This window comes from Perca flavescens, chromosome 5 (genome assembly GCF_004354835.1).
Source record: "Perca flavescens isolate YP-PL-M2 chromosome 5, PFLA_1.0, whole genome shotgun sequence".
Lineage (NCBI taxonomy): Eukaryota > Metazoa > Chordata > Actinopteri > Perciformes > Percidae > Perca > Perca flavescens.
The window spans coordinates 19,771,242-19,904,718 of NC_041335.1; the positions used below are offsets into that span (position 1 = coordinate 19,771,242).

At 39.4% G+C, this 133,477-nt stretch overlaps 5 protein-coding genes across 8 annotated transcripts; 2 read left to right on the forward strand and 3 right to left on the reverse strand.

Moving 5' to 3' along the window:
• Positions 1 to 13,620: 13,620 nt before the first annotated feature.
• Positions 13,621 to 27,734, reverse strand: LOC114555564 (kinetochore protein NDC80 homolog). Its single transcript, XM_028578049.1, is given in 18 exon segments — positions 13,621 to 14,410; positions 16,359 to 16,461; positions 16,625 to 16,755; positions 16,988 to 17,080; positions 17,200 to 17,289; positions 17,556 to 17,705; positions 17,962 to 18,167; positions 20,030 to 20,174; positions 20,444 to 20,521; positions 20,523 to 20,545; positions 20,687 to 20,780; positions 21,062 to 21,148; positions 21,275 to 21,377; positions 22,161 to 22,333; positions 22,822 to 22,948; positions 23,640 to 23,729; positions 26,945 to 27,049; positions 27,611 to 27,734. Coding segments are annotated over 18 exon segments (1,932 nt in total). The 5' UTR covers positions 27,619 to 27,734; the 3' UTR covers positions 13,621 to 14,284.
• Positions 27,735 to 28,898: 1,164 nt separating this feature from the next.
• nipbla (NIPBL cohesin loading factor a) lies at positions 28,899 to 63,592 on the reverse strand. Its single transcript, XM_028577316.1, has 49 exons — positions 63,162 to 63,592; positions 61,556 to 61,627; positions 60,081 to 60,230; positions 59,650 to 59,815; positions 58,380 to 58,480; positions 58,169 to 58,280; positions 57,717 to 57,877; positions 53,778 to 53,926; positions 50,764 to 50,854; positions 50,258 to 50,479; positions 49,746 to 49,991; positions 48,884 to 49,629; positions 46,893 to 47,106; positions 46,548 to 46,724; positions 45,996 to 46,169; positions 45,503 to 45,664; positions 45,106 to 45,212; positions 44,920 to 45,006; positions 44,439 to 44,670; positions 43,743 to 43,894; positions 43,540 to 43,620; positions 43,193 to 43,293; positions 42,840 to 42,969; positions 42,650 to 42,732; positions 41,664 to 41,796; positions 41,090 to 41,233; positions 40,868 to 40,954; positions 39,629 to 39,849; positions 39,331 to 39,433; positions 39,065 to 39,163; positions 38,745 to 38,891; positions 37,475 to 37,609; positions 37,162 to 37,260; positions 37,031 to 37,084; positions 36,827 to 36,935; positions 36,519 to 36,649; positions 36,109 to 36,249; positions 35,883 to 35,976; positions 35,491 to 35,645; positions 34,926 to 35,016; positions 34,587 to 34,760; positions 34,204 to 34,394; positions 33,810 to 33,917; positions 33,023 to 33,223; positions 31,453 to 31,599; positions 30,939 to 31,306; positions 30,609 to 30,783; positions 29,878 to 30,072; positions 28,899 to 29,783 (listed from the first exon to the last, which is right to left on the reverse strand). Exons 3-49 carry the CDS (start codon positions 60,142 to 60,144, stop codon positions 29,421 to 29,423), a joined length of 7,623 nt encoding a protein of 2,540 aa, XP_028433117.1. The 5' UTR covers positions 60,145 to 60,230; positions 61,556 to 61,627; positions 63,162 to 63,592; the 3' UTR covers positions 28,899 to 29,420.
• Positions 63,593 to 67,610: 4,018 nt separating this feature from the next.
• slc1a3a (solute carrier family 1 member 3a) lies at positions 67,611 to 94,218 on the reverse strand. 2 transcript variants are annotated; one of them, XM_028579005.1, is made up of 10 exons: positions 94,096 to 94,218; positions 93,272 to 93,591; positions 92,131 to 92,268; positions 77,448 to 77,652; positions 76,913 to 76,955; positions 73,838 to 74,106; positions 73,507 to 73,740; positions 71,696 to 71,890; positions 70,627 to 70,761; positions 67,611 to 70,028 (listed from the first exon to the last, which is right to left on the reverse strand). In XM_028579005.1, exons 2-10 carry the CDS (start codon positions 93,453 to 93,455, stop codon positions 69,824 to 69,826), a joined length of 1,608 nt encoding a protein of 535 aa, XP_028434806.1. In that variant the 5' UTR covers positions 93,456 to 93,591; positions 94,096 to 94,218; the 3' UTR covers positions 67,611 to 69,823. The 2 variants fall into 2 exon arrangements, with proteins under 2 accessions (XP_028434806.1, XP_028434808.1); XM_028579007.1 differs by lacking the exons at positions 92,131 to 92,268; positions 93,272 to 93,591; positions 94,096 to 94,218 and adding an exon at positions 88,211 to 88,233.
• Positions 94,219 to 107,864: 13,646 nt separating this feature from the next.
• LOC114555704 (LMBR1 domain-containing protein 2-B) lies at positions 107,865 to 118,922 on the forward strand. Its single transcript, XM_028578298.1, has 18 exons — positions 107,865 to 108,012; positions 109,285 to 109,502; positions 109,775 to 109,884; positions 110,762 to 110,860; positions 111,134 to 111,301; positions 111,415 to 111,625; positions 111,793 to 111,867; positions 112,016 to 112,120; positions 112,220 to 112,403; positions 113,818 to 113,999; positions 114,202 to 114,335; positions 114,576 to 114,681; positions 114,840 to 114,937; positions 115,726 to 115,829; positions 117,465 to 117,511; positions 117,654 to 117,762; positions 118,000 to 118,090; positions 118,233 to 118,922. The coding sequence occupies exons 2-18, from the start codon at positions 109,329 to 109,331 to the stop codon at positions 118,297 to 118,299; spliced, it is 2,064 nt and encodes a 687-aa protein (XP_028434099.1). The 5' UTR covers positions 107,865 to 108,012; positions 109,285 to 109,328; the 3' UTR covers positions 118,300 to 118,922.
• Positions 118,923 to 119,431: 509 nt separating this feature from the next.
• Positions 119,432 to 129,278, forward strand: golm1 (golgi membrane protein 1). Of its 3 annotated transcripts, none has more exons than XM_028579085.1 (11): positions 119,432 to 119,702; positions 122,122 to 122,263; positions 122,791 to 122,970; positions 123,175 to 123,229; positions 123,343 to 123,445; positions 123,609 to 123,732; positions 124,378 to 124,537; positions 125,210 to 125,437; positions 125,552 to 125,716; positions 125,908 to 126,006; positions 126,389 to 129,278. In XM_028579085.1, the coding sequence occupies exons 2-10, from the start codon at positions 122,135 to 122,137 to the stop codon at positions 126,003 to 126,005; spliced, it is 1,242 nt and encodes a 413-aa protein (XP_028434886.1). In that variant the 5' UTR covers positions 119,432 to 119,702; positions 122,122 to 122,134; the 3' UTR covers position 126,006; positions 126,389 to 129,278. The 3 variants fall into 3 exon arrangements, with proteins under 3 accessions (XP_028434886.1, XP_028434884.1, XP_028434885.1); XM_028579083.1 differs by having other exon boundaries at positions 119,433 to 119,702; positions 124,375 to 124,537; XM_028579084.1 differs by lacking the exon at positions 119,432 to 119,702 and adding an exon at positions 121,840 to 121,965 and having other exon boundaries at positions 124,375 to 124,537.
• The last annotated feature ends 4,199 nt before the right edge of the window (positions 129,279 to 133,477 follow it).

The following is a 133,477-nucleotide window of genomic DNA, read 5'->3' on the forward strand; positions in this document are numbered from 1 at the left end:
TGGTACTTGATGAGAACTTCTTTCAGCTCATCTTTGGTGCTGGTACTTGATGAGAACTTCTTTCAGCTCATCTTTGATGCTGGTACTTGATGAGAACTTCTTTCAGCTCATCTTTGATGCTGGTACTTGATGAGAACTTCTTTCAGCTCATCTTTGATGCTGGTACTTGATAAGAACTTCTTTCAGCTCATTTTTGATGCTGATACTTGATGAGAACTTCTTTCAGGTCATCTTTGATGCTGGTACTTGATGAGAACTTCTTTCAGGTCATCTTTGGTGCTGGTACTTGATGAGAACTTCTTTCAGTTCATCTTTGATGCTGGTACTTGATGAGAACTTCTTTCAGCTCATCTTTGATGCTGGTACTTGATGAGAACTTCTTTCAGCTCATCTTTGATGCTGGTACTTGATGAGAACTTCTTTCAGCTCATCTTTGATGCTGGTACTTGATGAGAACTTCTTTCAGCTCATCTTTGATGCTGGTACTTGATGAGAACTTCTTTCAGCTCATCTTTGATGCTGGTACTTGATGAGAACTTCTTTCAGCTCATCTTTGATGCTGGTACTTGATAAGAACTTCTTTCAGCTCATTTTTGGTGCTGGTACTTGATGAGAACTTCTTTCAGTTCATCTTTGATGCTGGTACTTGATGAGAACTTCTTTCAGCTCATCTTTGATGCTGGTACTTGATGAGAACTTCTTTCAGCTCATCTTTGATGCTGGTACTTGATGAGAACTGCCTTGCAGACACTTTCCCCACTGGTGTGCTGTCTTCCACATGGTTAGCAGTTGGTTTGCTCGCCACCTTGCCCCATCTCTCCCTGTGTGGCCGTCTTCAGTGGAGATGGGAGATCATAGCGATCAAACACTGCGCGGATCTCACCTATGCTCTTCGGTTTTTCTGTCCAGTATGGCTGTGAAGCGTTAAGCCCATTGAGCACACGCTGTGATCTCCCATTTCCTGTACTACTGCCATTCCATCTGTAACAACTACCTTCTTGGTTTTGCTGAGGACAACTGTCAGTCGTGACGTTCCGTTGTTGATCACCAACATCGTGGTCATAGCTAGCCTTCTGGTTAGGCCATCTCCTCTAGTATAGTCCTGAGTAGGGCTGGGCAATATGGAGAAAAATCAAATATCACGATATTTTTGACCAAACAACTCGATGTCGATATTGCAACGATATTGTAAATATCTTCCACATTTAGATTTTGGATAAATAACCATCACAATGTGGCTATAATGACTAAGTGGTTAAAGGCAAATAATAGAACAGCTACAACAGTCTGGTAAGTTCAGAAAATGACATCACTTTACTGTCATGCAGCCTTTGAAACCAGGAAAAGACTAACTTTACCATGTAACGCTATTAAATTTCTTTATTGCACAACAATCGGCATACATGCAAATAGTGAACGGTCATCTTCTAGTTCGCACACACGCACACACACATACACACACACACACACACACCTATCTGTTCGTCTATCTGATCCTTTTAGCCTTTCTTTTCTTCACACTTACATAGGTTACGGCTGGCCTTAGAGACTTCAGCTGGTGCTGGCCATGTAAAAGTGTGTGTGTGTCTGTCTGTGTGTGTGTCTGTCTGTGTGTGTGTCTGTGTGTGTGCGTGAATGTGTGTGTTTGTAATTTGGGTGAACTGAGCCTTTAATCCCTGTAATGTTAAAGAGCTTGATGCTAACACGTAGAACGCATGTTAGCGCTCTGATTAAAGATGAGATTATCAGAGACTAACCTCATTCAGTGTGTGTGTGTGTGTGTGTGTGTGTGTGTGTGTGTGTGTGTGTGTGTGTGTGTGTGTGTGTGTGTTACCAGTTACTTGTGGGGACCCCGTGCTGATTTTTTTGGGGTCAGTAGTTCACTTCGTAGCCTCATTTCAGATAAATATCTAAACTGCTTCTTTTCTGGGTTACAAGTTTTTCTGAAATATCCATTTCAAAATATGAACATGATGCATTATCATACGCTAACTTCTGGTAAATTTAGGAGAAATCTACAGACACAAATAGACAAAGTGTGAAAGAAAGAAGACATGTCAGGGAAGATACAAATATTTTTAGCCTTTTTCTGACACTTTTGTCCATTTTTTGGACACTTTTTCAACTTTTTTTGTTCCTTATTATTATTAACTTATCACCACTACTGTTACACTTATTTTTTGGAATTCATGGTCAATAAACCTCGTAGGATTTTTAAATCATACCTCATTTTTGAGTCCAAAAAGCTGAAATGATGAATGATTTGGACTAATATTAGAGGAATGTGTACTGATGGATAAGCACAGATTGGTGTATGTCAAAGATGAGTCCGAATACTGGCTAGAAACCGTTTACATTTTTTTCAAATGCTAGAAAATTGAATAAAACTACTCAAAATGCATAGTGATCATTAACTGTACTCGCCAACCAGGAACCATCCGTGTTATTTTCTCCATAATTTGGTTGGAAAAGATAAATATATATATTTAAATATAGACGTTTTGATAACCCCGAGGACAACAGTAAAAGAAAGCAGACATCAAAAGATTATTAAATAAGTAACATAAATGTGTCAAAAAGCATCAAAAGTCTAAGAAAAAGCCCCAAAAATTACTAAATAAGTAACATAAATGTGTCAAAAAGCATCAAAAGTCTAAGAAAAAGCCCCAAAAATTACTAAATAAGTAACATAAATGTGTCAAAAAGCATCAAAAGTCAAAGGAAAAAGCCCCAAAAATACTAAGTAAGTAACATTAATGTGTAAAACATCTAAGAAAAAGTCACAAAATAAAGGAAAGCAGACGTTGAACAAGAAGAAGACTTTTATTTTGAAAGTATCGTCAGCCGTAAGAGAGCAAGAAACAGAGTTCAGTTGGGACAAATATTGAGTTATGAACGTATGATTCAAGAAGTTTACAAAACGGTGCGTTCACTGGAGCAGGACAGATGATGTTGAAAAAGTAAACATGACATTCTTATACGACAGCTGATATTTACATCATGTGTCCTGAACCTTTCCTCAGCTGAGAGCAACGAGCTGCTTTTCTTCTCATCGTTCACACGTGATGAGAATTATTATTATTATTATTATTATTATTATTATTCAACAACCGACAGAGATTTACTGTAACTAACGCTGATTATTATCATTAATGTGGGGATTATTATTGTTTTGGTCTTTAAGCATCAAAACCAAAACAGTCGGGAAAAACTGCAACTACCGATTCTTCACTGGACGGATGGATTACTTACTGGCTCTCTAGACTGGCAGTAGTGTGTCTGTTTGTGTGTGTTTGTGTGTCTGTGTGTGTTTGTGTGTCTGTGTGTGTGAATCTGTATGTGTGTCTCTGTGTATGTATGTTCGTGTGTGTGTCTGTCTCTGTGTATGTGTGTTTGTGTCTGTGTGTCTGTCTTTATGTCTGTGTGTGTGTGTCTTTATGTGTGTGTGTGTGTCTGTTTGTGTGTGTGTCTGTCTTTATGTGTGTGTGTGTCTGTTTGTGTGTGTGTCTGTCTTTATGTGTGTGTATGTCTGTTTGTGTGTGTCTGTCTTTATGTTTGTGTGTATGTCTGTTTGTGTGTGTGTCTGTCTTTATGTGTGCACTGTAAAATTTTTCACTGTAAATTCACAGCAAATTGCTGGCTACTAGTTGCATTACTTTCACAGTAATTTCACAGTAATTTATCGGTACTATTTTACAGTAAATTACAATAAATCCACAGCTATATACTGTCGGGCACATCTATTTACTGTAATAAAGCTGTGAAATTACATTATGTTGCTGTATATAATCACAATAATATCCTGTATATTATCATTTTTACTGTAAAAGTAATGCAACTCAGTAGCCAGCAATTTGCTGTGAATTACATTATTTTAAGGTATCTTGCTGTATATTATCACAATAATATCCTGTATATTTTGAATTTTTACTGTAAAAGTAATGCAACTCAGTAGCCAGCAATTTGCTGTGTATTTACAGTGAACACTGTAAATTTGATGTGATTTTACCAGACCTATACCAACATGTTAAAAATAAAAACAACAAAGCAAGTTTAACTTTTTAATGAATAAAACTACAAAACATTTATACATTTAAAGATTATCTTCAACAACAACAATACTACAACCATCTTGCTGTCTATGTGGGTCCAAGTACAGAAAAAGACATTGGCCAATGTGATAATGACATATTTCACCTCACAGGAATGCATTGGTACATTTAAACATTATCATAACCCTTGTGTTGTCTGTCAACCTTAAAGGAAAAAAAGGCTTTTTTTCCCCCCACAGTTTTTGCTTTTTCCAGCATTTTAAATTGTTACATTTTTTTCAACACAATTTCAGCGCTTATTTCTACGTCCCATATTTTCTGATATAAAAAATAAATTGAAAATGGGTCAATTTGACCCGAAGTCAATAAACAACAATACTACAACCATCTTCCAATCAACAGAAACACAAATAAAAGCTCAGATAGAGTGTGTGTGTGTGTGTGTGTGTGTGTGTGTGTGTGTGTGTGTGTGTGTGTGTGTGTGTGTGTGTGTGTGTGTGTGTGAGAGAGAAAGTGTCTCATACACTATTTTGACAAAACTGTTGGGACACCAGACCATTACACGAACAAGGACTTTAATAACATTGATTAAACTAGTGCAGTGCTGAAAATGTGTTTGGAACGGGCTGTTTGCTTGGCTTGTGGTATTGCTGATTGTAGAATTCTTCAAAACCAAATTGTTCCCAGAGAGAGAGAGAGAGAGAGAGAGAGAGAGAGAGATACACAGAGAAAGAGAGAGAGATACACAGAGAAAGAGAGATACACAGAGAAAGAGAGAGAGATACACAGAGATATATATACATAGAGAGAGAGAGATACACAGAGAAAGAGAGAGAGATACACAGAGAAAGAGATACACAGAGAAAGAGAGAGAGATACACAGAGAAAGAGAGAGATACACAGAGAAATATATATAGAGAGAGAGACACACACAGAGAAATATATACATAGAGAGAGAGAGATACACAGAGAAATATATACATAGAGAGAGAGAGATACAGAGAAATATATACATAGAGAGAGATACACAGAGAAATATATACATAGAGAGAGAGAGATACAGAGAGATATATACATAGAGAGAGAGAGAAAGAGAGATATATATACATAGAGAGAGAGAGAGAGAGAGAGATACACACGGAGAGAGAGAGAGAAAGAGAGATACAAACTGAGAGAGAGAGATACACAGAGAAAGAGAGAGATACAGAGAGAGAAAGAAAGAGATAGATACAAACGGAGAGAGAGAGAAAGAGATAGATACAAACGGAGAGAGAGAGAAAGAGATACACAGAGAAAGAGAGATATATACATAGAGATAGAGAGAGAAAGAGAGAGATATATATACATAGAGAGAGAGATAGAGAGATACAAACTGAGAGAGAGAGATACACAGAGAAAGAGAGAGATACAGAGAGAGAGAAAGAAAGAGATAGATACAAACAGAGAGAGAGAGAAAGAGATACACAGAGAAAGAGATGCACAGAGAAAGAGAGATATATACATAGAGATAGAGAGAGAAAGAGAGAGATATATATACATAGAGAGAGAGAGATAGAGAGAAATATATATATACATAGGAGATAGAGAAAGAGAGAGATATATATACATAGAGAGATAGAGAAAGAGAGATATATATACATAGAGAGAGATAGAGAGCAACAGAGAGATAGAGATATATATACATAGAGAGAGATAGAGACAGATATATATATACATAGAGAGAGATAGAGAGAAATACATAGAGAGAGAAAGAGATATATACACAGAGAGAGAGAGATATATATATATACATAGAGAGAGAGAGAGAGAAACAGAGAGATAGAGATATATATACACATAGAGAGAGAGGTATAGAGACAGAGATATATATACATAGAGAGAGAGAGAGATATAGAGACAGAGATATATATACATAGAGAGAGAGAGAGATATAGAGACAGAGATATATATACATAGAGAGAGAGAGATATAGATAGAGAGAGAGATATAGAGCTTGCCATCAGTAATGTAATGCATGTCTTTAGAATGCAATGCCCCTGAATGTTAAAGTTCCTGTTGGTGTAATGGCCAGGTGTCCCTATACTTTAATCCTTTATATCTACATCGACATCCATTCAAAGTCCACAAGTTTTCTCATGAGTGTGCTCACATGTGGGTTGATGCCTCCCAGCTGTTTTTTCTTCGATTTGGAGCCCACCTCAGGGTTAATACCCAAGAAGCACCTGTAAACAATATGACAAGACAACAACTTTCAGTATTGCATGTTATATTGCTCATTATATTTTACAGTTAGAAGGAATGCTCCAGAGTAAAAACAACCGTGGGTCTATTTATGGCTGATAATGGGTTAAAACTTTCATTTGGGAAAAAAATTACGTTAATCGAAGTTTTGTGAAAGACCATTATATACATTAGCAAAAAAAATACTTTATAGCGTGTTGCAGTGGGAATACGTCCATGTCAAAATAAAATTGCTATTTATTATTATTTAAATTATTGCTATATTAATTTGAGTCAATGGAATGCTAACGGAGGTGATCGTTTTGTAGCATCAAAATGGCGCCATAGGAGGTTCGAGTTCTGAGGCGAAGCTTACCCCTTGGGGTGCGCGCATCCAGACCCTTACCGTGTTGTTGTAGGCGTGTGTATATAAGTGTGTGTGTGTGTGTAATGTACATTTGAGTTTTTCAATACCTTTGAATAAACTCCAGAGTACATGAGCCGTCCTCAGGATACTGCAGATTAAAGTTGTAATAGCTTGCAAAAACGGCTGCTATCCCATTGATGAAGCTGTCGTCTGGCCCCATCACCACTTGGCCTTCAGTGGATAGCATCCAAGTCTTTGGCTTCATCAGGTCACCTAAAATGAACAGATATAGAAGTGGAATGTTGAATGAACAAGAGAAGAATGTTTCTGATTTTGATATCTAGCAACACTGCCTTTAAACTGTGAACCCACTTGTTACTGATATATTATCTAACAAGATCTACTGATTTAGTCTCTCAAACAGCTCAAGCTACAGAACATGCTTTGCTACCCGACCCCTTGAATGCAGGATAATTCTGAAAATCTCTAAAGCCATTGACTGTATACAACTACTACAGTAATTAAAAAAAAAAAATCCTAAAGGAAACATTGTGCTAGAAAATTTGAATATGAAGTCCAGATATAAATAGTACCTTGGATAATCAAGCAGGGGGTGCTCGGTAGCATCACTGTTCTCTGCACATCAGCGGCTGTGGCACACGGCTGTAAAATAAACCTTAACTGTAACATATTTATGATGAAGGCTCAGCTGTCAATCGATTACTCTGAATTCCTTCTCCATCCCTAACATCCTGATAGACATTATCAGCACTGGGTTGCAAACGTGTCAAAGCGTACTGCTCTTGAAAAGACTCACTTTTGAAAAGTGCAGCCAATGTTTCCCTTTATAGGTACATACTGGGCAAAGCACTCTTTCGTTTTCATCATTCCCAAAAATAAAGGCACAGGATCAACGTAGTTGAAAACCCGTTTAAAAGCCTCCTTCCTCTTTACATCTGTGCTCAGAGCGCCCCTGTTATAAAGCCTGAGTAGATCCCCTTTGTTTAGTTCTTCAATTATGTTGCTTATTGTGGCCTCAGGAATTCCATGTACCTTTAATTTTTTACTCAGAATGTTAAGTGAATGTAAGAGACCAATTTCATGGGCATTTTGGAAGTCGTCAATTATTGTTTGAATGGTACTCGCTGGTAACAATAGCTTAGCTTGTAATTTCAAGTAAAGAAGTGTAAGGTTGTGTAAAAAGAGGGCATCATCCACAGCAAATGGCACTTCTAGCTCATGTTGTTCCTCTGAAATGTCTGAACATGACTGACCAGGCTCAGGCTGACCCAAAGGCTCTGTGGGAACAGACTTTTCTAGTACCGAATCATCTAGATCCTCTACACCTCCACTTGTATGCTTCCTGGAAACATGTGAGGCAAAACTGGAAGCAATTGTAAAGCTGCAGTTGCAGCCTCTAAATGGGCATTTGATTTCCAACCCTTCTTGTAAATGTGCCTTCAAATGCTTTACAAGGGAAGTTATAGTGCCACACTTGAATGCACAGGGCTGAGACACACACTTTAAGAGTGTGCCAGTTGGCTTGAAATGCCACTGGGAAGATCCTGTAGCTTTGTGGTCTCTATATATATGAGTTTTTAAAACAATCACTTTGCTGTACATACAAGTACAGTCAGGAACACCACACTGATACTGATAATTGGGAGTGTTACTGTGCAGCTTTGTGTGGTGAATAAACTGACTAACCGTCTCAGACACATGCTCACACAAACTAAATTTACAGTGAAACATTGTTCACAAAATGGCGGGGGAAAGGATTTAAATGAACTGGCTAGCAGGAGTATGAAACATGCTGAGCGAAAAAAAAAAAAAAAAAAAAAAAAAAAAAAAAAAAAAAATAATGGCAGAAAAAAACGGAGGATTTTGGTAGATAAGTAGATAATGTCTGATAAAACGAGAAAAAGGGACTGGTATCCGAAGTAAAATTATATTAACGTTACAGGTACACTGAACGGACAAGGGGCAACCTGCTATTTCACCACAATGAGGGAGTCTGAGAACGGTGGAGGTCTGCTAACTAGCTAACGTTGTAGCTAGCTAGCTAACGTTATAGCTAGCTAGCTAGCTAGTAAGCTAGCTATATATATAGCCCTCCGTTGCTCAAGTCCAGGGGGACTGTTAGTATGTCGTTCTGGATAAAAGTGTCAGCTTAATAAATAAATATATGACTGAGCCTGAAAATGTGGTGACAGAGTCTGATAGCTAGCTAGCTAACCAGCATGAAAGTCAGTCCACTAACGTTAAAAGTTAAACCAAAAAGCAAAGAATTCTTCAGAATACCTATTAAAAGCACCGTGAATTACAATCTACCATATAACTCTATTGCCTTCTTTTACTTATTGACTTTTTGCCTTCAACTTGACGTACCTCGTATCTGGTCGTGTATCTCTCCTGATCGTCTGTGACGTCTGTGACAAAATCCAGAATCCAGTGAGTTTGGCTTCTGACGAAATCGCCCCACAATGCAGTGCGTTTCAAGTGCAATTCAAATTTCACAATAAGATGCTGTACTGTGATAGAGAACATACAGTCTTACATTTATTTCACAGTAAAAGTCTGAATACAATATTTTATTGTGAAATAATACTGTTAAATATTGTGAAATCACTGTAATAATTAGTCAATGGCAAATCAGTGACCTAACCTTTCAAAACTTGTCTAGACTTTTTACTCAGCACTTTATTTCCTGAGGAAGATTGGAAAATTATTACTTTAACATGCATTAGGTATAAAAAGCATATATTCAACATAAAATAACCTTTGAAAACCACAAATTATGACTATATAATGCATAATCAAAAGATATTGAAAAAAAATATATTAGACTTGACATAAAAAGCAGAGCAGAGAAACCGAACATGGTGGTAAGGAAACACGCCTCCCCATCCAGCCAGCTGCAGATCACTGCACAATACGATCAGATTCAGACACTCTGCTGTAACATGCTTTGACTAAGTAAAGTTGCATACCTGATGTATTTAGCATTACATATTCAAAGCTGTCTGATCAACAGCATTTCTATGTCTGTCTGTAAGCATTTACATCTTTAATTCGTAGACAAGCAGACACTGCCCATTCTACAACACACAAAGAATAAACTAACCTTAACCAAGACTCTGCCGCTAGGAAACCTGCACAAAATCGTCCTCCACATCAGCAAAGCATTACACATGAACCCAAACAAGCTATTTGCAAAGAGCAAATGTTGCATATAGTATCATATATTTGACAGCCAACAAAGGATGCATAATTATTTCTGTAATTCTTGTGTTATTGTCATTAATGATTGTGCTGAAGTCAAGATGTCAACAATTGTCTGACAGCAACGTTTTTCAAACCTGATACAGTTCCATCATTTCTGTGCGTGTTTGTGCCACAGCTACAGCAGACGTTGATTTGTTTTCTAAATCTGGAGACAATTAGTTGTTGGAACAAAAATCAAAATGCCAGAGCTAGTCATAATGTTGGGGTAAGGAAGACCGATTTCAGCTACACAATGGTTTCGACAGGGAGCTGGGAGAAAGAAAATAGAGAGCATGGAATTATACAACAGAGCTCCAATTCTCTCTTTATCTTCCCCTCTCTCTCCCACATCTGTAGAACAGATTATTCTAGTGGCAGTAAAGGTGAGATTAACCCCTAATAAAACTCCACATTAACACCTCTCCGCTCTACTGTGTCTGGCTGTCTCTGGTATGACAGACTAGCTGCTGAAAGCCTTGTGGTACACAGTGAAATCATGAAATATCTCCAGGTCATGGAGAAGGGAAGAAGATAACCTTTTCATTTTTTGTCTCACCACACACACCATCACATACCCTGTTCCTTACATCTCTCTTCTATTAGAGGCCCTGTGAGAAACACACACACACGCCTTTGCAGTCGGCCCGGTCACTTCCCTTGTGTGAAAGCTGGAACATACAGTGTATTAACAATTCATGGTGCATGTCTTTGAATGCAATGGTCCATGATAAAATAGGTCCACGCAGGCTGAGGGCCACAAGCAACACAAAACACACTCACAACATGTAAAGGAGCATGGAAACGGGCAAAAACACAGGTTTATGCAGAAATAAGCAACCACATTCCTGCACGAGGAGTCACACATTCAGGCCACCATGTACATGCCTCTGGGTGTACAAAGATACACAAATCATGACATTCATTTTCTCACACATGCTAAGACACATACACACTTTAAAGTCTTGTAAAATGGCAGTGATGGAACCCACCTGTCCATATGGGATCTGATAAACACACCCAGGTCTATCCTGTTTAGTCGAATTAAGTCTCTGGAGCTGTTAACACACGACACCTGCCTTCCTCCTCTCCTTTAACTTCCTGCACACCCCATCCAACACACACACACACACACACACACACACACACACACACACACACACACACGGGTTACCTCTGCCAGTGGTGGAAGTTATCCATCACATTTTTCATTCCCTCTCTCCACGGAGCCCCTCACAATCACCTCATCTCTCCTCATCACATCTGCCAAAACATTTCTCTCACGCCGCAGCGCTGACGTTTCAAACGTTCCCCTTGTAAAAACTACTTCCACTTCACTGTATTGACACTATGTAAAGTTTAAGGGTCAGGCCACTGCCCCAAATCCTAGGTTGACACTTCAGCTTTGTTCACGCTTTCGGACAGAAAATACTCCATTGATAGATATCACGAGACCAGGATGTTGAGTTACTGAAATGAATGATTATCGGTATCATCGATTTGTCTGCCAGTTGTTTTCTCAAATAATTAGTCAAAACATTGTGTAGAAAATGTCTGTTACAATTTCTCAGTGCCAAATGTGACATCTTGAAATTTTCAGTTTACAATAATTTAAAAAAAGAGAAATGCTGAAAATTCTCACATTCGAAAGACTGGGGCAAGTGAAACAATTTATCAGTAATCACAATAGTTAACCACTGTAGTATTTCACCGTTTTGTATAAACTAGCCATTATTCTACTTCATTTATTTTTAATATTGCAGGTAATTTCCAACTATATTTTCTGCAAAGCTTCTGAACAGGTGGAAGGAGCAACAAAAAACTACCAGATGAGAAAAACTAAAGCTGACCATGCAAGTTTCTTTTTTTTTTTTTTTCAACATTTTGGTTGTTTTTTTTCTCCAAATGCTATACAACTGAATATGATCAGTAGTGAACTGATCATTTATTTTAATTCAAACCATCCACTTTATTTTTTGACAACTTGGTTGAAAGAAACCCAAATTTCTGATATAGAAACCTTTTGAAAATGGGTCAAATTTGACCCTATGGACAACAGGACGGTTCAAATAACCAAACTTCAAATTACGACAGGACACTTACAACAATTATGACACTTAACATTTACTGAAGGTCTGACATATGGCTGCAACAAAATCATCTCTCTATGAGATGTATCAAGTCATGCACACTTTGACATTTCTTGACAGGAACTAGAATACAAAATACACAACCAAAAACAGAATGAACCAAGAAACAATAGGCACATTTTTGCAAGTTACTGGACAATGTTAACAGTGTTAGGTTGCAGGGCAGATTCTCCCTTTTAAAGTGGAATAAGAAAATTGGAAAAAGAGGCACTTTTGTGAAATCATAAATCAACACCCTGTGTCCAACAGGAGCAGCTGAACCAGAAAACAAATCTTTATTTGAACCAGATCCTGTGAAAAAGGCCAGGAACACAAAGGTTCCATAAGACCGATCTGACAAACACTGGATCAGGGCCGATATTATAGGACACAAAAGAAGAAGAAAAAATTAAAAACCTAAAAGTACACAAAAATTGTGTACAGATTGCCAAAGGATCTGGACTGGATCTCTGCATGGGATATAGATGTAAATAAATACTAATACTGCAGGCCAAGTATGCAGCGTTCACTGAAAGAGGGTACAATGAGTGATGTTGACCATGACATGGAGAAAGCATTGTGGAGAGATATGGCCCACTCCATTTGTGTCGTCACTGCCAACTTTGCCTCGGTCAAATGATTTGCAATAAATGCTCCTGCCATGACAGAAAACTACTAAAATAATAAATGCTTATAATAAACGCTTTATTTACTAATGAGCCAGTCAGTTTTATGGGTTTTGGCTGGTATGTGGAATTGAAATGCTCGGTGTTCAGTAAAAATAAGATAAATGAGGCCGACACAAATGGAAACTATGCCTGCTATTTAATTAGTAACCAGTGTTTGCCTGAACAAAGATCTAACTGAAGTCAAATTCATAAAATCAGATTGGGTTTTGTAGAATACAAACATTAAAAAGGTCCCATGACATGGTGCTTTTTGGATGCTTTTATATAGACCGTAGTGGTCCCCTAATACTGTATCTGAAGTCTCTTTCCCAAAATTCAGCCTTGGTGCAGAATTACAGCCACTAGAGCCAGTCCCACAATGAGCTTTCCTTAGGATATGCCATTTCTGTGTCTGTAGCTATTGAGGAGGAGAGAGGGGGGGGCAAGGTGGAGGGTGGGGGTGTAGCCTTAACCAAAGGCCACTTTGCTCGTTTGAAAGCCATGATGTCTCTCTCTCATGGGTGGGCCAAATTCTCTGGGTGGGCAAAGCAGAGAAAGGGGAGGTAACCTTCCTCCTTATGATCTCATAAGGAGCAAGATTCCAGATCAGCCCATCCTCATAAAGTTACATTTTCATGCCATGGGACCTTTAAATAAGCACAGTGAAGGTGTCCAAAACACATGTGATATTATCAAGACTGTATAACAACCAAACAGTGTTTCTGACAAAATTAAATATCCAAAATAAACTGCTTAAACTTGCCGATTTGTAGCTGTATTAAGTTGATTCAATTTGGATTAACCTTTTACAATTGGTGGCATTGGCTGCTGTAGACACCTACTGCAAATCAAGAGAATAATTTCATTTGGTGCTTACTTTGATCACAAAAGTTGTTACGAGGCTTTTGTTAATGTTAGAATACTTTATGAAACCAAGTAGCTATTGTAGAAACTGCAATGTTAACCAACAGTTGAGAAGTTTCGAAAATATCTCCTAGAGGAAAATGTCAATGTATAGCAACCTGAACACTTGAGTTTTGGCAACCAGGTGTGTGCTGCCTTCTAGTGGCTTCGGTACAACACACATCTGATGAAGTACAGTATGACCACAGCGAGGAAAAACTGATGATGTATCTTACAGCCACTAACACAAATGAGGAAGTTTACAATATATTGACTACACCTTAAAACACCTTTTTTTTTTTTTTATTAAAATCTATATTTCAGTGTTACACAGTAAAAAACACTAACCTTTTCTAGCCCTTTCCTCTGGTGTCTTGTTGCCATATATTAGACTATTTTATAGAAACTAGAGGGTTTTAAAGTTATGTATTAATGTTTAACAACAGAAGTGTATTTTTTATTTTATTTAACCTTTTTTCCATTCAGCGATATAAAATGACACAAAACACATGAAAATTCAGAACAAATAACAATTCAGAACAAATAATTGGGTAAGTTTCTGTTTTCTAAGATGGAAACAACCTAAAAACACAAATGACAGGGAAAACTCCCCTACACTTCCATAGTCATAGAAATGATCTGCCCCTGCAGACCTGAAGGCCTCTATCCTCCCGCTTCACTTTACTAACTGTTTGCCATGGACCTGAAGTTCTTCAAAGTTTCCCGCAGCTTCTGTATAACAGCTTCATCCTCTTCCATAGCCTTAGGGCAGACCCGCTTCACTCTGCCGTGCAGATCCTCCAGGCACTTCTGTTGTACAAGAACCACAGGAGCCAATGGGTTGTATTACATTAGGGCTGTAACGTATTGTGTATTCGCATTTCTCACGTCACAGTCCAGTGGTCACGGTCTGGTGCATGCAGAATACACGGTATGTAGATTAATGCACATTATGCAGAATATACCAGAGTTCACATATGCAAGTTCTGCCGGACCCTTTAAGCTGTACGCCATTAGTGTCATTGAACTGAACTGCTGAGGTTAGCACAATAAGCTGGTTGGCGTGCGAGTCAGTCAAACTATGGCGAGCGCAAATAAAAATCTGGAGCTGGAAGGCCTGCCAGCAACGAAGAGAGAGTTGTGTATAAGACAATGGCAGTGCATCGCCTTTGCTCCACCGTTTTGAATTGAAACACATTCAACATGCTAACTCACATTCAAGAGCATTACTCTTATTCGGGACGAGGAAAAAGAAAACCCGTATTTCAAATTGCATAGAATAAGAGATGCTTTCAGTTTTAGTCTATTATGACCTGTTGCCTTTTGGGTAAGCGTGTTCCCACAGTGTAATAAGGACTTGGTTGAACGGTTTCTTATTTTCAAACTGAAAATATTTTACCAAAGTTGCCAGTGGGCAAATTGTTACCTCAGTCCACAGAAAGAGGATTTTGTTTGGACATAGACACTTCACTACTGTCCAATCACAATAAATTAAATTAAATGCATTTGCGTTGTTTCCCGCTTTACCAAACTCACACAGAACCATGACTCTTAAACCGGTAATGACCGAACCGTGACTTCTGTGTATTGTGTACACACACACACACACACACACACACACACACACACACACACACACACACACACACACACACAACACACATTAAGGTACAGGAATCAGGAGTTGATGCATAAACTGTATAGGTCAGTGTTTCTCAATGGGGTGGTACAGCAGTGTTCAGAGGATGACGGGGGCAATGTAAGCAATATTGTGGAAAGGGGGGCATTGACAGTGTTTCCCACAGATTAGAAAGCAATTTGTGGCACGGAGGGTTTGGGGGGTGAAATACTTATTTTCGTAACAATGAAGTATCAAAAACTGAGGAGGACACTGGATGCTGTCCTCTCCTACTCTTTCTTCAATGCCTAACAAATCTCTCTTTCCCAGCGACCCTGTCTTTCTGCTTGAGCAGCACTGGTTGAAGCCTGGAAATATTGTAAACAAATGAATAACATAACTAATTACACTGGTCGGAAATAATCGGTAAGGGACCTGGATAATGGATAGGGCGGGCGCTGGTCCCAAAAAGGTTGATTACCACTGGTATAGGTGAAGGAAAAACATCTTGATCGTCCCCTGGTGGCTGGCTGCAGTATAGGTCATAAATCCCACCCCCTCCATGTTAGTGGATGGGACATGGGCCAAACCAACTAATACTAAAAGTATACAACAATTTTTTTTGAAAAATATGGTGTTGGTCATTTTAGGTAGTTCTGATCACGCTGTTTGTTCAAGTGTTAATTTTTCTGATAACTTTGTTTTTTATCAGTTATTTGATGCTATAAAACAGGGAGAAACGTATTAATTGACAGCTGAGATTGACTTGCAATTGGTCAGGCAGATGTATGTGCGGGACTTCGATACCGCGGCTCCACCACAACTGATATTTCCTCATGTTTTTATCTCTAATCGCTATTGTGTATTTCATACAATACTGTGAATTTTTTTTTTCCATTGAAAGCCTCAATATATTAAGTCAATGATGGCTGCAGTCACATCTAAACCGCAGTGAAAAACTTAGGATGTTCCTATATGTTATGTGCTTGTGATGTTTGCACGGGAAAAAAGCTAGATCTACTTATTTTGATACATTTGTTTGTTTTCTTGCTATTGACCTTGCTAACAAATTGAAGTATGCCTGAGATACAGATACTTCCTTGCAGTACAGGGACAGATTTAGAGTTGTAAGAACGTTACCTCTGTGATTGACAAGTGGTTAGTAGCTGTGGTAAATACAGACGCAAGATTGTTGGCTACTGTTCGTCTCTCCTCATTGGTCTCCTGCAGCACTAGGTGGTACCTGAAGAGACAACCACAAGTGTTAAAACTCATAATTTAGACTGACAGAAACCTTGAGGATGTTAAAGCTCACACATGAAGTAATCCATAAGACATAAATATTGTTGAGAGAGATAGATCTCTATCTATCCATATCTCTATATCTATATATATCCATAACTCACTGTTGTTGCGCTGCCTTCAGTTGTTGCACAGACTCATCATATCCAAAATTAACCTTCTTCTCAAGGTGGTTACGATGATTCTCCACTGACTCCTTCTCTGCCAACCATTCCTGTTCCTCTTGGGCCAGCTCCTATACAGACACAAACACAGGAAACTACTGATAGTACATGTATGACACAACTGTGCATTTTCTGCTCGTCACCAACACGTTAAAATGTTTAATCATTCCCGTTTCTCAGCTTTGAAGAGCACAAATGCCATCTTGTCTTAAATGTGGTTAAGTGTGATCGATGTGTGCCAACTGGTGATTGCAGTATGGCATTTCTACCAACATTAAGCAGTCTAAACTATATGGACTATACCTGCATGTTAGAATCCAACCGTTCGTCCAGCTTGCGAATCTGCTCCCTCAAGTGCTTCAGGTCATTGGACTTGTCCAAGATGTTAGAATTCACCTTAAAAGAGACACACATTTAAAAATGACAAATATGATTTGAAAGAAAAGACGCACTTTGATAATATTGTGTCAGCATGGGAAAAAGTTAATGGAGCAAAATAATAAGGAATTTGTTACCTGTTCACAAGACTCCTCCAGACTGACTTTCATGTTGGCTAACCGACTGTTCTCCTCCTCCACGTCACTGACCAGCTTTCTCAGGAGCATCTACAACACGGCATAGATCAGAACAAGGACACATAATACTAAAATCTATCACGCAAGACACAAATCTAATTTTCAACGACTTACAATGGAGTACATAAAAAAAAAAAAAAAAAAAAAAAAAAATGCTACAAATAACTGAAAATAACCTAAGCATTGGGATAGCAAGGTAGTCTTGTTTGTACTGAATTGAAATCCTTCAAAATATGAAAGACTGCTCCTATGCCGACTCAAAGGTTTGTGTAAACAGGATCATTAGCAGCAATTACCTGTCTCTGGGTTTTATGCTGAACCATGCTGCCGGGTCCATATTCACATGGCCTGATCTCAAAATCGTGACCACCGGCGTTCTCTGCCGACAGTGGTATCAGCTTCAGTTTACGTGCCAGCTTGTGGTACTCTGCTAACTTCAACTCCGCCTGGGATTAGACAGACACAGGAGGGGCGAGGAAACAAGTTAAATCAAAAAGGTCAAAACGTGTACCACTGGATGAAAAACGTCTGCTATTATCAATCTATACCAATTACAACTGGGTAGCAAAAAAAACACTGACACAAAATATCAGTTTAATTGCAACTATTAAGAAAAATATGTCATATGTCACATACACCATCTTAACAACATTTTGTTTACCATTTCTGCTCCTCCTACTACAGTCAATGTACATACAGTACCTTGTCATTCACTTTCGCCAGAACAATCTCCTCATTCCACTTGTGCTGTTGAGCATCTTCAAGAGACTTGCTGAGACTGGAGATGGTCTGTTGGAGTTCTCTCTTCTCTCGGTTGATCCTCTCAACATCAGCTGGAGTGAACTTCTGGTTCTGCAGTAGGTGTTGTAGTTCATTTTGCTGATGTTTTAGAGTCTCCAGTTGACTGCCTGCAGAAAGGGAGAGGAAAAAAAACATGACATATATGAAATCAGATTCAATCCTCAGTTCTGATTGGAAGGAGATGTTCAAAGTTATTGTAGAAGACCCAATAAGCCCACTTGTGACCACATAACATGGGCAGCCATGTGCTAATTGGAACCTGAATACTGTTTAGTTACTACAGAAGAACAATGTTGCTGAGTGGGAGCTTTCTTTCTACTGCATGGTTACTTACTGACAGTAGGAGACTGAATATTTGCAGATAAAAAAAAAAAAAAAAAGTATGGTCTCTGGTGGCTTATTAATAAAAAACAGAAATGTAAAAAAAAATGTTTTTCCAACAGGGACCAAACTGAGAAAGGCTCTCAGGCAAGACACAAATCCAGTTAACCCATAAGTAGAATCCTTATTATGTTGGTGCTGAGCATGCACAGGCCCATTAAGAACTTGGAAATTCCAGTTACTTTGCATAGTAGTAATTAGCACAGACTGCTACATGGTAGGGCTGGGCAATATATATCAATATTATATCGATATCGTGATATGAGACTAGATATCGTCTTAGATTTTGGATATCGTAAAATCATAATATATTAAAGTGATGGTTTGGAGTAATTTCACCCTAGGGTCCTTTGCACCATGACCTCGAGCCAAACACCCCTGCAGAAGCTTTTTTCACCTGGGTCTAACATTGGGAGAGTTAGCGTAGAGTAGCATTATCAGCTAAATAGCTTATTAGCGCAGGTGCTAATGGACCCACGTTTGTATCTCGTAAATGACCCCACTAATAATGCCCGAAATAATACCAAACTTCTACACTAGTACAAATAGGTTATGCACTCATAAAACGATGGATTAAAAAGTTTCTAAGTACACCAGAAGTTTATGAACACTTGCCTGCTGGCTTCTGCTCTCTGTTGTTGTTACTGCTGCCGGCAGTAAGACGAGTGCTTAGGGCCGTCTACAAATTACAATACCGAAAAGAGATGCAACAAAAATATTTTTTAATTTAACTTTTTTTTTTTAAGTAAGTGCTGTAGTATAACTAGCATGAGACAAATAATAACTGAGATAAGTTTGAAGACATTACCTTATTTAATCATTAAATTAATAAATATTTTTGTTGTATCTCTTTTCGGTGTAGTAATTTGTAGACAGCCCTAAGCACTCCTCTAACTGCAGGTAGCATCAGCAGCAGCTGCAGCAACAGAGAGCAGAAGAGAGCAGGCAAGTGTTCATAAACTTCTGGTGTACTTACAAACTTTCCAATCCATCGTTTTATGAGTGCATAACCTATTTGTACTAGTGTAGAAGTTTGGTATCATTTCGGGCATTATTAGTGGGGTCATTTACGAGATACAAACGTGGGTCCATTAGCCCCTGCGCTAATAAGCTATTCAGCTGATAACGCTACTCTACGCTAACTCTCCCAATGTTAGACCCAGGTGAAAAAAGCTTCTGCAGGGGTGTTTGGCTCGAGGTCATGGTGCAAAGGACCCTAGGGTGAAATTACTCCGAACATCACTTTAAGTATGGTCTTTTTCTGGTTTTGAAGGCTGCATTACAGTAAAGTGATGTCATTTTCTGAACTCAGACTGTTCTAGCTGTTCTATTATTTGCCTTTACACACTTTGTCATAACTCTCATGGTGTAAATAATATTTTGATAAAGCACCAACTGTCAATCCTACAATATTGTCGCAATATCAACATCAAGGTATATGGTCAAGAATATCGTGGTATTTGGTGTACTCCATATCGCCCCGCCCTACTTCATGGTGACTAATTATTGAGATCCAAACATCATCAGACGCCCACAGGATCCAGTGCATCCTGCCAAAGAACCGGCTGACTGACATGGCCATATTTACCAATGGTCTCCAGCTCATCACTCAGTTCTGAATCTCTGTTCTCCAGTTTGGCTTTAAAGGTTTCCATGCTGCTTCGATAACTCTGGAGATTCTTGAGGTCGGCCTGCAGTGTTATCCTTTCCTTCCTTTTGGTCATTAGACGGTCCTTACCAGGAGAAGAAGTCAGAACATTATCTTTCTGATTTAGTGTTGCTCTAAAGTTAAACCAGATTATATTTAAACAGGTGAGTTCTATATACATAGTTGACATGAAGGGGGTCATTAGTTTTAGTTTGTTCCAGGGTTTAAACATGTTTATATATATATATATATATATATATATATATATATATAATATATATAAATATATATATATTTTAAAATCATAATTTAATCCGTGCACATGGGGATGTGTCAATAAAAAGGTCTTCTGACCGTCCGGCTGTCTTTCTCCAGTTGTTCAACCTCATCGCTGAGTATTTTGTACTTCTCCTCCGTCGAGGCCAGCAGGGCTTAAATCAACGTTGTAAAGTTTCTCTGTGAAGACACACACTTGTTGATGTTTCGATTTCCAAATTTAATTTAAAAATCTAAACTGAAACTAACAAACATTATGCTCAAATACATAGAAAGCAATTCCTTGTTAAAAAACAAATTTCATAGAGATGCTGTGCTTACTTAGTTTATTGAAGAATAATTCATCCATGTCGTCAAATGTGTCTTCACCCTGCATGAACTTTGAGTATGTCTCAGCTGTGTAGTCCAAGACGAGCTGCACAGCGACACGTGAAAGAGAAGATAAACATAAATTAAAAAAAACTCACAAATGTTTTAGACTGAGACAGACAGAAATAAGAGGAACCGTATAATGTAAAAATACAGAGAGAAAACACCTGAATGGCTTTGAAATATACTGCATCAGTAAGAAAAACTCAACTGTTAGCAACCATGCAACAAAGAGGTATTGTGTTTGATTCCAGCAACAGATATACAGTACATCCTCTTGACCTTTTAAGGGTTTATGCCTTATGGGTCTGTTAAAAGTCAGGGTACCTTGTTATACTCAGCCCCTTCCTCGATATCAGTGTCTTCACAGAAGTCACTGAACAGCAGCTCCTGCTTACTCAAAGACCAGTTGATCTGACACACAGAATAAGCACAAAAATTACATTAGTTTATTCTGAATCCGATGCAAATGAACTTGGTTTTAGAAAGTGTTCACTTAAAACAGGTAGCCTGGTTTTAAAAGTGTTGTTTGCGTCTCACCTTAACTTGGTCAATTAGCCACATGAGAGCACCAAGGGCCTGAGGCCAGGTGTGAGGAGCTCCAACAGAATACATTGAAGATTTGGAGAGAACAAATGGATACCTGAAACCAAAAATATGGAGAAATAAAGACAGTCCGCAATATTTCTTAAACTATAGAAGAGGAGCCAACATGAAGGCTAACAACAAATAGTAAGGTACTTGCCTGTACTATCAATTTGATACTAGCATAACCTTTTTATTTAATCCAGCCCATAGACTGTATAATATTAATGGACAACGCATCCGGTTCGGCGAAGTGCTGCAAATTCGCAAGTGCCTTAAACGCGCAGTCTATCTGAATTCCAGCAGGGGGCAACACGTGCGGCTGCAAAAGGAGTTTGGTTTCTGTAGAAGTCTATGAGAAAGTGACCCACTTTTCAATTGATTTATTACCTACCTTAAACATTTTCATGAGTTTATGGTCTCAATCGCTAGTTTTAAGTCTTCTGCAACACCAAATCATGTTAATTTTTAGAATTATTGTCTCGTTGATTTTAAAATAGTCAATAAAGCTGGGGATGTTTTAGGGCGTGGCTATGATGTGATTGCCAGTGAAAGTGTGTAACGTTACGTAGAGTGTAAGCAGCTCCTCCCTCATCTAAAAATCACACTCGACGGATAGCAGATCTCCACAAACAAATGGGTGACGTCACACATGCTCAGTCCATTAATATACAGTCTATGATCTAGCCCCATCCTTAAGTGGTGCAAAAGTCCTAGGCCACCAAGAGCTTTCTTTCTTTTTTCTAAGATACAAAAATGCACTTAAGACTGTAGGGGTACTAAATTAAACCGAAATATGAATACATACAATTCTTATTAATACTTAAAGACAGTATTTTACCTCAGGGCTTTAAGCATAGCTGGAACCTCTTCCTCAACTTTTAGATTTGGCATCTCAAAGTTTGGGTCTAGCTGACGGTAGACAAACTCAAACACCTTCACAAACTCCTTGGTAGAGGGAGACTGGAGGGTTTTGGCTGACAGAGTGCCTGGGTAACCCTGCTCTGTCAAGAACTAGAAAGACATAAGAGAGACTATCAGGCTGGACAGAACTACAGTATGGATTTCCACTCATATTGACCAACACTTATACTACTTTTTTTTTTTTTGCTGCAAATGCAGGTACAAAAAGTCTAAGCAACATTTTGATTTCACATTCAGCAATATTATTTAATCAATACGAATGTAGTAACACAAATAAATTACAATCCAGATATCATCCAATAATGATATTATGCTAGGATAGTGGTGAGACTAAAATCAGGAGTGCTGGAGCCCTTTAGACCTCTGTGTGGTAAATGTGTCCATTAGGTGTATTGCAGTGATGCTCAGCAGCAGTTCAATGAAATGGGATAAGGTGTATGTTGCTGTCTGCCAGCAAGTTAATTTTCAGATACGACCACTAAGGGGCACCAAAATATTTCATATCCCGCACAGCAGATTTAATGTACAAACATGTAATGTAAACAAACTAAGCTATTAGCGCACACATAGGGTTTCACCTCATGCAGCTGTCTGATACACTGCTGAACATAGGACTTATCATGCAGAGGTCTGGTGTCTTTGATTTTCTCAGTTCCTCCAAACCCTGACATGGTGCTGTTGCGAGGCATGCTGGCTCCGCTAGTCCTGCAGACAAGATATTAACATACCACTACAATGTCAAATATCAATTTATGTCTCAATCATGTTCATACATTACAAAAAGGTTTCTCAAAAATTGTGAATCCCAGCGATCACGAGAGGTCCTTGAGCAATGAGCATACATTAATAAATGTGCACAAAACATATTAGGCTGATTGCAAAGAAGAATAAGTTTAATTTCAATTGCATCTAAATAATTGCATTGTATAAATGTATTAGTGGTAAATAAAAACAAAGACAACAAATTTGACTGGTTTTATCTTGAGTAGAATAACAAATTAAGTCTCTTCTAGTTTACTCATTTCAGTACCTTTAATTTATTTTATGAGCATAAAGTCTGTACTTGTTTACTTTAGTACCACATCTATGCTGTTAATGTGGGTTTGTTACACTGGTTTAAATTAAGAAAGTAACTAAAAGCCCAGTCAGGTTTTTACAGAGGTATTACTCTCTTTGAGGTCATCACAGATGTTTCCTTCTCACTGTGTAAGGTAAAGACTATACATTTTTACCACTTCATTTCATCTTACTATTGTAATTGTACTGGCTGTGTCCGGTTTTACCGATGTATCGCCTATATCTATTGTATGTTCTCAGTCTTCTGTAGTTGTTTACACTTCTATGTGAAGATCACTGGAAAGCAACTTTGTACATTTCTGAAATATTATTCACATACCGTGCACCAAAGAAGCTGGTCCTCCTTTCAGAGTTCACAGACTGCGGTTTGGGTATGTTAAGCTTTCCAAAGGAAGGCTGTTTAACGTTACTGTGAAGAAACATAAAACGTAAACAAATTGATGTATTCCACTTGCTGACTCACATTTAAACATGCTGCCAATAATCCATTTATCATGTGTCTTCACTGAGTCACACGCTCATGTTTCTAATATCACCCTATGCCACAAATAAGTAACGTTAGAGGTCTAAACTATGAAGCCTCCAAGTAAATGATGTCCAAGTGTTTGTGTCTGTTTGTTATCAACGTTAAACACAGGAAACAGCATGAAACTAAACATAACATAAATTTGTCTACAATGTAAGATCAGTCCAGGGTAAGGTTTTGGATACAAAAAAAAAGTAATTAGAAGTAGTTGAGGAGCAAAGTGAATAACATTTGTTTTTGTTAGGATGTCGCCAACGTCAGGGGTCCGTTTCAGAAAGCAGGTTTAGTGAAAACTGAGTTTGTTAACCCTGAGATGAGAGAAACTCTGGGTTTTCTGTTTCAGAAAGAGAAGTAACTTCACCTCAGAGTCAGTTACTATGGTAACTGAGCCTGTGAACCTAACCTGGGCGGGAGCAAGTTTTCTTCCCTCAGTCTCCTCCCTCTGACACAGCACTCTTTCATTTCTTCATTCATTCAGTCAGTCTGTATCAGGTGCATTTTAGCGCAGTTTGTTATCTCCATGAATAAGAAAACAGGGTTGGTTTATTAACCATGTTAGGCAGACTGTAACACGCTTTTTTGTTCGAACATGGCATTTCCTTTTGTCAACGATCCCGTTGATGAAGATGCTGTATTATTTTTGTTAGTTAAACATACGACGGGAGGTGTTTCTCTGTTCTGTATGTTTGAATATAAAAAGCAATAAAAAAATTGATCTTAAAAAAAAAAAAAAAAAAAAAAAAACATGTCAGGAGATGATATTGAGGTCTGACTATAGATTGTATTTTCATTTCCAGATAACTACCTATTTGAGAGGTATCGTTTTTCTTCACAGTCCATCAGATCTGTAGATAACCTTATCCGCCCTCATATCACTAACGTCACCCATCGTGGACATGCTCTACCACCAGATTATTTGTGTGGCATCATTTTTTTTGTTTGCAAACAGCAGTTTTCTTTACAACACTGTTGATGCGGAGCATATTAGTAAAGCCACTGTAGCAAAGTGCTGTCAGAAGAGTGACTCGCTCTGAAACTTTTTTTTGTAGACTTCCCTGAACACAAACCAGTAAGAGACATTAAAAAGAAATAAATGATTGTAAATCATGCTGCAACCTCAGAATGGGATTAGTAGTAGTTTACTTTATTCGCCCGCAGGATTGCACCTAAATGAAATTATAGATGTACTAGGACTGTCAAACGATTGTTTTTTTTTTTTTTTTTTTTTTAAACTTACCAGTCTACCTTGATTAGGAATCAAATGAATGCAAAGAAAAGTTACTTTATGAACTTGACTTTAAGATTTGTATTTGTTTATTATTTATTTACTGTAAACAAAAAAAAAAAAAAGGGTACTAAACAAAAGTCAGGAACTTGTTTATTGTTAAGGCCAAGATTTAATAATAATGTAATAACTATAACAATAACTTATTTCACCAGTAAATTGCCGCTGAACGACAAAAACAACCACCAGATGGGAAATGTGTATTTTACAATTACTGTGAATGCACCACGAGGCTACCTGTTTTAAGTGAACACACCGTCTGTGTTGTTTAATTCCGACAGCGGCAGCTGCTGCGCTGCAGAGCAGACTGTTACATCCCGGTGTTGGAATCCTCTACAGTGAAATACAGTCACACTTTACACTGTTTAATGTTAGCTGTCAGCATTTTAACCGTGTTTAATCCAGCTGCTAGCTAAAGGTAGGCTAACGTTACCTGCTGTCAGGTGTAGTGTAAAGTCAGGCACCGAAATTTCTTATTCGGTCTCATTACTACCGTTTAGGTCGGCACATTTCGGTACCCAACCCTACTTACCAGAGTCAATATAGTGTGCAGTAACTCATAAACTTATAAAATAATTTTGATTACTCATTGATGTCCAGTGATCACCAGTTGATGAGACAGCGTTTGCACTTTGGTTTCAATAACAGGTCGGCGAGTAGCACTCTCCAAAATAGTGCTTTGCCTGAGCCCACTAGCATCAATCTGAGTCACGTTAACTGTACTATGCTTCAAGGTTCATACGCATTTTAACCAATACTTTTCCATGACTTTTTGGCAAATTTCCATGACTATGTGTTCCTGAAAATGTCAGTCGACATTATACAAAACAAATACAAATCTGTGTTAAAGTTTACCCTCAGAGGTTTAACTATAAAATGACAATTTATGTGGTTCATAGTTGGATTCATAATATCGCTCCTCGAATAGAATATTGAGGTTAAGACGACGTGAAAATACATTTATTAATGACATTATTATGCTGTGTTAAAAAAAAATTCCATGACTTTTCCAAAACTTTCTGGGACTTTTTATGTTTCCAAAACCTTTCCAGGCCTGGAATTGGCATTTTTCAAATCCCATGACTTTTCCAAGTTTTTTCAAAACGCATGAACCCTGATGCTTAGCTTGCAGGTGGTAGCTCAAGTTTGACGTGCTTCGGTGATATTTTAATTTGGCTTTACACAATGTGCATATGGCTTTCGATTTGTCTACAAGCCGTCCGGGAGTTTTGGAAAATAAAAAGCGGCATTCAGAGTTGTGTTGCTGCAGCATTTCTCCATCATGCCTGCAGCCTGTAGTAATAAATTAATAAATGGCAGCATGCAATTAAAAAAAAATTAACGTTATGCTCGGCCTTTAATCGCAACGCGATTAACGCGTTAATGCTGACAGCCCTATGTACTACCATTCCAGTTTCCACCACTAATATTATAGGTTACCTGTGATTAAATATGAAATTAACACACATATTAGAGCTTATGCATTGACTCGAGCAGCAATTTTCTCCCACACCAATTCTCTCTCTTTTGCAGCCGCAGCCTTTTAACAAAATATGTATTCAAACTCGCTGTATGTATTATGGCTCCATTCATGTTGCCTTTTTATTGTGGTGGTGCACGCGCTTAACTCTGAGTGAACCTACACCTTGTTTACTGAACCAACTCTAATCAGCTGTGGAGCTTCCCACCTCAGGGTAAATCAGCTCAGAGTTCAGAGTAAAACTCGGAGTTTGTTAAACCTCCTTCCTGAAACGGGCCCCAGGTTATAAACAACCGCAAATGGGCAGACTAGTTTCGGTTACTTCAAACCAACCTTTTGGGCGTTGTATACGCCATACTCATCCTGTTGCTGTCTTGCACTCGCATAGGCTGGTCCGATGATCTGCTGCTTGCTAACGTTGCACGACTCATCCTTCCACTAGATCACACATTACAAAAAAAAAAAAGAAACTTTAATAACGTCATTCTACTGCTTCACAAAGTCCACCAAAACACATACAACTGCATATTAGGGCGATACTATTGGTTAGCTAGCTAGCTAGCTCGCTACATTTTGAAATTAATGTCACATAGACGTTTACGTAAAGTCTGTCAGTAGCTAAGGTTATCTCGGTGTTTGTTGTGCGGTAGCTTATCTAGCTAACGTTAGCTACATACTAGCTACTAGTTCAGTGGCTTAGCTAGATTAACTAGACAGAACACAGCTAAATATAATAATCGTTGTTAGGAAGTAATGCTGGCGTAAAGTTATTATTACGGTTGGTAACACTGTTTACATTAACGGTAACGTTAGCTAGCTAACTAGCGATACATCTAACTAACGTTGAAGTCAAATCACAATAACGGCGACTGGTAACGTTAACGTAAATATTTTAAGCAAGCTACCAAAACCATTACATTTCGTCAGACTGTTGTTTAATGATTAGTTCCAGTGATACAAAATGGCTTTAAGTGGATCTCAAGTTAATTTAAAACGTACCGCTCCATATTGTGTAGCTAGCTAGGTGGAAAGTTAACGTTTACAAGATGATCCAAACGGACGAAGTCACAAACCCCGCCAAACAAATACAAATACTGGATGGCGGTGACATCACCAGAGTACGGATAGCTATTTAACCCAAAAAGGGTTCGTAACGCGCTCTACAAATATAGGACTTGTCCACACCGACACACACTATAAAAGAAAATCTGAAATGAGAGCAGTCTAACATTTCACTGATGTTTAGCATGTGAACACTATCAACTAATATTTGTAACTTTGAATGTAATTTAAAAAGCTGAGGGAAACGTAGGATAATTACACTTAGAATATTCAAATATTATTATATTATATAGAATATATTCAAATAGAATATTCAAAATGTTGGCTAATTTCCCTGGCCAAGAAGTTTTTTCATATTAGACTATCTATGACTGTAATAATCCCACAAGTATCTGACTGATTTGTCACAAGTAAACATACTGCTTTTTGTACTAAACTTTGCAGCGGTTATTCAATGAAACATAGTAACATAGTTATGTTAGGTCTTCCATAGTGGTTTGGCCTGATTCTCCAAAGGGCACAATTTGTGAAATAAAAATAAAAAAAGAAATTGAATTCTATGATAGTTTTCAAATACTATAGAAACAATTTAAACCACAAATTATGACCATACTTTCAGGTTTTGTGTTTTGAAATCTATGCACAGAAATACTAATAGAAGGGTTGTAGGCGTTCTCCCTCACAAGTAAATGATCAACCCTCTTAGTCCTTTCAGGCCTGTGTGTGTTTTAGCAGTATCTAGGTCTTAAACTTTTCTTCATTTATGAAATGAAAAGATCAGATTAACACTTTGAGCAGACAAGTGACAAAGAAGTAGAAAATTTATTGCAGTATTTGTTCCACCAAAAGGGTATGGATCCCCTTTCCTCTTATTACTAGGGTGACCTAATACAACAAAATCTAAATTTACAAAATATCCTCCTGCAATAGGCCACATATACTGCATGCGTAGTTCGAAATAGAATAAATTATGTTCAGAGGACTCTGCCATTGTACAGCATGGACAAATAAAAGTGAACAAAAATAAAAATTCTTATTTTTTTTTCTTTTTTTCTTCTTTTTCCTTCAAATATCTAAAAGCTAAAAGGAAAAAAAACCATCAGGGTGCTAGTAGTATAATAAACTCCAAAAGACTTTAATAAGAACATCAAAAAGACTAATTTCCAACATTCACTTAAGGTTTTATTCTTTTTTTACAGCTTTTTCGTCTTCAGAGATATAAACATTTTAGTTTTTTGTTGTGTTAAACTATGATACAGTGGGAGTAGAAATGAGTGACTAGAATCTGCTGCACAACAGCGAAGGAGCTCCCACAACAATGTTGACAAAACATTTCCCTCCAGGTCTCTTTTCGGATAGCCTTTTTAAAGGATAATTTGGGTGAATTATTCCTTTAATGCCTTCTGGATTCTATCCTCTGCACTTATACACAAACAAAACGTGAGCAGTCCCTCTAATATAATAAGTCTTATGTTTTGTGTCATTTTCATTCTTGCAAGAATAACTCATGTAAAAGTATGTAGTGTCAAATATTCTTGCCCTCTTGGGTTTTCTTACAAAAATGAGGAAGGAGAGGAGGAGGGTAGGAATCCAGTGAAGTTTGGCTGTGTTGTTGGAGGTGGCAAGTTGAGGAGGAGGAGTAGGAGCAGGGAAGAGGAGGATTTTGATAAAGTAGAAATGGAGAAGGGGGACCAAAAAAAAGAAAAAAAAAAAAAAAAAAAAAAAAAAGAACACCACACGGGAGCCATTAGCTAGCCCCCCCTTCCCGCGCTGCATACATTGAGCGTAAAGTCTGTACTACTTTGTTGCTCAGTTTGTGGTTGCTGGTCAAGGCAATCTTCTTGTAAATGATGTCCGACTCCTTAATAGTGTCCACCCAAGGCACCTGTTTGCGGCCATCACGTTTCTTGGCATCTGCCCAGGGCCCCGAGTAGGAGCCAGCCATCCAGTGGATGCTATATCCATTGGAGGTCTTCTGGATGACTCGAGCTATTTGCGGCCGGTCCTTGTATTTCGGGCAGCAAAGGGCAATCACATCCATAGATTCCACTGTCTCACTCATACGGCCGGGGTCAGAGGAGTCACCAGCTCGCCTTGACTTTCGAGAGGACTGCAGAGAGGACAGAAGAAAAAAGGTTGCACTGTTTCTCCCCACATTGTTTAAATTGTATTTTAGAGCTAGTGTGTATGTCTATTGCTCTCACCCCTGGGGTCCTTTCGTCGTCACTATAATCGTCATCTGTCTCTGGCCCTGCCTGATTGCGCGGGCTGGGTCCTGACATGGGGCCGGAGCCTCCCAGTAGGGCATTTATGGCTTTGTTTCTGATGTTAGCGCTGGCAGACGCTTCTCCCTCCTCATCCTCCTCGTCTGGGTCCAGATGTTCCATCAGAACCTTGAACTATGCGGAGTGAAAAGACAAGAAACTAACATTGAGACGCAAGTTTCACACTCTACAACATTTAAACATCAACCTCAAAGAACCCAACAGGACAGAACAGAGTTTGGGTAACCATAAGAAACTAAGAGGTATTGAATGATTTGAAGGGGAAAACTCGAGCCAGTGGGGCCAGCCACGACAGTTAAGCCCAAGCAGATACAATGTAGATATAAGGGCTGGTCAAGCCGCCGAGTATCATCTCTTTGATTGGGTGAAAGTAGGAGATAAAGGCAGCCAGCTTAAAGTTAAATTGTGTGAGGGCAAGGCCTAGTTATAGGTCAACACATCATTTAACATGAAATACTGAACTTCCTTGAATGCTAACCCAATCTTGGCACATTTTACAGTGTAATGATAACTTTCTTCAGATAATTAGAAATAACTTTAGATTTAAATCCTGATTTAACTGTCCAGAAGTCCCAAAAACAGATTAACTGGCAATCTGTGATGTACATATAACATTGGCAATGAACGTTTGATATAGCTTCATTACTCACATCTAGGTACTGTCTGACAATGCGCTTCTTGACATCGTTTGTCAGTGTGGCTCGAGCCATGTTGTTGGAGATGAAGTCGATGGTTTGTCGTGGGTGGAAGTTAATGTTGCTTTTTCTGTTCACTGCCTTATCGTACACCTTGGCTGACTCTGTCGGAGAGTACTTCTGAATTTTTCTGTTGGAAGACAAAAAATGTTGCGTTACAGAGGTCATGGAATTCCCAATGTAGCTGAAGGTTTGAATTGCTCAAACTAATCCACACTGAGAAATTCAGATAGTATAGTCATTTAGATAAAGGCTGTATAGAAATTAAGATTATGTAGACCTTACCCGTCAGAGAATCCATATTGGTTCTTCAGATGCTGTTTGAGCACCAGCAGCAACAGGATGCCCTGGACAGAATTGGCGAAGTCCAAGAGACCTGTGGGATTGTCTGGGACGAGCCTCATTACTTTTTCCACATCTTCCAAATCCAAATCGTCCAGATCGGTTTCTGACTCGGAGCTCTCCGAGTCCGTAACAGGTTTTCTTGCCTTTTTAGGCCGCCGTACCACGCCGTCACTGTCACTGTTTTCTTCCTCATTGCTCCTTGGAGAACCGCAGTTCATCTTTTCCTCTTCATCCTCCCCATCTGACGTGTTCTTCCATTCCTTTACCTTTACCTTCTTCTCCTTACGCCTCGGCTCCTTTAGCAGAAGCTGGATGGGAGAAAATTATAAAAATCCATATAAATACAAATAACTATAAACGGAATTTGCTTTTGAAGATTTTTTTCAACCCCATTGGAGGGAACACATCACGCCCCCCCCATACATGCAAGCTACTTTTAAAAATGCTATCCTACCTCTTTGAAGGTTTGCAACAAGTTGCTGCCAGAAACAGACAGGGTGATGTCTATGTGATGCATAATGAAGAGAGGCTCCTCCTGGCTCTGGTATGGGAAACAGGCGAGGTTGTCTGCTACAAACAGCAGCATGTTTACTTCCGTCTTCTGCAGAAATAATGAAAAGAGGGGAAAAGCATGATTGAGAGTCAGTGCCTGGTACAATCTCTAATTGCACTTAGGGGTGGGCGATAGGGCTGAAAACTGTATCACGATATAAGTGTTTCATATCGGTCGATAACGATAATTGATATTTTTTAAGACCTATTTAAAATAAGGACCAGGAGAAAAATATATTAAATTTAAACATTTTTTTTTTTTAATTTAACATTCCTGATTATAATCCCCTCAGTTATAAAAGCAGAAATGTCAACACAACCATGGAAAACACTCAAATAATTAAAATGTAAACATCTAAACGTCTAAAATCACAATGAACACTTAACAATTATCATCTTAAAATTAAGTTGCAAAATTAAAGAATAAGTAAGAAATGCTTAATAAAGTGTAATAAAATGGTGCAAAATGTTAAATATAAGAAACCTGAAAAGAACTATTTTCTGCAGGTTTAGTGCTAGGTTGGTAACCTGGCTTCTGGACAGTGCTCAGCATGTCTGCCTCCGTTATTTCTTTGTAGCGTTTAGTAAGGCGCTGATGCAGAGTACCTCTCCATGGCGGTCTGCTGTTTGTGCGGTGTAGCAGCTGCAGATGTTGTTGGACGTTGCTGGCGAATACGGCTGTGCTCCAAAGTGTGAGCGCGGCTAAGGTGGTAAAACAAGTTTGTGGTAGTACCAGTGTTGGTGGGGACGACGGTCTGACAACATTGGTCTGTCTACGGTCAGACTTATAAAATCCCCAAAAACTGCCATACTGACTTTGTTTTATCAACAATTTCCTCGCTCGCTGCGGCACTCACTTTCCACTTATCACTCCACGCCGGTTCTGTTATTGAAGAACACGAGACAGCGATGTGGCGCAACCAAACTTGATACTGTTACATGATTGGCTGCTAGAATGTCACTCCCCACGTTGCTAGGTTACCAGAGAGTGAGTGCCGTTCATGCAACCAAACTTGCTTCACAACCTCTGGTTTCTTCTGATGAAGAAAAACAAGTTATCGAACGTTTTATCGACCGCATTTTCTATTGATATTGATTACGTGTCTATCGCGAGACATATCGTTATCGTTTTATCGCCCAGCCCTAGCACCGTTCGCTTATTAGAATTTTATCTATTCATACATGGTCAAAAATAACCTAGTCTTATTACATTAGCAAGACAGTAAAATAATTAGATTTCAATTCTTTCAACACCACAATGTTTGTCGTAACTTTATTAAAGGTATTGCTTTAAAGTTGAGTTGCCTGTATCCCTAAGGGTCATATTTAACACTTACACATTTTATTACATTTCGTGCCAAGACACACTGTTGGCCAAGTAGATTTTTACTTGGCATGTCGATAATGAGGATATACCACTTTACACTGAGCAGTGCCAAGGCGTGTTAAGATGAGTGCAGGTTTTTACTCACAGAACTGTCATCGAAGAGGTTCAGCAGTGAGATGAGGAACGCCCGCCGGTGCTGCCGGTTCCCCCGGATCATAGTGAAGAGGTGGGAGCAGAGTGCTGAGTGAGTCTCGTCCTGTCTGAAACCTCTTATGATGGTCCTACGAGACGACGCGATGGCCTGCTGCAGGTTGTATGACATCTTCATCCCAGCAACTGCTTTCATCTGTGAAAGAATGTTGAAAGAAAAGCGTTACACACTTAGCATTTCAGACAACTGTTGAGACAGCTGGTGGCATGAGAATGTGCCAATAAATAACATTTGTGTCACAGTATTTCTCCATCACTACAGAAGTGCCATTTACATTGTGAAAAAAGGAAAACTATTTCATGTAGAATCTGAATCTATGTTATGTAGAATCTGGTGTTGGTCTACTGGCTATTAATGGAGGAATAAAGTTCTACCACAAACCACCTCAGCAGTAAAGCAGCTATAGAACATGACTGTTTAACGTGATCTGCAGCTGCCCATTTTATACGATACTGCCATGGATACACTTTGTGTCTTTAATATATTTTAAAATCACATCAATATATGGGTCATCTCGCACATTCTACCACCGGCATTAAGATGTTGCTGGATGACTCAGTGATCGTATGTTGATCATTCTGTACTGGAGGTTATTAGGAGAGCACGGAAAGACTAAGCTGGAATTCCTTTTCCAGGTACAAATGGTTGAACTAGCTTAAGTCATCAAGTAATGAAGGCGAGTCATTACTTCAAAACTTGGCAACACAGAACACCGACTCACATGGATGAATCCTGTGTACTTCTTGTCAATCTCCACCAGCTGCTGATCCGATTTGTTCCTCATGCTGGGCTCTGGGTCTGTTCCCATAGCAATGAGGTAGGGTACACACTGCACAGACAAGACAAAAAAGAGGGGACGTCACATATGTACGTTCATTCTTCTGTTTATCAAAACTGTTCAATTGAAGTAAATGAGGGTTTAACTATACTAGAACACATTAAATAATGGTAATCTTTTAGGAGTTAGTTTTAGTCTTTAAGTATCACACACACGCAACCAACACACATAATGATGTTACCAAATGATGTTGATATTGATAAATGGGAGTTTAGGTTTATTTTGTATTCATTTCTAGAGGTGGGTGGTTTGACAGCTTCTGGCTCTCATGTCTTACCTGAACAGGATGGATGAGACCCTGGTTGAGTGTGAGAGCTATGACGTTGAGAGCAAAGTGCCGTACACTGGACTGGGTGTGGAAGAATGCCTCCAGCACCTGTTTAAGATAAAGCTGCATGATGGAGCTGCTCATCCCTGAAGAGATGTCTCCCATCTCCTTCAGATCCTCCTTTTTGGACAGTTTCTTCCCTGCAAGGTCACAAAATATGATGTGTTGCAGCAACTTTTACAGGCAAAATGTCAAAATATATATAATCAATTAATCACTATGCATTGTTGACGGTGCCATCAACAAAACCAGTATGCTGTCAAAGCATGTAACACTGGAGTGCTGAATCAAAAAGCTGTTAAAAGTACAGCAACAACCACAACTTTACTTACATTCTCTGTCTGCTTCCTGCATCCGCGTGTCCTCCTCTTGAAGGTATGTCTGGAGGTTTTTGAGGATCTGGATTTTGAGGTTGATGGAGGAGGCACTGTCAGCCAGGATGCCATTGTACAAGGTCTTCACCTCAGGCATAAACATCTGGCTGGGATGCATGATCACGAGGAAGCCTGAGGAAATAGAATAACGCAAAGCAAAGACATGTAAACAATGCATCTCCATCCACCTCACCAATACCTACTGGGGCAAGAACATCTAAAGATAGGTTTTTGCAAACAATAAATATGGTGACCTTTACATTTGTCAAAACTTATATTTAAAAATGGTGTTCTTGCCTAAGCCAATGATGGCTTTGGTCTTGACCTCCTCGTCCTCATGTTTGGTGAAGTATATCAGCAACTCCAGAACTTTCTCCTTGATCTCAACCTGTACACAACATACATGGACACATAGTTGTAAGATAGCATACATTAAAACATTTGTTATTAAATTACATTACATGTAATTTAGCTGATGCTTTTATCTAAAGCGACTTACTACATATGTCAGAGGTCACACACCTCTGGAGCAACTAGGGGTTAAGTGTCTTGCTCAGGGACACATTGGTTAATATATCGCAGTGGGAATTGAACCCAGATCTTGCACACCAAAGGAATGTGTCATATCCACTGCGCCATCACTACCCGTTATAGCAGCAACAAAGATGGTAAAGCAATGGCTTTGGTTTGACATCAAAGATATTTTCTCTAACTTTACTTATGACACTTTCTCAAGCAGTGGTTGTTTTCTTTCTGTGCCCAACAGCCAAAACTAATAATTGGACTTACAGTTGCAATCCATAGCTGTCCACAGCTTTAATTTCAAATTTTAAATATTATGACACATCAACCGCAATCCTACCTTGTTGGTGCCCTTGAACTCCTCCAGATCAAAATCAAAGTGCCGGGCCAGAGCGCCCACAGTGAAGAGCGATCGCAGCAGGAAAGGCTTGTTTGCTACCAATGTCGTGCTGTTAGGATCCTCCTGATGCTGAACCTTCAGCTTGTTAAGTGCGCCTAAAAAGAAAAGACAAAGACTTTAAAGTTCCAATTTTTATTTTATTTTTATTATTATTTGTTTTACTTAAAATTAGAGTGTACTCTCGTTTAAATTGATACATTGTTTGGAAAGTTGAAACATGCCATGTCTTGGAATGTGGTAAAGGTGACACTTTCAAGCTCAACACTGAAGATTTCTGTTGTTCTTGCAAAAACAGTGCATACACAATCAAAGTTGCTAACTGTATATCTCACCATAGAATCTGTTAAAGCAAGCCCAGACAAACTTATAGTTGTGTGTGACTTTGTTGACAACAGCTCCAAGACAGCTCACACAGTGCTGGACCACCTAGAGAAAAGGAAGGAAGACCATCATGTCATATCTATAACACTGATTACACTTCACTTTCATTTCACAGAGCAAACCTGGTTCTACAATGGTGTACCCAATATAAATTTCTAAAAAGCCACTGCCACGCACCGTCATGCCGTATTTGATGATGAGTTTCATGAGGTCTTCCTCGATGGTGGCAAGGAAAGTTTCACTGGGGTGCTCCATCAGAGGTACCACAAGCTCCAAGATCTTTGCCACGTTACAGATGACCATGAAGTCATTGGAAGACTGCAGGGGAAACAATATACCAATAATTACAGGGAAGCTCTGATAGATCAGGTAGCTATAGTGACTCGACTGGTGGTCCTTAAATTCACCAAACAGAAAAATCATTGCAAAATTGTCTTTTCACTGCTCAATCCAATCTGGGGATTAGGCCATTCATTCTTTATGTTAATTCCTCCACACATGTAAAGCACCATTAATTACGCAATACGGTATAAGTATTTCCTTAACACTTCCACAGTAACAAAATGGATTTAGTGTGCAAAACTTACGTTACACTTTGTGGTCAGGTAGGGTTGCATGGTCATTGCATGTTTGACCATGAGCTGAGCTCTGATCTTGCTGAATAAGTACAAGGTGGTGATACACGCCACTAGCCGTGTTGAGTTTACACCTTTGTTCTCTACAGAGGAAAGAGTGACATACATTCATTCTAATTTTAATAGTATAATAATTCAAAATCAAACTTACTATAGAGCTTTGATTAACTCAACTAGAAGTATAGACAGTGGTTTAAAAGAAAATCAACATCTGCCGCATGGCCCAGTTTGAGTTGGTGTCAAATGATAAACTTGCATACCTGAAAGAGACTCCTCGTATTTGAGGATGTGCTCTACCAGATTGTCAACTAGCTGAACACAGGCCTTTTTTGCTGGTTTATAAGATGCATCCTCTTCAGACTTGAGAAGCTAGAACAAGAGAGACAATGTTCATTTTAAAAAGGTTTTAAACACTGATATATTTCCCACCAGGTGAAGCCCCAACACATGAATCAAATGCTTACATTCTGAAGAAGCTGCTCAAACCAGTCATAGCCGGTGTCTCGACACGCTGAAACCTGAACAAGAAATTTTTGTTGAGATGTATTTTTTATTACTGGATACAAAATAAACCTGGCAATTCAGTTAAACCTACCACATCAGTGATGTTGAGGATCTTTCTGGTCATGCTTTCCTTGTCATGGGCTGGAGTCGGAGTAAACCACAACTTCTGGAATGTCTCGTTCACCAATTTCTATAAACAGCAAGTTCACATGTCATTAGGTTGGCTCTATACTGCGTACAAATATGTTAAATGCTTTGTGATGAACATATTGCAATACAGAGAGATTTATCTAAAAAGAGTCATGTTAAATAAATAGAATACTAATGATTGAAGAATGGAAGACATATCTTTATCTTTATTTCACTTAAACTGTGAAGAGACAAAAGGTGCAGTTGATCCATACCTTGATGCCTTCCTCATCATTGACCCTGCGGATCATCCTCACACACATCTCAGTAACCTTACTGAAAGTTGGCTGCTCCAGACAGATGTCTCGGAGGATCTTGATCACCCGTTTTCTCACGCTGATACCAGTGTCCTGTGCACCAAAAAGAAGTTCAAATCATAAAGGCATTGCAATGTTCTGCAAGCATTACATCAAAAACAAGGCTTTTGTTTTCATATACAAAACAAACAACTGCATGGGGTGCGGTAGCATTTTTCTGCCAATAGGTGGCAGCATAAGACTGTAATGAAGAGTGAACTTCTCATGAACCCTCCTGAGCATTTCCATGACAACTGGCACAACAATTTCAATGCCTTCACTTCTCATATGCTGAGTACAAAGAATGAGCACAAAGCTTGTGGGTTGACTGCATTTCAATATTGATGGCTCATATTACCACGTCGATCACAATGATCTGTGTTAATCCTAGACTGCATGCTGCTAATAAGCTGACTCTTTATTTAATTATTATTTTCATCATGTATAAGCAAACTTAAAATTTCTCCAAACTCAATCCATCCAGTGCTTTCTTTCCCATTAAAACTCAGTGCCCAGAAAAAATAACCTCTGTGACCCAGTAGAAGAAGATGTCCCGCTCGTTGCATTTGCATACGTGTTAAACAGGTGCACGCAACAGCAGCTCCATTTCCACACTAGTTTGGCACTAAGGTTTTAAAGTGTAAAACATATTGTGGGAGCCAGGGAGAAAGTTATTTTTCCTATGTGACAATCGTACAGGTGTACAATGAACGGAACCACAACTGAAAGATACCTCATCAAAAAGCTTGCTATGTAGGAGGCTGTTGATACATTTACAAGGGAGACATAATTATCAACTGCCAGTGCACTGTATAATGGCTAAGACCACATCATGTTGTTGCCAGTATGGACAAACAGCAGGATATGTCCTTGTCAATGGACTGGCAATGGCCTGGAAAATGTTCTGTTCTGATAAATAATAATAGTTCCAATTGTAGCATCACAATGGCGCCGAAATGCATGGGCACAGCATGCATGGTTGGTGGTGAGCGTGTGGTTGTTTGAGGACCATTGAACACACATCAATACCTATATATCAGCATTTGATGACCATGGGCATACCAGAAATTCATTGCAAACAATATTGATGCAGTTATCAGTAAAACTATCATGTGTACAGTTCATATGGGGATTGTAAGACCTCACAACGGAATAATGTATCTACAATGAATCTGATTGGGCAACTTACCAGTATCCTCTCTATGAGCATGTCATAGTACTGCTCTGTGAGTTGGGGTCTGCTGAGCACAAATTTGCCCAGCAGCTCTACAGCTGCCTCTCGCACACTGGTAGAGTTGTCCATCAAACGACCATGGACGCCTCGCTGCATGTCGGACTGCAGAAGTGGAGAAGAGTGTCCGTATATAGCACGGGAAGAAAGACAACACGATAACTTGCATTCACAACAGAATAGCATAGGACAGAATTAGAAAGTACATTTTGACAGAGCAATTGTGTGTGCAATTCAGACATGACAAATTTTCTTTGCAAACACGGATCCTAACATACCCTTGCCAGTATGCTGGGGTCCACAGCCACAACCTCAGACAAACATTTCATGGCTTTAGTCCTTACAGCGATGGCACTTTCCCCGAGGACTCGCAAGATCTATAAAAAAAAAAATAATAAAATAAATGCACCAACAGTTAACAAAACAAAGAAACCAGTGAGCCCTAATATTACCTGTATTATACTGTATGAACGACTTATACATTATTTTATGTAGCTGCTGTAATTCATTAAAAACACAAAAGATACTTATGGTAAGATCTTACCTGTGTTAAATAAATATCAAAGCTCTGGGCGAACGGCCTCATGGAGGCCAAATAACGCACAATCAGACAGGAGTCCTCATAGTCCACAGTGTCAGAGTTCATTCTGGAGAGAAGGGCAAAAAGGACAAATGTTATAGGATTATACAGTCACAACACGGACAGTGAAACTCTAGCTGAAAGGCAGCTATGACCAAAAAAAAAAAAAAAAAAAAAAAAAAGAAATCAGAGAAATAGGTTTAAATAGGTCAATAAGTTATGTGATATGTAGTACATTAATGAGACCGTCACAAATTCTTACTTCAAGGTGGCGAAATGAGCCGGCGTGGTCTTTATGATGTTGCGGAGGAACTTCTTGCGCTTCTCAGCACGCTGCATAATTTCACCGGTGGTCTCCATCTCCTTGGCATGTTGTGGTCCGTCCGATGAGTCCTCATCCTTCGGGTTCTGGTTCCGCATGGACTTCTCAGCCTCTGTGGTTGCGTCCCGGAACCACTGGGCAACGTAGAACTTTCTAGCAAACTAGAGGACAAAGTAGGGCTGCACAATTAATCGAATATTAATCACGATTTTGGCTTCCCACAATGAAATGAAGATGACCGACTAAGATATTGACGCTTAAAACCCATGCTCCGCTAATAGAAAACTCATGAAATCAAATCAAGGACTCAGCCAGCCAGTGCCAGCAGTTGCATTGCGCATGGTCGTTGACTGCGTTTACCTTCATTTAAATCGCCTGAAAAAGACACCAGGCTGCTACAGTATAACCATACAGACCTCTGCAGCAGTAATTGTTCATTTCCTACACTGCACTGTAACTTTTATTCTGTTAAATGTGTCTTATTCTATTTTAGCTGTTTTTATGTTTTTAATTGCTCTTTAATGAAAAGCACTTTGGATTGCCTTGTTGCTGAACTGTGATAGACAAATAAAGCTGCCTTGCCTTACACACATCAGAATGCTTGGTTATAACTTGATCCAGCCAGAAATTTCTCCGTTCACAGCTGAGATGGACGGCATAGGGTAGCAGTGTTTCACTTTATAAATTAGCCTAGCGGACTTTTCCTCCACTCGTAGCTTAATCACGACAGAACACCATGGTGAATTTTAGCCTGCATGCAAGTTTTAAAATTATTGAAACAGAGCAGCTAATATTGGTAGCAAGAGCAACAAGTTAGCAAGTTAGACTGCCGAGTCTGCACACACACCGTATCGTGTGTGTGCGTGAGGAGACAAACACAACTGTAAATGACAGCAAAACACAACAAAGACTCACACTGAGCTAAAATGGAAACACTGTGCTACAAGATCATACTTTTCTGTTTAATTAAAGGCATTCATTTTTTTAGGATTTGGTTATTCTACAGTATAAAAAAAAAAAAAAAAAAAAAAAAAAAAAAAAAAAAGATTATCCAAAACCAAAAACTTACCTAATAAACAAATATCCGAATAGCCAAATGTTTGGGTCCAGCCCTACTTATTTTAATGCAAATATGTGTTTTAAGTCACCAGTTGCACAGCCAGTATAATGTAAACTTACCACCAGTGAGGCGTCGGTCTCAGCACTCTCTTCTAAATAGTCCAGTAGAGCCTTCTGCAGCTGCTGGGTCTCATCATTACCTTGAGACTATATAATCAGAGAGAGATGGATCACAAAAAGAATTGTTTTGCTTGTTCCATTTAACTTATTTGTGTCACTATAAACTTCAATTTATATGTTCAAGAGACAGTGAGGTCATCAAATGTGAAGTTGTTATTCTACCTCTTGCAGGATTCGATCAATTGATCTCTGGTCCATCTTGCTGGTGACGGCGTCCTTCCTCAGACGGGCAGCCACTGTGCCCAGGTAGTCCAGAGATGCTACTCTCAGAGCCATCTCTGTCTGCTTATTACTGAACTGGTGTACCTGATGGGAGCAGACAGAGCAAAAAAGAAATTAAGAATTTTACACTTTAGACCAAGATTGACTTTCACTTGCACACTCAAAGAGAAAGAACCCATCTTACCACTGCATTAGTGCATTTCACTTTCTACAGTAGTGCATCTTTAAGTGTTTAAATATTTGACTGCCACAAATTAAAAAGTAATTCTGTTGATGGCAGGTCAAAAACTAGTGATATAAACATGTCTTAGGACTAAATTAGAAATTCAAAGAATACATGAGACCATAGGATGTCTTTTCCAAATAATAATGTAATAACTTGCAACATCTTAACATGTTTTTTTTTTTGTCGTCAAAAGATGCTTTGCCCTCCTATTATTCTGAATGATTTATTCTTAACTTAAGCGCAAATAGTTGCATTTTCAGTTTAAAGAAAGAGCTCTGTCATACTAACCAGTAGTCTACCAAGTAAACTGAGCAGCAGCTCTGCAGCAGGCCACTCTGGTTTGTTTACTGTGGAGAGCAGGTCCTGTACAAAGTTCTCAAACAACGGCCGGTAATCTTCTTCTCCCTGCTTACTGCCACACCTGAGGACGGGGGAAAGAAGAAGAAGGTGGAAGAGAAGAAAAAGGGAAAATAGTAGGAAAGAATGGAAACCATAGTGAAGAAACATTAATTGGCAGCAGGCCAAAGGGGCGAAGCGTCATACAGCCACCAGATAATGAAGACAGAGAAAGTTCAAATGTGTAAGGCTAACAAGCCGGCACTAAATCCACCAAACAAAACAAAAAATCGATTCACATTCGAATTGCGATTCAAGCTCTACCGATTCAAAATAGATTCATAGAATTCCAAAAATCAATTAATATTTTGTAATTAATTTTTTTTTTAATTAAATGAAAAATGTTTACTTTTTTTTAATTGTATGTCTACTGCAACCACATGGGAAAAGTAACTACATTTACATACTGTGAATTATTTTGTTTTTTTAAATCAAGAAATCGTTTTTGAATCGAAAACCGATTTTGAATCGAATCCTGAGCCTGAAAATCGATATTGAATCGTGACATTTTCTGAATCGTGCACCCCTACAGAAAAGTGTTGTGAGTACTTGACAGGCATAGAGCAATTTTGACAAGTAGGTCCATAAATTGTTTGCATCTCGTGCAATACCCAGCATGCACATGGGTAAACGGATGGTGGTGGTTTGATACATATTTCTGTTGGCTGCATCAGGAATAACAAACTGGGGCAGTAATGCACGTGACATGGCGCAATGCTCCAAAAGAGAAAAAGTAGTAGTTCTTCAGCTTTTTTTCTTCTGCATTAGTCTGCACTGTCGCATGGTAATAAATACGTAAGGTGACAGCTTCAGGGCAATGCAACTTTCTTATTAAAAAAGAACTATTTGAAGGCAATACAAAATGGAATGGTAATTACTTTTTGAGGAAGACTGAGAGGAAGTTCTGTGCTGTTCTCATTGCCGTCTCATAGGAGTTGGTTATCAACACATCTTGATCCACCTAAATAGAAGAAAAAAAGACTTGTGAGCATGTTTGAATGCGTTTGTATTTGTATAAATTGTATGTTTGCTTGCGTGGTGGTTTTGAGCGTCTGCTTGCTGTCCTACCTTGCTGTCGTACTCGTCAAACATGTCCTTGTCGTTGGGGAGGTGGACCACACACTGGATCAGCTGCAGCACCAGAGCCGTCACCATTTGGATGTACAATGGCTCTCCATCCTGGTCTGAGCTGTTCAGCCTAAGGACACAAGAGGCAAGGATACATGATCAGTTATTATTATGGGTATTACACAGGAAAATAATGGACTTAGTAGGTTTGAGAACACAATTGTGAAATCTTCACCTCTGCTTCAACTATTATTTTATAATAAAAAATTTATAATAAAACCTTTAATTTGATGCCTTTTCCTTGCAACACCTAATGGCTATAAATCAACGTGAATTAACATAAAACAAGTTACCGGAAATTCCTGAGAGAGCGTTTGCTTGTTGGCAGTCTGGCCAAAGAGGTGAAGATCTCCTCCAAGATCAGCTGCCGATGCTTCTCATAACGTGAGAACACCTGGAGACAGAAAATAAAGGTGGATATTCTCTACCTTTATAGTTTTGTAGAACAGTAAAAACACACGAAAGGATAATATACCAAGAAATGTACACAAAAGTCAGAAGGAGCCATTTAACTGTAAAAAACTGCAATGTAGTATTCCGTATAATGCGACCCAATAAGATCGCAAGCAGTCTTTTTAGATAAACACTAAATTTCTATAAATTTTTTAGACAGAGAGAAAAAAAATAAACGCAGACTTACTGCTGTAACTAGTTTAATGGCACACAGCTGCAGCTCACTGACATTCTCCACAAAGAACGGAGTGATTCCCATAGAAGAAACCTGGTAAAAAAAAAAAAAAAAAAAAAAAAGGAATGACATGAATCAGCATCTGGTTTGTGCTGCAATTTTTGACTTGATAAACAGAACTGCAGTCTATCACTGTGAATACTTTTCGTTTTTACCTGGAGGATGGTTGTGTCTGTAAGTAGCTGGATCTCTAGGAGCTCAGACATGTTGCTGACAATGTCACACACTTTGTTGTACAACATGACAATCACACGCTGCTTGTGTGTGGAGCATTTTGCACGCTTTGCCTTGGAGCTTAACAGGCCACCTAGATGAACAAGAGTAATAACCCTGTAAATCCTTTTCAAAGTGTTTTGATCACGAACCATGATTTTATATACTAAAAAAACATTTTCTGTTTCTGTTAATCAAAAAAAGAAATGTGTAATATGTTGGCCCTCTGTTAAATTAAACTTCACTTGAATGACTCGGTCGTGTATCATAAGAGAGCTAACAGCTTTATAAACACATTTCTTAAATGTAATCCAGGGAGTCATGCTTGATCTTATTACAGCTGTAATTTCTGCTACAGGTCATACCATTTGTGCTTAAAGTATACTTCCATGCAGAAGTCTATAAAGTCAGTCATTTTTATGTAATAACCTGATGATAATTTCCAGACACCAGGGATTAATTACAGGCAGGCTTGTCCATCTCTCAGCTTAGTTCTTGGAGTTTTATGAATAAAACTGACAGAAGATTCTCACACAATAATTTTAAAACTTATCAATTTAGTTTCACTGAGATCACAGCCCAGGCACACATAAAATGAATTAAACAAATGAAATGAAGCTCCTTTTCTTTATGCTAACCTCCATGAGGGTCTACCCTGTAGACTGGGTCGTATTGTGGATACAGTGTGTTCTGAAGATGATACTTGGTATATTGTAGCACCCGCTCTATGACGTCTTCTATGTAGACAGCCTTCGGCATGTGTGATGAGGTCATGATGTTAAGCGCCGTCAGACAGGCGTCTGCTGACTTTGTGACTCTCTCCATTATCAGGTCTCTCCAAAGTTTCTCCTCATCTTCAGCATCATGGTCCTGAGGTTAGAAAGGAAAATAATGTGACTTACAGGAATAAACTACTATCATTTTTTATTAAATTTTGCAAAGAAATCTTTTGTAGCATTTTAACAATTAATTTTCTACTTTTGCTGCCAGTGGGTATCTTTTGATTTTCCTACATTAATACTCCATGGATTTCTGTAGTACATCACAAAATTGGCATGTTAGTTAAATACTACTAAAAGAAGAATATTCAACACAGAAAGAGGGAGGAAGGGAGCTCACATGGCTCATCATGGTGGAGAGCTTGGACCCATCCTGGATATTCTTCTCCAGTATGTTCAGCAGCTTCACCAGCTTGTCTGACGGGATCTACAACAACAGGGACATTTATTTAGTCCTAAATCTGAAACAGCACCACACATCCACGACAGTCCAACTTCCTTTGTACTAATATACTATATTCAGTACCCTGCTGGAGATGCCCATGGCCTTAATCTTGGCAGACTCGCTGCCCAGCTCATTCAACTGGTGTTTACCAAGCAGAAATTCTTGGGGTATCTCATCATCATCTGCCGCTGGAAAACACAAAAGAAATCACAATAAAATACAGTGAGGTTACTGCATTTGGATTTTCAAAATTGACAAAACCTGTCAGCACTGATTTTTATTTCATCCTTTCAGACCGCCAGATCTTCGGTCTCGCGCGTGCGCAGGTCGAGTATTTATATCAACAAAGTCACATGTGACCTCGGGATGACCCCGCTAAGGTATTAAGTTCCGGTGGCATCCACAAACTGTGACCAAGAACTTCGGCAGTCATCCAGGATTCATAGACCCGTAGTTACATTCGTAACATTCAATTTACCCATGGTAGTGAAATCCACATCCTCCAGGTTATCCAGTATGTTGTCAATGCTCGCCAAGAACCTCTTGAATGTCGACGAGTCCATCAACTCTTCTTGGGTCAGCTTGGGTTCATATGCTTTCCGTTTCTTCTGCTTCTCCTTCATCTTCATTTTTCTGGCAACTGAGTGAGAAAAATGTCATCTTAATTTGTTATTGCCATTTGTTTTGTTTTTAATGTGTGTTGCAGATACCCAACACTCTCTACAAGTTTGTTATTTTAGTTAACTGGCAAGTACAATATAAATGGATGCATTTCCTTTAATGTTTCTAATCTGTGATGTCATGTAATTGATATAGTTTTCTGTATATATATATAAAAGAACATAACTTCACAATCTAATGTGGCATTAGATTTAACTGCGGAGACCAAACAAAGCAGCTCTATCAATGTCAAACACAAAAGTTAAAAAAGCATAAATGGAAATGCTGCGACAGGTGACTTGAATACAGACTTTCACTCATGCTGGGTGGAGGTGAATGTTCCTCGGAGGAGTCTCGGTAGCGGCTCCCTGAGCCTCGTCGGCTGTCCCGTTGCCCGCTTTTCCGATGATCCCCTGAACCCCGCCGTTCCCTTTCTTCCATATCCCAGGACCTGTCTTTGTCTCGGCGCTGCCGCTTCCTTGCAGCTTTAGAGATTAGGAATAAAAATAATAATAATCAGGCCCTATAATCTAAAAAAATAAATCTATACCAAAGCAACACTAACTCCTCAAAATAGTAGATGTGCTTTCAATCCCATTACATTGTTTTATTAAACTTTTTATGTGGGAAAACCAAGTTAAACTAAATATGAATCATAACAAAGTATGTTTACATACTTTAAAAAACGTGTCTGGAGTGGGACTTTAAATATAAAAATATTTCTGTGTAGGAATGTTCAAAAATAGTCATCTCAACAGGCATTCATTTAGGGTCATTACATTTTAAGAATATTTATCAAAGCAAATGACCAAACCTTGTGAAAAGATTAGCAGCAAGAAAAAACGAGAACAGAATAGACTCACATTCTCCATTTGCGTCGAAGTCTTCATCCGAGCTGACCTCAGCGTATTTGGGCTTCTCATTTACAGTGCTTCGTTTCCTCTTGTTCACCTTTACCCTTTCACACAGGGGCATGGTTGACTCAATCTCTGCCAGCAGTTCTGGGGGCAGCTCCTTCAGAACTGCCGGGTCCATACCACCTGAAAATGTGACAATATAATTTTCAAGTTATTAACAAAAAGGTAATTCTGTTTATTATTTAAGTAGATGGGGGAAAAAAATGTACTGAGTGAGTGAAAAAAATGCTGTAAAGTTATTTTGATGAAATGAGCAAAACAGCTTGCAGTTCAACAGCTTCTTGTTCTTACTTTTTCCAGACTTCCCTGAGGAGATCCTGTTCTTTCCAGACTTGCTGTGCCGTATGATCCTCTGGATCTGGTCGACAGAGAGCTTTTTCAGAACCACTACAGGCTTGGGCCTATTCTCAAAGTCCTTCACCAAACCAAGCCTCTCCAGTTTAACTTTGGGCTGTCCCCACATCTCACTTTCATTTGACCCACTGCCATCCTTATCACGTTTGATCTGAAAACAAACAAACAAAAAAACAGAAATAAGTCAAGAAAGCCCTCTAAGTTTGTCAAGTTTGAGGTTCAAACTCCAATAAAATTCACACTTTAAAGTTTCGTACAGAGAAACATGAGCTATGTTTACAAAAAAGAAAACCATGTAAGATAATAAAATTTAAACAATGGATCAAACTGATTGACATGAGATTAATGATTTTGATTTGATGTGAGTTTACAGTATGTTCTGATAACAAGACTTAAAGCAACAATCCACCATTTTTCATTATCTCCATGTTTTAAATTGCAGGAGTAATGGTCAGTACATGGTACATTGTCAAACTGCAGAGCCAAGGTAGCAACTCCCCCAGCCACTGGGAGCGATGGGCCAAAATGGGAGATTTTGGATGTGGATGTTTTACCCGTCAACTAGCCAAAGACAAGAAATGTGATGTACGATATGTAATCCTTCCTTACTGTCTGAAAGTAAATAATTAGTTCATGGCAAGCAAACATTAGCAAAAGTATTTGTACTTCATAAAAAAAGCAATTAAGAGCCATTATGTTTAAATCAAACATCCATCCATCATGTTGTTAATTCATAAGTTAAGTCGTCATGTAACAGTTATCATGAGCACAATGTTATTGACTTTTAGCATCCTCCAATTATGTGTTGAGAATTTACATTTCTCAGACTGATTTATTCCAACCAATTCCAGCACAGGGGAGTCCTAACTCCTTAGCCAATGCAATACTTTGTATCACATCGCAAACACCACTGACAACCTCAAAATATTTAATATATAATCAAAAACATTGCTTAGCCCTGCTAAGAAGAATAGAGTGAAAGTCTACTAGTTACTGTGATCCCTTTTCAATGTTCCTGACCTATGCCAGTAGCCTCGTAACTGATCAGTTAGAGCTATATTTCCATCCTCCAGAGGCTGCACAGCTGGTTTAGTCCTACCAGGATGACCCTTAACCACTTCTATGGCAACCTCAACTACAAACCAGGTAAACAGACACATTTTCAGTTAGCATGCCATTCATTGCTGGTATGCTGGGTGGGTGATTAGCTACAAACTTTGACTGCAACATTAAACAACTGGCAGCGTAACCTTGTTTGATTGGGTGCTAAATTTGGCTACCATGTAGTGGCTGCTAACACAACTATACTACTTTGTTCCGCATTTCAACCATTCCTTTCTAGTAGCGCAAAAGAAGCTATTGCATACAATCCATTTAAACTGTCTAAACTGTCTTGTGTAACACAAAAAACTACCATGTACAAATTGGCTGAGCACACTACTGTTGTGGGCAAATAACTTCATGGCATGTGGCTGGGGGTTGCATCTCTCAACACTGCTTTGACAATAGAGGTTAGAAAGGTGAAACAAATGGAAGTTGGATTGTAGAGAGAAAATTAGTATCAGTCTAGGTTTTTGGGCTGCATGATACTAACAGTGAGTGCTTTAAGTAGACATTTACCCACATGAAAAATCTGAGATACAGTATACCAGTCGAGCATTTCTTCAAGGTGCTTGCTTTTGTTTACACACAGGACAAACAAGAAAAAAACATTTCTTCTACTTTTAACAGATGGTTAAGTGTGGGTTAATGTGTTAACCGAATTTCAAGACGAATCCCAGGAATAAATAAAAGGCTTACAAATGGGAAAACAAAAACCTAAAACAAGACTGAGCAGTGGTGTGATTTGGGTTTCGTGAGGTTGCAGGCAGTGAAAGTTGAATGATTGGTAGGTGGGTAGATATTTGGTTTGGGTCAGCCCAGATCACCTTAGGGATCTGGAAGTTCTTCAGTGCACCGCTATGCCCTCCCAGGAGTTGGGCAGGGAAAGAATCTGGAAGATGAGCACCAGAGGCAGATGAGGCCGGTTTGGAACCATCATGCCGATTGCCGCTCCGACCAGGCTCTCCAGTGGAAGAAGCCCGGTACCTATCTCGGTCACTTCGACAGCGAGAGTCAGGGGAGCGTCGGTCTCGACCACCAGTCTCGCTCCGATGCTTCCTATCTCGGTCAGATTCTCGGTCCCTGTCTCGTCCGTGTTCCCCTCGGTTTGATGACTTTGGCATGTCTCCCCGTCTGTCAGAGGACTTCTCATCATGTCGGTGCTTTGATGACTCCCGACCATCTCTCCTGCTGTCATGTTTATCGACCCTGTTCTTGATGACTTCCGGTCGTCCGTCTGGTTTCAACCGCAAAGCCGTATCAGAACCCTCCACTGCAGCCGGCCCACTAGCTGGTTCTTCAGGCCAGCGTTGGGCCTCAAGGGCTGGAATAGGGGCCGCCAGACAGGGGTCGAGCTGGCCATCAGCTCGGCCTGCCTGCTGGAGGTCGATGCTCACCATGAGGGGAGGGCGGCTGGCACCGTTCTCTGCTGCGGTGGCCTCTTGCGGGGTCAGTTTGCCAGCATTGCCCCCTCCTGTTGATCCACTGCCTGGAGCACCTGTGGGGCCACCTGGTCCCCCCGCGCCTGGCTCCAGAGGAAAAGAGTCCTGTTTTCTCTTCTTCAGTGGCTTGTCTGTAAAGAGAAAGACACGAAGATAAAACATACTTGTAAAACCTCTAAAGTTATAAATTCACAACTATTTATTCAGCTTTTATCCATATAGTCATATTTAGAGATATTCTACACACCTTTATCTTGCACCTCCTTGGAGCACTTCTCACTAGCCGCCTCTCGTTCTATCCTTTCGATTTCAGCGAGGGCATCTAGCTCTGCCTCGTCGTAAGGGGAACTGGGAGGTTGGAGACCACTGGCACCACCAGCTTGCTGCTGTTGTTGCAGCCGAGCTAGATTTTGCTGAAGAACAGGCACCTGCTGAAAGCCCAGTTCTGCCTCCATATTGTCAGAGTTCTCATCCATTCCCGGCAGAACATCCCCTAAAATATCAACAAAAACACTTAAACACGGTTGTGTTCAAAAGGGATGATGGTTTCCAGTACTTCAAGGGTTCCGAATGAAGGGATTCATTTTTTTGTTCTTAAAGACGTGAGCGCAGCATACCTCTTTTTAGTACTGCTAATTGATTAAAAAACTGTGAAAGATTGATTAAATTTGAGAGTGGAGATGAGGGAAACCGCGTGACAAAAAAAATTAAAAAAATGGGGATACAGCTAAGATTGAGCTGATCCAAAATGTTCCTTACCTGGGGTATCGGACTCATTTGACTTGACCCTGGACAGCTTGAGGGTAAGTTTTGTAGAGTCCTTGTTTGGCGAGCTGACAATGTCGTACATATCTTTCTCCTCTTTCACTGCTGGGGCTTTCTTTCTTTGCTGGAGCTGCTGTTTCTGGTCAGGTCCTCCTTCCCTTGGTGAGGGTGCATAGGGAGGTGGTGACTGCAGAATCAGCGGAGGACGAGAACCCGCTGTGAGGAAGCAACACCAAGTGAAGAACAAAGTTACTCTCCAAAAGGTATGTAAAAAGAAAGCGCATAAAACCAGACACAGCACTGTGGTGACAATGTACAATGCTATATACGAAGACAGCCACTAAGACTATAATCACTTTGGCCTTTTGAGGGATAATAGCCTCAAATCATTCTGTTGCTGTGAAATTGTAATTATGAGTTTAAAGAGCCAGAGGCAGCTTTTTCCTAAATGAAAAAAGGTAGGCACTGTACGGTCTCCTTTCCTCTTTCACTGTCCTTACGTTTGGGCGTTCCTTCACTCCCTGCTGGGGAGCAGCCAGACTGTGGAGACCTCAGAGAGAAAGAAGGATTCCTCATGGTGGAATCACCCTCCTGGACAGCACACAGACAAGAAAGATGTAAGCTACCAGGTAAGTGCTTTAACCCTGACCAAAAACATTCTGGGCCCTATTTTAACGATCTGAAACGCAAGTATGAAACGCAAAACGCAAGTGGCTTTGTGGGTGGATCTCGGACGCAAATCTAAAATGGGTTGGTCTCAAGTAACTAGGTGTGGTTTGGGCGTAACGTGCAATAAACCAATCAGAGCGTCATCTCACATTCCCTTTAAGAGCAGACGCGCTTGTTCCATGGCGGATTGCTATTATGACGGCGGATTTGCCTGGCGCACGCCAGTGGAGCTGTCCGGGATGCGGCAAAGTAATAAATGCCCGTCTTGGCCGGGTGGCGATGTTGCTGCGGCCTCTCGGGCGCATCTCAAGTTTGCTGCAGCCATGGAGCGTGGGCCTCCAAACGCACCACCTGCTCCTGTTGTGCCCCTTCCTCCTCCCCCCACACCATCTCCGTCCACCCGCTCCATCAGGAGCACATCGCGCATTACTCCCGGATCAGATCCCGCCGTACTTCAACATCACGTCTCCTTAAGTCCTCTAATATTTCCTCATTTATGTCATCAACACATCCATGATTCATGGAAATGTTGTGTAAATCACAACAAGCCACAAAGAAAGCGGCGACTTTTTGAGGACTGTACTGTAAAGTTCCTCCTGACCTATCCAAACACCTGAAGCACATTTTCAGTAATATTTTTCCTTGTAATTATGTATGGTTTGCAAAAATGGGAATTGCTGCGTCCGTTTTAGATGAGAGAAGTGTATGCGCATTGTGCACACGCTACATTATGGCCAAGCACGCGCCCCTAAAATAGCATCTGAATAACGCGCTACTGACTTTAGACCAGGATTTTCCTGGTCAGCGGCAGAATTGTTTTCTGAAACTGCAAAATAGCACCAATAACGTTTGCGCCGGAACACGCCTCCTGTTTTCGCTGAACCACCCCCGGGAGCGCAAATACATTCCCTAATTTACCGACGTGCATCTGTGGAGGGAAAAGTCTATCTATCTATCTAAAAATCTATCTATCTATCTATCTATCGCAAGATAGATAGATAGATATTTTTGCTACTAATTTACTAATGGGGTGACCAAAATAATTGGAATTTGGCACAGATTATTTCCCACAATTCAGAAACCTAATGTTGACTCAATTTAATACCAAACACTACAGCATTGGGTATATTATTAAGCATGTGTTTTTTGTTTATAGCAATGTTTTGCCTAAATATCTTTCGCATTCTACAGGGCATATTCCCTCAATACTGGGAAAGAAAAACTGCAAAGATTCCACCAAAAATAATTCTCTGAACCCATTTTAAATCAAGTTATTAAAACCTCAACAGAAATGCATACAAATATAACTACACGTATGTGGCGGGACAAGTTTTATTCAGAAACCCTTGTGCCTGGTTGGTTAAAAATAACCGCATGGCATGGTTGAATACTTATTTCTGATTGGTCAATCATGGCATTCTGCTGGCTGTTATTTCTGTATACCAGACTGCTGCTAAGTATAACAAGACCGTTGCATGGATCGAGATTTGATCATAGACTCTGGCGGACCATTTTCAAATCAATCACATTTTTATATTAATATTTGTGCTCATACTGAGCTCATACCACTGATCAGCGGATCACAAAGGGAAAAAAAAGAGGATGGAGGACAGGGGGATAGCTAGCAGCGCTATTGGCAACAGTGCAAACAGAGCATTAGTTAGCTCCATGGTTAGCTCACACATCGGGGCGACCTGGCTTCCACCACAAAGCGATGCTCTTCAGCAGTAAAGTTAACAGAACCAACTGGGAAGCAGGCAGGTAACCTCTGTATAAGTGCCCCTTTAATAAGCTGTGTAATAAGCTGTGTAACAAGCGGGATAATGTAGAGCGAGCCAGTCTTTATTGCGAATTAGAACCCCAAGCGGAGGGGTCTTAAATCAGCCTGAAGGGGTTCTTCTCTCTATTGGCGCTTTTCCATTACATGGTACCTACTCGCCTCGCCTTGACTCTACTCGCCTTTTTTGGTTTTCCATTACGAAAAAAAGTACCTGTTACCTGCTAACAGGTACTTTTTTTAGTACCTGCTCAGTCGAGGTTCCAAGCGAGCTGAGGCGAGCCGAGAAGGTGACGTGAAACCCTGCAGGCTGCTGATTGGTCGGAAAGAAGCGTCACTGATCACTGCATTGCTAGCAAGAGACGGCATTTTTAAATAGTTTAGCCAGCGGTGTTTTTTTGCTGCCGGAGGCTCCACGCAGAGCTTTCTCCATAGCATACAAGTGGCCTGATGGTTATACTGGTGCGCTGGTGTGTGCATGTGTGATGTGTGTGTGTGTGTCGAGTCGCCGTATGTGTGTGTGTGGGGAGCTAGTGAGCGAGGGAGAAGTGAGAGAGTGACGGCGATTATCTCAGCAGCGAGTAGCGACTCTAGAGTCATATATATGTGACCACGGTGGGAAATCTGGAGCAGTAAACGTTAACTATCTCTTTGATATCATGTTGTTTACGGAGACGGAGAACCAGGAAATGCGTCGGGGATATGTCAATGGGAAAAGCAAGCTACTAAGCCACGCCCACGGCAGTCGCTATGACGACCAGCCAAGCTGAGGCGATACTAAAATCTGCAATGGAAAACGGACGCACAGCGATTCGAGGCGAGTAGAGGCGAGGCAAGTAGGTACCATGTAATGGAAAAGCACCATATTATTCCTTACATAACCGCCCCTAAGAAAAAAAATCTCTTTTTGGCTCACATTACAAATCTTTCAAACCTCATGCAAAGAAACTTCACCCACTTAAAAATAGCATTTTTCAACACCAAACTTTGTTGTTTATTCATAAATGTATGCCTTTGTTGTGTGGCAAACTTATAATGTATTCATTTCAGACTTCTAGTCAGTCGTACCTCACTGCTCAGTCGGTGTACAATGTTCATGTAGTCCTCAGTGCCATGTCTGTCTGAGTGGTGGTTGGCAGTGTTGGCCATCTGCCCCGATACTTTGCCCTCATGGATATTTCGTATGCCACCTGGAACCATGGGACTGGCCACAGATACTGCAAGATAAAAAAAAGAAAGGAGGTAATTTTTTTTTAAATGATCCTTGAGTGAGGTATTAACACTGTTCATCATAACAAACAAAAAAACATCTTCTAAAAATTGGAGATTTGTCCAAACATTGCCGATAACATAAAGTAAATAAGCACTTAGTGGACCATGGATTTTATTAAAAATGTTTTTGGTTTAACAGCATAAATGTGGCTTTAGTTCTTCTAGGAGTCAGGTTTCATGAGAGCCAGAAAAATAGTAAGTAAATCACTAACATGTCAACCACTAAAAAAAAATAGAACATTTTATTGAATTAACAGGATTGCATACATAGTAAAAATTATTTTGTGTGTAAACTGCAAACTTATTTTGTCTCTTAGCTGCTAACTTGTTTGGGAAGCAGGCAGCAGTAAATCACTACATAGTTGAAACAAACATGTTCCTCCTGTTGGTCTGATATTTTACCAGTGAACTGGGAGTCTGTTATCGACTGCAGCAGAGCAGGCACTCTCAATGCAGAGCATCAACATTTCAACCAATTACATTTAATTGTAGTACTCACAACTGTCACAGTTGCTACAAAATTAATTGCACAGTCTATTCATGTTTGGAGGGCATGAATTTTCTACACAACCCATTATATTAACCCGTAACATAGGATCTTTATTATTATTATTATTATTATTATTATAGACGACAGTAATGGTAAACACCACAGTCAATTTCGAACAGTGAAACTCACTGGAAAATAAATTGTTTTACATGTATTTGAATTCAGAGTTAGGTCTTTGACAACAACAAAAATGTTGCGGTTATCAATTGTGTTACTTTTATAAAACATTCAGGAAATCCCCAGTTAAACATCTTAATCAAATGGGACAGAATGCAGTTTGCCAGAACCACAGCTGCTAACCACATGCAACAAACATTACACCAGAAAGCAGAGTGCTGTTAGAAGACAAACATCAAGAATTTAGTTTTATAATTTGGCCACCTGACAGATTTACATGTGGTGCTGCGAATGAGAGAAACAAAACTTATTTTCATAGGTTAACGGGAGACAAAATCTACTGTATGTTGTTTTTGTTTTTCCAAAGTATGCGCAACCTGTGACAACTGTGGCCCTCCCATTTCCAACAAATTACATAATTTGTCCCGCCCTGGTACTTAGCGACCCTGATCGCGTGCAATTCAAAGAGAAAATCGACCGACGTCCGATTCACCTTTCGACTCGGGTTGTAAAGCCGAGAAAGTCAACGCGGGTTAACCCTTTTTAAACAAAGTCTACCCTGGTTCAACCCTGGCTCAGCCCTTGGTGTGAAATGAGTATAATTATCTAATGCTTTGCTACTAGCATGTTAGCCTTGTGTGCAAGTCTGATATTGTGCTGATGTCTTTCAATGAATACAGATCATATACATCAGCTAGTTGCGCACACACACACACACAAGGACACACAAACAAGGAAGCACGGATATATTTTTCGACAACGACTCTCCCCCAGTGCATGCACACAAAAGCCACATTTTAGCCGCTTTCCGACCAAGTAGTTACAGGAACGTGGTTATAGGAAAAGTCCACTTCTAAGCAGTTCTATTAACTACTCTCCCCCTAAACCGTTTTTCCCATTTGCATTTGCCAAGTGGCCATAGGGACTATAGGAGGGGTAAGAGAGTGATGCAAGCACGGCAACGGTCTCTATAGCGTTAAAATCAGAAAACAAATACACCAAAAAAGTATGAACTAAATACTAAATCTAATGTATATAGCATATTTGTCATAATTTAAACAAGTCTCCCGAAGAGACTCCCCCGCCTCTGCCGGCTGCGCGGTGGACGTGTGTGAGTGTGTGTGTGTGTGTGTGTGTGAGATGGCCGGACAGCGAGGTTGTCAAGCCTGCAGGGCACGCTTGTGGAGTTTAACTCCGAAAAGACAGTTTACCACAGGTTCTTGTTAATCTTATGATGGACATGTGGTGTGATATTTAAACAAACGAACCGTCAACGGCGAAATAAAAGCCTCTTATTTACGAGAGCGGTCTCAGAGACCTCCGGCTTAAAGCAGGGTTTCTGAGCAGGACTGGCCGAGTGACGAGCTCGCGGCCGCGGCAGACACCTGCTGGCCGTCGCCTCACTTCATGGAGCTTCCCACCTCCGAAAACTTTGAAGCAAATTGTCAATTCGGCATCAATTTTCGCAAGACGAAATGTTATTAGTTCATTTCGCGCCTAAAACGTTGTCAGAAGTGAATTTAGTGATGAATAAGAAAAAAATTGTTAAAATTGCCCCGTTGTTGGTCTGTCTGTACCGGAAACCCGACCCTCATTTACCTAGGTCCCTATGCTGAAAAGGGAACAGCAAAAAGACCCTGCCCTGAAGTAGGAGCTGAAAGAGTTACAGGAATTCTAGGAAGTTCTAGGAATTTTATGTTCTAGAAACTGCAAAAATCCCTCCGGTCGGAAAGCAGCTATCGACACAAGGTTCTAAAGGCCTTTTAAGTACCCAGAACTAGATGGTTCCTTCAGCCCATTGTTGTCTGAGTTTCCATCACGGTCTAAAGACCTGTGAAGATTAGGCAAATTAGTCCGTTGACATATAAAGCAACATGACAGGATGAGGGCTGCTGGTGGTCACAGGGGTAAACATACTCTCTAGCTTGCAGTTCAGTGTGCCCACCCATTTCATAAAAAAAAAAAAAACACCAAAATCGATTTGGTCTCACTGTGATGCACACTCTTGTCTTTTTTCAAAAGGAGTCGGGAAGCCGACAGCAAAGCTTCAATTTACAACCTCAACTCCAATGAAGTTGGGACGTTGTGTAAAACGTAAATAAAAAACAGAATACAATGATTTGCAAATCCTTTTCAACCTATATTCAATTGAATACACTACAAAGACAAGATATTTAATGTTCAAACTGATCAACTTTATAGTGTTTTTTGCAAATATTCACTCATTTTGAATTTGATGCCTGAAACACGTTTCTAAAAAGCTGGCACAGGGGCAACAAAAGACTGGGAAAGTTGAGGAACGCTCAATAAACACCTGTTTGGAACATTCCACAGGTGAACCAGTTAATTGGAAACAAGGGAGTGTCATGATTGGGTATTAAAGGAGCATCCCCAAAAGACTCAAAAGTCGTTCACAACCATTGTTAACAACTGTGTGAGCAAATATTCCAACTGTTTAAGAACAACGTTTCTCAACGCACAATTGCAAGGAATTTAGGGATTTCATCACTCCATAATATGATCAAAAGATTCAGAGAATCTGGAGAAATCTCTGCACGTAAGCGGAAAGGCTGAAAAAAAACAACATTGAATGTCCGTGACCTTCGATCCCTCAGGAGGCACTGCATTAAATACCGACATCATTATGTAAAGGATATCACCACACAGGCTCAGGAACACTCCGGAAAACCATTGTCAGTTAACCCAGTTCGTCGCTACATCTACAAGTGCAAGTTAAAACTCTACCATTCAAAAGCGAAAGCCATATATCAACAACACCCAGAAATGCCGCCGGCTTCTCTGGGCCCGAGCTCATCCAAGATGGACTGACAGAAAGTGAAGAAGTGTGCTGTGGTGTGACGAGTCCACATTTCAAGTTGTTTTTGGACAAAGAGGAAAAGAACCGACAGACAGACACAGACAGACACACAGACACGGTAAAAAGGCCCGGGAAAATGTCCCCAGAGATAAATTTAGACCCTGGTCCCTGCGGTCAAAACGCAGCGACATCATCAGAAGGTTCCTAGTTCCTGCAGTCTAAATGAAACATGCAACACATACACTCTCACCTTGTTGTATCTGTTGGTGTTGGTTATAGCTGGGTGGTTGTTGGTGGGGATACTGCTGTATGTAACCAGGGGCAGGGCTCTGAGGAGTGTAAGGGCTGGGTACTGGACTGTTCTGGCCCATGTACCGACTACTGGGACCAGTCTGGGGCGCAACAAACCGGCTGGAGAAAAGTGGAGGAAGGGAAGAGGGAGAAAGAAAGTGATCAAGCAAGTGGAAGGAAGTTGCATGCCTAACATTAAAATAAATTGCATTATATAACTTAAAAGACAACATCTTTGAATTATCTTTTTAATTATTCTATGATTATACATATATATACAGCAAATCATCCATGACACTAGAAAACACAAAATGTTGTGATGCAACTGGGATATAAAAAGAGTAGAAATATGTTAACAACAGTTACATGGTTACAGTTTTTAGTGTTATGATACATTAGAGCCTGACTCACCTTGATGGATTGGGAGACATTGCAGCCGGTTGGAAGTTTGCTGGCTGGGCAGGACTATGCATGGAATTTTGGGTGATCTTGTATGGTGGTACCATTGGCTGCTGCATAACATCTTTTCAGAAATGACAATACAGTATATTTGTTTCAACATGAAGGTGGTCTTTATGATTGTATGCTTTCATGGCATAATGTACAACATGTATCTCCATACTTTTCTCCCTGAAGATGCCAGGGTTCCTGGCCAGCATGGTCTGCAGCAGCAGTGGTGCATCCCCCTCTGGCTCATCGCTACCCAGGTTGTCCTTCAGCTCTCTGAAAACGCACAAAAAAACAAGTTCAGTCCCATTTATAAAATGGTGAGAGGAAGACAAGTGGGTGGCATAATTAATAGTAATAAGTAAAAATAGATAATAGTGAATAATGTTTATAATCTTAACCTGTATTAATGCAAATATTAATTGCATTAAACATACATATGGCAAATTGTATAGCTATGTAGCCTACAATTCAGGGTTGGGGGATTGAACGATTAAGAGCTGCAACGATTAATTGACAACTATTAAATTAATCGCCAACTATTTTGATAATCAATTAATTGGTCTGAGTCATTTTGTATCTCTGATTCTGAGCTTTTCAAATGTGAATACGAATTGTTTCTTCACTCCTCTGTGACAGTAAACGATATCTTTGAGGACATCATATTGGGCTTTGGGAAACAATGATTGACATTTCCCCCCCCATTTTCTGACATTTTATAGACCAAACAACTAATCAATTAAATAATCAACAGATTAATCGATAATGAAAATAATCGTTAGTTTCTATGACGAAGGTAGCTGTCCCTTCAATATATTGGATTGCATTAGAACTGCATAGAAAATGTTGCAAATCAATGTGCAGAACTGCTTCACTGCAAAATTGGATTTACAGAATGTCTGAATCAATGAAATGGCTTACATCAATTTGTCTGGTATATATTTCCAAGGAATCAATATAAATAATAAACATATCGATACCTCAATATAAAATGACATAGAACATAATAAAAATGTAGCTTTATTGCACGCCCCTACCAAATAAGCACCAAACTGGATTTTATCTAATTGTGTGCCCTAACACAAAAGTGGCAACTTGCAAGATAAATAGTAATACTTTTTAGTATACTAGTTTTAATACAAAGTTCTTGACTTTTTAACATGTAGTATTTGTATCTAGCAAACTTTCCTGCGGGTAAAGCATTAACATTTATTCAGGCATAACTGGAAGTCTTATGTCTGCATCTAATTAAAAATGTATCTTTTTTTATTTCAATTAGTAAAACTAAGCAACTTCACACAGTTTCCATAAGTCAACAGTGGCATTTCTTCTGTTGTCACCTGTTTTTACTGTTCATTTCTAAAGCCACGTTATGTCAGATCCCAAGCTCTTTTCAGGCAATTGTGTTTCCTCCTGTCACTCTGTTAAGGACACAATACACTCACATGTGCTCTGTGGAGACCTGGTTGAGGCCATGGGCTAGCTGGGAGGCCAGATTCTCATCCCGACAGCCCAGTAGGCAGGTAACTTCCTCTGCGATCCTCCCATTGTATAGGAGGCTTTTAGTGGTGGTGGCCGGGAGAGGGGAAGGGAGGGGCAGCTGGTTCAACACTGAGAAGAGAAGCGAGAGATGATGGAAAGGACCGAGGTGGGGAAGTGAAAAATAAAGATGAGAAAAAGATACAGACAAGTATCAGCAATACAGGACACGTGGTCGGAGAAAAGTAGAAAGAAGAATAAAGGCAAGTGACAGAATATGCTATCACAATTACAAATTTACAACTGTTCAATGTTTCAGCTTTGCATCTTACACTTGAAGAGGAGACACAACAAAAATTGTGATAGTGTGTTTGGAGCACGGTTGTGTGTCACTCACAGTCTGTGAGGCTAGCGATCCCAGCAAGAGTGGTAATGGGAACATGAGGCATATCCCCATTCATGCTGAAGGTGAGGGTGGGGGAGTGTGTTGATACACAGGTAGATCAGGGGGTCGATGGACGACACCCGTCCTCACATCTCCTGACTCCTAGGAGAGAGGAAGGTTAGTCAGGGAGAGAGAAAACCCCCAAAAAACAGCATGAGTGATTGAAAGGAGAAGGAAGAAGAAAGAGGGCAAGAGAAAGTATGGAATTACAAAATGAGAGAGGCAGAGAAAAGGGATTTAAAAAAATTAACAAAGGTGAAAATAATAGAAATAAAACATGGAATCAAATGCAGTGAATGAAGAAATATTTTCTCTATATACTGCTATGTCTGCCCTGACGCAGATATTATGTGTGCTTTGGGTGAAATAGTGCCAGCTGCATCATCTGTAAGCCACAAATAAATGTGTCTTATTAGATCTTGTCAATCAAGATAAACTGCTATGGAGATCTCCCTTTTCACTCAAATATCTAGTATATTATTATTCATATAGGTTACTGATCCATAAGCGAGAACCATTAGTGCTCTCTGCTTCGGTTACAGGGACACAGGATCAGGAATGTAATTCCACTACCATGAGTGTAGGGTAGGTGTCTTACTCAAGAAATGCCATGTCAGATTATTTAGATTTCCTTTAGATTATTTTTAATAGCACATAGGCTCTATGTCATATACAAACATCTTAGTCACTTCCAGAAAACCAATTCATTCTCTGCACGGAAAATCTATTGTAAAACAGTTGTAAACACAACTGCATAATATTATCATCCCTGTTTGGCTTATTAGGTTAAACGAAAGAAAGGGGCTTTGTGGGAAAAAGCATGATCATAGTCATGCATCATACTGCCATCAGTATATATATTTTTTTATATACTGCCCCAGTGATAACGTACTCCAGTGGATAAACCTTGATTTTCTGATTGCCCCTGGTAATACATTAGATACTATGTCATGTGTGGGTATATACCAACAGTCCTCTATTTTCTACGCTTAATATTGCTAGTACTCTAGAACTGAATATGTAGTCAACTGATGTAAATCTTTGTGTTACTACCATAAAAGTTGTACTTAATTCGTCTTAAATCCCTTTGCTTGTTAGGTGACCTCTCAAGTAAGACTGTACAAGAGGTCAAAGAAAAGCAGAGGGAAAAGCCAGCTACAATTTTCAGAATATCAGCCTACGCTTCATGGATAAACCTGGTTGCTACAACAAGCTGATGGGCCAGTACAGGGCTCTCATTATCTAGATTTATTCTCCATGACACAAAATCATGATGAATGTTTACATATTATAGACATCAAAATTAAAGACGCTGATTACACAAGCCTCAAACCCTCCCTCCCTAAACATGCTATACCCAGGCATTACTAGTGTTAACAATGGTACATAAATGAAATGATAAATTGCTCAAAGCATTATGAAGATACCTTTTTGAAGAATTCTGTGCAGTCTCGTGTGGACTCACTGACATTTCAAATAAAAAGTCCTACTCCCTCAATCTGTTGAAAGAGAACATGGCTCTGCATCAGACTGTGACATAAAATTGCATTTTATGCTTCTTTGGGGACAATGACATAAGAAGTTTTGTCTACAGCAGTCAGACTAAGAAACTAACCCAAAACAGCTAAAAATAATACCAGATACAGCATCACAATATTAAGTGTCACACATGCATTTAATTTTAGCAATAACCATGTAATAACTGCTACACAATCTTCAGACTTCTAAGAAAATGCAAAAAAAATACATATACAGCAACTTCTACTGAATATTGAGGCCATGTGAATCTGTAAACACCTTAGCGTAAGCCGATTGTTGAGGTAATAGTAAATATGAGCAACAGCTTCTGCACGACACAGCTAACTGTGATAGAAAGCAGATCAACAGATGCATTTTGTAAACAATACGTTAGCCAGCTGTAACGTTAACATGCCCAGTCTATGTGCTCTTCCTCAGGTCGCAGGAACTCAGCTGACAGCTGTGAGACTGACAGGAGGCAGCACAAAGGAACAGATGCACTGTGATGGTGGCGGCAGTAACGTAGTAAGTAGTGGGGGGCTGCATCCTCCAGTAGCCGACAACCACCGTACGCATTCTGCAAACTGGCTAACTGCAGAAAGCAATCGAACTGGAACTATTTGTTGTGGTCATGAAACCAAAACATATACGATTCCACTAACATGTCAACCAAACTCCAAAAGTTAAGTAACTATAGCTGAGTCTGTACCGTTAGTCGCTCAAAACATTTCAAAACAAGATAGCAATCAATACCAACATTAGCCCTGCCAAAGGCTACAGCAAACCAAAAGCACAACGTTAGGAGTCTAATGACAACCCAACACTTAGATAACGTACAGCTAGCTAGTTGACGTTAGCATTTATTACACTGTTTATCTTAAGTTAGCTGAACTGCCTGCTGCAGTCCGCTACTTGCGAACAAACCAATCAACGTTAACGTTACACTGCCAAGAGGTTGACTGCCTGGATCTTTAGAGCTAACCGCGAAGCTAATGTTACATCTAGTAGCTAAGATCACTAACGCAGGCCGCCTAACATTCGTTAACAACAATACTCGTTTTTAATAGCTAGCTAGTTATGCTAACTAGCTATAACTGTTGTTGGTTAGCTTCTGTTCCCTGTTCAATAAAAGGGACGGACGGCAATTCAAATAATACAAGGAAGCGCTTGTCGGGGTTTGATGCATGTTAGTCAATTTCCCTTAAACTCGGGAAAAATGCAATGTGTTGGAGTGGGTAACGTTAGAGGTAAAAGCAAAGGCACGGCACATAATTCCGTGGCATCGGCCCAATCCTCGGGCTCGACAAATGACATCCAGTTGAGGCCGTGCGCCTTGGCGGAGCAAAAACACACTTAGCTAGCTTGGCTGGCTAGTTCGCTAGCTTCCGCTACCTCCCGGTCAACGATTAACGACGCCGTAGGTGGTCTTGCAACAGAACATGTTTTTTAATGTTATTATTATATTCGCAATTCAAAAAGTTTGTTGCATAAAGATAGATAGGTGATTATATTTACCCTCGGATGTTCCGTTCAAAGGGAGGGTAATGTTTTAGCTTGGTTTGTGTCCGTGTCCGTGTCTCTAGCTCCCCCTTTCTTCTCTCTCGCAGCTCCTCCAGAAAGAACTCGATTGGCTTGCCAGCTAGCTGGTTAGCTAGCTTGCTAGCTATCAACAATAATCCGGGTCGGACTGATTCGTTGTTTTTCCGTCACTCGAGGGTGAATGTTTCAACGTACATTCATGGGGAAACATTCGTTCTTCGGAGTTTCAGTCGGTCTACGCCGACATAAACAATGAGTGCAGCCAATTTCGACAGTAAATAAGAAATATGACGATTGTTGCGTTCATCAAGAGGCTCTCCTCTCGTAGAACAAAATGCCGACCGGAAGTTCTGCCGTCTGACTGACCAAAGATCTCAGGAGTGACTCCCTCCATCGGCGCCAAACAAAATGCCATGCAACATTTTGTGTTTGAGCCGCTAGACGGCGCTTTAAGACAACTTTACCCAGAGCCGTATATATAGATCTCTAATATACGGCTCTGACTTTACCTTCTCTGGTAGCCTCTAGTAGGCATTTACATTTATAAAAAATAAAAAATAAAATATATATAACGTTAAACAAATCATAATTTTCTGGTATATTTATTAAATCACTATAAATCTCGTAACGTTACAGGTTATTCTTGCATACAGTAGGCCTAACTTAGGCCTAGGCATAATCATATTTTAATGTTAAACATTATTATGTAAATATAGCCTATAGTATAGGCTAGGCCTACTGTATCTACCTACACTAACGTTACACACAGATATTACAGATATAGCCTACGTCAAGTTGGACGTAATTGTAACTGTTTACTGTCATTGCATTTTGATTTATAATAGGCTGTTCTGTCCATAAAAATCTAAATCTGCGAAATAACTAACGGTAGAAACGGTAAAGGTAGTGGAGTTAAAACAACAATACAAAACGTAGGCTAGTGGAGTAGAAATAAAAAGTAGCCTATTATAAAATGTAAGTTAGTATAGCCTACAAGTCGGCCTACATCTCAAAATTTTACTTAAAGACAATTCTTGAGTAAATGTAGCCTTGTAGTTAGTTACTTTCCACCACTCTTTGTATGCATGTGTCTTGTCTGTCGGGTGTCAGGTGACTTAACACTTAGGCTAGGTTTATTCTTCAATGTAAAATATGTATTTAAATATAGACCTATATTATTTATACATAAATTATTAAAAAATATTTCAAATTTGAAATAGGGGTTGGATTTGTTGAGTTTAAAATTAAATCAAAGACGAGTCATGAGATTAAGATTATAAGCATTAAAGTTGATAAAATATCTCAACTTGTGCCAACACAGGGAAATAAATTGTGTTTAATAGTAAAATATGCCATATGTGCTAAATCTGCTACCATTAAAGAGATATGCTGACTGTTCATGATTGTTGCACGCTGCAAGATTTTGGTACCTGGCCAAACTTTCAGGAAGTGCAAAGCACAGTGCTTTGAAGGGGATCAAATCACTGTTTGACCTCAAGATGTCAGCATCGGCATTTGTTAAATATGATGGTGATCAGTATTCTGAGAAATAGTGCTGTGTTTGTTAGAGAGGCAATAACCTGATGGAAGACTGTAAATAAGGGTTCCTGGTTTGAAGCACCAATTCCAACAGGGAAAACGAGAACTGCTCTTCCACCCAACCACTAATGGTAGCGATGTTTCGATTTCTAAACGACACATGTGCAAAACTTTAACCCCAGTCTGCACAGCAGCAGTTCATGTGGACTAAACTTTAGTTCGTTTTTCATTGCTTGAACACATTTTCAAAACTTTACACAGTTATCCCATGGCTTCAACCACAACCTGCACTACATTGTGAATTTACAGCAGTTTGTTCAAATGTGAACGCACTGCTGTCAAAACTGTTAACCACACATTCAAAACAGAATGGATTTCAGTCTGGTTCATTTCAAACACTGCTGATTGCAATTTCAGCTGAAAGCCTAAGCAGGTGTCTTGTTTCAGACTTGTTAGTGAATACATACTGTGTATACAGTACAGGCCAAAAGTTTTGACACACCTTCTCATTCAATGCGTTTTTTATTTTCATGACTATTTACATTGTAGATTCTCACTGAAGGCATCAAAACTATAAATTATGTACTTAACAAAAACATGTCTTATATTGTAGTTTCTTCAAAGTAGCCACCCTTTGCTCTGATTACTGCTTTGCACACTCTTGGCATTCTCTTGATGAGCTTCAAGAGGTAGTCGCCTGAAATGGTCTTGAAGGAGTTCCCAGAGATGCTTAGCACTTGTTGGCCCTTTTGCCTTCACTCTGCGGTCCAGTTCACCCCAAACCATCTCGATTGGGTTCAGGTCCGGTGACTGTGGAGGCCAGGTCATCTGGCGCAGCACTCCATCACTCTCCTTCTTGGTCAAATAGCCCTTACACAGCCTGGAGGTGTGTTTGGGGTCATTGTCCTGTTGAAAAATAAATGATGGTCCAACTAAACGCAAACCAAATGGGATGGCATGTCGCTGCAGGATGCTGTGGTAGCCATGCTGGTTCAGTATGCCTTCAATTTTGAACAAATCCCCAACAGTGTCACCAGCAAAGCACCCCCACCCCATCACACCTCCTCCTCCATGCTTCACGGTGGGAACCAGCATGTAGAATCCATCCGTTCACCTTTTCTGCATCGCACAAAGACACGGCGGTTGGAACCAAAGATCTGAAATTTGGAATCATCAGACCAAAGCACAGATTTCCACAGGTCTAATGTCCATTCCTTGTGTTTCTTGGCCCAAACAAATCTCTTCTGCTTGTTGCCTCTCCTTAGCAGTGGTTTCCTAGCAGCTACTTGACCATGAAGGCTTGATTCGCGCGGTCTCCTCTTAACAGTTGTCTATTTCTGAGGCTGGTGACTCGGATGAACTTATCCTCAGCAGCAGAGGTGACAGCAGAGGTCTTCCTTTCCTGGGGCGGTCCTCATGTGAGCCAGTTTTGTTGTACCGCTTGATGGTTTTTTGCGACTGCGCTTGGGGACACATTCAAAGTTTTCGCAATTTTCCGGACTGACTGACCTTCATTTGTTAAAGTAATGATGGCCACTCGTTTCTCTTTACTTAGCTGATTGGTTCTTGCCATAAAATGAATTTTAGGGCTGTTGGCTGTGTATCAACCTGACTTCTGCACAACACAACTGATGGTCCCAATAAGGGAAAAAATTCCACAAATTAACCCTGACAAGGCACACCTGTGAAGTGAAAACCATTTCAGGTGACTACCTCATGAAGCTCATTGAGAGAACACCAAGGGTTTGCAGCGCTATCAAAAAAGCAAGGGTGGCTACTTTGAGGAATCTAAAATATAAGACATGTTTTCAGTTATTTCACAATTTTTATGTTAAGTAGATAATTAAGTACATAATTCCATATGTCTTCATTCATAGTTTTGATGCCTTCAGTGAGAATCTACAATGTAAATACTCATGAAAATAAAGAAAACACATTGAATGAGAAGGTGTGTCCAAACTTTTGGCCTGTATTGTGTATATATATATATATATATATATATATATATATATATATATATATTTATAGGTGGAAGCAATGGAAACACTGCACTCATTTGTATTTATAGATGATGCAGGTGCATGGCAAGAGAGGACAACCAATGTCATGATGAAAACTTGTAGCCTGATGCTGGAGAGAGGCAGGATTAGTCACACAATTCTTTGTTACTATTATTAATTATTTTTCTAGTAATTACATAAATTACTGCTGATAAAATAAAAATATACAGTTTACTTAATAAGGTACACAAAAAAATAGGTAGTTAATGATTAGTTACTATTTTTCAGAATGGTAGTTACTGTTTTTTGAATGAGTAATGAATGATTAGTTACTGTTTTTCAGAATGGTAGTTATTGTTTTTCAGAATGAGTAACGAATCATTCGTTACTCTTTCAAAAAACAGTAACTTCTTTTGTGTAATGTTCATGTGAAAGAATTTCACTCTTTTCTTATAGAAAATATTGATTAGTGTAAAGTCCCTTAAAACTGTAAAGATAAAAAGTTTGTAGTTCTGTATTGGTGTTTGATGCTAGTGTTTTTACTCTCAGTGTGTTCTGAGGGACAGTGTGTGTTATCTAGATGAGGATTGTTCATAGTGTTTGGCTGCTCTGAGTCTGTTTTGAGACGTGTGTGAAGAGTTGTGTTGTTAGGAAGGAGTTTTGCAGGTGATGTGAACTGTTTAGCTCAGGTGACTGTTGGTAATGCAGACCGTGGTTAGAGTTTTGCATATGTGGCTTCAGTTGTGACCACTGTCGTTTAGCAATCGAAAAAAAATATAAGTAAGCCTTCACCTATTTACTAAACTGTTCCTTATCTGTACTTTACATTCCTCTGGGCAGCTTTATGAATATTGTTAGTACAAACTAGAAGCAGGTATGTCCAAAGTAGTTCAAGTCAAATCAATTTTATTTAAGCTAAATATCACAAATCATAAATCTGCCTCAAGGGCCATTACAATCTGTATAGCGTATGACACTCTCTGTCCTTTTTGACCCTTGATTCGGAAAAAGAAAAAGTAACAGTAACAGGATAAAAGTAGAAGAAGCCTCAGGAAAAGCAAGGGAGGAGGACTCCCTCTCCCAGGACAGACGGACATACAGATGTCTGGTGTACAGAATAGACCAACTAAGTAAAACTATATTAAGTATGCCATTAGTATGACAAAATTATAGATAGGATGTAAACATATGAATAATATGGATCTGGGATGTGGACACCTAAAATGAGGATTAAACAAGTATTTAAAACATTTAAAAACATCTACTCATCAGCACTAGATATTTTAAAGGCTAAGCTCACAACACAATGATAAATACACAACTAGAGTGTGTGTGTGTGTGTGTGTGTGTGTGTGTGTGTGTGTGTCTGCAGCAGTCACATATGAATTCATGAGAGAAACATTCATATCAAGAGAGACACCAGCAACTGTAAACAAAGGAACTATTCCATTTCTTCAAGTGTGTAAAGGAAAACCATTTGGTCCTTTAAATCAGCCAGTTTTGCATTTGGAACTGGGAACTAGAGTGATTATTAGTTTTGTCATTACGGTTTGATAAGAGCATGGTCACAACATCTTTACATACGTAACCCTCAAGTAACCTTTTACAATTTAAATCTACAGTGAATGTACACATTTATCTACATTTCTCTATACTGCACATGTACAGTATATTCAGAACAATATTCTATACAAAGCAACTTCTATGCAAATGCAGCATTTGTTATGGTATACAGAATTAGCTCAAATACAAGATAGCTAAATTAAAAGCTGGGAGATTAACTGAAATGTGTTACAACATGCATCCATATTAAATCAAGTGAAATAACATCAGATAGTATTATCTAAAGACAGTTGAATTGAGAATAGACAATTTGAAAATTATATATCCAGCCTTCTGACTACCAATTTACTAAGTTGACATAAAGCAAATATTTCAAACAAATAATTTTTAGTTCTATGCCCATGTTAGAGGGATCGACTCACAATGAAAATATCACTATTCCTATCCGAAATAAATCATTACTATCTTCCTATTGAAATAGTACTGTATTATTGTGTGGGTTAGCGATTTGTTTGGGCTTGGGTTGGTATGATTTAATTAAATGGTACAGGAATTTGTAAAGTATTTTTGGTGCTTTTTTTGGTTGAAATATAATGGCTTAAAATTCATATTCAATTATAGTTGAAATTCTCAGCTGATTGATTTATAGGTAAAAACATGGCTGAGTGATTTTGGTTCTTCAGTCTTAATGATTGTAATGATTGGTTTGAGGAATAGGTGTAACAAAAAGGCTGGATAGTTGCCAAGATATTCTGACAGCCTCAAATAGCACTTCCTGGTTTGGATGGTTTAGGGACAAAGGTATGTATGCCTTAGGGTAAATTACATCATTCACTCGTTCAGTTGAAGTCCGTACACCGAATCATAGCAAATAAAGCCACTAATGTCTGTACAGAAGTTTGTAAATAAGCAGCCCTTTTTTCAAAAGAAGTTGGCCTAGTCACCCCAGTGTTAAAATGATATTCAACACTTTTCACATTAGTTTCCAAACATACTTTTTACAACCATTTCACTTACAATGTCAATACAACACTGCTCAAACAAAACAGAAGCAACAACTTTAAAGCCAGAAGACGTCTGTGCAAGTATGGGCTGTAATCTGCTGCAGTTTTAAGACTCATGGCAATACTGGCCTCTAGTGGGTGAGATAAGTCACCACAGTTCTGAGAGGAGTTGAGTATAGCACACATGCCACGGACCACCAGGCTCTAGAGTAGTTCATTCTTAATAGTAAACAGCTGCCATCCTATGGCAGATACAGTGTAGTACTCTTAGGAAGCATCATAGCACAAACCCTTAGAAAAAAAATACAACAGTGAACCGCTTCAAGTCTACAGTGTTTCATAAAAGCCCACACTAGACCTCATACATTACTGGAACTCATCTTGGTTGAAAAGTATTCTAACTGTAGATCAATTTAATCCCTCCAATCTTGTGAGAGGAAGGGGAGAAAATTAAGAAGAGTTTAGTTTTAAAAATGTGGTTCAATGCAGTGCAATGGTTTTCCTAAGAATGTACACAGCCATGGACAAAAATCTACATCTTGGTCTCGCTGTCAGCAGGCCTCTCGTTTTCATCATTCTCCTGGCAGATGAGCTGGTACGGCTTCTTGTCGGCCTCCTCCACCACTGAGTTGCCAACCTCGGGATCCTTCTTCTGCAACTCGTGGCGAGACAGGTGTTCCACTATACCTGCACCAATGGAGTCTCCAAGGACATTGGTGGTGGTGCGCAATCGGTCCCTAAGGAAAGATAAAGAACAGGTGAGGACAGGAGGTAGGGAGAGGACAAGACACAACCAGATAAAACAACACAAACAAAAAAGACAAGCAGAAAAGACAAAACAAGATAACACAAAAAGACTACGAGTATGACATATGAATTTCATTGAAGACTTTGAAAATTAAATCCACATGGAGTTTGTTTGTGTAAACTGGAGGCATAGTTTCAATCGCTCCAGGCAAAATTCAAGCTACGTACACAGCCAGTAGGAGGAAGTTGGGCTTGGTTTGGATGCAGGCTGAATAAAAACCAGATGGATCAAGAGACAAGGAACGTGAAGAGAGTGTCTCTGGAAGCTATAATCCACTCAAGAGTGTACAGCACACCAAGTTGATCCCTTTAACCCCTTAAATTCCCCCCGGGATGGAATTGAATTAAATTATATAAACTATATTTCCTCATGATTTAACCCTCTTCATTCTTCTAAAACCATTCCAGTTTGTATAGAGTCCTGGTGCTACTTGAGGAGAAATATTGACTAGAATATGACTTGTTTTTGTATTGACCTTCACATTTTAAATGAATAGTTTCCTAAGATGTCATACATCCAATACTTACAGGAACCAATCAACTGCAATGATGAGTGTGATGTCATCAGTGGGCAGGCCTACAGATGTTAGCACTATCACCATGGTGACCAGTCCTGCCTGAGGGATCCCAGCTGCTCCAATACTCGCTGCTGTGGCTGTGATACTGATGGGAAAAAGTGCAACAAAAAAAAACGACAGATGGAGAGACATTTCAATCATCTAAAAATCAACCTCTCGATCATTCCTTGGTGGTAGCATTAAAGAGGGTCACTTAAAATTCATTCTCTTGGCTGAAATACAATCTTCCATCTATCCCTATTCAAAAACCGAGACTGGTGGTTAGAAAGTCATTTATACGACTGTAACCTGTGGTTTTGAGTCTTGGATTCCGCAGTCTTTCCTACCAAAATGAAAGACAAATGCAATAGAAATATTCACCAGTACGTCCAAAATGTATTAAACTCTCAGAGCAGGCGAGGTTTACTGAATCAAATCCTTTTGTGTCCTTCGAAATTATTGAATGCAAGACATTATTACAGCAATGGATGTTTAAAGGTCCCATGGCATGAAAAGTTCACTTTATGAGGTTTTTTAACATTAATGTGAGTTCCCCTAGCCTGCCTATGGTCCCCCAGTGGCTAGAAATGACGATAGGTATAAACCGAGCCCTGGGTATCCTGCTCTGCCTTTGAGAAAATGAAAGCTCAGATGGGCCGATCTGGAATCTCCTCCTTATGAGGTCATAAGGAGGAAGGTTACCTCCCCTTTCTCTGCTTTGCCCGCCCAGAGAATTTGGCCTGCCCATGAGAAACAGAGAGACATCATGGCTTGCAAACAAGCAAAGTGGCAGTTGGTCAAGGCCACACCCCACCCTCCACCTTGCCCCCCCCCCCTCCCCCTCCTCAATAGCATTTAAAGCTACAGACAGAAATGGCACATACTAAGGAAAGCTTATTGTGGGACTGGCTCTAGTGGTTGTTATTCTGCACCAAGGCTGAATTTTGGGAAAGAGACTTCAGATACAGTATTAGGGCCTATATAAAAGCATCCAAAAAGTAGCATGTCATAGGACCTTTGAAGTATTGTTTATGGCATACCTGATGGTGAGAATCTGTCCAAAGTTAAGGACATAATCATTGACCTGAGCGATAAAGATGGCTGCCAGGGCTTCATATAGAGCTGTGCCATCCATGTTTATGGTGGCACCAACAGGAAGCACAAAACGGGTTACGCGCTTGTCCACCTTGTTGTTTTCCTCCAGGCATTTAAAAGTGATGGGCAATGTGGCAGAACTGAGGGAGGATAGAGGGAGAGGAAGGATGAAAAAACAGCAACAAAATTCAACCCAGTCTCCTAGAAATACAATTGCAGAATCATGCTAATCAACACTCATCATCGGTAGCAAGTCTTTGTTCAAAGGTTTTTTTATTGAATGACAAATTTGCAAAAACAATTACTGTACGATGGAATATACATCTTTTCCCTTTTTTTTTTAACCAGAACATACCCCACCCATATCCCACCCAATTTCAAACAAACCTGCATTAAGAAATTCCTACAAGAGATGATTTAAATCACAGTCTAAATTATAATACATGAAGGTTGAAAGGGTTAAGAATAGCAGAAATGAAATACACACCTAAAAAAACAAAAAAACATACATACATAAATAGAGTGGAATAAAATTAATTAAAAGAGGGGAAGGAGGTAGCTACTCTGATATTGTTGTAGTTGGTTTCTCAAAAAATGTCAAGAAGAGGCATCATATTTTGTCAAATTTATTCTCAGATCCCTGGGTAGTGTAACGTATTTTCTCCAAATTCATACAGGACATAATGTCTCTAATCCAATGCAAGGAGGAGCAGGGTCTTTCCACTTGAGTAAGATAACCCTACGAGTCAGTAAGGAGGTAAAGGCCAATATCTTCAGCTTCACTTTAGGCAAGCCCAAATTTGGAGCAATGCCAAAAATGCCAGTAAAAGGGTTCGGCTCAATTTGATGGTGAAGTACTTCAGAAATTGTTTGAAAGACTGATGTCCAGAACTCAGTCAAGGTGGGACACGTCCAATACATGTGAAAGAGTGATGCAGGTGCGCTCTTACAGCTATCACAGGTTGGGTTCACATCAGGGAACATACGAGCTAGCATGGTTTTAGATATGTGGATACGATGTTCTACTTTAAATTGCACAAGAGCATGTCGGGCACACATGGATGTAGAGTGTATCCGATCCAGGACTGAATCCCACATGTGATCTGTGAAGGTAGAACCTAGGTCCTGCTCCCACATAGTTCTTGTAGCTGCTAATGAAGGGCTATGCAACTTCGAAATAAGGTTGTAAAAGACAGAAATTGTGCCTTTTAATGTGGGGTTAACAGACAGAAACATATCGACAGGATTGGCTGGGGGTTTATTAGGGAATTAACTTCTGTATATAATGCCTGATTTGTAGAAATCTGAAAAAATCAGTCTATACGAAAAGTTTTTTGTCAATTGAGAGAGCAAATAGATCATTAATAAATAAATCACAATACATTTTAAGCCTTTTTTATACCAAATATTAAATGCACCATCCACCATCGAGGGAGCAAACAAATGATTAGCTGCAATTGGGCTGAGAAGTGAAAAAATATGCAATGCAAAATTCTTCCTAAATTGGGTCCAGATTCGAAGGGAGTGCTTAATCATGCTACTACAGTTGGAAATAGCAGAAGAGAGTGGGAGTGCGGTGCTTAAGAGGGCAGATAGAGACAATGGGCTAATAGCGCTGGACTCCATTGTTACCCAGACTGGGGCTGAGTCGTCGAGGTGAAAATGCACCCAATACGGTAGCGAGTCTAACACCACTCACTGCAATTCAGCTATGATTTAAAAATGTAACAACTGCATGATTAAACCAATGACATACCTTGAGGATGTTCCAAGGGCAGTGATGAGTGCCTGCAACAGCCCAGCGATGAAAACAAAGGGGTTCTTCCTGGTGATGACGAAGTAGAGTGTGGGAAGGACACAGATGGCGTGGATGAGCAGGCCACAAATGACTGTCAATGTGTACATTCCCAGCTGGCCACCCATGGCTGAGATGTCATCCATCTCCACGATCTTACCAGCAATCAGGAACAGGATACCGATAGGGGCATACCTGAGGATCGATGATTGTGAATTTGTAATCCAACACTTCATTCTACGTTAGCTCCATCCATCTGTCCATCCATTCATCCGTCCATCCTGGTACTTACCACATGATTATGGCAACCAGCCTCATAATGGCTTCATTGAGACAGTCGAAGAAGTCCTTAAGAGGCTTTCCCTGCTCCCCCATGCTCCCGATGATTAGACCGAAGAAGATGGAGAACACCACCATGCCGAGAGCATTGACTCCATTAACTGACCCTGGCACTGGGATCATCTCCACCTGGGTTATCTCCTGGCTATCATTGAGTGTGAATATGGTGTTGTTCACTGTCATCTTCACACTGACTACTTTCTTGGCATACTGCGTCTTGAACTGGAAAGAGGAAAGGTTAAATTCCTGGGTCAATAACACTTTTCTAAACACTTTTAGTCAAGAATAATATTTGAGGTGTAGAGTAATTGAAGATATAGTATATAGCTTGTTGAATACGAAGAAAATGTGTCCCCAAAATAGATGTCCAGGCTAACATGTTAAATTTCAATTCTTTACACTAAAATGTACAAATGGATAAGAATGTAGTTATTTGTTTGTGCTTTCAAGGTCTTATATTGTTATCTGGTACATAAAATGTTACAATACCCCATCTGCCAATGGGCTGGAATAGGGAATTGAAAGTGGCATTGAGACAAGGGCCTCTGTTACAGTAACAACTCAGCTGTGTGGGAAGCTGGGCATCTGATGTGTTTTAGATAGATTTAGATTGAATTCCTAAAGAATTTGATTTCCAGTGTAACAGAGATCTCAAGTACTGTTAAGTCCACAGGAATGACAATGGCAATATGAACACACAAACAGAAACCGTACTGAAGAGGCTTACAGTTTTTCTCAATTGTTTACACACAATTACTGGTACTTGAGACACAATGAGCACAACATGTAACTCATGCACCAACCCCCTTAACCAATTCTGCTGAACTACAAGCACAATCCCTGCTTTACACTCAAATTGCAGTTGTAAAACACACTTTTTTCAAAACACTACACACAATTTCTCTGCATTTGGCACAATTTTCATGCAGAAAATCTCTTGTTTTCACAAAGAAACACACTGACATTCAAATATGAACACTGACTCATCACATGGGCAAACACCCATCACACAGTTTTACAATTAGCAATCAGAGCTTTAGCATAAAAGGGCAACAGGTGAGCTCTTCTGTTTTGGAGCAATGGATGCCAACATTGGAAACAGAGGCAGAGCCAGAGGAGTGAGAGTAAGAGGAGGAGGACGGGGAGGACGGGGAGGACGAGGACGAGGACGAGGAAGGGGACGAGGAAGGGGAAGGCCAAGGACCGTAATCTCTGATGAGATCCGAGCCACTTTGGTTGATCATGTGGTCAACCATGGTCTAACAATGAGGGAAGCTGGGCAAAGAGTACAGCCAAATTTGAGCAGGTACACTGTAGCATCCATCATCCGGACTTTCCGAAATGAGAATAGGTAAGAAATACTCTCACTAGAAAATTGCAGCAATACATATCAATACAGTACTCAGTGAGTACAGTAGTACAGTATTGCCTGTGGACTGTTCTGTAGGACTGTAAAAATAAAGTATGTTTCAAGTATTTGGGAAATGTATTCCTACTTTGTATTTACAGTATTTTACTATTTGTTTGACAGAACTGAAAGATTACCAACACAAGGTGGTCGGGAACGTCTTCTGTCTCCTGAACAGGAAACTGAAATAATCAACATGGTCCTAGAAAATAACGCCATAACATTACGGCAAATACAAAGAAAAATACTAGAAAACAATGAGATGTTTCACAATATTGATAGGGTAAGCTTATCAACACTGGACCGTGTCTTTATGAGAAATAATCTGAGGATGAAGCAGGTCTACAGGGTGCCATTTGAACGCAATTCAGAAAGAGTCAAAGAATTGCGACATAACTATGTGCAAGTGAGTCCTATACAATCCCACAATTGATGCATACTCTCAACACTGTATAAATTATACATATTTCAGTATTGTAATCATAATGATTGTGCTCCACAATAGTGACCACTCATGTCTATTTCTGATATTGTTATGTGTGTTTCAGAGAGTCCTTGAGCTAGAGGTGGCTGCAGTGGAGCACCAGTTCATCTTCATTGATGAGGTTGGATTCAATCTCACAAAAAGACGAAGGAGGGGAAGGAATATCATCGGCCAGCGTGCCATTGTTGAAGTCCCTGGCCAGCGCGGAGGGAACATCACAATGTGTGCAACGATTACCCACCAAGGCGTCATCCATCACCATGCTACCCTTGGCCCCTACAACACTGCCCATGTGATCACATTCCTGGACACCCTACACAACACGCTCATTCCACCAGATCAGGTAGATGGCCCAGAGCAGCTCAGGTATGTTGTCATTTGGGACAACGTAAGTTTCCACAGGGCTGCTCTGGTTCACTGCCCACCCACGCTTTTTAGTCCTTTATCTCCCTCCATATTCTCCATTCCTCAATCCTATTGAGGAATTTTTTTCTGCCTGGCGATGGAAAGTGTATGACAGAAATCCACAAACGCGTATACCTCTTCTCCAAGCTATGGAAGACGCATGTGGAGATATAGCAGCTGATGCTTTTCATGGCTGGAATCGCCATGCTAGGCGATATTTCCCCCGCTGCTTGGCCAGGGAAAACATTGCTTGTGACGTGGATGAGGTGCTGTGGCCAGACCGAAACAGAAGAGAGGATGCAGCATAGTTTTTTTTTATTTTTTTTTTTTATTACGGTATTATTTTTTGTAACTGTATACAGTAAATTCTTCTGTTGTATTGTATGAAGACCACTGTATGTGAAACTTTGTGTTGGTTTGGAATGGGATGTACACGTACATTGTTTTTGTGGGAAAAATAAAATATATTTGTTACCGTGTATTTGTGTTTTCTGAGTATAAGAACAATATTCTGAAATTCTTTTACAACACACATTATTTTGAATGTAAAGTTTAATTTTGCAGGAGCATTGAGGAGTTTTGCCCATTGTGTGTGTGTTCTTTGGAATTGTGTGTAGAGTTCTGAGAATATGAGGCATGCTTTCAGAAAATGTGTGTAAACAATCGAGAAAAACTGTAAAACCCCACATAAGTGCAAGAGAGAAAGGGAGGAAATGTGGTGGGAGAGCTACCTGTTTGGTGCAAGCCTCCACAAGATTAGGAGGAAACATGTTTCTAGAAAAAACAACAGAAGAGGTACATTTTGTGTCAGGATTACAGTAACAGTTTTGACAGCAGTGTGTTAGCATTCGAACAAAGTGCTGTAAATCCACAGTGTTGTGCAAGTTGTGATTAAAGCCTTGGGATAAGTGTGTAGAGTATTGAAAACTGTGTTCAAGCAATGAAAGACAGAACTAGAGTTTGGTCCACATGAACTGCTGCTGTGCAGACTGGGGTTAGAGTTTTGCACATGTGGCTCCAGTTGTGCTCACTGTCGTTTAGCAATCGTTAAAAAAAACAGTAACACATTACTTACAAATAACAAACACAGCATGTTTGATTGTTCAAGGTGCATACGTGTGTGTGTGTGTGTGTTTGATTGTTCAAGTTGCATACGTGTGTGTGTGTGTGTGTTTGATTGTTTAAGGTGCATACGTGTGTGTGTGTGTGTGTGTGTGTGTGTGTGTGTGTGTGTGTGTGTGTGTGTGTGTGTGTGTGTGTGTGTACCTGATAAGGTCCAGGAATGCATCAGCAGTATTGACCTGCTCTACTTGCGGCTGTTTGGTGAACTCATCCTTTGATCCTTTTCCAGGGTGAATAATGAGCACCAGGACGATGCCAATGAACACAGCAATGACGGTAGTGGTCATATAGTAGACCACTGCCCTCATACCCATTTTCCCAGAAGCACGGCTGTCCAGAGCAGCCATACCTGAAAAAAGACATTATCTAAATTACAGTAATCTACATAAGCACATAATGGTTTATCCTCCAAAGAGTTTCCTACATAAGTATTTTCCACTAGTACCTGCACTCTTTACTCATATTCTAAAGCATGGATAAACGCTTATGCTGTAGGGATTCAAAACAGTTCCTGTAGAGGGAGCAACGGTGCAGCAACAGTGGTTTAAGCAGCTTTATTTGGCATCATGTGACTTTACCAATCACTCAACAGTGATGTATTAATTTGTTAATTATTTCACTAATTGCCTAGTTTTAGTCATTAAGTTGGTTTACAATTACACACAGCTGGTGTTCAGTCACATGCATTTAAACAAAATAACAAAATGTTGCATCAAGAGAATGAGGAAAAAAGTGCAATAATGTCAGAATCAAGTAAATAAGAAATACGGTGTTGTTGTTGTTGTTGTTGTTGTTGTTGTCATTATCTTTAGTCGTGCTAGTCGTGCTGCTACTTTAGAGTTTGCATAAATGTGTCACTTACTTCTGTCCCTATGAGCATACAGTTAGCCTGGGAAAAGGTGCTGTAATTATAGATGGAATACACCCATCTGGATTATCTACCTAACTATCTGTGACCACAAAGAGCAGTAGGAAACACAATCTGACTCTGACCTTTACTGGTGGGAGAACAACACCTACTTTACGCCACACAGGGGCAGATCTAATATATACAATCTGTTTACATAGGCCTACTATACAGAAAATATGTTATAATTTATAGGGAGGAACTCTTTGTAAACGTGCCATAGATTATGTTCTCAAATTGGGATTTTGTGCTTTTGCTAGTCGGCCAAAATATTTCATCCCAAAGAAAAGTTGTATTTTGTTGCTTGTATTTTTTACAAGTTTTATTTGACCATGGAATGCACCGTACGTCAAGACGTCACCAAGTGAACACAGAGAGCAGACAGACTGTCAGTTACAGATTAACAGTCTGACTTCAATTGAATATATGTTTGAACAAGCTGAGAAAATACAAACAGAGTGACGTTTAACACAGAAAACGTGTGGCAGCATAATTCAGAAGAAATTGCTGCCAATCAAGGTACAAAGAAATACTCCCTGCCGTGTCTAGTAATCATTCCTGCAAGGAAGACAGGATACTATTTAATTATACTTAACCTAAAATATGTGGTCAGTTTTATTTTACAGGCCTGCTGAAAAGCCACAAATAAATTTCAGGTTGCATGACAAATTGTTTTGACGAAGCTGGTTCTCAGTTAAGAATTGATAGTGAAGTTTTATATGGGCCAGAGACTACGTAGTTTGAGGGTGTCACAAAGCCTGGAAGCTAAACCGTACTACACACAGCTCTAATAGCATTATAAACAGACTTTGTCGGAAGAAACACAGCCATTCAGAGAACTGGATTTGGTAAAGACAAGCTGCCCCAATAGACATGACAGTGGCGTATTTTCAAAGTGTCAGGTCCTATTATGGCCATTATCTTAATTTAGAGCTGTACAAGGCAAAGCTGGCTTTGTGTGATGGGAGATGTATGTGTTCCTTTCATATGTGGCACTTTGACACTGTGTGTGTGTGTGTGTGTGTGTGTGTGTGTGTGTGTGTGTGTGTGTGTGCCTATACTGCCCCTACTTTGGCCCTCTCTGTTCCTCTCAACATGCTGAGGACTTAGGGTTTTATCCTATTTTTTTTTTATCCTCATCCTTCCCTCCCTCATTCTCTTCTTCCAAATTCTTCACCTGCTCTCCCTACCACCCCTCCATCCCCACCTCTTGTTTCAGGGTGCCCCCTTGTTACCCCTCCCCTTCTCTTCCTCCATTCCCACCACCACATCTTTGCCTCCATCCTCTGTTTTTCTTGCACGCTGATCTTATTGCTGCATTCCTCTTTCATTGCCACCCTTTCCTCCCCCTCCCACCCTTACCCCCCAATTCTCCTGTTCTCCTCCTATTCCTTTTCTGACAGCCCTGGGAAAAGTTGTTGACTTAGTCAGCCCTGCACGCACACAATGATCCCCAGTTTGTTGTCTAGGCAACAACTGACATAGCCTCACCAATTCTATCCTTTCAAAAGAAGGAAAGGTTGAAGGAGAGTGGGGAGAATGACTTTCTTTCTCATATGGGGAATGTTCATCAAACACAAAAGTAGGCCTACTTCAGGGGGGGAAAGTTGAAGCGCAGGCCATGGTGTCTGCAAGAGGTCTGACTAGAGTTTAAAAGTTTAGAGCTTGAACAGAAAATAAATTGATTTTTTGATAATCATTGGTTCCAGCCTCTTATACGAGGCTGCCTTACAGTATACGATACCATACTGAATATCTTTGGATTTGCTTGCTTTGAGTGCTGATTGGACCAAACAAGCTTTGAACATCTCACCTTGGGCTCTATGTTGTTGGATTTGTATTTTTCTATCTTCTCTGACATTTTATAGACAAAACAATGAATTGATTAATCAAAAGATGTCAGTAATGTGAAAATAAGTGTAAAACAAAAATAAGCTTGTGTAGTTTATGTAGTCCCTATGGTAAAATAAGCATAAGACTTACTGGAATCATGAAGATGATTTCTGTGCCATTTTTTGTGAAGTGCAGCATTTCCCATAGACTTTATACTTCTACTCCACTACATTTCAAGGAATGATTGTATGATTTTTATTTTAACACCTGCCTTCATGCCCTCCTCTCTATTCTTGTCCTGTCTTTACTCCTTGTCCTGGTCTTCCCCTTGACTCCCTGCCCCTCCTACATTCAAGCTCCCCTTTCGGCGACCTCCTCTGCAATCATCCTCCTTTTTCTCATTTTACTGCCAACATCCCGTCTCCCTGTCCAGTCCCCTACTTGGCTCTATTACAGTTTTTTTTCGATTGCTAACAAGCATCGGGCAATTCTGAAGCCACTTTTTTTAAAACCTTTCAAACAGTCTGCATTACCAACATGTATCTTGGCCAAACAGTTAATCTCACCTCCATAGCTCATAACTCAAACCACCAAAACACGTCATACATGTCTCAAAATAAGCTCGGTGGACCAAAACACTGGCAACAAGTCTCACTCAAAAAAGCAAACATCGTCACTCATAACACACTGGCCTAAATAACACTAACAACAGGGAGCGTAAATAATAAATGAAGTTTGAATGGTTTTTCACATCAGTATTTCATTATAGAAGAAGAATAACACCTTTTCACTTTATTGATTGTACCAACGTTTATGATACAAGAATTAATCTGAAATTTGCTTCACGGTAATATCCTTAATTTGTTTTTCTATATATTTCAATATTGTTACTGCAGAAATGCATCATCTTTCTTTTACAGTTTTTTCTGAATGCTTAAACCCTAACCATGATTGTCATAGCACAATTTCTAAAACTATTAGCATAACCACACAATTGCAAAACTAAAAGCACAAACACTGCTTTGCACTCAGTTTGCAATTTTATAACACACACTTTGCAAAACTGTAGGTACAATCCACTGCACAGCACTCTTTCTGTGGAACTGTAAACACAACTCACTGCTTTACACTCATTTTCCAAATGATCAACACACTCCTAGCAAAACTATACACATGTATGGCTATTATTTACACTATTTTGCCAACTGTCTGGCACACTGTCACATGTGAAAATTGTTTTAGATAATTAGTTCACTTTACAATCAGCCTAAGCACTATAAATAAGCTATAGCTGAGCTGTCTGTGTGGAGTACAATGGAGGGAGCAGGAAGAGTGAGAAGAGTGTGAATTAGAGGAGGCTGAGGAAGAGGATGTGGAGGTGAAGAAGTAGGAAGAAGAGGAGGAAGAGGACGCGGTGGTGAAGAAGCGAGAGGGAGAAGGAGGTGAAGTCAGAGGAAGAGGATAAGGAGAAGCAAGAGGAGGACGAGGAGGGGGAAGAGGAAGGGTAAGAAGAGTAAGAAATAGAATTACTAATGACATCAGAGCTACAATAGTGGACCATGTAATCAACCATGGAATGACACTGAGGGAAGCTGGCCAAAGGGTTCAGCCTAACTTGAGCCGCTACAGTGTAGCAAGCATCATAAGGACATTTCGAAATGAGAATCGGTTAGTACAGTCACTTTGCACTAAGTTTTGTAGCACTGCCATACTCTAATGAGAAACACAACAATACCATACATGTAAAAATACTGAAATTGTTACTTCACAGAATTGCTAGATGTCCAGATGCTGGGGGCAGAGGAAGAATGTTCACTGCAGAACAAGAGACCCATGGTGATTGCAACTAATTCCATAAGGCTACGAGAAATCCAGCAGCGCATAATTGAGGATGACACCACCTTCCAAAACATACACAATGTGAGCATTTCTGTATTATGTTGTGTACTTGCCCGCTACAGAATCCGAATGAAACAAATCTACAGAGTCCCTTTTGAAAGAAACAGTGAATGTGTGAAACAACTGAGATATGACTATGTGCAGGTAAGCTATAGTATCATTGGTACTGAATCTGGAAGTGCATACTGTAGTGCTGTGCATGGGCCTGCTGTGCTGCATTTGTTTTGTCTTGTCCAGAGAGTGATGGAGCTGGAGGCAGATGCCATGGGTCATGAGCTGCTTTTTGTGGATGAGGCAGGTTTTAACCTCACTAAAACAAGGAGACATGGCAGGAACATTATTGGACACCATGCCATAATCAATGTCCCAGGACAACGTGGTGGTAACATAACTATGTGTGCAGCTATAAGTCAAAATGGTGTTGTTCACCATCATGCAACCCTAGGCCCATATAACAATGCACACATCATTACATTCCTGGACAACTTACATGACATGGTCACTAATGTTCAGAGACCAGAGCAGACCAGATACGTCATCATATGGGACAATGTTAGTTTCCATATGCTTGCTTTGGTCCGCAACTGGTTTACAGATCACCCACTCTTCATTGTACTCAACCTCCCCGCATACTTTTCATTCTTGAATCCAATTGAAGAGTTCTTCTCTGCCTGGCACTGGAAGGTTTATGACCGTGATCCTCATCAACGCATAGCCCTTTTACAGGCAGTAGAGGAGGCATGTGGGGATATTGACCAGGCATCATGTCAGGGCTGGATACGGCATTCCAGAAGATATTTTCCTCGGTGCCTTGGACTAGAGGACATTGCATGTGATGTAGACGTAATTTTGTGGCCGGACCCAGAGAGACGACACGATGTAGACTGATTTTTTTTTTTCTTCTCAGTGAAATTACTATTTTGTGTTTTGACTTGGAAAAAAACACTTGTTTGTTTTGATGTGTGTAAATAACACCAATACTTGAAATTTGGATCCCTGTATGTTTACAGAACAAAAGTATGACCTCAAACTGACATAGCCTACCTTGTGCACAGAGAAAGCAAAAGCCAGATGTGTTCTTTATTCATGCCATCAGTGTGTAGTTGCCGCATTGTGTGCTTATTAATGTGATGGCTGGAACCGTTTGATACGAAAATACAATTTTTACAAAGGTTTGAAGAGTTAAGCAAGGTTTATTAGCTTTTGCAAGAGAACTACAATGTTTTGCTGATTTGGTGAAAGGTTTTCTTATTTGTGTGTAGAGTTTTGCAAAAATAGCCAATAGTTACAAAAAATGTGCCTACGCCATCAGAAAAAAACTGTCATGTGTTTTTAACAGTTTTGAAAACAATGTGTTATTTGAACAATGTTCTACAGATATACAGTGTTTTGCAGGTGGTGGAGTAGGAATAAGAAAAGTAAAATGGATTTTGAATGTGGTCAATGAATGCATGTTGTGTGAAAGCAATGAAAAATGATTCACAGTTTGTCCACATAGACTTCTGTTTCCCTGACTGTGTGAAGAATTTTTACAATGTGACTTCAGTTTTAACCAATGCATGTTACTAATCAAAAAATACTAACTAAACTAAACTAATACTCTGTGGTGGACTCTCGGCTCTCGTAATGAAATGCCTGAAGACAAAAGGGATTTTTCGGCAAACTCATTTAGTTTTTCTTAAAGTCTATAATCCTTGATCCTTGGCTCTCCTGCCTGTCTGTCTACTAGTCTTCTGTTCCTTTATTTCCTACCTTCCAGAGCCCTGCTCAAACTTTGTGATTCCCAATTCAATCTCACTTTTAGAAGGGAAATTCAGAGACAAGTCCTTTTGAACTGGGACAACCCTTTTCACATAGTAGCATATTCAGCCTTAAGAGTGTGACAGTCAGTTTACACCATACCACATAATGTTCCAGCTCCTATCCTCTAAAATATGTTACTCTTAAAGTCATGCTCCAAATCACGTATGTAAAGCAATCACTGTTTAGGAAACAGAGCTTAATTACATTTATGTATGCTGTAGGACATTGGTTCATATAGAAAGTTGGTGAATCCAGCCTGTAAACACAGATAAACATACAGCATACAAAGTGTATGCACGTTGTGCACCCGCTACATTATGGCCAAGCATGCGCCCCTAAAATAGCATCTGAATAACGCGCTACTGACTTTAAACTAGCGCCACTGACTTTAGACCAGGTTTTTCCTGGTCAGTGGCGGAATTGTTTTCTGAAACTGCAAAATAGCACCAGGTAACGTTTGCACCAGGTAACGCCTCCTCTTTTCGCTGAACCACCCCCAGGAGCGAAAATACATTCCTTAATTTACCGACGTGCGTCTGTGGAGGGAAAAGTCCGCTGTGCGTCGGGTGCAAAATAGGAATGATACATGCATTGGTGTACAAAGGCAATTGCGCTGAGTGCAAGATAGGGCCCAAAGTCTGTCAAAACACTTTTCAAGATTAAGAGGAGCTGTTGTCCTCCAAAGTAACCAAAAGACCTCTTGTATTACTTTTCAACTGAGGTCATAGTTTCAGCAGAAATCTAACTAAAACTGTGGGAGAAAAAAGTGACTTTCAATAACATATGGGGAGTCATTAGGTTGAGGTCTACAGCTGTGTTGCAGATGTTCAATAACGTATGTCATAACTTTCTTCCCCATAACTTTCTTCCCCATGTGAGCAAAACAAATCTAATAATCCTTTGATTATCCTGTTTTATTCTTTTGAAAATCCAAAATCGTTTAAGACAGTGAGTAGCGTGTCAGCATGTGCAGGTGTGTGTGTGTGTGTGTGTGTGTGTGTGTGTGTTTCGGTGAAACAGTTACTTTTCAAAGTCACAGTAACAAAAAGCTTTTTGTTGTTGCTGTTGTTGCTGTGACCTCTGACCTCAATCTACTCATCTAATTATCTGCTGATGATATTTCCATAGGAGATGTAACATTTCTTGTAATTTGAACATTTTAGAGGTGCAATAATCATATTATGTAAGAGTTCATTTGCATGTTAACCCAAAAGCAAGCGTCATTAGCAAATAACTTTTGGCTTTACATTTTTATCTGCATAGTCATAGATTGGCTTTGTGTGTCAAATAAATACAAAATCAAATACTGTGTCACATATATAATTATTATACATATTATTCATTTTTATTTAACAAGTCTCATGGTGAGCTACAATGGTAAAGCTGTATAGATGAATTTCAGGCGATGTGCAGTATACCCTCTGTTGTCAATAAGGAAGTCTAATAATGGGTATGACATTTGTCATTACTGACACACTAGTCTCGCATTGCCTTCCTCCACTGACACACTGTAATAGAGTGGCATTAAGAGCAGGTTTAACAGTAAAAGGGAGGTGGCAGTGGATGAGCAATAGTCTTTTAAAGGACAAAAAGTTTCAATTCTACCATGCAGAAAACCTGATTTTCATTTAATAATTCACAATGGGACTCCCAGAGCGTTAAAACGAGACAGCAAAGGGGACCTGACCACGCTAAAGGCAAACATTACCATATGAACAGATAATAACGGCCTTCGGAACCTACTATACAAGCAGGCCCCTTCGAACCCATATCTATGAGGCTGACAACCACTGATAACGCCCATTCAGTGGAGTGATTACATTCAACATGGGTGTCTGGAATAACAATCTACCATTAAACCAGGTCAAAATATGTGCAAGAATTATTTGTGCTATTTCACTTTTATGTATGTTTGAATGAAAAGATAGCCAGTGACGTTGGAAGATTGCAGTAATCAAATGTTGTCTTATCTGCATTTTAGAATTAAAATTTTACTTGTTATAATATTTTTGACAACCGCATTTGTTAGACATGAAGATTCAGTATATACTGTGGTTGAATTTGTTTCCTATGTGCTGCTATTGGGTTTATTTTTTGTAGTGGCAAGGTACCTTTGTGACTGATGCAGATACAGTCTGTTCAAACTAGTGTTGTTGCACACAAAATGAACAAAAAGTATTTTATTGTTGTCTGGTGATGCAGTGTAGACTTTCCGAATTGACTTGCAAAACCGAATTACTATGATAACATGAAAAACATGACCCTGCAATAGATGGTTTCAAGTCTTCTTCTGTAAATTGTTAAAACAAGGCAACAGTGTGTTACGTGTGTTATTTCTAGTATCATAGTAGTTGACTTTTTCTAGTCTAATGACAACTTTATAGCAGATAACATTGCATCTGAAAACTTGGATCAAGGCACACACACACGCACTCTTTGTTGGTTTTTACATGTTGTAGCTGCGGTCATGTGACATGATGTCAGAGGATGCTGATGTTACGCCCCACTGCAGCACAAAGCAGGTTATTATCAGACAATGTGCATCTGTCATCCCTTCAGGAGATGGGCTTTTTGCCCTGTCAATCACTGCTCAGTGTCAGTATGTCCCGCCTACCTTTGTCAGTCAGTGCTGCTGACCAGTGTTTTTGGAAACTCACATGTTCAATGACTCCATCTATACGTTAACTTCCATAACAAATGCAGGCTGTGATCAGTGACAATCCCACAAGCCTTTGCCTCTGGAAGAAAACATCCCTGCGTGTCTGACTTGGTTTATGAACCAACCAACAGTGACGAATGAACTCACTCCCTGGATTAGAACTGAAACCCTCAGTGTCATATGTTTGTGTTTTTCTCAAACACAGGTCCAAATACATTGGAGCTCCCCTCTGCAGGTACTGAAACCATAAAGTAATCCAGCCCACATATAATTGCATATTTAATTAAAGCACAATTTAGTCGGGATCTACGGTGGCCGAGACGGTTCAACATAAATACAAAAGCTACAACGCAAACACAAAAGCTAAAACGCAAACACAAAAAGCTACAACACAAACGCAAAAGCCACAACACAATCACAAAAGCTACAAAACTATTTTCATATATATGTACTGTAGTGGAAGTTTCCTTTGCAGCAGGGGTAAAGTTTTCAAAGTTTAGTAAAGTGAAACAAATAAGACAGTAGGAGACTAAACCAAGTTAGGTTTTTGTATTTTATTAAAAATATATATTTGCAAATATAGGACCAACATGATTTCACAAAAGGCACAGCAGCCCAGTGTGGAGTCAGTCCCTCAAATAAGTGAACAGAACACTAGGCTTATATGCATCTTCAGAGTGACAGCACACACGCACTTGGCTTATTATGACGCTACAGTTTTTACATGCAATCTGACACACATGAAGACAATCGGAAAACACAAGAGACATCTCGGTGCCATTTTGCCTCCTCCTTCCTGTACGACTTTCACCCACCCAGTTACATCTCAAACTGGCATGGGAAAACTAGAGATAGTTTTAGGGTGACCTTGTAGCCCCTATCTGTTCAGACAGACAGTGCTCACATTTTTATGTTCCAGACTTTGTGAATCAGATATCTACATGTGGAAATTAGATAAATTCCCTTTTAGCATTTGTGAGAGAATTAAAGTAGAAATAAAACATAAAAATGTAAAGAATTATGCTTAAAAGTAATTTTCCCATTACAGTACTCTGCCATTTAGGCTACGAAGCCACAGCTATAACCAGAGGTGTCAAAAGTATTCACATTCATTACTCAAGTAGAAGTATAGATACTAGGGTTTGAAAAGACTTTTGTAGAAGTTGAAGTATCAACTCAAGCTTTTTACTTAAGTAAAAGTGTAAAAGTACTGGTTTCAAAACTACTTAAAGTATAAAAGTAAAAGTAACGTAAGGCAGAGATCTTCAACAGGGGGTCCTCAGAGTCATTGCAGGGGGGCCTCCAAATTGTTGTACATTTTTGAGTCTTTAAAAAAAATAAAAATAAAATGCCTTAACATAATTCCAACATATTATTAGCAAATATAAATTCCCACTGATGATAGGCTTACTGGCCTATAGGTAAGGTAGTCCCTAAGATATCAGCCCACAGATACAGTTAATCCTAGATTTACTGTGCCACATATGTAACATTAAAATATGATTTATAAAATCATGCCAACAATTAATATTTTAATAGCTTATGAAAAAACGTATGTAAGAAGGATTTAGGTTACCCTAACAGTTACAGTATTGTAGGCCCAGTTTAATATGCAACTTAATTTCATACAATATGTAGGGGGTCCCTGCTACATCTCACTTTAAGTTAAGGGGTCCTTGGCTTAAAAAACGTTCAAGACCCCTGATATAAGGGGGGGGGAATGCCATTAAGGACAACAGCTTAACTCTAAAACACGGGGACAAAATCATATGACTATAATAATGTTACAGTATATTAAAATCATACCTGCAAACTCAGAAGGGCGGAAAAAGGTGACACGTAGGCTACATCTCTTCTGTGTTTTTCAGACAACGGCAGCTACAGTCTGGTGTCAGACTCCTCTCCAGTGAAATACAGACACACTTTTACACCGTTTAGCTCTCAGCATTTTATCATGTTTACTCCATCTTCTAGCTAACGCTAGGCTAACCTGCTTCCAACTCTAGTTTTGACTAGCGTCCCGTGCGGCGATGTTCAGTTCCCTCTAACGTCCGTTTTCGGAGCATCGCGCAGGCACCTAAGGCACCGAAATCCGTGTTGCTATTCGGTCCGGTAGATAACGGTCGTTAAGGCACCGGTGTCGTATTAGCACCGGGTCTGTACAGGTGTTATGGATCGCGTACAAACCAATAGGGTGTCGGAATGACTATGTTTATACTTCTCATCCAACCACAATCAAATTCACTCTCTCCGGATGGAGCGATTTGGATAGGGTTTTTGTGTGTGTGTTTTTTTGAACGATGACTGACGAGCTGGAATGAAAACAAGCCGAACTGAAATATGAGTAATGAGGCTATTTTTAAAATGTAGGGAGTAGAAAGTACAGATAATTGCGTGAAAATGTAAGGAGTAGAAGTAAAAAGTATGCTGTAAAATAATTACTCCAGTAAAGTATAGATACCCCAAATTTCTACTTTAGTAAGGTAACGAAGTATTTGTACTTCGTTACTTGACACCTCTGGCTATAACGTTATCTAAATGGCGCCCAGCGTCTTTTAACACGCAAGTGCTACGTTTAAAGTCTATAGTTTGTCACGTTTAGTGAAGCTGTTTAAATCACACATATATTATATCCCACTGTTACGTGCTTGTAACTTGTAAACCGTATCTGCCTGGTTATTGATCAGCTCCCAGTGGCAAATTCCCTCGATACGGTTTGTATGGATAGTGTGTGTGTGTGTGTGTGTGTGTGTGTGTGTGTGTGTGTGTGTGTGTGTGTGTGTGTGTGTGTGTGTGTGGTTATGGTTACGGTAAACAAATGTTTAATGTGAATGCTTATTGTGTTACCCTCAATATTCTGCCTATTACAGTGTTAGGTAATATGTATGTCATACATACACACATACACGGTCTATGTTCACAGTCATACATGGTTGGTCTGAATGAAATAGACCCAGAATTTTAACCATGACCTTGCTTCGTGCTTAGTATTGGAAAATAAAATAAGTAAATAAATAGAATTCAGACTGTGGACTCTTGTTTACACTGTATTTAAAGCCATGTAAAAGGGTTTGTTCATAGACTGTATATTACCATTTGTACAGTCTATGGTTTTGTTGCATGTCCTCAGTCTTACCCTACAAATACCCTACAACACACACACACACACACACACACACACACACACACACACACACACACACACACACACACACACACACACACACACACACACACACACACACTTTCCTTCGTAGCCTAAATGGCAGAGTACATACATATGAAAATACAAAGATATTGAACAACATTGCTTATTTGTGACAATCTCATAGCGACAGTGATAATAATTAGCAAGGAACCATGTTTCACTTCTCAAACATACAAGAACTTTCCTCCAGCTCATCTGCATGCTCTGTTTGTCAACAACATGCTCACTTCCGTTGTCACTCATTTCCGTTGTCGCTTATGTATTTGTGTTGTGGCTTTTGTATTTGTGTTGAACTCTCTCGGCCACCGTAGGGATCGCTTTGGTCGTGTCGAATCAAGATCAAAACAATTACAACATGGGTAAAGCATGTGATTGAGAGTAATGTGCATTCAAAACATATCTCTATCTATCTCTGTCTCTCTTTCGCTCATGAGCTTATCCTAACCCCGTCCACCACTGAGCCCAAAACCAACAAACAGCGTTGATTGACTAAAGCTGGCTCCACTCACTCTGCCACTCATGAAGTAGGCACAAAACAACTAAAAGCACTGTCACTGTAATTAACTTCATACCGAGAAAACACATGCTACCTGCAAAACATGTAACTAAAAACAGTCAGAGTGGAACTACTTGTTCTGTATGTGCAAACTCATGCTGTGCCGTATACCTTCTCTTCTAGGTGGACGGCTTTTTGTCTGGTGGGGTGCAGTTTCTACAGTGGCTGCCAGAAATCTGTGGAGCCATGCTGAGCACACAGGCTACATATGTTACCAATGTGCGGATGTAGGAAAGCTTTTTTGCGCACCTCTTTTGTCGGGCAGGTGCGTAGGATATGATCAAAAGTAGCAGATACATTTTTTTAAGATAAAATCCCACACACTGACCATTACGCAAGCAATAATTTATTTAGAAGAAAAATACAATGTTTCGGTCTCAGACCTTCATCTTTCATTCTTTACAGTAGACTGCTGTGTGTGGTAACTAAGTTGTTTGATATAAATTTAGAACAAAACAGTGTCATACAGGCTTGAACTGTAAATATCTAACCTGTATGTGCTTCTTTTAAATGTCTGAGGTACATTAATACTAAAAAATAGCCACACAACCATGTGTGAGTGATGTGTGAAAGCCTTGGGTGTGGGTGTGTGCAACATATTTTAATGTTAACTTTATTAAAGGGGTGATAGAATGATTATATAGGGTATTCACACTGTTCCTTAAGGTCTCCTAATAGGGTATGTAACATTTGTTGGGCTGAAAATGTCCCAGATGCTATTCTTTTGGCCCTTATGCATCCCTGTGGAATGTCTCTATTTGGAACAACAGCTTTTCTTCCAAATATGGAATGCTCATGAATATTTAGATGAGCTGCGCGCTGATTGGTTGAGCGAACCACATACACATACATTGGAGACAAGACAGCAGGTCTCATATTTAAGACACTGCAACGTTATACATTGTTTGTGTGATATTTCGTTATTAAATTCACTTCTGAGACTTTTTTTATGCGAGAAATCAACTGTATAAACCTCAAATATGGGCCGTTTTACGAAAATTGATGGCTAATTGCAAATTTGGTAAGACGTGTCTGATTTCAGGAGAGCCACACAGTCTTCCCCTGCTGGGCTCCATACCCAGGGGAAAGTCATTGTTTCTGGGTTACTGGACTACCGGGGCTCGGGGCTCCGCGTATATTTACGCTTTGAATTTTCGTCACGCCATGTATATCACAGCTCCCTAAGGTCTTACAAAGCTTAGCTAACACTTTTGTCTGATTTCAATTTAATGCATTTTTGTGAATTCTAGAGGTCTTGTTAGGAGGCAGCAAGCTAGCTCTCATTGATTGAGCTCCATCCAGTTCAGCTCACTCACCCCGATCATTTGTTTAAATAACTCAACACACATATCCATTATAAGATTGACTGGAACCTGTGGTAAGAGATTGCGCGCGTAATAAGCTCGCTGACCGCGCTCTCACTCACACACACTGGCCATTTAGCAGGAAGAGGGGAGGGAGAACAGTGAGCTGCAGGCCCTGGAGCTCTGTCAGGGCAGCGGCGTTTCATAGTCCAGTAACCCAGAAAAATATCAGTGGTGTAGCCTATGTAAATGTTGGGGCGTGACAAAGATAGAGCCAGTTTTTCAGAGGCAGTTTCAAATTGTGAGATTTGCAGAGGAAAGGGATGTCAGTGGGATTTTGAGGTTCTACTGTATGTCCTATTTACCCTCCAAACTGTCGATATTCAACTATGACAAGTTAAAATCGGTTTTGCATTCTATCAACCCTTTAACATTATTGATCAGATTCACATGCATGAGAAATATTTCAGTTTGATTATCAGAAGAAGAAAGTGTTTAGGCCTTTCAAAAAGTAAGAATACCGTTATGTAAAATATTCTTTCTGTGTGACCGTTCAAATGACTGGAAGAGTAAAATGAACTAATTTCATGAATAACACTCTGGTGGGAAATGTCGTGAAGGCATTTAAATGACCTGATGTTCCTGGTCTGGTTCATACCTGTGATGAGGCTGGAAACCAGCAGGGGCAGCACTAGCATCTGAAGCATTCTCATCAGCAGCTCTCCAGGGAAAGAGAACATCTTCACCTCTCGGTAAGACATGTTATAAGGCCTCAGAGCAAATCCCAGGATAATGCCTGCAATGAGGATCAGATGTGGAAGAAAAGTCAAAACTTTATCAGAACATTTCAAGTTGTTTTGCGTTAACATGACTAGACCTTAAGAGAGTCCCATATTTGACACCTATAGTTAGATATAATCATATTACAGCTTAAATGTAATTTATTTATGAATGAATATCAATTCCATAATAATACTGATACTGCTAAGAGTTTCAGAGTCCCAAAATAACACCTGAAAGCTGAAACATCATATTTTTTATCACACAACTGCCTTACTAACTCCTGAATAAGGACTCGTGCCTATGTAGTGATGATGCAGGAGAGGTGGGGCTATACTGTTAAAGGTTAAAGTATATGAGTACATAGTCATTGCTGGGAAGGCTTGTATTGTGCAGTGATGTGCACTGTAAATTATTTTGAGGGGAGTAGGTCTTGACTGACTTTGCTGTGGTCATTTTTTAAACTTGATTCTAGAGTGAAAATGTGTGCAGAAGCTCCTTTCTTTAGTCTCAGCGAAGTCTATTCTCTCAACAAGCACTTTATCCCAAACAGCACTAATCCACCAACACGGCCAGGTGGCTGACCCAGCAGCTTAAAGTGAAGAACATCCTGAATTCATCAATCAGTCAAATGTGTTTGTCATGGCATTGTGTAATTTTAGCAGGGCTGCAGATGTGAAGGCAGTGGGTGGGCCTGGCTCACTTCCTACTGGGTAAGATTCAAAGGTTAATGGCAACAGGTCAAGGGTCGGCTAAATTCACTTGAGGTCCCTCTATCCTCTCATGCGGTGCGTTAGTTTCTATTCTTTTTCTTTCTTCCGTCCTGCTACAGCTGTGTTGGTCAGATCAGATTGCTGCCTTCTTCTTTACAAGGAGAAGGGGTAACATGTTGATAGATGGAGAGGAGAGGGACAAAAAGAGTCTTCTCCAATAATCTCCAGTTTTAAATCAACTAAATTACCAATAGAATGCCGTGTCTGAACAGTGTCTTACATGACAAAGAAAACGTTCCAACTTACCAATAATGACAGCAGCGACGGTAAAGATCACAAAGGCATTTTTTATGAAGCATCCTTTCACGTCCCCCTTTGTAATGTTCTGCACTCTCTTCTTGGCCAGCAGTGATCGGGACTGGATCCCGGACCGGATCTGGTGGAGACCACTCCGGGTTCTCTGTGGGTTCTCCCCGTTGCTGTGAGTCATAGCTGCCACTGGAATCTTCAGATCTGATATCAACGTGCAAGAACTTGAACTCCACTCAACTGTAATGGGAACACCTTAAAGGTGCTGCTCTTCCTCTATGTCACACCTCTCCTTTGGCTTGGGACTTGCAAATGTCCTGATTGAAAGGGAAGGACATATTGTGACTTAGCATTAGAAATTTGAGCACAAAAAAACAACAACCACTCTGTCACGCTCTTAGTTCAGTGAGATAATAAAGTTTTGTAACTTTACGATTTTTTTTTAGCTGTGCTGTGTATTGTTGCTCTGCTACACTCCACATGAACTGTCACATAAAACCTTTATATACACTGTACAGCACATGCAAAGATGATGAAAGAAAAATGCATTATAAAAATGCATTATAAACTAAAATAAATACTTTTCTGTCAATGATATGATGTGAAGAACACGTGTTGCACCCACAGCTGTGAAGGCATGCAGACTTCCTCATACGTACACTCAAGTAACTGCAACACACGTGTGGTTATGCCGATTCACAGTCTCACACTCACACACATGCAGACTCACAGACACACAGATACAGCTACTGGTCAAATGGTAAAATGCATTTGCAAACATATCAAATGGTAAAATATTAAGATAGAAGTCGTTTCTGTACCTTGAGACTTGAGCAATATCTTCTTCTGGAGAAATATCTCAGTTTTGTCAGGGGGAACGTTCTGGTTTAAAGTTCGATCAGCATGACAGGGACAGAGGAGCCCTTTGGCTGTGAGTTGGTTGGACTGAGTAACCAGCAATGAAGAAAAAAAAGAGAAAAAGAGGAGTGGGGAGGAGAAAGGAAAGGAGGGAGTAGCGGTGGGGATGAGGGAATAAAAGAGCCAGTGAGAGAATGGAGGCGGTGCCATAGTAGAAGAAAAACTTGTCACTAGCACAGTGTGGGCTTGTGGGGAGGTGAGGCGGGAACTAAAAAAGTGAAGTAATTAAGAAGAGGGAGGTGGGGGTTGCTTTTCAGACAGAAGGGAGCTTGAGGAATAATGAGCTTTCCAAGCAGGAAAAAGAGAAAGAACCTTCTTGTTTTCTTATGTCCCTCTCAGGCTTCCTTTCAAATGGTTTTTCACGCTTGATAAGGTCAGCCTGATTGGAGATTCCTGTGGAGAGTCAACAGAGAAAAAAAGTCCTCCATTCATCAAAAGAAAATGTGGAAGTGGATTAGACATTCATACATTTGTTTTGGCACATCTCCAACGGACACACTCATCAATCAATCTGCCTTCTTTTGCTGCATTTTAGTTCATTTCAAATTTACACCAGAAAAAGCTCTTTTTTTTCATGAAAAAAGTTGGAATGAAGTTGGATAAGATAAACAAAGCGGGTAAATAGTTACCTAGTGGCAGTGGTGCAACCGGTGCTCTGCAACTTTTGACTTTGAAAAAAAATTCTGTGCAAACAGACGCTTGTTTGCATCTGAAGGTTTTTGGCAAACTAACTACAGTGCTACTTAGACAATTAGCTGCATGTGTGCCATTTAAATGTAATGACTAAGATACAGTGGTTAGGAAGCAAAACACTTCCACAGAGGATCACTGATGACGGGGAGTTTAGTTTGGCGGCAAAATTAAAGAATTTACGGTTGTGCATGTGTGATTGGTGATCGCTGAGGGTGTGTTTGGAATTGTGTGAATGTGGGTGAATGTGTAAAAAGTTTGTGTGTGTGGGTGAGGGGGAGTAAGTGAGAGAGGCATCGTTTCTGACTCATACAAGAGAATACATGCTTGGCGCAGATGTTGTGAAAAGTTTCAGCTGTCAGTCCCCCCCCAACACACACACATACGCACGCACGCACGTGTGCGCGCACACACACACACACACACACACACACACACACACACACACACACACACACACACAGTACTTGCTGCTTCATTATGACCTCAGTAAAATTATATGACCACTGAATGCAATTTTATACAATACAATACAAACATAAAAGGAGAATAATGTTCAAGAATAATACAACCAAAGAGCTTTAAATATATTAACAGTAGATGCACATGCATGAGTGTGAGGTAAAGTTGACTCAAAGAGGCAAAGACAAATTTTTTCCTCTCGTCCAGAATTTTAAGTATCCATTCATAAAATATCATTTTTTTTTCAATTCAGCAGTAATGTATTTTATATAATGACACAGTTACTCACAGTACTTCACAGATATTATTGTTGACTGCTTCTACTCTTTGTGTAGAGATAAATGTTTGATTAAGTTTTGTCAAAAAACAGTATGTTGAGTCAATACAGTAAGATTTATTAATTCAGTTTTTGTTCTGCTCTTTTGTGACTGGTTTTCTTAATAAATTATTTGTTTTGTTACAGTAATGTATGTTTTGTGAAAGAGGGGCAGAATAGCCTTTCTTCTTCTTTTGGTTCTGGACTTGACATGTGTGTTTGCATTCAGTTGTTTGTTTGATGGATGAAATACCCATGAATAAAAATAAAATAAATAAATAATTGGTAGCAATACTTTGATATAAGAAAGTTCTCAATGAAAAAGTTGAAAAGGTTGAGTGTAGAAAGCAATGTTTTGCTGCCTTGATCATTACAATGCCACTGATGTCCACTACAACCTGCTGATTTAGCCAAAGATTGGCAAATTATACTGAAACTAAATTGATGGGAGCAACTTGGAAAACCACAGAGTTGTCGGTGAAATCACAGTTGCTGTGAGATGCTTGGATAACCATCATTAGTATTGAACAAACAGGCTGTCTGAACTGCAGGGAGAAAGAATATGTACTGAGTTATGATCTTCCTCTGCCATCCCCTGGGCCTGAGACACTGAACAGCTTCTCTCAACACTTCAGTCTGAGCGGTTTGGACTGTGTCACTGGCTTATTATTTAGTGTCTGCATTTGTTTAGATTTAGAGACTGATGAAAAGAGGTTTGACATCCATGTTGGCCCTAATGTGACGACTCACTATCAGAGTTGTATTTGATCTAAGAAAATGTCATTATTATAGAGAATAATTAATGTAATATTTGATGGTGCTCATGTAGCAAGTAAATATCCTTGCCTCAGTATAATCATTCTGTTGGTGTGGTGAAATCTGGGAAATCATTAAATTATGAATAATAATATATGATAATATTGATTAAGAAAATATTTATTCCCTGGCCAATTAATTACGTACAGCTATATAATTTAATGGGGACGCTGAGGAGAGATGGGGAAGTTCTTTGCCAATCCAGGTATCATCTTCACCAGAACAAGGCTAGAAGACGCTAGCTGGAACACCAATCAAAGAGCTGCGTCCTTCTGCTCTATACTGGAGGTATTTTGGCAGGGTTGCGCTCATTTTCCACAGAAAATGCTAGATCTGCTTGGACCATATTTGGCCAGTTTGTATTGGACCCAAATGAGATTGGGGAAAAAAGAAAGAAAGAAAGAAAGAACTAAACCAACGTTCAAATTAACAGGCAGTCAGGTCAAAACACAGGTAGCAGAAAAATCAATGATTGAACCATGATTTGGGAATGTGAACAGGTGGCTGTGGGAGTCAGGTGACCAGGATTGGTGTGAAAGTCCGAGGGCATCTAGTGTACAGGTGGAGAATGGCAGGCCTGGAAAGTTACTCAGAAATGATTGAGCATGATGGGGGAAGTGAGAAGTGGCTGGAGGCATGGTCACCCCCCCCCTCTAGGCAAGGCAAGGCAAAGATCTTCATGCTCTAACTGAAGATCGGGTGCGGTTGGGTTCGGGAACGGGTTTGGTCGGGTTCGGTCTTAATTTCTTACGTTTTTTCTTTGTTTCGATTATAATAGAATAGAGTGGGGTATGTGGGAGTGAGGGGGGGTTGAGCATGGCTGGACACTATATTAAAAAACAACAACAACTGAATAACAAATGCAACTCTTGTCATGATGTTGTTCTCAAAATAAAACGGTTTAAAAAAGGTTTACAGTCCCAAAACATTCTCTAAATAAGTCAAAAACATCCTGGAATAAATACTCTGATTTGATTCTTTCAAGATTATTTTTCAAAGCACCATACTAGAAACTAGAAAGAGGAATGCATATCATATGCCACCCTAACAAAGATTGTGTAAATGTGGCATTGGTGAATGAAAGATGTACTAATACAGCAGTATGTCCTTAGACTCACAAGATCCATGAACATTTCAACAACTCAAATTATCTTGATTATTAATTATTTATATCATTAATATAACAAAACAAAACACAAAGATCTTCAGCTCTAACTGAAGATCGGGTTCGGCCGAGTTTGGTCGGGTTGTGTGTGTGTGTGTGTGTGTGTGTGTGTGTGTGTGTGTGTGTGTGTGTATGTGTGTGTGTGTCTGAAAAACTGATGTGTAAATGGTTATGCTTCACCACAGCCTTTTCCAACAAATTCATCCTCCCTGAACATTGTGTGTGAGACCCCAATGCCGACAGGCCAAATTCCAGGCTTTCACATCATTAAACCTCAGCTCATCTGGAAAGCTTTAAATCAGCACCCCACCATTCCTCACCCTCACTGCAGGGACCCACATGGCATCCGTCGCACAGCTATTCCAACAAGCAACAACAGACAACAGCCTCCTTTGTCTTGCTGTCCCCATGCAAAGCAAGGGATCGGCTGATGGGGTCAGCTGAAGAGCAGAACTTGTAAAGTGAAAAAAGGAAAAGAGAATTATGCATCTTGCCATAAAACGCACAGAAACAACAGAGAAACAGGAGAATGTGACACATTGCCATGGATGCTGGGTAGAAAATGTCTCGCCTTTGGACTGTGGTTGTGTGTAGGCTATACAAAACCAAAAATTAGTTCATAATGGGGACTCCCATTTGTGGACAAAAAGTTGCAATCATTAATGTGTTTTGCTTAGTGTGTGACAGACTGTTTTCACATTCATCTGCTTAGGGTGAGTTTCTCTGTTCTCACCTTAAATGAATGAATGAATGAATGAATGAATTAATTAATGTACAGTGCATATGAAGCTACAGCAAGCTGCTGGCCAACTTAGCTTAGCACGAAAACTAGAAACGGGGAAACAGCTAGGCTCTGGCTCTGTCCAAAAGTTCAAAAAAAATATGTCTACCAGCACATCTAAAGCTTACTGATTGATAGCTTGGATATTTCAGCCTACATGTTTCAAGTGTATTTCATATCTTGTATGTAAGGTACTACACAAGAAGGTTAGTCTGGGGACAACCTTCACCCACAGGAATAGATTAGAATGTGTAAATCTATTATGAGTTTTGGAACAACTGTCACACAGAGGAATTGGAGCCTGGAATGTGGGAATCTATTAGGAGCATGTGCCATAAAAGGTGCAGTTTAAGAGTAAACTGGTGCACTGAAATATATATCTTGGGCTGTGTGAGCACAAAAAGAGTTTAAAAGGGATCCATTTTGATGTACATGTTGGTCACCCTTGGGCAAGCATGTCTGTATGCTCACGGTTGTCTCACTGTCATGAGAGTTTGTTCACTGTTTAAATAAAGCTGATCATTTGATTTGAATTCATCGGACTGGTCGTCATCTTTGAAGTCTCCCGACATCATTTCTAAGTCATCACCCGATAACACTGATGATATTTTGTTTGTTTGTCAAAAACATAGTTTAATTAAATATCACTTATTGTGGAAAGATTTTATCAGACACCATTTATTATTCAAAGCAGATGCTTTAAATGTGTCTGGAGGGGATCTGTAAGGATTTATTTTGGGATAAACACTTGGTTAGGGTTTGAGCAGAGATAGGGTTAACGTTATAAATTACAGAGGTTATGGTTCAAGTTAGGGTAAGTCTCCAAGGAGTAAAAGAAAGTCAATGCAATATCCTCATAATCTATCTATTCATTGATGTCCTTGTTATACATACAGAGATTATACACAAGATTGTTTTGGTAGTCGTTCTGTTTAAAATAAAAAATGTTTGTTTTTAAGTTTTACTGCATCATTTTTCTTTTCTCACCCATCACTCCATAGATCAAACAACTTCTCTTGCGTAACAATCTGTGGGTTTAAGAGACTACAGCGCCTCAAATACTTCAGTTACACAAAGCTGGTCTCAGTTCTGTTAAATAGATTACAGGAGGAATGTGGAACAAAATAGGTTTCTGTTTTTCCATCCGGCAACCATCGGTTTGTTCTTTGTTTGCCACAGGAGCCATGTGTCTTTAATGGTCTCACATGTTCTGTTGGGATTGACGGTAAAGGGATCAAAGTGGAGAATCAGATCATGACATACTAATGATTTAGGGTTAAGTAGTTAGTAGTTTAGTTTGTTTTAGTCTCCCTAAAGAAGAAATAGTCATTGCCTGTGCTGCCATCCCTCATCAAATTACATAGAGAGATGCTTAGGCACTTTTCTTTTGCTCAAAAGTGAAGAAAATGAGGCTGATAGTTTGGCCTCACCAACTGCTTTTGTACTGTAACTACAGTAAATGATGTCATCAGCGACCTATAGGCTTACTTTTGTAGACACAAACTTTCCCTCTCTCATACACACACACATGCACTAATACACACAGACCATACCCTCAGTCTCAGCACCAATGAGTATGTGCAACTCTAGCTGGCCCAGGCTGCTCTGCCAGGCCAGTCGTTTCAGATGGGAGTGGTTCACTCCCAGGGGAGTGATGTATCCAGGACAGGTTATAAGATATGCAGGCTACCGTGGCCCTCTGGGGACACACAGAACTGGGGCCACATTGTTCACCGGCATCATTGTGCACAAGGGTTTCCCATGGATCAAATGTTACAGACTTCAAACCCAGGGGTCTCAGCGCACTCGTAGCCGTTTTTCAATGGGCACGATGGGAGATGAGGCTGTTCACACACCGTTTCTCACTGATCTGAATAAGGCCACACTGGACGTTGTCCCAGTGGCTTGTCTTCTGGATGTGGAGAATGAGGGGAGTTATTGTGGCGGGGAGTGAGGGGGTAGAAGAGGAGATGCTAGAACAACTTGGACTGAATTCTGAGGAGAAAGAGAGTGAGTAAAGGCAGCGAAAAGGGGCAAAGGAAGTCTAGACACTCAGTAACAGCAGCAGACTGGGCTCAGAGGCAGAGTTTACCACACAGGAAAAGAAACGTTTCCTCCTCATCAACAAGGAATCCCCTCTGTGCCACACCAATGAAATGATAGAGCAAAGAGCAAAATGAGACACCTTTGAAAAGACAGAGAATCAAGGGTTAATCATCTTAAGGGTTCACACACGTGTTTTCGTGGATGAAATTGTTTCGGTAGACTGTGCGCCACCATCTCCTAAAATCATTACTCTTGGTGAAAATTAATCCACAGTGTTACGTACTATATAGAAAAACCAGAACCGTTGCATGCTAGGACATCTACAAAATACACCCACCAGTGTACCATCTGACCTGTACATCTCCAACATTTCTGGTCATCTTTAATATGTGCCCGAGAAAGCTTAACAGGAGTCCAATGTAGGCTGTTAACAATTTTAAACTGGTTGAAACAGATCTAGGGGAATCTCTATCTTCTTCCTTGTTGGAGTGCTAGATGTTGATTGGTTGTTTTATGAATATATCTGATTGTCTTGACAGGTGCAGTGTTACTGTAAGTAGCATTTGTACTGCAGTGGTGACAATGCTGAAGGCTGGATGGCTGAAAACAGTTTCTTGTCTTGTCGTGAGTGAGTTAAATGGCTTCTTGCCATCTACTCTGTCCTATTAGCATTGCATCTTAAACAGCACAAGGCCAAATAATCTGTTCCCTGTGGTGCCAAGGGGATTGACCAGAAACCTGACCGAGTCTTTGTTAAAGATGTGTTTGAGGCTCTCAATAATTTAAATATGACACCCTTCTTTTTGTGTCATAAACAACCAGCCAAAAAAGCCCATCTTTCTGTATTAAAAAGATAAAAGTGATTAATGACAATAGAATAAAAAAGAGAGGACAATAGCATGAAGGAGATACAGCTAGTATCTCATCTTATCACAGGTCGGTTTGCAGTCTCATCTCTGCTCTCTAGGTCTGAACTCGCTTTTTGTTGTAGCCTATTCAAGTATGATTATTGTTTTCAGCGCAGAGCAGAACCTACTGCTTTTGTCGCTATGACCACCTTCTCCAGCGTTTAATTACGTCTCTTGAATGCGCCTCTGAAGCACTGTGGCCGCTCTCTGTGTTCGTCTGTTTGGTTTGGTTGTCATGGTAATCAAAGGCAGTGTCGGGAAAGGGGTGATTCCAAGGGGGTAAGCTTTGCTTCAGAACTCGAACCTCCTATGGCGCCATTTTGATGCTACAAAGAGATCACCTCCCGTTAGCATTCCACTGACTGCCATTCATTTTGACGTCACTTTGACAGCAAATAACTTTACATCTGAAGCGTTTAAAGACTCTATTTGTCCATTGTTTATTTCTAAAGAAACACGACAAAGTATAAAAGTCTCCATTACCTTGTACCTCATGTTATGGCTCCGTAGCAGACATTTTTGTAAAAATAGGCTAACGATTGTGTCACATAGTAGAGGAATTACCGTATAGTACAGGATAAGCTTGCAGGCAGTTTCAACTTACAAGAGCTGTTTAGGTTTAATTACTAATGTTAACTAGCATTTTAGTTAGCAATAATTAGCCTGTGCTTATGTTATCTCCTTACATATACCTACACTCTCCATCTCTGCGAGATTGGGAATGATTGAGATTTCTCTTGGCACAGCTACCAGAACACTTACAACTTTCAGACAGGTTGCTCACGTCACATTTATGTTGTCTCTCTCAGTTGGAGGCTGCGCAGTAACGCTCAGCGCTCACCGAAAAAGTGCTTCTAACAGCCTTCACTGGTCTCCGTCCAGAGCAACGGGATCTGTTGGTCCATTCTTATATACTGTCTATGGGTGATTATAAACTGGACCAACAGAGCCCGTTGCTCTGGACAGAGACCAGTGAAGGATATTAGAAGCACTTTTCCGTTGATGGCTGAGTGTTACTGCGTAGCCTCCAACTGCTCAAAGACTTCTATTTCATGTGAGCAACCTGTCTGAAAGTTGTAAGTCTTCTGGTAGCTGTGCCAAGAGAAATCTCAATCATTCCCAATCTTACAGAGACGGAGAGCGTAGGTATATGTAAGGAGATAACATGGGCACAGGCTAATTATTGCTAACCAGAGGTGTCAAGTAACGAAGTACAAATACTTCGTTACCTTACTAAAGTAGAAATTTTGGGTATCTATACTTTACTGGAGTAATTATTTTACAGCATACTTTTTACTTCTACTCCTTATATTTCCACGCAATTATCTGTACTTTCTACTCCCTACATTTTAAAAATAGCCTCGTTACTCATATTTCAGTTCGGCTTGTTTTCATTCCAGCTCGTCAGTCATCGTTCAAAAAAACACACACACAAAAACCCTATCCAAATCGCTCCATCCGGAGAGAGTGAATTTGATTGTGGTTGGATGAGAAGTATAAACATAGTCATTCCGACACCCTATTGGTTTGTACGCGATCCATAACACCTGTACAGACCCGGTGCTAATACGACACCGGTGCCTTAACGACCGTTATCTACCGGACCGAATAGCAACACGGATTTCGGTGTTTTAGGTGCCGCGCGCGATGCTCCGAAAACGGACGTTAGAGGGAACTGAACATCGCCGCACGGGACGCTAGTCAAAACTAGAGTTGGAAGCAGGTTAGCCTAGCGTTAGCTAGAAGATGGAGTAAACATGATAAAATGCTGAGAGCTAAACGGTGTAAAAGTGTGTCTGTATTTCACTGGAGAGGAGTCTGACACCGGACTGTAGCTGCCGTTGTCTGAAAAACACAGAAGAGATGTAGCCTACGTGTCACCTTTTTCCGCCCTTCTGAGTTTGCAGGTATGATTTTAATATACTGTAACATTATTATAGTCATAGGATTTTGTCCCCGTGTTTTAGAGTTAAGCTGTTGTCCTTAATGGCATTCCCCCCCCCTCCCCCCTTATATCAGGGGTCTTGAACGTTTTTTAAGCCAAGGACCCCTTAACTTAAAGTGAGATGTAGCAGGGACCCCCTACATATTGTATGAAATTAAGTTGCATATTAAACTGGGCCTACAATAACTGTTAGGGTAACCTAAATCCTTCTTACATACGTTTTTTCATAAGCTATTAAAATATTAATTGTTGGCATGATTTTATAAATCATATTTTAATGTTACATATGTGGCACAGTAAATCTAGGATTAACTGTATCTGTGGGCTGATATCTTAGGGACTACCTTACCTATAGGCCAGTAAGCCTATCATCAGTGGGAATTTATATTTGCTAATAATATGTTGGAATTATGTTAAGGCATTTTATTTTTATTTTTTTTAAAGACTCAAAAATGTACAACAATTTGGAGGCCCCCCTGCAATGACTCTGAGGACCCCCTGTTGAAGATCTCTGCCTTACGTTACTTTTACTTTTATACTTTAAGTAGTTTTGAAACCAGTACTTTTACACTTTTACTGAAGTAAAAAGCTTGAGTTGATACTTCAACTTCTACAAAAGTCTTTTCAAACCCTAGTATCTATACTTCTACTTGAGTAATGAATGTGAATACTTTTTGACACCTCTGTTGCTAACTAAAATGCTAGTTAACATTAGTAATTAAACTTAAACAGCGAATGTAAGTCAAAACTGCCAGTGAGATTCTCCTGTAATATACGGTAATTCCTCTACTATGCGACAGTAAGTAGCGTGGTTATGACACAATCGTTAGCCTATTTTTACAAAAACGTCTGCTGCGGAGACATAACGTGAGATACAAGGTAATGGAGCCTTTTATACATTGTCATGTTTCTTTAGAAATAAACAATGGACAAATAGAGTCTTTAATTCACTGTCAAAGTGGCGCCAAAATGAATGGCAGTCAATGGGACACTAATGAGAGGTGATGGCTTGGTAGCATCAAAATGGCGCCATAAGAGCTACGCGTTCTGGGGAGAGGCTTACCTCTTTGTTCGGGAGTGGACTAAAACAATAATCAGGCTACATAAAATATATTGATGACAATGTTTAAATTATATCTGTCAACACTGCTATACGTGGAGAGTGACCTCACACAAAAAGTCAAAGCAGAAGAAATAATTGATATGAAATTGAAATTATTTATTTTATTAAAAGTTAAGAATTCAGATTTGTTTATCAGTACCGTAGCAACGCTGACTTTCACTCAGATTGTCGGATAGGAACGTCCGTTGCCTGTCATACGAGTTCAACTTTTTTAACGCATCCGGATGACCAACGGACCCGATTTTTTCTGCACCGCACTCATTCGCATCGGTTCAGACCCATTCACACACGGTCTGCGAATCTCCATAGGAAATGAATGACTTCCGGTCGTTTCGCTGTCGTATCTACTGTACCAATGTGAAGGCAGCATTAACTCCTATTAAGATACAGTGTATAGTAATCATAACTCACAACCAGAATCAACACCAGAATCACAATCACCTGCAGCGGCAGCAGCATATTGGTGTCAGTACACATCATTTTAGTGTTAGGTTTAGTTAGTTATTTACTTGAACATTTGGAAAAAGTCTGCTGCAGTAGTTTTTATTGACTCTGACTATGACTAAAAGACATAAACTTGAATTTTTCTAGATTGCTAGGAAGCTGTTGCATTTGTCAATCTTTGTTAAAAGACAGACACACTTCTGCTTCACCTTTTACCAAACTTCCTCTGATCGTCTTTTCGTGCTGAGCATGGATGTATTAAGAGAACGGTGCTGAGTTGTGTGATGCTGAAGATGTTTAGGACAAATTCATTACCTCCATCTTGTGGTGGAAAGTGTAAAATAATAATAAACCCACTATATTCAATACAATCATTCTTGTAACAGTTTACCCAACAGAGGTTCCTTTTCAGTAAAGATGTCAGTGGCAACATATACAGTGCTATTCAGATTAATAGAATGGCTCTTACTATGTGTGTGTGTGTGTGTGTGTGTGTGTGTGTGTGTGTGTGTGTGTGTGTGTGTGTGTGTGTGTGTGTGTGTGTGTGTGTGTGTGTGCGCGTGTGTGCGTGTGTGTTAGGTGTGAGAAGTGTAAGTGTGATCCACAGATATTAAGACAAGGCTTAATTTAGAACAGAAGCAGAGAAATTATCTAAGAAAACAGCATCAATAGCGATTCTACAATGAATGAGGGACTACATCTCCTTCACATGGATTTCTCAGAATACTATAGGATAAAATTAGGACATTAGGGTGTAAATGGTTTATTACACTAATCCGAGAGAAAGAGAAAAGAGAGAGAGAGAGAGAGACAAGAGGTTAAGGTGAGGATGTAGGCTGACAGATGGCCTCACTAAGCACCTGCCAATGCAGCCCGGTTATATCTGCACTGACTGCTTGGATCAGGGTAATTAGCCTATAGCACTACAGAAACAAGACGGCGACTGAGAAATAGAGGAGTGTGAAAAGAGCAACACAGTCACTAGGAATGGACCACTGATCTACGTTGAGCTTAAATAAACAGATTTATGAACGAGATGGAGCTGATGGACACTCTTTTAGATGACTGGCCAGAATCCCTGGACATCTTTGGGTCAGTTTGGTTGCATGCACTCGGGGTGTCCAGAGTGGTTGAAGACTGGTCTGTTTGTCTGAATCTTGTAGAACATCTGTGTCTGGACCTGATGAGCCAGATGGACTTTTTACTGGAGCACCGAGCTGTGTGCGTCAACATTCTGGGTCCTCTGTACGCTGACGACTCATACGTGTGGATGTTACTCCACAACTGAAATGGGTTGAAGAAGTTTTTCTTCCTTTGCTGGAAAGCATTTAGAGAGCATTTAGACCATGAGGTAAATCCAAAGCTTTCAGCCACAACCGATGCATTTTTTGGAAACCTTTTCAAATTGCCTCTGCTTGGACATTTGAGAGCGACAGGAAAGGTCATTACACCGGCACTTTTTAAATTTATTTTAGGGAAAATGTAAGCTAAAACAGCTCGCCTCCCTTGCTTCATTTTGACAAATTAATTAATTTGATGTTTCATATTGAAGGACTTGATTGTTGGGATTTACATCTGCAGCCAGCAGTCATAGACTGAATATTGTATTTAAAAATGTAGAACTGAATGACAAGAGTTGTTGAAACAAACAAGATGTGTGCAAGATCAGTAATTCTCATTGGATAAAAAGTGTGTGGGAACATGATTTGATTTGGTTTTACATGACTGAATGTGCATCCAACATGGCCGAAGCAGACATTCATCAAGAGTGTAAAACATCATCTGTCAAGATTCATGCATTATTTTGGCTGCTATGACAACTGGAAACAAATCAATTCAACTCTTTCTGACCTAAAAGCCAGTTTGGATTTGAGCACTTCTTCCACCAACTGCACTTCACAGGATGTAATGTATAGTAGGCCTATGTTTAGCTGTGTGATACCATGATTCAATGTGTGTTTGAATATGCAATGAGATGAGAAACTAAAACAATAGTTTGTACCATTGCAATAAAAAATCTGCCAAATAAAGTTACGCCTTCTACTTGTCATTGGATGTTACCAATTTTACAGTAAGTGTAGAGTGACACTTTGTCTGCATTACACAATATTTATTTCTGTAAACACATAGGGTCCTGCTGAAAGATAGATTAATTTTTGTTATTTGAAGAAATGTAAAGTTAAATTGAGTCACTTATAGGCCTATTTATTTAGCCCCAAATCCCAAATTCTTGAACTCTTGAAATTACTGTCAGCTTTATATTTACATAACAATATAACAGTATAAGAAACATCTTTATATCACAGGTTATACCAAGTATCTCCAAAGTATATTGCTGCATGTGGAGTATTTTCCTCTTATATTTTCTATATATTTCAGCATATATATGAGAAAAAAGTCATATAAAGTGTATAGAACATTTGCCAGATGCAGTTGGTGGAAGAAGTGCTCAAATCTTTTACTTAAGTAAAAGTACCATCAATATCAAGTAAAAGTACAAAAGTATTACCATCATTAATGTGTACATCACATTAATATTGCAAATGTGTGGCTAATTAATATATATTTTATATAGCCTGTATTACTGCTTTGTAGCTAGGGAATTTCAAAATAAAGTTTGATATTACATCATCATTTATTTGTTCAATATATTTTGTATTACTAATCTGAATTTGGAAAGTAATTTATAGATTATCAAATAATGTAGTGAAGTAAAAAAGCCTCAGAATTGTAGTGCAGTAAAAGTATAAAGTAGCAGAACGTGGAATACTCAAGTAAAGTAAGGACCTCAAAACCTGAACTAAGTTACTTTCCACCACTGTTCATATGTAGTAGGTTATGCTTTTTCGTGGCACTAATGGCAATAAGGGTCCCATCTTTGGGTCCCAGTCATAGGCATGGACAGTATATAGGTCATAGGTCCTAGTGCCTGGTTTCCTGTTTGAGACGTCATTACTCGCCTACATTACCCACAACTCCTTGCTGCGCCGTGTGGATGTTACGTAATGTAGTTTCAAAGGTTGTGTACATTTTTCGGACTACACGTCTGAGGAACATAATGTGACAGTAAATTCAGACAGTTAACCGCTTTACAAGCTTCAGCCTGAGAGAAGAAACTCAAAAGGTAAGAAGCACTTCCTATATCTTTTGGAATAACAGACTGTTTTCCACCGAGTTAATCTTAACCGGCCACGATGTAGCTAGATCAACAATTCGAGTGCTTTTTGTTGTTAGGTGACCACGGTGCATGGGTGACAGAAATCGTAAAATTATTTAGCGGCCACCACAACTAAAGGCTACATTTTAGATGGTTGCTAGAAAAAATGAAACTATTGCTTTAACAGACTAGGCTAAACGCCTAAAGAACATATTTTTGTAGGAACATTTTGAACCACCCTGTTTTTTATTAGGCTAACTTAACGTTACTGTTTAAGTATCATAAACACTGTTTGGCCTTACTTTATGTTTTAATTGTTCTAACGTCAAAGTACCCGATTTTAAAGGGACACTCCTGTGTGTTAGCAAAGTTTACCTCTGTATTACAACACTTTTTTTTTATAACATATTTTTTTATGTACCATTTTCAAAAGCATGCTATTGAGTTTTAGGCTTGTGGATATACATTTCTATCATTACTTTGATCCATTCATTTCTTTACCTCGTGGAAATCAATAACACTCTAGAGCTTTGTAATTCATCAAAGTGAACATCAAGTCTGCATCAGTTGTCCTCATAGTAACATTATTGTTGCTTGGCACTGCACTTTAAATGCAAATTTAAAAAATCTTGCACTACGTTAGGCTACGGAGTCTGCTAACAGATTTTCACATTTTACAGATTTTAATAAAAAGTCTGTAACAATAGATATATTAAAGTTTCTAAAACATAACATCATTGTTTGCAGAATGATTAGCTGTAGCTGTAATGTAGTCTCCCATTGCCAGACCTGTGTCAGCGTTGGAGTATGGTCTGGCTACACCGCCTATCTATTCTGGGATAGGGAAAAAAAAAACGCTTGCCTGTTTGTCCAATCACAACCGTCTTGGGTAGCGCTAAGCCCCGATAGCGGAGATAGCGAGAAGGGAGGGACGCGCTGGATATCAGGCTTTATCCCAGAAATGTACATCCGTTGGTTGAGCCAGACTAGCTATAATGTAAAGTATAAGAGATTTGTAGTAAATGGGCTAAAACATGCAAAACCACTCGTATGGTCCTTTAATTTTTTTTCTTATTTATCCCTCTTTTGTTCTTTCATTTCCCCCTGCTCTCTCCCTCGTCACCTCATTACTGTATCATGTGTGTGTTTTGCGCTAAGTGTTCAGGTCATACTGTTTCTCCCTTTTGTCCAAAAGATAAGAGCTTATATCTAATCAGTATTATTTCTTTCCCCCTCCAGTGTATTATTATGAGTTCCTGATGTCTGTCTGTTGACTCCTCACTATGAGTGGTGCTGCGCTGGCTGTTGTGGTTGTAGTTGTTTTCCTCTTGGCCCTCTACCTCCTCCAGCGCTATGGAGACTTGCGGAGGCAGCAGCGGATGGTCCTGTTGGGAACGCTGCTGTCCTGGTACCTCTGCTTCCTCATCGTCTTCATCCTGCCACTCGACGTCAGCACGGTATGAAACCATTGCAGCAGTTTAAAGTGCGTGTCAACATGAGGTCTTTTGCCTTAGTAACCATAGTTGTTTGGATTTTATCAGGATAACAACAGGATCAACGGGATGAGAGTTTGTTTGTGTTTCTGAGAATAATCTGTGTGTCAGTGAGATTGAGCTCTGTGTGTTTATTTATCTCTCCTCCGTGTGTTTCCTGTACCTTTTTGTAATGTGATGAATAGGCTTCTTCATGGAGTGTATTTGCCTCACTTTGTAAACTCTGCTCCTCTTAGACCATCTACAAGCAGTGTATTCTTGACAATGCAAACCACCCTGCTCCTGTAACTCAAGCAAGACACACTAATCAGACAAACAGCAGATCCTCTGTTTATCCAACTGTCAGGTAAATAAGAATAACGTTTGATTTTTTCAGCAAATAATGTAATCCTTCAGATTGTGTTCCAAGACCAACCAACATGATGCAGAATGTATATTCTTTTGTCTAAGTAAAAGTATGAAAACAAATATTATTTAGTCATTGCATGTCAATTCAAAAGTTATCAACATCCAAGATGCATGAGTTTGGACAGTTTTAACCTAAAGTTGAGTTGATTTTCCATTGGTTGAAATCACAGAAACTAATCTTTCTTTCATAGCATTACATTTAGTCTCAGCAGCATGTAGTATTATACCCTCCTCTTTGTACTGCTTTGTAAGTTTAATGTTGTCAAACTTTGTAGCTTGAATAATTAATGACACCACATCAAAAGCCGTGGAAAGAATAACTGATAATAGTCCAGCTGTGGTCATGTTCTTTGCAGTAGAGTGTCTTGTCATGAAAGTGTTTCTTTAGACCATAGATTTTGAACTTTCAAACTGGGTAGGAAAACATTTTCAAGGGTTTCCGCTTCTAAAAACAAGATATATGTATATATGGTATTGACTTAAATGTCTGATAGTTCTGCTTCCCCCCCAATATAATAAAATGGAAAGAAATCCCAATTATTTACTTGTGCTCACGGCATTGAAAAATTACATTTATAAAATTGTCTTTTCATAAACAGTACCCCATTTGATCTGGGTCTGCTCCATTTTTAGTGATTCTACTTCATATTGGAGAGTATTTTTTCAGATAAATGCATTAAAACTAAGCGTAGGATTTTAACATGTCTGACTTTGGTGACACTGAGTGTTAGTATTCAAAAAAGACAGTGGTAGACTGCTATGCACATCACACAGTTCAAAGTGTGTTCTTGCAACTGTGCCACTGTATGTTACAGTCTACCAAAGGTTTGTGAGGAACCATGGAGTTATATCCCAGATGGCATCCTACCAGTGTTGTGGAGAGTTGTATACTGGACATCCCAGTTTCTTACCTGGTAAGATACTCACACACTCTGTCACTTACTCTAACTGCTGTATGTTCCACCTTTTTTAATGAACATAATTGTGTTTTGTTATATTTACTCTTGTGTGTGTGTGTGTGTGTGTGTGTGTGTGTGTGTGTGTGTGTGTGTGTGTGTGTGTGTGTGTGTGTGTGTGTGTGTGTGTGTGTGTGTGTGTGTGTGTGTGTGTGTGTGTGTGTGTGTGTGTGTGTGTGTGTGTGTGTGTGTGTGTGTGTGTGTGTGTGTGTGTGTGTGGGGAATAAACAGGCTGTTGTTGCCCTTCATGCAGTCTTATTCACGATCAGGATCTTTCTCTAGAGTTGGAAAGATTAAGACAGCTCTCATTGAAAATGCTATTTATTATGGCACCTACCTCCTTATCTTCATCTCTCTGCTCGTGTACGTGGCTGCTCACCCACAGTGGCAACTCACATGGTAAGTCAAATGTACCTCAATTCAGGAAGCATTGGATGACTTGTGGAGTAACTTTTTGTTATGTTTTTGAAGCTGGTATTATGTCAGCAGATTTATCTGTTAAACTTGTGCAGGAGAGAGCTCCAGACCATCGGCATTACAGCCGCCAACACTTGGGGCCTCTTCCTTCTGGTGCTGTTGCTAGGCTATGGCCTGGTGGAGATCCCACGTTCTTATTGGCTCTCATCTTCCCACGGTTACCTGCTGGCCAAGACCTACTTCAAGGCAGCAAAAATGGCTACTGAGAAGGCATCGGCTGAGGAGAACCTAGCAGATGTTATGGAGGTGACATATTATATACAATTCTGTGCTGTAAGATTATTACGAAAATAGATTCCAGCAGGTGCTAAATCTGAAAATGTTCAGGGAATATTTCAACAGACTGCATATAAAAAAAAAAAAATCCAAACTTTTTTCCTTACTTTAACCAAAAAAATATTTCTCATAATCAGGAGGTGGCAGGCGTCCATGAATCCGTTAAGTACAACCACTGTCTCAGGAAGTGTGTGGACACTATTATTACAAAGGTAAGAAATACCTGAGGCTATTTGTTCATTAGATTAAATTCAGTTAAGTTTTTTTCATGAGTAAGTCCAAAGTTTTTATGTTGCATTTACAGTTTTTTACAGTCAGGCTCTATGGGACAATCTTCATCTGAGTATCATCTCATTTCAGTGTCCCACTGAGTACCAAGAGGAGATGGGAAGAAATGTGGAAAGCTCTTGTGGTGAACATAATGCCCTTCCCACCAAAAGAGGCCTGAATAAGCTTCATAAAAAAGTTATTATTATTTGTAACATTCTACTGTGGTTTTAAAGGATATAATGCAAAAATATGACAGTGTATGTGTGTATACTATTTTTTGTGTGCGTGTGTCAGGTAATCTCTGCAGTGCAGAGACACGGTCAGACTCAGGTACAGTGGTCCATCTTGTTAGACCAGGCCTTTCATCTAGAAGATGTAGCTGAAAGCCAGAGCAGCCCGGTCCGACACTTCAACCACAGCTTCCCCTCAGTACGCCACCACAGCTGGATCTATCGCTTCATCTACACTCCTACTGTGGGTGAGTTCAGTCAGTACCAACATCTCAAATTTACAGATGGAAAGTAAGTACAGTTACTCAACTACTTCATTTAGGTACAAAATGAAGGTACTTCTGATAGTATTTCCATTTTGTGAGTTTTACTTCACTACATTTCAGAGAAAATCTTTGTTCTTTACTGGACTTTTAATATGTCCTGTTGGTGTTACTTTCACCCCTTTTGAAATATATTTCTACAACTGATCAAACTTCTCAGTTGTGACTGACACAGTGGTTCCTTTTTAACCTGAATGTTGCTATGTTTGTATTCCAGTCATTCTGGTCTTCTATTAAGTATGAATAGATAATGCCCTTAACTATCTGTTTAAAGAGATAGGTGTACACTATTCTCTGATGACCAAAGGTTAAAATCAATGTCTTTTTCAACTAGCAGATTTCATCTTCAAGCAGCCAATTCCAATGCCCAAGCTACTCCTAGAATTACAAAGTCGTTTTTTAAAGGTCCAATGTGTAGGAATTTCTCCCATCTAGCGTTGAGATCATATATCGCAATCAACTCTCTCGCACCACGCAGTTCAAAGTACGTATTACAGCTACGGTAGCCTTTATGCTTCAAAAAGCCGGTCTCTTGCTCTTTTCAATATCTGGGTGGTGATGGCGCAGTGGATAAGACACATTCCTTTGGTGTGGGAGATCTGGGTTCAATTCCCACTGCGATACATCAATCAATGTGTCCCTGAGCAAGACATTTAACCCATAGTTACTCCAGAGGTGTGTGGCCTCTGACATATGTAGCAGTTGTAAGTGGCTTTGGATAAAAGCGCCAGCTAAATGACATGTAATGTAATGACATTTGGATTTTGAATATGTGTGGTCCTCCATGTTTACTTCTTCAAACTTGCCTGGGCCGGGAAGCTACGATACCCATTAGCAGCACCTGTGAGTTTATCATGTGACAGCGAAAATGCGAAAGGCGGAGCAGTATGTCCTTTATGTCCTTTACCGGCTAACGTATTTCAAGATGGCGCATGAATATGGAGCGTCTACCCCAGTTCATGCAAATGCAAATGTAAAATTTCAAGCCAAAAGGAATACTTGGAATTGATGGTGGTGGTAAATATTCATAAAAAAAGGACAAGTTTGTGAACGGGCAACACAGATTTTGATAATGAACAACTAAACATGTTACACACTGGACCTTTAAGAAAAGAGTTTTCTCACATTGTATGACCCTTATTCTGTAAGACCTTTGGTGATTTGTTTTTGCATATTTTATTCTTTTCAGTAATTAAATAATGGCTTTCTAATGGCCGTGTGTGTGTGTGTGTGTGTGTGTGTGTGTGTGTGTGTGTGTGTGTGTGTGTGTGTGTGTGTGTGTGTGTGTGTGTGTGTGTGTGTGTGTGTGTGTGTGTGTGTGTGTGTGTGTGTGTGTCAGAGTGGTACTGGGAGTGTGTGTTCAGACAGGGTTTCTACAGGCTGCTGGCAGTTCTCCTGTGTCTACTCTCAGCAACAGTTGTTTGGTCCGAGTGCACCTTCTTCAGCACACACCCTGTCCTCTCCCTCTTCGCTGTCTTTGTTCAGATGGCGGAAAAACAACACAACTACATTTGTATCGAGGTGGGCACATATTGAGTGATGCACACACACAACAAACATGAGCTTCATTAAGCGAGAACACACTCAACAAAAACACACAGCGCCCACAGTCTGCAGAAAAAGTTTTGACATGTATATTCTTAACAATATTTAATCCATCCAACACTATATTGAACTAGCTAATCTGCCCTCTCTCTGTACTTGTTTTGTTTCTCTCCACCAGATGGCGTGCTTTGTCAGTATCCTCTTCCTGTGTGTCTGTGTCTACTCCACAGTATTCAGGATACGAGTTTTCAACTACTATTACCTGGTGCCACATCACCAGACTGATGCTTACAGCCTGCAGTTCAGCGGCATGTATGTTACTCATGAAAGTCATAATACAAGAGATGTATTTCACATAATAGGTGTAACAGGCATTCTGGAACATAGTTGTTAGTTTGGTCAAAACATCAGCTCAAACTCTAGCACCTTTTACAGTAAACAGAATTATAGGGCACAATTTCAATAGAGGATCACAGTCTGCTCTTTTCACATTTGGTTGAACTTCTGCATTATGATATTGGGTTGCTTCTTTTTGTTTTCTTTGCCTCTCAGGTTGTTTTGTCGTCTGACCCCTCCTTTATGCCTCAACTTTCTGGGCCTGATTCACATGGACTCTGCCATCTCACACCAGGACCGAATACAGACATCCTACACCTCTGTGGGTCCTGCACAAACCAACACATACACAGATAGTCTTACTAACAAAGACATATAATGCACCCTCATTCAAGTGCATGTTTGTCGAAATGTCAAATTGTCTTTGCATGCAAACCAAATGGAATTGATGCAATGTCCCTCTTTCTTTCCCTCTGTCAGATCATGGGTTCTATGCATGTGCTATATTTCATATCTGATGGGTTCTACATCTACTATCCCATGCTGGTATTGCTACTCTGCTTTGCCACTTTTTACAGGTAAGCCAATTACCACTAACAGCTAAACACTATTTTTATCAATTTGATATAAATAGTGTAGTTGTAGATATATATATTAGCTTATTACAGATATATTGGTTTCAGTGTATATGTGTATATATGTAGACCGATAAGTAACATTCCATACTTACCGTTTGTCCATTAGAGAGCACTGACTTAGTATGTATCTTGGTCACAATTCTTTAAATAAACACATCTAAAGGGACCCATATCAAGATTGTTTGTTTATGTTTTTAAAATGTACTATTGGCCAGTTATATCATAACTTTTAAATATTATGGTACAGTATCAGTCGGGCTACAATGTTTATATTATGATAATATAAATGGGGAAATAACTTCATTTAGCTGTGTGCCTAATGCATTCTCATGCCTATGTTGAGTTAATAATTATACAAATGTACAACACTATTTTGTCATTATGTGCATTAAGTAGGATTATAAAGGGAAATGACACTGAAAGTGAGTGTGTGGACTACCTCTCTTTTCCCTTTCTATACTGTTTTTTTGTCCTGCATCTGTAATTAACTGGGGTGGATGTGTACACAATCCACCTCTTCAAGTACAATTGGGATTCCACTCATGTATGAGTTTGCCTATACTGTCCATGTAATCCCCCTCTAATATGATCAATGTGATCAACTGATATGATATAGCTTGTTGGATAACCGATCAATACTGAACAGTAAGTCTGTGGGGAATGAATCTGCTTGGAGAAACACGTCTTTTTTTATGCAGCACATTGTAATTGTGTGTTTGGGTTTGTAGCCTGGGCTCTCGCTGTTTGAACCTCCTCGGCTTTCATCAGTACATCACTGACGATCACTTGACCTCTGACCTGGTGGATGAAGGCAGGGAACTCATCAGAAGAGGTAGTTTCATTACAAATTCAATCATTCACGATTTCTGATGTATCTGCTCAAAGGTGCAGTATTTGTTTTGACTCTTTTGATTAACTTTACAAAAATAAGCCACATTATCGCAGACCTGATTATTTATTTCTTCCTGTCTTGTCTCTAAACTTAATTGATAGTTATTAGATCAAACAGGTTATTTCACTGGTTAATTATTTAAATGTTCCTATTCATTTATTTTACCTCAGTTTACATTAAGTTGTTGTATTTGTATCTGAAAGTCGTCATTATTTGTTGACTCAATTCAATTCAATTTTATTTATAGTATCAAATCATAACAGAGTTATCTCGAGACACTTTACAGATAGAGTAGGTCTAGACCACACTCTATAATTTACAAAGCCCCAACAATTACAGTAATTCCCTCAAGAGCAAGCATTGCGACATGGCTATTGCGACAGTGGCAAGGAAAAACTCCCTTTTAGGAAGAAACCTCGGCAGACCCAGACTCTTGGTAGGCGGTGTCTGACGGGGCCGGTTGGGGGTGTGAAGGCGATAATAGTCGCATTGAAAATAGTGGAACAGTGACTTTGAAGGTAGTCGTTGTAGTTCATGTCACAGCAGGACGTTGCGGGATGAAACGTGGCGCTGCAGAGCACGGGTGGGTGTAGCAGACGCAGCAGGACACGGCCGGGCGTTGAAGGGAAGAGAAGAAACATAAGGACTCCGGGGAGTAAACTCCCCAGAGCTAGGTTAGTAACAAGCAGTTCTGGGACAGGATGCATACAAAAGGAAACAATTGAAAACATTGATGAGAGGCTGTACTGGCCTGCCCCCCTCTACTCACACTATATTATTGATTATATGATCAATAAATCTGATGACTATGAAGAGAAGCAGGTGGGCCGGGTTAGGCAGACGCTGCAACTCCTCACTCCACCATAGACCCATATCTAACCTAACTATAAGCTTTATCAAAGAGGAGAGTTTTCAGTTTACTCTTAAATGAGGCGATGGTGTCTGCCCCCCGAACCCAGACTGGAAGCTGGTTCCACAGGAAAGGAGCCTGGTAGCTGAATGCTCTGGCTCCCATTCTACTTTTGGAGACTAGGAACCACAAGTAACTCTGCATTCTGGGAGCGGGGTGCTCTAGTGGGACAATAAGGTACTAAGAGCTGTTCTAGATAGGATGGTGCTTGACCATTTAGGGCTTTGTAGGTCAGGAGAAGGACTTTAAAGTCAATCCTGAATTTTACAGGAAGCCAATGCAGAGAAGCTAAAACAGGAGAAATATGATCTCTTTTCTTAGTTCTCGTCAGAACACGTGCTGCAGCATTCTGGATCAGCTGGAAAGTCTTAAGGGACTTATTTGAGCAACCTGACAGTAGAGAGTTACAATAGTCCAGCCTGGAAGTAACAAATGGCCATTTCAGCATCGTTTTGAGACAGGATATTCCTAATTTTGGCAATGTTACAAAGATGAAAAAAGGCTGTTCTCGATGATTGTTTTAGATGGGCGTTAAAGGATATATCCTGATCAAAAATAACTCCTAGATTTCTGATTCTCTGTACTCACTGTGACTCACTGTACTTTTAGTTAAACAAATTGCACATGCTTTTATACAATATTGACTACAATTTGTTCTTTTGTAGAAAGAAGACTAAAACAGAAGGCTGAGGATGGAGAAAATCGAAGATGGGTTAGAAATGTTTATTCTATCAAATCCTTTATCTTACAATTTTCTAAGAAGCCAAGAAACTCAATTTGTTGGATCACTGGTTCTACTAGTTTGTGTTAAGTGTATCTAGGTATTTATGTGCCTCTTTTGTTTTCTCTTTCAGGCCTGGAGGGAGCGGTATGGAGTCCAAGGGGCAACTGGGCGGACCAGAGCTGGTTACATTCAGCTGAAGGATAACCAGAACAGCCCTGTCACAGAGATCAACAATAGTGGTAGGGATCAAAGAAGACTATTATAACCATGGAACAATATTTTTTTGTGTTGCTCTCAGCTATGAAAACTAATATGACAAGACGTTTACAACAGGGTCTCAGTAGACCGCTTGATTTCATATGTCATGCTTGTTTGTATTAGAGTTTGTTCATTACCACTAGACTCTCGCTTATATCCATCAAGAGGTCTGCCTGCTTACAGGACACACTAAAAACAGAGCTCTCTGTTATTCTCAGTTATCCCATTCATCAGAAGAGATGAGGAGGAGGAGGAGCAGAGATGCTTACTGCAAGATAATTCCAGTGATGAACGTTCACCAAACAGAAGGTATGCTTTTTTTTTGTTTTGTTTTTTTGCAAAATGAATTGAACATGGGTGTTTAATAGGCTGAATAAGAATAAAACAGGCTTCATTATTCTATAAATATAATATATATATATATACTCTCTCTCTTTGTCTGACACTGTAGATCCACAGGAGGACGTTACCGGTCTCTGTCACCTTCTCGGACAGGCATATTTGACGATGTTCGATAGACAAAAGACATGGAGTGAGAACAAAAAAAAGCTAGTACATTCTGGAATTGGGAAAAAAGGACTAAAGACTTCTTGATGGAAGTCTTAATGCAAAGAAGTAGGAAGTAAAGAGGAAGATCATGTATCTGAGACATGGACATACAATCACTAACAATCATTATTATCTGAAAGAGAATACTGTGATTAACCTGTTTGTGCACAGCCAAACCCTTTTTGATGTATTTTTGATATTGCTTTTCAAACAATATTGATTTATATAAGTGTAGATTGATGGATGAAAGACATGAATGACACAGTTATGCACCTGCAGTCATTTAGGATAACTGCACATGATACACGAGGAAATGTATTGCTGTCTGAATATTTCACCATAAGAGTTGACACATTTTATGTTTTAATTAAACATCTGTGAAAACATTGAAACAAAAACAAGTCAAAGATATCAACAGCGTAATGTATTTCTTGTTGGATATTTTGTGCTCGGAAAGAAATGACTTGTTTGTATGTAATGTAGTCTACAAATACCTATTATTTTCTGTGTGTATATTTTGTCTTTATGTTTGGTTAGGTGTGTCTACCATGATAATGCAATTAAATATAAGTTAACCCATTTATGCAATCTTCATTAGATCATGAGTGACTTAAATGTGATGCCCCACCATCTTCAGTTTTTGCATTATTACTTGATTTTTATATCATAAAAAGTAGTTGGGACAAATTTCTCAAAAGCTAGTATAAATAACAAATAACATTCATCTTCAGGTAAGACTAAATAAGTAAAACTGTTTTTTTTGTATTTAAATCCATCCTTTTTTGACAAGTATTTAACATAAATTACTTAACATTATTTGTTTTACGTTTTGATAATGTCTGGTTTGATTCTGTTAATAATAATATTCCTTAGTGATTTGACAAGTCGAACAATCAAAATATCGATTGCAGCAGCAATCTTTTGCTATAGAAACCACTCTTACAGAAGCACTTTTTACTGGAAATGTATGGAATTAAATGTATTTTTTAGTTATTTCAGTGAAATGATGGTCTACCCAAAACACCGTTTTTTTCCTACAGCAGGCAGAGGCAGTTAGTAGGCTGCCGCTGTATGTTTATTTCTGCTGTCAAGTTGTGCATTTTAACAATGGGGTTGACTTCCTTTCAGAGCCAGCCTCAAGTGGCCACTCGATGAACTGCAGTTTTTGCATGGGCTTCATTTTTCAGCACGGCTTGTTGTCTTGCAGAGGACACTGCTGTTTGTATGTGTGGTAATAATGGATACGAGCTAACTGCCTAGCGGTAATGCGCTGGTAATTGCCGGAGAAACGCGGCCAGATTGTCGAATATATCACCAAGTATCAATCCATATACTGGGCTCCACGTTTATTCCTGTTTTGTGTCTCTAGCGGGTAAGTTTAGTAGCTCACGTTAACTGAAAGATTGGCTGCTAGCGTTAACGTTAGCTAGCTAACGTCAACTGTTAACGTTAGCCTAAAGCTATAACGCTAGCTATTTAATCGCTGTGGAGATATTGTTTGTGTGTGTGTTTATGTTTTATATCAATGGGTCTGACAATGCAAGACTAACCTAAAGCTAAAGGCAACTGGGGATAAGCTATGTTGCTAACTACGCAAGCGTTATCCTGCAAAGTAGAGTGGCAACGCTAACATTAATTGCTTTGAGCATTGACTCAAAATAGTAAGACTTGTCACATTACGCTTAGCTAGTTCATTAACTTTATTTCTAGGGTTGGCTGTTACATTTTTTGAAAAAAATATATACTGCAACAGGGCTTGACATTAACTTTTTGAGGCACTTGTCCTTCGGACAAGTACATTTACGTTTCACTTGTCCATGCATAAAAGTCACTTGTCCGGGTAAAGATTCATCATTTTATAAAAAAAATTGTGTTTTGCTAATGCAGAATTTGAACAAACCATTGAAAGCATCCAAACACTATCAACATTAATACAATTTTTTTGGAACAGTAGAAACAAACGTGCCCCAACAATAGATTTCCCCTTCAACAAGAAAAAAGGATCTCCAGACTCCATAATACAAAGTAATATGTTGCACGCCGGTGTGCAGAAGTTAATATATTGAGATTCTAATTCAATATTTTAAAGTTTGTCATTACTTTCAGATTCCTAGTCAATATTCTAAGTTACTTAGTCAATATATTGAGATACTAAGTCGATACTTTGAGATATTGAGTCAATATATTGAGATTGTAAGTCAATATTTTAAATGTTCTTATTGGTTTGAGATTCTTTGTCAATATAGTGAGATATTAAGTCAATATATTGAGATACTAAGTCAATATTTTGAGATAAGTCAATATATTTAGATACTAAGTCAATATTTTGAGATAAATCAATATATTGAGATACTGAACAATATAGTGAGATATTAAGTCAATATTGAGATACTAAGTCAATATTTTGAGATAAATTAATATATTGAGATACTAAGCCAATATATTGAGATTCTAAGTCAATATTTGACATTTTCTCATTACTTTGAGATTCGTAGTTTATATTCTGAGATACTAAATCAATATTTTGACCAGAGGTAGTGGTGACTTTAACTTATACTATATCTAAAATAATTTTGTAGACATAACAATGGAATTTGCCACTAAATGTTGGTGTTAACTTTTTTTTTTTATACAATTTCACAAATTTCTACCTGGCAGAGGCTGATTTACCAAAAGGATCCTTTTAAAAAAGGTGTAGCTACTTTACAGTTTATAAGTTATTTGATATTTAATATGCATATTTTTTTTATTATTTTTGTTCAAAAAGGACAAAAAATGACATTATAGAACGGCTTGTTTATTGCTAAGGAAAAATTAAATGATTTATTAAAAATGTAACAACAATAACTTATAAAAATAACTTATTTCACCAGTAAGTTCCTGTTAAACGACAAAAACAACCACTGGATAGGAAAAAGGGTATTTTACAACAACTTTGAATGCAGCACGACGCTGGCGGGGCGAATTTCAAGTGAACGCAACATCTGTATTTTTCCGACAACAGCGTCATATGTTCCTCTCCAGTGAAATTGCAGACACAGTTTTACACAGTTTAGCTTTCAGCATTTTAACTGTTTACTCCAGCTGCTAGCTAACGATAGGCTAACGTTACTTGCTGTTGAGTGTAGTGTTAACTAGCGTAACATGCGGCGATGTTTAGGTTGCCTCTAACGTCCGTTTTCGGAGCATCCGAGAGAAGCGCACCGGGTCTCTCCTTTTCTGTCAACGATGTGACGAGGAGGTAACGTTAAGGCGGAGTTAGTTAGCAAGCTAACGTTAGCTAACTAACATCGGCAGGTTCACCGTGCTTTCATGCTGCATTGCTTAGAGAGAACGATCTGAACAGCGGGCTGGGTCTAACGTTAGCGGTCCGCTGACCGGGATTGCGGGGGAAAGAAATTATCCTTTCAAATCGGTAACATAGACGTAATGAGTGGGACATGACGTGAACTAAAATGGCATTTTAGTTTTTTTGAGTTTTAACTTGTCCCATTTCTCTTCCACTTGCCCTACAAAAAATCCACTTGTCCCGGACAAGCGGACAAGCCTTAAGGTCAAGCCCTGATACCTCTGCGTTGTTGTAGTAGGCAGTGCTATTCTTCTCCTGGACATCTTCTCCTCTGGCTGTGAAGAAGGTCAGAGGGTAGAAGTCCTTATGGGAAGGCTGACAAATTTCAAATAGTAGATGCAATTCTGGGCTCAAAGACAGAAAGGACTTGTTTAACATGCAATTATACAGTTAATAGAAAGTGTGCTGAGTCTGACCATGGCTGTTGTTTGTGTGTGTCTAGTTTGTAGACAGCTATGGGTGGGCTGGGAAATGGGCGTCGTGGAGGAAGATCTCCCCCTCTAATGATTGCCGCTCTAATTGCCTGTATTCTGGTTCTGGGCTTCAACTACTGGGTGTCAAGCTCCCGCAACCTGGAGCTACAGGTACGTTGATCTATGAATTTCTGTGAATTTCTAACCACAGTGGACAGTGCAAATATTAACTTAAAAATTGCTGTAAAACCTTAACTTCCCTTCTGCAGAAGTTTGATTGGCGTCATCAGTTCCTTATTTGGTCTTCAGTTTTTTCAGGGTTTCGGATGTGGGAAGGTCTTTTTGTCGGTTATGTTATTTCCTTTTACAACTTTTCAAAACACTAGTCACTATGAGCAACTACTTTAACCCATGTCCTTGCATATTTGTATTGTGAAATAGGAATATACTTAAAGGCCCAAACATTTCTGCTGTTTTGTAGAAGCCTTTGCACCATTGTTGCTGATCTTTTTTTACTGTGTATAAGTGGCATGAAGAAGAAACTCCCAAAACACAGCCACTGTGCTTTATATTTTGTTATTATAATCAGAGTTTCTGTAAATACCCAGTGTTTTTTTTTTCCAATGCTTACTCGCCCAGTCAGGTTGTTGCTGTTATTACCTGTGTCATTACCCTTTGTCTTTGTGTGTGTGATGCAGACTAAGATGTATGAGTTGGAGGGCCAGGTGCGACGTGGAGCAGCAGAGCGAGGAGTAGTGGAGCTGAAGAAGAATGAGTTCCAGGAGGAGATCCTGAGACAGAAGGAGCAGATCAGCCACATAGAAAGCCTCTACAAGAGACAACTCGAAGGATCTCAGAACACCTGCAGCCAAGAGAAGGTGCGCGCGTACTCCTATGGGGGTTAAATGATGTCAAAATGAAACCAACAAATCAACATTAGTCTATAAACTATTGCCACAGAGGAATTTGGGGTCCTGGATTCACTCACTGTTGAGGTTCACACTAAACTCACACAGGATCAAAGGAAAAATACAAACTGTAAAGCTACTGTTAATATTAACTTTCAGTGTTTTTGCTTCTAGGGGACACTGCAGCAAAACATTTCCTCCAGTACCAAAACCATACAGGAACTCAAAGGTAACTGTTAATCTCTATTTGCATTACGTTAGAACCCAACAGAGCTCTGTAGAAAAATGAGATAGTTCAGTTCTTATGTGTCTCTTAATATCTTGTGTGTGTCTGTACTGTAGGTCATTTAAATCAGCTAAATGATGACCTGGGGAAGCTTCAGAAGGAGCTGCAGAGTTGCCAAGGCAACATCAAAACCCTTAACAACAAACTCACTTATGACATGTAAGAAAAAGATTCCTTTAATTAATTATATTCATACAGGTTTGTTTAAAAGTAGATCAAGATGCATCTTCATTTATGTTAATTGCAACCCTCTTAATATGAATAAATGACAATAACCACAACTCATCAGCATTATTAATTCTGTGTGTGTGCACATGTGTAGGACCCATTGTCACTCCCAGGTCCTTTCCCAGAAGGAGTTGTGTGATGAGAGAGTGGCCGCTGCTAAACTGGAAGTTCAGAAGAAAATGGAGAAGCTCATCTCTCCTTCAGGTGTCTCCTCACAGGTAATTTGGCTTTTCTGTTTGACAGTGAACCATGTGTAAGGATGTAAACCATGTTTACAAGGGTGGCATCTAGAGTCCTTCCACAGATCCAGGATTGGGATCAGGGCAGAGGGTTAGGGCCACTCAAGCCATTTTGTAAATTGATAAATATTGGACACATAAACCCAGATCCACTTCTGCAGTGGTCATAAACGCTCCATTGTGCTCTGTTAATGCCGTAGAAGTAAGATTTTATTTTTATGATTAAAACTCTCAAAATGCTCCTCAACGAACACCTTTGCATTTCTTTGTAATACAAAAAAACAGCAACTCATCAGGCTTGGTGATGTTCTAACCTGGCTTTTTGACACCCACAATTAGTCATTTTTCTGAGTCTGTTCAAAATCATTCTCTGTAGCCTGTTTACATGACATTTACAAGTGTGGAAATGGAGTTGATGTTGCACCTGTTTATGTAACATACTCAAAAGGAAAGGACTGGCCCACACTTACAGTAGATGCAGGGCCAGGGTTTCAGATTTTCTGGTCCCCAAGTGTATATAGTAAAATGCTATTGACTGGCTTTGACGTTTCTTACTTTTGCAATCACTGTCCTCCTATTGATGACGTAAAGAAGTAGTTTATGATGATGTTTACTCCTCAGCAGGAAAATGCAGTGGATGGAGCAGCAAAAGAGGACGGACCAGTCATGACTGGGGTTGATGCAGTTAAAACAGCAACTGTTGTAAGCCACACACCAAGCCTCTCTCAGCCCAAAGGAAATTTTCCACCTGAACTACTGACCAATGAGATCATCGTGGACAAAGGTAACAAACATGGATGTCCTGTGGCTCAATCTACTTAACTGAAAAGCATGCAATGAGAATAATATTTATGTATGTACATACTGTACATCCAATGCATGTTGTGTATCTCTGCATATCTTGTTGTGTTATGTCTTGTTATGTAGACTCATGTAGATTTGCAATAACATATATAACAATATAATATAATAATGCTATAAAAAAGCAGTATGCAGAAACTCAGTGTGGCATATAATGATGGCATGAGGCTGCTGCTTAAAATGCCACGCTGGAGCAGTGCAAGCCAAATGTTTGTAAGTGTTGATGTATCCACCTGTCCTGCTGTACTCAGGAATCTCATGTACAGATGTATGTGTAGACTAACTGAGTCATTCAACAGCATAATTGCAACACTAGTGAACCCTGCAATGAGTGCGGTTAGGTTCACTTTGAGATTGTGGAACTGTTGGCGTTTTAGTTTATATGCTAATTTCTGAACACTCTTGTTGTGTATTGTGGAACTATAACTGTTGTAGTCATTTTTTATTGTATGTGTTTTGTCTTGTATTTGTCTGTCTTTTGCTATGTTTTGTATTGTGCTATGGAACCTTTTTTGTGTTCTGAATAGAGTAAAGTAAGTAAGTAATAAGTGTACACTCTCACATTGCACTTGCTTCCTGCCTTGTTGTTTACCAGGTCCTCATACCCCAGTGGACCTGTCTCCAGAGAAGGATCTCTCCAAAGTAGAGTCCCAGGCTGTTCCCTCAGCTGCTGCAGTTAAGCAGGACACTTTGCTACCACCAGAGGGAGCTGTCAATACACAGGAGGGTGAGGCAGAGACCAGCGAACCTTTGAAGAATAACCTGACTGAGGATAAAGATGTGGAGGTGATGGATGCTCATGAAGAGGGCACTCAGACAGAAGGTAGAAGGCATGGTTCATTGAAAGCAGTGAACTAGTTTGTTATTCCTATCCAGGCATTCTCAGTGAAGAGGTGCAATTTTAATAAAATGAACAACAATTTGGTCATGTCTCCAGGGGCAGACCTTGGGATGGAAGGCATGCTGATTGGCCGGGTGACGGAAGATGAGACTCCTCTTGGTCAGAAACGTGAGGAGCCGGAAGAATATGACGCAGACGAGCAAGTCGTGGGTGGATTCGATTTGGCGAAACAGCAGCAGAGTAAACTGGCTGAAAATATAGGTGTGTCTCTTAGAAAATAAAACTGAAAAGGTGCATGTGTGTGTTTAGAGAAGGAGAGAGCATGAGAGAAGAAGTACAGCCTCAGTTTCCACTTTTGGGTTTATCTAAGTGCAGTTGGCCATTTGAAGGCCAGAGCTTAGGGGATTTGTGTGTGTGCTTCGTGGTAAAAACCACATTGTACCTTCTGATAGACAAGGACATGGAGGAGGAGCTGGCTGACTATAATGGAGATGATGAGAACGAAGGCGAGTTTGAAGCAGACAAACAAGCTGAGCTTGCTCAAATCTGAGGTATACACTGAAACCCACACCAATGTTTTCCTCACTGACAGCCTCACTTTCTTGTTCTTCATGTCATCAACTCAACATGTCACACATTGTAATTGCTAAAAATCACTTCAAGGTTTTAGCGCAGACATTTGTTCAGTGAAGTAGCAAGCTGATCTCCGAGATTGGTCATTGTTTATTTATTGGAAGCAGATTGACAACACCTTTTTCCTTGGAACACATTGTTTTAATTCCATTTATATTTTCCTCATGAAAGGTTAAGCAGCTTTTTAGATCTTTTACCAGTTAAATATATGCCTGCTATAGGCACTGTGCAGCTATATTAATAGAAAATATAAACACAGGTATGCTTGTGTTATTAAATAATTTAACATTTTTCTTGCAGGACTCTAGTCGGAGAAGGAGCCTGCACACGACCTAAGGAAGCAGCGCCCCTTATACACCTCTGCACAACAATGCTATACAGGTTAATGAAGCCCTCCGAACAGTGAATACAAATCAAACCCAGATGGAAATCTCTCTAAAGGTGCTGACAAACCAAGGATATCGTCTGTGGCCCTAGTTTTTGCGGTATGCCACACACCGTCGCTACTCTGCGACCCTCGTCTGCTTTTTTTTTCAGACAAGGGTTGGAATCTATCTGATTGGCTATTCAGCTTAAGCAAATCAGTGCACGAGAATCAAAAAAGTAGTGAGGAAAGCAAGCAAATGACTGTCGAGAGGGCACGCACAGAAGGTCTTTATCTCATCTGAGCAATCCAACACATGATGGGGCTTTCAAAACTGGCCAAAATTTATGTTCAAATGTTCCTTATAGAAAAACAACATTGTTTTGAACTATTGGAATATCTATTTTTGCACATTATGTCCATAATAATAATAATGTCCTATACTGTAAAACATAGACCGTAGACCTCTCTTCCTCTCTCTCTGCACCGTGGTGCTAGACTGAGAACTGCGTTCCCTAGCAAGCAAGCTAGCTAACTACCCAGCTGACCGGCCGGCCACAAAGTTTGTAAAATGTAACATCTTAATGTTTCATTCACACACTCTTGTCACAGCGTAGGAAAGCACATTGCTATCGTCAGATGAGTGACAACTTTGTTCAGCTCATTTTCAGTAACCTGTGTAGCGTGAAGGCGTGTTGGGTGGAATTAGCAAGCGGGCTGATCAGTCCCTCCACTTCCCCACTGCGGGGAGACTTTGTTGCAGAGGGAACGGAAGACAGCCCGGGAGATGGACAAGTTAGTTAACCATCTGCCGGTGTCTGCTGTCATTCCAGAGGTGAGTAAAGCAGAGGCTCTGTGCTGCCGCTGGCTGATTTTGGCAAATTTGGCTGTTTTGCTATATGTATCATAGCAAGGGTTTTTATATCCGGTTCCCCTTCCTGAATGATGAGTAGGTTACCGGTACCTGCTGGCATGAAGAGTTATATCCTCTCACGCAGGTGCAGAACATAAGTGCTAGTTGACCGTTGACTGTAGTCTTTGCGGTGTGTTCAAGTGTAACTTTTTGGCCAAGACGCAACGCGAGAAAACGTGAGGCGACGCCAGAGTCGGCCTTCGTCGCCACTAGTTCTTTGCCATCTGCTTGGTGTGTCAGCACCTTTTTTAGAAAGACTTGTTACGTTTTCTGTATTTAGAGTAAAAATATTTACGACTTCATGTTCAACTCCCAATAATTCTGAAAGCGCCACAGAAAAAAATATATGCTGAAATATGCAAATGTAAGCCCAACATGGTTTCTGATCACATGCATTTAACTGTACACATAAAACACCCAAGGAAGCTTTCATGGTGGTGACTGTGCTTACATTCATTTCCGTATATTTAGTCTCAAGACTTGAAACCAGCTTGAAAGATTTAACATCTCAACAGCCCTGGAAAGCAGTGGATTTTGATGACGTGATTAGATGTGTTGTTTATGTTCACTCCATGACGACTGTAACTTAAATGATGAAACATAAGTGATAATTTGTAGACCCTTATAGGGTTATGAGGTGTGAAATGCTGTAGTAAGTGTTAATGGTCTAAGTGATCCTGATGACAGAACTGTGCAGCACAGGTTCAACAGCATCTTAAACAACGCCTTAAGTTCCTCCTGTACACAGTCTCTCATAGAAAGGATGCTGACTTTGAGTCAATGTCCAGGACATTTCACTTTTGCATTTTCTCTACATAATGTCTGTCAGTGAACGCAAAAAAGAGGCTTTTCATGACTGAATCAAATTAAATAAATGTGCTGAGATTCTTGCTGCTAAATCCAATTGTGCCATTTGGATGCTGTACCCAGTCAAACAGGAAAATGAAAACATTGGCTTCTTTTGATTCCCGTGTAGCCAAAAGTGCTGTAAACAAGTATGGTTGACTTAATGACATGGCACAAAACAAACAAACTTTGTCAGGTATTTAACATACATTATATTAGCTGTAACTGGACATTTTTCATCAATGAGCATTTCTACGTCACTTTGTTGAATTGCGTTTGCATTTTAGTGGCAGCGGGGCTTTCATTCTCAGCTATATTTCAGACCAAAAAGTGTCACAAGGTTGAATCTGTACTGTTCTCAACATTTAGGATCAGTAAGACAGAAAATATTTTAAAACGCCAGGAAAGTTAGTAGTGGTATTAGTAGATCAACAGTCTTACTTTATTTGCCTTATTGATTCTATGTACACCAGTTTTCCCCCTACGCTCTGTTGTTGACACAGTGGAGGTTGGATGTAGAGCCGGGTACATGTGTACTGATTCTGGACCTTTTACTTTGTGGATACTGCCTCTGGTCTGCTGAAGTGATGGATTGTATAATTTGCGGAGAGGACATAGACTTGAAACCGGAACGCTGTGTTGTGCTGGGCTCCCGCAATCTAGCAGATGTGAAGTACTCAGTTGTGCTAAAATGTATTCGTCCATTCAACTTAAAGCTGCACTAGACTGGAAAACGCAAACTAATATTAGATACAGAAATAACAAAATGTTGGTCAAATTTTGTGGCGGGATCTTTTGTTGCCTTGTGTTTTATACAGGACAGATGAATTTAATTTATTTTCCAGGTACTTTATTTATAAGTAATAACTTTGACTAAATACCCACAGTTACTCATTATGTTGCAGTTTTATTGCCATAATTTCCATAATGCTTTTAACAACAGTCAATTCCTGAATCATATTTTCAATTCGTCAACCCCACTGCCTCATGCCTGAAGCTGCTCAATTGCTTACATGTCCATCATCACAATTGGTGTGTGTGTGTGTATATATATATATATATATATATATATATATATATATATATATATATATATATATATATATATATATATATATATATATATATATATATATATATGAATTAATGAATGAATGAATGAATGAATGAATGCCTGGCATATATTACAAATCAAGGTCCTGACCAACGTGCTGAATTTGAGCAAAATGTCTCTACAATGATAAAATGCACAAGGTTTATAGTTTAAGTATTTTGAATTAATGACTAACATTAGCTTCAATGAAGATGCATATACAGAATATATATACATGGAACATTGTTGACTGCTTGAACCCCATGAACAAAAACCCTTATCTTAACATCATACAGCAGTTATTAGAACTTTATCATGCTTATTTTTAGTAGACTATTACTATCATTACATTTTTGACATTAGCTTCCCACCAACAAGTAAGAAAGATAGTATAGTATAGTACAGTCTTTTATATGTGTTTTCTTGTAAAATAAGTGTGTTATTTGCTGTTTTGGAAACTTTGAGAACTTGGCTGTGATTTAAAAACGTGTTTGTTATATTGGACACGATAAAGACTAATATACTGGGAACAACATTTAGTTTATCTGTGTTTTAAGCCCCCAACGTCTCCTTCCAGGCAGCGCTTTGTGGAAGGCACTAGGATTAGGCAATGGTTAGGGTTAGATGCCTTGAAGTCAACGGTCGCAGCGCTGCCTGGAAGGAGACGTTGGAGGCTTAAAACGCCATCGAGCCAACATTTCAGTGCAAAGTCAGATAAACCGGTAACTTTTCCATCTAAGAACACAAATTTAAAAACAATAGTGGTTTATTTTACAAACGTTTTCAGTCTCAAATTATTGTCCCAAAAAAAAATGTCTGTCTTTTTATTCATATTATTATAATTGTATTAAAACTGGGCCATGATGGCTCATGTTTCACAGTGCTGATGACAGATTAATATGACTAAGAGAGATTAATGGAAAGCCTTTAACACAGAGCGTCCAAACCAGTCGCACACCAGCACTCCTGTTTTAAACAAATTAACATGGACTCTCATTTATTTCAAAGTGTCTTTTGTCTCCCCTTTGGTCAATCTCACAGGTGAAATGGGGTTCCAGATTGTTATGTAATTTTATTTTTCAATGTTGCTGTTATTCGTTGTTGATTTTGTTGTCTGACACTGCAAAAACTTGGGACAACTACTGCTTTATTTTGTCAGAAAGCTTTGTCTGCTCATTTTTGTACATTTTCTGAACTAGAAGTCTGTATCTTGAGAGAAAATGGTTTAGAATTTTTATAAGTTGGATTCACCTTTTTTGTTGTTGATTTCATGTTTGAATGTGAATCATGAAATGTTTAAATGATTATAGGCTTTATTTATGATCGAAAATAAAAAGTTTTTATTACCACTATCAAGACATGGTTTCATGTGGCATTTATTGTTTAGAGTAACCAGTGGTACCTACCCAATACACACTGAACACTATGTATGTATATGGGAGTAATGGTACAATAAAACAATTATCCACAAGTACACACATACAGTGTTCACAAGCCTTTAAGCTTTACCCAAGCTTTTCAATTTAAACAAAGAGGGAAATAAAAACACTTTTCAAATGAGAAGTGATAACTGAGCATGTTTTTTTTTGGTTTCTAAGCATTTGTGAGCATTAAAGTTAAAGTGCTCATATTATGATTTTGTTTTGGCTTTTTCACTTTCCTTTTTTGTGTTATATATCTTTTTGTGAAAAAGCACAAAGTCCACCCCAAAGGGACTTACCATCTCCAACAGAAAACACTGGTCAAACTGCTCCAAACAGCTCTGTTGTAGTCCAGCCTTTACTTCGGTGACGAACGTGCGTCACTTTATAACACAAGTTATAATGCTCGCCTAGCTGCTAGCATGGCACGACCTCATGCTCTGCAACTGACAAGCCAGCAGTGCTTACCTAACTACTGCGCATGTGTGACTCCCAAGAAAGATGAAACAGAAGTGAGATGCCTCACTCTGTAGCGAAAACAGAGAGCTTGACACACAGGGTGAAAAGAGGAGCTGCAGCACTGTGCAGTACAATAAAAATATGGTGTTTTTTGAAAATTAAACCACATAAACCTATTCTGGTACAACCTCTAAATACGTTATGAACCTGAAAATGAGTATAATATGAGCACTTTAACAAATCCTATCAAAATATTTTGTAGTTGTATAGTTGCTATAGAAAAAAAATCTTGTTACTTCAACACTGTTTTACAAGTAAAAGTCAAATGACAGTGTACCATTGCATTAAGTATTAAAATAATGTAAAAATGGTACAGATTGACTGGATTTTTTTAATGGTTTTGTCAATATTTGACATTTAAGACATTAAAATAACCAACAGTATAAGTTTTAAAGACGAGGACGGACATTCCCATGACATAATGTTCGTAAAACTGAATATTGTCTGTGAAACTTCCCACCGTCGAGCCTCCTCCTGTTGGGTGTAACAAACCAGAGCAAAGTCGGCATGTTGAGGTTGGAGGCTGGGGAGCCGAGACGACCAGCACGACAATACATACTGAACCGGGCTAGCCGTGATGCAGGTTCAGCTGGGATAGAGTATAACAATCTCTTACATGATATTATCAGCAACTCTGTTGATAAGTGTGGAAACCTGATGCTGGATATCTGTTGCTGCAGGGAGTGGATTGATGAAACCATGATGAACCATCCATGGGTTAACCTCACAGGTAAATAAAGAAATCACAAATGTACTTTAAATATCTCCTATCTTTTCATCTATATTAATTTGCACCTACTATAATGACTTATATTCATGTTAAAGTAGTTTACTTTGGAATTAAACTAAAAAGATTAAGAGTGGGGGGGGTGGGAGGTTAATTCCAAGTATTGTCATGGTGGTATTGCACTTTACATTGAGTAGATAAAAGAAATCTGTATCTTTTCTGATGCAAACAAATGATTTCTAAGTGCCTTTATGCCCACTGTGTATGTGGAATGTCTATGAATAAAAAGATCTGCAGGGTTCATGTGTTATGTTATCTCTTTACAGTATATATTTATAGATATATTTGTCAAATGTCTGATTTCTAAAAGTTTTACTATTTCACTGCTATTTACTACTTCAGGGTACCCATTATTTTGTCATAGCACCCCCAAATCTTAAAACTATAACACAATAATGGTGTGTATCTCAATACTCAGTTTTACGTGGTAGCATACACAATTAAAGTTCATTGTTTGTCTGAATCACACATGCATAACGACAATTTTTTTTTTATCTAGACGTATATAAGAAATATTATAGCCCAAGGGTCTTCAACGTTGTTTAGGCCAGAGACCCCTTAGCTGAAAGAGAGACCAAGTAGGGACCCCTACTGCATACAGTATACAGTTGAGTTGCATATTAAACTGGGCCGAATATATGAAAATAAATGGTTATTATTTGTACATCATGTCTTAACGTTAAACATACCATGCATGTATCTTCATGGTTGAATGCACTTAATGGAAGTCACTTTGGATGAAAGCATCAGCTAAATGACATGTAATGTAATACATTACATATACAATTAAGTTTAACCGTATGGCTACCATAGTGGCTACATTACCTATAATAAACTTATCCGACCTTTTTCAGTGCTTTTCTTCTCCTCAAATGTGTAAATATTTTATTTTTCACTAAAAGGCCTAATAGACCTAATTTATCTTGGCTATTGATATGTTGGGTTCATATTAATATTTGTAGATATTTTATTTAAAAAATATATATTTTTAACATAATTTAGTAGGCCCCCTGCACTAACAAAAGACCCCCTGGTGAAGCTCTCCGATATAGACATACTGTATTCATTTGTTCACTTTACTAATGTCTAAATACAATTAGAAGACAGAACTAGAGATGTGAAGCATGATCACCATTTTTCAGCATGCCATGTATGAACACACTTTATTAGGTATTTTTGTGAACCTATTAACCCATATATTACAATTGTTAACTCATATACTTTATTTTTTCCCAATTTCTGTGGAAAATCTACCTGTATATATGTTTTGCACTTTGCATTTTATTGTCAAAACACTTAAAATGTGACATTCTGTTCCAACATGTAATTAGACCACAGAATAAGTAAAAACATGTATTATGTTTTTGATATGTTGGAAAGTAGCTGGTATTAGTTTGAGGAATCAGTGCAGATGGTTCCCTGGCCTGAACGTATTCTGTACCACTG

Bases quoted from the DNA above. Each gene is read 5' to 3' on its own strand.
- slc1a3a (XM_028579005.1), bottom strand. From the start codon at position 93,455: ATGACTCACAGCAACGGGGAGAACCCACAGAGAACCCGGAGTGGTCTC. The intron at 70,762-71,695 runs GTATGCCATAAA...TTTTCCCATCAG, and splicing joins GGACAGATTCTCACCATCAG to TATCACAGCCACAGCAGCGA. The intron at 70,029-70,626 runs GTAAGTATTGGA...ATCTTTCCTTAG, and splicing joins ATTGCAGTTGATTGGTTCCT to GGACCGATTGCGCACCACCA.
- nipbla (XM_028577316.1), bottom strand. From the start codon at position 60,144: ATGAATGGGGATATGCCTCATGTTCCCATTACCACTCTTGCTGGGATC. The intron at 41,797-42,649 runs GTAATTACCATT...CCCCGTCCTCAG, and splicing joins CTCTCAGTCTTCCTCAAAAA to GTGTGGCAGTAAGCAGGGAG. The intron at 33,224-33,809 runs GTGAGTCGGTGT...ATTCTTTCACAG, and splicing joins AGTACACAGGATTCATCCAT to ATGAAAGCAGTTGCTGGGAT.
- golm1 (XM_028579083.1), top strand. From the start codon at position 122,135: ATGGGTGGGCTGGGAAATGGGCGTCGTGGAGGAAGATCTCCCCCTCTA. The intron at 122,971-123,174 runs GTGCGCGCGTAC...TTTTGCTTCTAG, and splicing joins ACACCTGCAGCCAAGAGAAG to GGGACACTGCAGCAAAACAT. The intron at 123,230-123,342 runs GTAACTGTTAAT...TCTGTACTGTAG, and splicing joins AACCATACAGGAACTCAAAG to GTCATTTAAATCAGCTAAAT.
- LOC114555704 (XM_028578298.1), top strand. From the start codon at position 109,329: ATGAGTGGTGCTGCGCTGGCTGTTGTGGTTGTAGTTGTTTTCCTCTTG. The intron at 111,302-111,414 runs GTAAGTCAAATG...AAACTTGTGCAG, and splicing joins CCACAGTGGCAACTCACATG to GAGAGAGCTCCAGACCATCG. The intron at 117,763-117,999 runs GTAGGGATCAAA...TGTTATTCTCAG, and splicing joins CACAGAGATCAACAATAGTG to TTATCCCATTCATCAGAAGA.